General features: G+C 38.5%; 3 protein-coding genes and 1 non-coding gene across 5 annotated transcripts; 2 read left to right on the top strand and 2 right to left on the bottom strand.

Annotated features, from left to right (window-relative positions):
* Positions 1-911: 911 nt before the first annotated feature.
* Positions 912-984, bottom strand: trnav-cac (transfer RNA valine (anticodon CAC)). The gene has a single exon. It is a non-coding gene; the product is annotated as a tRNA-Val (tRNA).
* A 33,730-nt stretch (positions 985-34,714) lies between these two features.
* On the top strand, positions 34,715-40,411 carry LOC137046494 (sphingosine 1-phosphate receptor 3). Its single transcript, XM_067423746.1, has 2 exons — positions 34,715-34,908; positions 36,457-40,411. The coding sequence occupies exon 2, from the start codon at positions 36,614-36,616 to the stop codon at positions 37,637-37,639; it is 1,026 nt and encodes a 341-aa protein (XP_067279847.1). The 5' UTR covers positions 34,715-34,908; positions 36,457-36,613; the 3' UTR covers positions 37,640-40,411.
* Positions 40,412-43,138: 2,727 nt separating this feature from the next.
* shc3 (SHC (Src homology 2 domain containing) transforming protein 3) lies at positions 43,139-89,417 on the bottom strand. Of its 2 annotated transcripts, XM_067423723.1 has the most exons (13): positions 89,056-89,417; positions 86,876-88,858; positions 79,293-79,363; positions 73,522-73,585; positions 67,592-67,711; positions 67,337-67,390; positions 66,257-66,308; positions 62,017-62,146; positions 61,797-61,944; positions 60,819-60,873; positions 58,244-58,438; positions 56,670-56,980; positions 43,139-44,777 (listed from the first exon to the last, which is right to left on the bottom strand). In XM_067423723.1, exons 2-13 carry the CDS (start codon positions 87,413-87,415, stop codon positions 44,649-44,651), a joined length of 1,869 nt encoding a protein of 622 aa, XP_067279824.1. In that variant the 5' UTR covers positions 87,416-88,858; positions 89,056-89,417; the 3' UTR covers positions 43,139-44,648. The 2 variants fall into 2 exon arrangements, with proteins under 2 accessions (XP_067279824.1, XP_067279823.1); XM_067423722.1 differs by lacking the exon at positions 89,056-89,417 and having other exon boundaries at positions 86,876-88,962.
* Positions 89,418-96,691: 7,274 nt separating this feature from the next.
* On the top strand, positions 96,692-100,754 carry zgc:86839 (Cyclin-dependent kinases regulatory subunit 2-like). The gene is made up of 3 exons (XM_067423775.1): positions 96,692-96,943; positions 97,230-97,357; positions 100,447-100,754. The coding sequence occupies exons 1-3, from the start codon at positions 96,885-96,887 to the stop codon at positions 100,485-100,487; spliced, it is 228 nt and encodes a 75-aa protein (XP_067279876.1). The 5' UTR covers positions 96,692-96,884; the 3' UTR covers positions 100,488-100,754.
* The last annotated feature ends 471 nt before the right edge of the window (positions 100,755-101,225 follow it).

Raw genomic sequence — 101,225 nt, 5'->3', positions numbered from 1 at the left:
ACTGTTTAAATAATACAATTAAAAGAGAATACATTTACATTTTACATGGTATAGGCTATATCTAGCTAAAAGTGTGTTAGAAAGTTTCAATTTACATATTGATTATTTTTTGTGACTTTTGTTCAATAGAAAAATAATCTAGTATCCATCTGTTTTGTAGGCCTACACAAAGGCTACACAAAGATGTTATAGGTATATAGGCTACACAAAGATTTTTAAAAAAATGTCATTAGAAGGAAAACTAATGTTATATTTAAATTTAATTATTGTTATATATATATATATATATATATATATATATATATATATATATATATATATATATATATATATATATATATATATATATATATATATATATATATATTATAAGTAATATCATTTTTTTGTGTGTGGAAACTTTCATATTCACAAGAAGAAATGGTCAAGATCCAAGACAAACTTTATTAATTTTCTTCAGGAGACTAAGGACTATTTCACCAGTTTGGAGAACATTGTTAATAAAAAAAAGTAAGGAAGATTTGTCATATTTTTAATGAATATACAGGTTTTTCTTTATTATGAATGGGTCAATGGTTTATACAAATTGGCATGTTTTGTTTTTGTTAGTTTATTTTGTTTTGGTTTGTTTTTTGTGTATTAATATGTTTATTTCTGTATTATATAATGTATACTACCAAGTTTCTCTGACTAATAGAAATAAATTAAAAAAATAAAGTGGTTAAATTTATTTATTTTATAATATAAATTACTCGCAATTACACCTTAAACAATAATTTGAAGCCCCCTTTTTGTAAAAAATAATAATAACAAACAAATAATAATAAAACATATATTATAATACAACATAAAACACATATTAATAATAAACTAACAAGCTTAGTATATATAGGGCAGGAAAATATACCCGTTGTTTCCGCCCGGTTTCGAACCGGGGACCTTTCGCGTGTGAGGCGAACGTGATAACCACTACACTACGGAAACCTGGGTGGACAAATTGGTTCGACCATGGTGTTTTGATTTTTCGCATTTGTTATGCTATGTCTCCATCTAGTGGCTGCTGACAGCAATTCTATGACGAAGTGCAACAAAAGTCCACAAGATGTCGCTCAAAATCAACAGGGTATCCGAAACGTATCAAAAAAGGTCTTAATGTGATTGTATTACACACAAAATGTCTAAATGTGTTTTAAAGACCACATTTTTAAAGCAAAAAATTTAATGAAAAGCAGATTGTTAGATCTTGATCTATCTATATGTTGAAAGTAAAGTAAAATGTAGCACACCATCAGCTTACATCTTTTTTTACCCAGTCAGCCCTAATATAATTAGGGAGGCTATATACGTTTCTGGGGAGATGCTTTTGTCTTTGCCCATGAAACAAAGCAGTCAGCAGAGGAGAGAGCCAGCACATCTGCGTTCAGATGGAGAGTTTGGGTCTCTTGACCCCCCTAAATCAACCACATCCCTTTCATGAGCTGTTCTGGCTCCCGAATCCAGCCCTCCGCTCAGGGTGGCTCCTGCCTGGAGAACCGACCGCCTGTCTAATATACTGCAGCCGCAGCCTTTCTCCAACGCTCAGAGATGTTCTCCTCCTCTTCCTGGCTTTCTATTTTGATTCATGCATACCAGAAAAACTCAGACTGGGTTTTACCTCAGACTCTCTTGACTACTAGGCCATCTGGGACCTCGATGAGCTCCTAACAAACGTTGCATGTAAAATTGCATTGTTTGCTATTAAATTTATTAAATTTATTTATTTATTTCTGGAACCAGAATTGTATTTCAAATGCTATATTTTAAATGATTTGATTAAGCTAGTTGCCAAAGGCAGCATTTCTCATTTTCATTTTGATGGCTAAAACAACTAAAACTGAAATATACTCAAATATATTGACATATTTTTTAAAAAACAACAACAAAATTACTAAAACATCAACCAAAATTAAAGGCACAATATGTATAAATATATATATATTTTTTTAAGTAGATTAAAATATCCTCGCAAATGTTAGCGCAAGTCAACTTGTGCACCGCTGACTGCTAGTCTATAAAGTTTTAAATGTGGATATTTTTCTTACACAAACACTTCACTTCAGAAGGCATTTATTAACTCCCAGAGCTGTGTGGAGCAGTTATATGATGGATAGATGCACTTTTATGGACTTTTAATGACCCCTGCCATTATAAAGCTTTGAAGAGCCAGGACATTTTTAATATAACTCAGGTTGTGTTCGTCTGAAAGAAGAATGTCATACATCTAAGATATTTTGAGGGTGAGTAAATCATGGGCTAATTTAAATTATGGGGTGAAATATCCCTCTAATATTATTTCAGTGATGTGTATTTTAACATAAAACTAAAGTCAGCACGAAAAGGTAGTTGCGCTCGCTTTTTCGTCCCTATTATGACGTATATCCAAGTGAAATGGATTCTCAAACAAGAACAGATACCCCGCCCTCACGCCAGGCACATTAATTAAAAAAAATAATAATAATGATGTGTGGGGATGAATAATTTATAATAAACAATTTTCCATAAAAGTAGCCTAAGAATTGTCCATTTTGATTTCATGGCGACTTCTCAGTGATACTAAAGTAACACTGGTGCACACTATAGCAATATAGTGTCCATAGGGTCTGTTAAAAGCGCTATATAAATGCAGTCCATTTACCATTTAAACCCAGCCTGATCTGCCAGCGATTTGATTTCGCCCGGCAGCTCAGTCTGGAAACTTGCACTTTCATTTACTGCTTCTGTTTTCATTTTGAGGGAACCAATCACAGACTGGCTTATCCACCTGTCGTGCTATTGGGGGGGGGGGGGGGGGGGGGGGTTAATAAGATGACAGAGAGAGATGGGTTGAAGGACTATCCAAATGCGTTCGGAGTCATCTGAATAATGCTCGTTGATCACGCCTCTTGTGCAGTAGAATACACAGAGCAGACTCCCCAGACCAATGTTCAATCTTAAACTGAGCTTGGTCTGGTGATAACAGTCTTGGCCAGACAAACAGTGACGAGTATTTTAACATAAAATGAACTCTCAAAAGTAAAGCCACTGCAGTCACATTCAAAACTCAACAGTGAAACGTGTTCTAGAGTTCAGGTGAGGTTGAGTCCTCAGACCACACAGAGCGACCCGTGGAAAACTGCTCCGGTTCTCTGGCAGCTGATGGAGGCTGGAGACTCGGGACATCTGCATGACATGTTTAAAGTCTCATGTGAAGATATTTGCTGACTGAAACCCAGTCTCATAAACTCATGTGCGCAAAGGGTCCAAAGGTTCTTTTCTGGAGTGATGTCATTTAAGAGGCTTTTTTTTTGTCTTAGTGTGAAGTAGATTTAAAGGCCCACTGAAATCAAAATTGAAGTTTTTTAGCTTTTAGTTAGCCTAGAAATCTAGACGCACCCTAGCGGCAGCAAATCTAATCTGCCCGCGAGTGTCGTCTAGCAACTCTCAATACACTTCTGAGCTGTAAACGCCAAACTCTTGCCGGGCCAATCACATCGTGTATAGAGTCGGTGGGCGGGGCCATAATGACGACGGCCGAGTTGCGTTTGCGTGCTTCTAGTAAACACAGAAACTGGCGAACGGCGGTCTTTCGAATTAGCTTTGACCGCGACTCTGGAAGACTTGGAGTTAAGCTTTTCTCTGAGAAAAGGACAAAGAACGGCACTGAAGTCATTCTTAAAAAGGGAAGATGTGTTCGGAGTTTAGCCGACCGGATACGGCGAATGTTTAATCTATCAACTAGCTCTGCTTCACCTTCGTTGCTCTGGTTGGTGTAGCGCTATCCTATCGCGTGCAGAGGGAGTTTGAAAGACATCCGTTTATCCCGCAGCGCGGATCATATGCGCGAGTCAGCGCAGACAACAAACATATCGACCCATTTGAATTCTGCACAGAATGCTGCATTTCAAAGCGATATGGAGGAGATTATGATGATAAACGGTTAGAGGAAACTGGCTTAGAGGAAACTGGCTTTACCAAACAGAAAGGTCCGTTCTAGTCAAACTGTATATTAACGAAACGCTATTGGCCGTTACAAAAAGGGGAGGAGCTTCTAACAGCTGGAGCCGTTTCAGGGGAAATCACGTCAACACATTGAGTAATGCGGCGCACTCCAAAGCACTGGGCCTTTAAAAAAAATGTATACATTCAAATATACACAAATTTCAATTATAACGTTTTCAAATGTAATTTATTTCTGTGAAGCTGAATTTTCTGCATCATTACTCCAGTCTTCAGAGTCACATGATTCTTCAGAAATCATTCTGATATGAGGATTTGCTGCTTATTTCTCATTTGTGCTGCTTCAAAAGTCAAATCTTACTGACCTCAAACCTTTGATCCAAAGTTTAAGTTAACATGCAGAAAACTCACCTACATGTGAGTAGTAGGCTATTCCAAAGTGTTCTAGTTCCCACTCACAAACACCCAAACCCGCCCTCCACACTCATCTCCATTGTGTCAGTGTAACATGGGGAGACAGTGAGTGTGAGTCAAACATGCTCTCTGAAAACAGTACGCTTCTGAAACAGCAGCTACAATAGAGTTAACCAGGCGAGAGGGAACCGGAGACACACGGGTGGGTGGATGGATGGAAGAGCGGGGAAACAGACAGAAAGATGGATGGATGGATGGAAGGATGGATGGATGGATGGGCAGGTGGGCAGACAAACAGAAAGATGGATGGATGGATGGATGGATGGATGGATGGATGGATGGACGGGGAAACAGACAGAAAGATGGATGGATGGATGGATGGATGGATGGATGGAAGGATGGATGGATAAATGGGCAGGTAGGCAGACAAACAGAAAGATGGATGGATGGATGGATGGATGGATGGATGGATGGATGGATGGGGAAACAGACAAACAGAAAGATGGATGGATGGATGGATGGATGGATGGATGGATGGATGGACGGGGAAACAGACAAACAGAAAGATGGATGGATGGATGGATGGATGGATGGACGGGGAAACAGACAGAAAGATGGATGGATGGATGGATGGACGGGAAAACAGACAGAAAGATGGATGGATGGATGGATGGATGGATGGATGGATGTGTGGAGAAACAGACAGAAAGATGCATGGATGGATGGATGGATGGATGGATGGATGGATGGATGGATGGATGGATGGATGGATACATGGATGGATGGATACATGGATGGATGGATACATGGATGGACGGACAGGGAAAAAGACAGAAAGATGGATAGATGGATGGATGGCTGAACGGACGGGTGTGGAAACAGACAGAAAGATGGATTGATGGGCAGGTGGGCAGACAGACAGAAAGATGGACGGACGGACGGACGGACGGACGGACGGACGGACGGACGGACGGACGGACGGACGGACGGATAGATAGATAGATAGATAGATAGATAGATAGATAGATAGATAGATAGATAGATAGATAGATAGATAGATAGATAGATAGATAGATAGATAGATAGATAGATAGATAGATAGATAGATAGATAGATAGATAGATAGATAGATAGATAGATAGTAATTTCTGATAAATTTCATTAAGTAAATATGTTTTTTTTAAATACAATGTGTCATGAAATTAATATTACAGACATAAATAACTCTTTCTTTTTAAACAAGCATTTTTTACTTTTTGCTAACTTTTTTGTTTTTTTTGTTTTTTTTTTGGTGCTCTTTCCGGTTTTTAATTTTGTTTTATTTGTTTTATGTGTAGCACTTTGGGATTGTTTTCAACTATGAAAAGGGCTTTACAAATAAAATATATTATTATTATTATTATTATTATTATTATTATTATTATTATTATTATTATAAATTAGACAAACATATATCTTATCACTTTTAGCCGTGTTCCCTCAGACATTGTTTGGCTGTAGAGTGTCTGTGAACTACAGCGAGACTTCTGACCAATCCGTCAACTTCTCTAAATAAAAAAGATTTCCTGAGTAGGCCAACGTCGCTCGCATCCGCTGAGGAAACCGAGGAAACAATGCAGCGCTCCCTGGGCTTCGGCCCATTGTGACATCATCAGTCGGGGACTCTGTCGTCATGGGGACGACGCCTGAAGACCACCACACAGGAAATTCCCTCACAATGGCCTTTGTAATGTTATCGACTTGCTCCAAATGCACTCAGACCTTGAGTCACGAGCTGTTTTAAGTTTGATCCCGAGATTTTTTCTTTCTTTTAGGCAGGGAAGGGGTGGAAGAGAAGATCCCTGTGGGGTTAATTATTAGTTTGGATCTGTCCCGAGCCCAACCGCACATTTCCTGCTTCAACTCAGGATAGAAAATATTCAACACCCTCTATTGTTCCAGGACATAATGATAACAAATCAGCCACAAGGTCGCTTATTGAAGAACCCAGCCGCTCACACAGGAGCGTGTCGCTCAAAGATTATCAGTGTCACAGACAGTGGGAATATACAGTATGTCAATAATCACATACAAAAAAAGCCTGCCACACTACAAGCAGACATTTTTTTAAATCTATTTTGAAAAAAAATCTGCTCGTATTGTGGCACGGCCGATTTCTTCTACTCTTAAATCTAAGTTTAATTTCTAATACGATACCAAGAATGTGGGTGGAGACCCTTCAGATCCTAATTAGTCTTCCTAATATATATATATATATGTCATGGCATAACATTATGACCACTGCAGTGAATAACACTGATGATCTCTTCATCACGGCTCCTGTTAGTGGGTGGGATATATTAGGCAGCAAGTGAACATTTTGTCCTCAAAGTTGATGTGTTAGAAGCAGGAAAAATGGGCAAGCGTAAGGATTTGAGCGAGTTTGACAAGGGCCAGATTGTGATGCTAGACGACTGGGTCAGAGCATCTCCAGAACTGCAGCTCTTGTGGGCTGTTCCCGGTCTGCAGTGGTCAGTATCTATCAAAAGTGCTCCGAGGAAGGAACAGTGGAGAACCGGTCACAGGGTCATGGGCGGCCAAGGCTCATTGATGCACGTGAGGAGCGAAGGCTGGCCCGTGTGGTCCGATCAAACAGACGAGCTACTGTAGCTCAGATTGCTCCAGAAGTTAATGCTGGTTCTGATAGAAAGCTGTCAGAATACACAGAGCATCTCAGTTTGTTGAATGAGGAGCTGAATAGCTGCAGACCAGTCAGGGTGCTCATACTGACCCCTGACCCCGCCGAAAGCACCAACAGTGGCACATGAGCATCAGAACTGGACCACGGAGTAATGGAAGAAGGTGGCCTGGTCTGATGAACCATGTTTTCTTTTACGTCACGTGGATGGCTGGGTGTGTGTGCGTCTCTTACCTGGGGAACACATGGCCCCAGGATGCACTATGGGAAGAAGGCGAGCCGACAGAGGCAGTGTGATGCTTTGGGCAATGGACTGCTGGGAAACCTTGGGTCCTCCATCCATGTGGATGTTACTTTGACACGTACCACCTACGTAAGCATTGTGTCAGACCATGAACACCCTTTCATGGAAACGGTATTATCTGGTGGCTGTGGCTCTTTCAGCAGATAATGCTCCTGACACAAGCACAAATGGTTCAGGAATGGTTTGAGGATTGTTAGTTGGTGTGTCTTTTTATCTTACACCTTTAACCCTACACTGTAAAAAAAAAATCCAGTTGAAAATTTTCTAGTTACTGATCACATCTAAATTCTTCAGTTGGCCGAAATTAATTAAATTGCATCAATTCAGAGAATTTCAATTTGGCCAACTGAAAAATGTAGATGTGATCAGTCACTAGAAAATGTTCAATTGGGGACAATTTTTTGTTGTTGTTTTTTTTACAGTGTGTGATAATTCAGGTAGGGTAAGGATAGTCAAATACAGTCTAATTTATAATGTGTAAACTATAAAGTATGACAGGTTGAAGTTCGTCAAGAATGACGGAGAAGACTCCCCTGTGGTTGTTCTTTTTTGAGGCTTTTTGAAGTAAAGTCTCACGGAAGGCAATAGTAACAATAAAAACACTTATTTTATGTTTTAACAGTACGAAGAAGTAAATGTGTAGTGAATTAAGGTATTAAATATTAATATCAATATTTAGTATTGATATTAATATTAAGTTTGGGTCACACGTCACGTAAGGTGTCAAAAGATTTCTTCCTATATAACAGGGTTAACCTAACCCTAACCCTAACCTAACCCTAACCTAACCCTAACCCTAACCTAACCCTAACCTAAACTAACCCTAACCTAACCTGAACTTAACTAACCCTAACCTAAACTAACCCTAACCCTAACCTAAACAAACCCTAACCTAACCTAAACTAACCCTAACCTAAACTAACCCTAACCTAACCCTAACCTAAACTAACCCTAACCTAAACTAACCCTAACCTAAACTAACCCTAAACTAACCCTAACCCTAACCTAAACTAACCCTAACCTAAACTAACCCATACCTAAACTAACCCTAAACTAACCCTAACCTAAACTAACCCTAACCTAAACTAACCCTAACCCTAAACTAACCCTAACCTAAACTAACCCTAACCTAAACTAACCCTAACCTAAACTAAACCTTACCTAAACTAACCCTAACCCTAAACTAACCCTAACCTAAACCTACCCTAACCTAAACTAACCCTAAACTAACCCCAACCCTAACCCTAAACTAACCCTAACCTAAACTAACCCTAACCTAAACTAACCCTAACCCTAAATTAACCCTAAACTAACCCTAACCTAAACTAACCCTAAACTAACCCTAACCTAAACTAACCCTAACCCTAACCCTAACCTAAACTAACCCTAACCCTAACCTTGACAATAAATAACAATCATGAAAAATCGTTGACTGAATTAGAATGATAAATTGTAGGAAGTTTTTTAGCTGGTCTCTGGAAAGAGCTTTAGTGAAGTGATGTACATTTTACATTTTACATTTTATGCATTTGGCAGACGCTTTTATCCAAAGCGACTTACATTGCACATTTTACATTTTTGTCAGTTTTTGCTTTCCCTGGGAATTGAACCCATGACCTTGGCGTTGCTAGCGCCATGCTCTACTGTTTGAGCTACAGGAAAGCCTGATGTATTTATAAATCCCATATATAAATATAATATTTATATATATTATGTATATATATATATATATTTCTATTTATATATTTCCACTTGCTGAGCTGGGCCGGTCGCAGTGGGATAAAAAGAGTTGGATTCTGTTCCACAACCTTGATCACAAAGTACTTGTGAAAGTTGAACTCTTGAAGGACAGAGAAGCTCCTTATTCTGGAACACACAGATGAAGGAGCCTTGAAGTGAAGGTGCTAACGTCTGTGCAGATGATCCTTATCCTCTGGAGCACACAGACAGAAGGATCTTTAGGATTTGAAGTCAGTGCAAATACAGATCTCTGATGATAAGATCCGTACAGAAGATCCGGGCAATATGTTTAACAAAATCACATTCCTTAACCTGCCATTGTAGCTTAAGATTAGATGCAGCCGTCCTCTTAAGTGTTATAAAGTGCATTAATGTGGGTCTATATGTGAAAGCACTAAAGGAAGGGCACTTTTAAGGGTCAGTGTAATTGAAGATGCTGGGTGAGGTCACAGGATCTCCTCTTCCATTATATTCAGAGCCTTTTACTTCAGTCCCATTCAGACTCGGTGTCTGTTAGTCTGACGCCAGCTGTACTCATGGCCTCCACATACATGCAGAAAGACAGCTAACACACACATGATCCATGATGGGAGGCAGATGGTTTATTTATTTATGCCTCTTATATTTCTGTCAATTTAGCATATGACTCTGGTCCAGATTTATGTATGAGCTCTGTTGTCATTTATATAAATAAAAAATGTATGACCTGCGTCTGATAACCATTGTGTGTTGTTTGTTTTTAATGATGCACTCGTAGATGTGTAACAATAAATCAAAACACACCCCACTATTATGGACATCATATATTACAGTCCAAAAAAAAGTCTAGATTTGCACATAATAATGTATTTTATTGCACTACATCAGACGAAAAACAAAAATCATGTTAACTACATGTTTTAAAAACATAAAACTTTTGGCAATTTTATGTATATACGTATAAATAAATATAAATACTTTAAAATAAATAAATAAACTCTCTAGGCACTATAGCGGGAAATAAATTAAGAGAAAAAGGCCGGTCTGTCTTAACAAGAACACCACTTGAGTTACCGTCTGAGAGAGAGAGAGAGAGAGAGAGAGAGAGAGAGAGAGAGAGAGAGAGAGAGAGAGAGAGAGAGGGGGAGAGAGACAGAGAGAGAAACAGAGAGAGAGAGAGAGAGAGAGAGAGAGAGAGAGAGAGAGAGAGAGAGAGAGAGAGAGTTAAACAAGCACTTTATTACTCTATGAACCTTACATCATACTACATCACTAACCATTATTTAAAAAAAAAAGTTTAAATAATATAAAAACTTTACAAATTCACAATAAGCATATCATTTTGTACTGTACATAGTACCTCATTAAAACACCATACATCACAAAAGAAAACCACATTATTTGTAAGTCTATAATAGGCAAATTCAATTTTCAGTCTTCCCTCTACCAACCGTCTAAACATCATTTCAGGATCTATTGTAGCAAGTTGTAGGCCTTTGTTTTTTCTTGTTTTCCAAATTGCCAGTTTAGCCACTCCAATAAGATAATTAAGTAAACATATTTTCCTCCTCATTGAAAAATTGTATTTCATTCCCCCAATAAAAACTTTATCAGAAAATTCCTGATTAAATCTTATGAACAAAGTCTCAAGTAAACTAGACAGATCTCGTAATCTGCTACACCTTAAAAATAAATGTTCTAGGTCTTCCTCCAACCCACAAAATCGACATTCCCCTACTACTGCTGGGTCCAGGTGTGCCACATGTCGGTCTGTAGCTATGGCCCGTGAATAATCCTCCACTGTAGATCCCCAGTGCGCTTTTCTACAAGGGGTTTATACAGGGTCCGCTACCTGTCCCGAACCAGAAAGTCTGGTTGTAACAGCTCTGGCCATCTAGAGGCTTCAAAGAAACTCTGTGTGTGGTCTTAACTGTAGTGCAGTAGATTGCTTTCTTAGATACATCTTTTAAAAAGTCCAGCTGAGGGGTCCTGAAAGATAAAATCGAGTCTGCAACTTCACCTTACTCATCTTCATTTATTACAGGTGAAATTTTTATTTCTGGAAGAAACTGCCCAGTTCTCATGTCCTCCGTTTGTCTCATTCCTATCCAAGTTCTGCATCTGCTCGGTAGTACATCACAGATTTCATCTTTCAACTTTGAAATTCAAGAGCTCTCCTGAATTGTCTCAATGGATTTCCAACCCCTCTCATCCAGAAGATGTCCAAGTTTCTGAACACCATTCCTCAGCAATCATCTCCTCACACTTACGGAGGACAACAGTCTAGTCTGAATCATTGGGTTGAAAAACAAAGGTTCCTCTGGAGTCCACTGTCCTTGATCAGCCATGTCCCGCTCCACTCTAAAAACAGTTCTCCATGTCTGTATCATAGACTTATAAAAGGGTGGAAGCTCTGACAGGCTTACTTCCTCTAGATTCATTAAAAACAAGTGTCTATCAAAACCAAGTCCTCTGCTTCAAAAATGCACATGCAGTTTTGGCCCATACCACATCTTTGTTGTAAAGAAGTCTGCACAGCTTGTATCCTAAACGCCCGGATCCGACTCCTCACATCCACCAGGCCTTGACCGCCCTCTTGGACTGGTAAATAAAGTGCAGCTGCACGGATCCAGTGCTGTCCATTCCAGAAAAAATTAACAAATGTCCTTTGAATCATAGAGATAAGTTCCTCAGGAGGCTCCATAGTTATAGTCCTATGCCACAACATCGACGCAGCGAGATTATTGATAACCAGAGCTCTCCCCCTAGGACAATTGTGGCAATAGCCATTTCCATTCTGACAATTTAGCACGCACCTTCTCCAGCAGACCCTCCCAATTTTTCTTTTGAAACTGATCATTCCCTAAAAAAACTCCTAGTGCTTTCAAACCATCCTGTCTCCACTGCAACCCACCCGGAAGTTGAGGAAAACCCGTACCTTCCCATTTACCAATAATAAACCCTTCCCTTTTAGACCAGTTAACTCTAGCAGAAGAGGCTTTTTCATATATTTCAATAGTTTGGTTTAACCTTGTAATGTCGTCTTGTCTTTTGATAAAAACAGTTATATCATCTGCATATGCAGATAAAAAAAGTTTACAATGGTCATTTGAATTAGAAATTACAACTCCTTCAAGACTCTTCCTCAGACTGCACAACAAAGGTTCAATAACCAAACTGTATAATTGCCGGGAAAGTGGACATCCTTGTCTAATGCCTCTCGACACAGTTATTGGTTCACTTAATCCACCGCCTGCTTTGACCAGAACAGAAACATTACAATATAACAACCGGATATAGGATATATATCTGTCACCAAACCCAAAATATTTTAACACATTAAAAAGATACGCATGATCAACCCGATCAAAAGCCTTTTCTTGATCCAGAGATAGAACTTCCAGCTCAACATGATTAATATTCGTTATATCCCATAATAGCAAAAGATTATCCATTATAGATCTTTCCGGTATACAATATGTTTGATCATTGTGAACCAACAAGTCTAAACAGTGTTTAAGTCTATTTGATAAACATTTGGGAAAAAAATTGCAATCTGAACATAACAAAGATACTGGTCTCCAGTTTTTGAGGAGTCCCAAGTCCCCTTTCTTTGGAAGCAGCGATAAAACTGCTCTACGAAGACTTATGGGAAGAGTTTCATTTCTTATACTGTCCAATAACACTTCATACAATCATAAAAATCTATAGGTAGTCCAACAATTCCTGGGGAACGGCCAATATTCAACTGACGCATTGCTTCTGTAAGTTCTTTAAAAGTGATTAGATTGTCCATTGCCTTTTTCTGTTCATCCCCAAGCTGAGGTAAGTCCTTAAGCAAGTCATTAACACTTTCAGCGTCACAGCTCTCAGCACTGTATAACTGCTTATAAAAGTCTCTTGATAAATTCCTCATTTCAACTGGGTTTGAGGTTACCGACCCATCCTGATGGCGAAGGTGACACATTTGTTTTTGATTAACAGTTTTTCTTTCAAGATTAAAAAAGAAAGCACTTGGAGCATCCATATCTTTGATAGTGCAAAACCTTGCCCTTATCAATGCCCCCTTGGCCTGCTCTTGTAAAAAAGAATTCAGTTCTTGTTTTTTTCCTTTCAACACATCACAATGTACACCATTATTGTTTACAAGATTATTTTCCAGCAACTCAATATCCTTTTGTAAAGTTGTTACTGTTGTTTTGATCATATTTGATGTATTAAAAGAATAGTTCTGACAAAATAATCTTATATTCGCCTTTCCCACATCCCACCAGTGACAAAGAGTCTCAAACAAAGACTTTTTCAACTTCCAGTTACTCCAAAACACTTTAAAACTTTCACAGAAATAAACATCATGCAATAATTTAACATTTAAATGTCAATAATAATTAGATCTCAGTGTTTTCTTTACATTTAAATCCAAAGTAACATATGATGGTCTGAAAACCCATTAGGATTAATACAGGCATCCATTACTCTATTGTTCCACATTTCTTTCACATAAAACCTATCCAATATTGCACCACAAATTCTGTTGTCACACACTTTCACACACAGTTATACATGAATTTATAGTCAACACAGTTCACACAGTTTATCAACACAGTTATACATGAATGTCAATTAATAGATGTTTGGAGAACAAGAAATATCAGTGTGAAACAATATACATGGTTGAAAGAGTTCAAGAGTTCAAGTTCAAGAGTGACAAATAAAACATCTATTAATTGACATTCATGTATAACTTTTAACTTTGATTGACTATGAGGCTCTTCTCCATTTCTGTCCACAGTAAAATCTGTTGTGCAATTCCAGTCCCCACCAATTACAAGACACACACTATCATCATACTTCTGAATGCCATTTCTTAATTTCATAAAAATATCCTGGCGCTCAGGACCACTATTAGGGGCATAGACATTAACAAACACAAACATTTGTTCATCATACTCAATTTCTATTAACAATAATCTACCTTCAACAATTTGTTCTACATTTAAAATATTAACATTCATATTTGCAGAAAACAAAATGGCTACACCTGCACTATTATATGTCCCATGGCTCAAAACCAAATGTCTCATTTCAACCAGATGATCCTACAGTCAGTGTTCGTATCGCTGCCTGTCTGACAGACATTTCTGACTGGATGAAAGAGCATCATCTTAAACTCAATCTTGCAAAGACAGAATTACTTGTTTTCTCAACCAACCCAGCACTTCATCAAAATTTCTCCATTCAGCTTGGTTCATCGACCATAACTCCATCAAGGACAGCAAGAAACCTTGGAGTTGTGATTGATGACCAGTTAAAATTCACTGACCACATTACTGCAACAGCCCGGTCCTGCAGATTTGCTTTATACAACATTAGAAAGATTAGACCCTTCCTATCAGAACAGGCTGCACAACTCCTGGTTCAAGCTCTTGTTCTCTCCAGACTGGACTATTGTAATGCTCTTCTGGCTGGGCTTCCAGCATGCACTATCAAACCCTTGCAGCTGATCCAGAATGCAGCGGCGAGAGTGGTCTTTAATGAGCCGAAGAGAGCGCATGTTACGCCTCTCTTCATCAAACTGCACTGGTTGCCAATGGCTGCTCGCATCAAATTCAAGGCACTAGTTATCGCCTACAAAACAACCACTGGCTCTGCACCAATATACCTAAATTCACTTGTTCAGACTTACACACCCTCCAGAAGCTTGCGTTCTGCGAGCGAGCGGCGCCTCGTGGTTCCATCCCAAAGAGGCATGAAATCGCTCTCACGGACATTTTCCTGGACCGTTCCCACCTGGTGGAATGACCTGCCGATCTCAATTCGTGCTGCCGAGTCTGTAGCCATTCTTAAAAAACATCTTAAGACACATCTTTTCCATTTGCACTTGACCAATACAGAATAGCACTTACTGATCACCACAGCAACGACCAAAAGCGCACACTCCTGGATCATATCTACGTCTCTCATCCGGATTTGTGCCTTCAGGCGGGTATGTTACATAGTTATCATAGGTATCATAATCCGGTGTTCTGTATTTTGCGTACGTGAGTTTTTGTTGTAGATGGCTATTGCTGCGCGTTCAGCTAGAATACAAAACCAACCCATTGGGCCACTGAATCTGCATTAACGACAACAGCTGGGGCAACAGCCTTAGTCCTAATGGGTTGTTATCATAGCTATCAAAATCCAGTGTTCTGCACTTTGCGGACGTGAGTTTTTGTTGTAGATGTCTGTCTTTAAAAAAAAAAAAAAAAAAATTGTTGTGTATTGTGCTAATTAATTGAGATTTCTTACAGCTCTTACAGGTTGTTGGCCTTGTCTGTTCCGTTGCTTCTATTACTCTCCCCTTTTTTGTAAGTCGCTTTGGATAAAAGCGTCTGCTAAATGATTAAATGTAAATGTAAAACAAACTTGCCTTCCCACCACATACCCCATTCAATTTCATTATCCTTATTAGTATGCGTTTCTTGTAAAAAAGTAACATTAACCTTTTTAATTTTGAGAAATTCTGAAACCATCGCTAATTTACCCCTGTCTCTTCCCCCATTGATATTTAGAGAACCCGCCCTCAAAGCATCCATATAAGAATAGAAATATAGAGTGAGTAGGGACAGGAAAAAACAGCAAAGTGTAAAAGCCACCATGTGATGTTTAATCATCTTGATGTCTTTGAGAAACAAGTTTATCCTTTCGCAATTTTGTTATCATCTTCTTCAATCTAAATCTCTTTTTCTTATCCAGGGCCTCATAGCTGACTGTTCTTTGTAACAACACTACTGTCGCGATGAATTTCTCAACATCCGGAAAAAATTCTGACACATCAACGGTCTTACCAAATGTCGAATCTAGAAAGTAATTTATCTCTTGCAAAGTATACACATCTCCCATTAACTGTGACCTCATATCAGAAATCTCAGAAAACGTGTCATCATCTTTTAACTCTGTGTCACAACTTTCTTCACGCTTTGATGCATCATCATTAGCACTCGCCACTTCACCATATAGGCCTGTCTGGTCACTCACAACATGGTTCATTACATCATTTTCACTTAATTCTGTTCCAGCAACCATATTTTCATTTTGACAATCATCGATAACGCTTTTAGCCAGGGCTGGACTGGTAATCTGGCATACCGGGCATTTGCCTGGTGGGCCGACGCACTTTGGGGCCGGTAGTTTTTAAAACAATTTTTTTTTTTTGTACCACTGACATGCAGTGACAGCGGCCCATTGGTTTGTCTTCTGAATTGACATGCTGAAGTGAGAGAGACCTCCCTTCCATATTAGGCGCTATTTATTAGTATTTGAGCGAAAATTTGTTTTATACAATCGTATGATATGGGAACATAACAGGTTCTGTGGTGAATCAGCTGAAAACAGCCGCGAGCATGTATTCATGACGAGGTAGAGTGGAAAACAGCAATACACACAAACGCTTCACTTTAGCAAAAACCACAATTTACATTGCAGCTAACAGCAAATAAATATGGTGTTTTGGAAGAAACATTTATTAAAAATCTTGCTATACAAGGAGTGCAGAATTATTAGGCAAGTTGTATTTTTGAGGATTTATTTTATTATTGAACAACAACCATGTTCTCAATGAACGCAAAAAACTCATTAATATCAAAGCTGAATATTTTTGGAAGTTTTAGTTTTTAGTTTGAGCTATTTTAGGGGGATATCTGTGTGTGCAGGTGACTATTACTGTGCATAATTATTAGGCAACTTAACAAAAAACAAATTTATACCCATTTTAATTATTTATTTTTACCAGTGAAACCAATATAACATCTCAACATTCACAAATATACATTTCTGACATTCAAAAACCAAACAAAAACAAATCAGTGACCAATATAGCCACCTTTCTTTGCAAGGACACTCAAAAGCCTGCCATCCATGGATTCTGTCAGTGTTTTGATCTGTTCACCATCAACATTGCGTGCAGCAGCAACCACAGCCTCCCAGACACTGTTCAGAGAGGTGTACTGTTTTCCCTCCTTGTAAATCGCACATTTGATGATGGACCACAGGTTCTCAATGGGGTTCAGATCAGGTGAACAAGGAGGCCATATCATTAGATTTTCTTCTTTTATACCCTTTCTTGCCAGCCACGCTGTCGAGGACTTGGACGCGTGTGATGGAGCATTGTCCTGCATGATAATCATGTTTTTCTTGAAGGATGCAGACTTCTTCCTGTACCACTGCTTGAAGAAGGTGTCTTCCAGAAACTGGCAGTAGGACTGGGAGTTGAGCTTGACTCCATCCTCAACCCGAAAAGGCCCCACAAGCTCATCTTTGATGATACCAGCCCAAACCAGTACTCCACCTCCACCTTGCTGGCGTCTGAGTCGGACTGGAGCTCTCTGCCCTTTACCAATCCAGCCACGGGCCCATCCATCTGGCCCATCAAGACTCACTCTCATTTCATCAGTCCATAAAACCTTAGAAAAATCAGTCTTGAGATATTTCTTGGCCCGGTCTTGACGTTTCAGCTTGTGTGTCTTGTTCAGTGGTGGTCGACTTTCTGCCTTTCTTACCTTGGCCATGTCTCTGAGTATTGCACACCTTGTGCTTTTGGGCACTCCAGTGATGTTGCAGCTCTGAAATATGGCCAAACTGGTGGCAAGTGGCATCTTGGCAGCTGCACGCTTGACTTTTCTCAGTTCACGGGCAGTTATTTTGCACCTTGGTTTTTCCACACGCTTCTTGCGACCCTGTTGACTATTTTGAATGAAACGCTTGATTGTTCGATGATCACGCTTCAGAAGCTTGGCTATTTTAAGACTGCTGCATCCCTCTGCAATATATCTCACTATTTTTGACTTTTCTGAGCCTGTCAAGTGCTTCTTTTGACCCATTTTGCCAAAGGAAAGGAAGTTGCCTAATAATTATGCACACCTGATATAGGGTGTTGATGTCATTAGACCACACCCCTTCTCATTACAGAGATGCACATCACCTAATATGCTTAATTGGTAGTAGGCTTTCCAGCCTATACAGCTTGGAGTAAGACAACATGCATAACGAGGATGATGTGGTCAAAATACTCATTTGCCTAATAATTCTGCACTCCCTGTATTACTTAAATTAATATTGTAGAATATAAATCACTTTTATAGAGGCTGTTTTCGTATTTTCTACAGGTGTTTACATTTTTTTACTTACAAATATAATAGTTTATTATATGTTTTATATGGTTTTAGAGAGGAGCAATGTTTTCACAGTCTATGTTTTTTTTACCCTGTGACTACCATGATCTTACATTTCAATGAAACTGGCCTACAGTTAAACTACAGTCTATAAAACAGCTTTAAATTCTGGATCCCATGAATTAAGGACAAAGCTTTTTTCCTCTTTAAAAGTTTTATTAACTTTTTTAATAATTTAATTAAATTTAATAGCCTCATGAAAGATAGATATCAGACTTAAATGACGTGTTAACTCTTGAAAAATATGATTGTTCAACCCAAAAATGTGATCATTTACTCACCCTAATGTCATTCCAAACCTAAATGAATTTATTTCTGTGTAGCATAAAATAAAATTATTTGAGTCTGTTTTTTTGTTCATACAATATTCAAATGGTATAGCCTAACCAAAATGGCTTGGTTGCCAACATTCTTCAAAACATCTTATTTTGTGTTTCACAGAAGTCATGCAGGTTTGGAATGACACGAGAGTGAGTATATGATGACAGCATTTAAAAGAAGTAAATTTACTTTACTGCATCCTAGCTCAAAATCATCAGTGCTTTACTGCCAAGGGCATTTCTGAAGCAATATTAAGTTTATCTGCATTTGCAGCAAATTCGATAATATCTATCATTATTTGTCCTTGTCCTAGTTTTATTTATATACTCCAATTTAGGGCCCCAACCCCAGCAAAAACATTCACGGGGAACTCATGGGCCGGATGTGCTGGGTTTGCCAGAGCCGAATTTTAGCCCCAGTCCAGCCCTGCTTTCAGCCTGTTCAACAACTTGAGTGTCACGTTCCTCCACAACTGGAGGCAGCGTGTCCTCTGAGGCATTCGCCATGATGACCACAGCACTCGGCCCGGCGTTTGCCCCACTAGTGCCAGCTTTATGTGGGCATGTTAGTCTCTTATGACCAACATCCGCGCATTCAAAGCATTTCATGCTACCAGCGTTTGCATAAATCATATATGCCTTTCCCTCATACATCACTCTAAAGGACACGTCTAAATTCGGTTCATTCAAAAACATGAATACCTGTCTTCTAAAGGACATTACGTGTTTCAACACTTCATTTTTACAGCCTAGTGGAAGCGTTTTTATTGCACTAGCAAACTTTCCGTAACGTGAAAGCCCTCGCTCAATTTCATCGTTTGGAATAAATGGAGGCAGGTTTGATACCGTTACCTTAGTAGTTGAGAGAGAGAGAGAGAGAGAGAGAGAGAGAGAGAGAGAGAGAGAGAGAACACATTTGTATACGTAAGCTTCTTCTTTCAGCATCTCTCTACAAGGTCATGTCAGCTCTGACTGGCTTAGTTTGGCTCCAACTCAAGGACATGGACATTACAATTATAGTGCGTCCAGAGAGAGAGAGAGAGAGAGAGAGAGAGAGAGAGAGAGAGAGAGAGAGAGAGAGAGAGAGAGAGAGAGAGAGAGAGAGAGAGAGAGAGAGAGAGAGAGAGAGATGGGGGGGGGGGGGGGGGGGGGGTAATGCGCCCATTAACCAGAGACAACCATCTGTTATTCAGTGTTACTGTTGGATTTCAACCAGGGGCTATTCTAAATCACCACAGTCCAAATTGAAAAGGCCAAATTCTTTCTTTCTTTCATTCTTTCTTTCTTTCTTTCTTTCTTTCTTTCTTTCTTTCTTTCTTTCTTTCTTTCTTTCTTTCTTTCTTTCTTTCTTTCTTTCTTTCTTTCTTTCTTGACCACCAGACACCCGCATGCAAAAACAGGAAGTTGAGACATAAGTGCATAATCAATACGCATTTACAGGATATTAACTCATGCACATTTACCATCACTGTACACTATTACCAAACTCTCTTCAGCCAAACATGAACTAATGATGACCAACATTTCTGTGGTACTGAAGGAAATATTACAATATACGAAAGTCTCTCTGTGATCTCCCGCTGTCTTGATATGTTTCCTCCTTTCATGTCTCCTTTCGTCTGTTTTCAGTTCCAGCAGGTTAAAATGGTGCATCCGATCACTTCTGCTCAACAATACACCTGATTTAAGAATTCATGTCTGGAGCTCAAACGCTGCAAGAAACAGATGAAATAACTGATGAATTTTAGCTAAGTTCATGTTTGCATTGATGGTCTGATTTGACAGTCAAAGACCTTTGTGCTACTCAACTCAAACCACTTTTACAAGAAATAATCCAGTGTCACATTAAACTCAGACGTTCGCTAGCTGTGGTCGCCACAGGAAAACGACAGAGACCCAATTGAGAGTAAAGTGCATTATATTCCTCAGATGTTTCTTCTGACATTCTGTAAAATTACAAAACATGATTTCATTCCTTCTACTTCTAAATGTCACGTTTATTTTAATGCGTTACTAGCCGTTTCTTTGTAATTGTTTGTGTGAAAACGGTAACTCGTGTAGCAATTTTTTTTCTTTGGATGTTTGTGCCAATAATTAGGGCCAACGTTGTCAGGGTTGGGTGAAGGGAAAAGAGCGAGGACCCAATTTGCAGGAGGAATGGGCTTTATTTAATCAAATAAAACAAGTTAAACTAAAACTAACCAGAGGGGGAAAAACAAGAGTTGAAGAGCAGGGAAACATGAGGCAACGATCCAGCAAAAGATTGCAAACACAAGGAGAATAAACAGGGAGCAAACAAAAGCAGGTAACGAGGGAAGACAGGTGCGGAAAATGAACCAATGATCAGGAAACAAGGTAGGCGGGGTTAGACAATCGACATGAGAGCACATGGCACAAGAAAACACATGACAAGCCACACTGTAAAAAAAAAAAAGTCACAGCCTGAAATGTTTAAGTACAATCAACTTGGATGTTTAAGTATTTTAACTTAGATTATGTTAAACTAACTTTAAAAAATGAGTTGCATTCTGTATAACTTATAAAAAAAGTTGAACATGTCTTATTTTGAAAACACAGAAATACACGTCATAACTTATTGAATATATATATTTTTTTACAGTGCATGTGCTCACACCAAACATTACAAAAACACAAGCACATGGTCAGTGAACACAAACTCACAAGCCATGTGCTCACACAAGGCAAGACATGAACACGCAGCCAATGAAACTCATAAGTTCTCACAAAATTTAAAGATGAGAAAAAATGAGAAGAGTGCACGAGAATGAGAGAATGCTCATCCGGTGCGCTCACAACAAAAGACAAACACGGAGAATGAACCTGCAACCCGATCACACATAAATGCGTATAAATAGTATGAGTGTGCAATGTCGTGGAATGTATATGATACGCTGTTTTTCGCGTGCATATGATACACACTTTATGGCGTATATATGACATGCTCTCTTGGGTAGGTTTAGGGTAGTGGGGTGGGGGGTTCGTATGTATAATACGCCATAAAATGCGTATCATATGCATGTGAAAAACCAAATCCCGGCACAAAACTGAAACCAGACTAGACCGAAGTGGCGGGATCTGAACACAACACTCAAGGACAGAAGACACAAGACAATACACACGAGTGTCAGGGCTCTGTCACAAACACAAGAAAGAATAAACTAGTCCGAAGTGACAGAACCTCACAAACGTGAACTAGAGAAAAACATTTATTTCAGATGAGATTTCCCCCACACTTTTAATTGTTTTACTTCAATTAAACGTTAGAAATTGTGCGTTTTTTAAATGAAAGCTCAGTATGATTAAGAATGCAGATTCATTTTCGCATCCGCCTTTGCTCAAATGTACTAAAGGTGCGTGCCAATATTAGTAGAGGCGCTGTATTTATATTCAAAAGTATAATAAATTAAAGCAGCACTAGGTAACTTTTCAACCTTCATAATATATTTTTTAAGACTCTTGTGATGATAAATCGACTTACAATAGGTTGAATGACACGTCTGCCATAGCCTGATGGGGTCTGTATCGTTTTTAATCGTACTTTTAAACTTCGGTAGTAACCCGAGAACAAAAAGAACTACAAAATTCGACTGCTTTACGGCATATACGTCACTTCCACCAACACACACACTTCCTTACATTCGGACGTGCGAGCCCAACTTTGTTCGTCGGATAATATAGTCATGTCCGAAGCAGCAGAGACAAATAAGAAAGAAAAGGTTTTGTTGGAGGAAAGCAATAAGAGGAAACGAAAAAGTGATGGGATTAAAGGCAGGACGAGGATCAACATGTGACCAGCGTTTGCTCGTTGGCGTGAGCTGAAGGAGGCGTGCCCGACCGATGCTGTCCTGCTTGTTACGGTGAGCTACCACTCAAACATTGAACTGAAGTATCATAGATTCTGTAAAACGGTCACCAATAGACTACTATAATGACGCTGGCTTGTAAACGTGAGCATCGTGATTATTTGGCATTTGAAAAAAACTAAACCCATGAAATTATATTCATATGACATGCTGAAGGATATGCCACTGACTGTAACGTTACCTGGGATGAAGACATTTCACACGCGACGCCAGAAGAACTCCTCTTGCAGTTTTCAGGGGAACTGTTAGTGCTGCACCGACCCGCGGGACGCTTTTATGAAGTTATTTGGCCCGCACCGCACCACTGTATATATTTTTACAACACGCCGCGCACCCGCGACCATTAAATAGACATACGGGGTCCGCGGGTTATGAGACGACCCGCGCATCACTTGTTCAGGGTTATCAGGGTTGTTATGTCAACAAATGCACGCGCGATGGCATCCCCTGGTGTAGGATGACAGAGCTTACGACAGTAGTTGAGGACATTATTTTTTCCAAACTGTAGGGGGACCCCGAGAGCAAAAGTAGCCAAGTGATGCTTTAATAAACCTGGTATATATTAATAAAAATGCTGAAATATTTTAAATAAATAAATAAATAAATAAGTATTATGAATAAATAAATATAATTGTTTTTATAACAAACAGATTTACGCTGATTCTAAGCAATTTGAATACAAACATTATTAAAATAAAAGATGCAAACAGTCAATAATAATAAGCCACGTCGACTCTCGCTGTCTGCCAGATCAATAGCGGACGTCTATCAGACTGAGACAAAGCTTCACAATCGAATCAATTAAAAGCAGAAGCACAAACGTTTGGAAAAGCCTCAGGATCGTCCGGTCGGAGCTGATGGAATCGTCTGACTACCAAACAAACCCTCCGCCTGAAACAATCTTCAGCCAGTTGAGAGCCAGTTCCCTGATTTGTGGCAACAAAGAATGGACAAATATATAACCAGTGAATGGAAAAATGCCCTGGTGTGACATCAGAGGGGCTGAAGAACAGAGCATGCTGGGACCAACACAGAGCTGATGTGGGACAGATCCAGATCCGTTCAGTGATTGTCTGACACATGCAAATTGTGGGAGCGCAGAAATGTTATATAAGGGTTAGCATAACATTGCTTGAACTTCATTTAACAGCCCTAATCTGTCAAACCTGCCACTTTTCAGCATCCAATCAATTCCTGAGGAATAAAATCAAATCTCGCCCCACAACACATTCTCATTGAATATCACGTTTTACTCCGAAATGCCACATTACAGAAGTACAATGCATTGCGAACAAAATCGTAAAGATTTTAAGATCTGTCCCAAACTTTTACAATAAGATCCCCTCAGTTAACATTAGTTATTAATAAGTTAAAAGTAACTGTTCAATTTTGTAAAAAAAAATAAATAAATAAAAAATAATAAAAAAATAAAAATAAATAAATAAATAAATAAATAAATAAATAAATAAATAAATAAATAAACAAACAAATAAATAAATAAATAAAAAAGAGAGAGAAAGAAATTGCTGCCCTAAATTTAAGTACAATCAACTTGGTTGTGTAAGACATTTCACTTAAATGACTTGAATCTTGTATAATGCTTCAGAGGAATTTTAAATGAATATAGTTAACTAATACCGCTGTCTTTCAATAATGTGTTGTGTTAGTTGTACGTGCAGCTCATCAGATGTCTGAGACCTTAGACTAGGCGTAGGAGAGTTTTTAGTGCTGTGGTTATCATCATGACAGACTGACCTGACCACGTCTTGTGAATATAAAGTTTAAAACGCTTTAAGAGGAAAGTGATTCACCAACAAGAGTGATGTTCACCTGACAGAAATACAAGCGTAAATCTTAAATTCCCTTTCGAAAGGAAATATTTTACATATAAACTAGGAACAATTAGGAAAGGTCCACTTTATATAATGCGCAGGAAACGCGCAGCATTATATAATGTGTCGCCATAATTTCCAATGAAACAGTAAGACAGGATGGGGCATATCTAACAGCTCCTCCCCTTTTTAAAATATCCAATAGAGTTTTTTTTTTATTCCACAGCTTGGCCAGAGCTGTTGAGCTTGGTAAAGCCACAGTTTCCCCCTAATTGCTACTGTTTCTCCCCCATATCACTTAAAATACTAGCCTGACAAGCCAGCCCCACATCAAGATGTCTGGTCTGGAAACTCACCATTGACAGCTCAATCCGAGGGGCGGATAAACGGTTGTCTTTCAAACTCCCTCTGCACGCGATAGGATAGCGCTACAACCAACCAGAGCAACGAAGGAGAAGCAGAGCTTGTTGATAGATTAAACATTCACCGTATCCGGTCGGCAAAACTCCAAACACATCTTCCCTTTTTAAAGCTACACTGTGTAACTTTTTTGAATAAACTTAGTTTATTCTTAGCTAAGAACACTTAGTTCTTTCAAAAATATATGTGCTCATTAATGTATATTTACTTCTTTCAAGTAATAAAGTATTATCATAAGTTCATAATATGTCATTGAAAATACATACGGGTGAGGGGCTCGAATGCCGGTCGCCATGTTGCCCCTCCATCTTGAAAGTACATTAGCCAAAGAGGGACATACCCGTAAATTCAAGCTTCCCCTTTCGCGTTTTAACACTCGATGGCACCGTGTGGAATGTGAAGAGGGAGATTGCCATGTTAATCTTGGACTAAATCGGCCACCGTAGGAGTTAAAACGAAATCAGAATTGAGAGGAACAGAAACTAATATTCACTGGATGGTCATATACCTTTACACCGCTAGATGGGGGGAAATATCACACAGTGTAGCTTTAAGAATGACTTCAGTGCAGAGAAAAGCTTAACTCTAAGTCTTCCAGAGTCGCGGTCAAAGCTGATTCGAAAGACCCCCGTTCGCCAGTTTCTGTGTTTACTAGAAGCACGCAAACGCAACTCGGCCGTCGTCATTATGGCCCCGCCCACCGACTCTATACACGATGTGATTGGTCCGGCAAGACCATTTTGGCGTGCATATGATACACACTTTATGGCGTATATATGACATGCTCTCTTGGGTAGGTTTAGGGTAGTGGGGTGGGGGGTTCGTATGTATAATACGCCATAAAATGCGTATCATATGCATGTGAAAAACCAAATCCCGGCACAAAACTGAAACCAGACTAGACCGAAGTGGCGGGATCTGAACACAACACTCAAGGACAGAAGACACAAGACAATACACACGAGTGTCAGGGCTCTGTCACAAACACAAGAAAGAATAAACTAGTCCGAAGTGACAGAACCTCACAAACGTGAACTAGAGAAAAACATTTATTTCAGATGAGATTTCCCCCACACTTTTAATTGTTTTACTTCAATTAAACGTTAGAAATTGTGCGTTTTTTAAATGAAAGCTCAGTATGATTAAGAATGCAGATTCATTTTCGCATCCGCCTTTGCTCAAATGTACTAAAGGTGCGTGCCAATATTAGTAGAGGCGCTGTATTTATATTCAAAAGTATAATAAATTAATAAACCTGGTATATATTAATTAAAAATGCTGAAATATTTTAAATAAATAAATATTATGAATAAATAAATATAATTGTTTTTATAACAAACAGATTTACGCTGATTCTAAGCAATTTGAATACAAACATTATTAAAATAAAAGATGCAAACAGTCAATAATAATAAGCCACGTCGACTCTCGCTGTCTGCCAGATCAATAGCGGACGTCTATCAGACTGAGACAAAGCTTCACAATCGAATCAATTAAAAGCAGAAGCACAAACGTTTGGAAAAGCCTCAGGATCGTCCGTTCGGAGCTGATGGAATCGTCTGACTACCAAACAAACCCTCCGCCTGAAACAATCTTCAGCCGGCCCTGTTGAGAGCCAGTTCCCTGATTTGTGGCAACAAAGAATGGACAAATATATAACCAGTGAATGGAAAAATGCCCTGGTGTGACGTCAGAGGGTCTGAAGAACAGAGCATGCTGGGACTTTACCAACACCTCAGTAACTCATGTCAGTTTAAATAGATGTGTGTTTGGTTTGGGTAGATGCTTAGATAACTAAGTTCACAAGTTCCCCTGAACATACTTAGTTATTCAATCTTTTTATTTAGTTCAGTTTTCATTCCACGGCATTGCACACTCGTAGGCTACTATTGATACACATTTTCAAACATTTAAGATTGATATTTAATCTCAGTGTAAAGTTCAAATATAATATTATTATATAAAAAAACTGTTTTGGGGAGGTTTTTTAATAGGATTTCTTGGTTAAGAAAACCCTCAGTCAAATTTAAATGTGCTTAATTTGACGGCTGAATTAACAGCTTTAAAAAAAACAAAAACATTTTTACAGCCTGTTACAAAATTGTGGTTTTGGTCTATGCGGCTAATGTTGTCTTTTGTGAGAACTGTGAGGGAGGTGAATTTTTGTTATAACTCATTTCTTAACATTACTTATTTTCCACCATCATTTACAAATAAATTCTTTAAAAATCAGACTTTCTGGATTTGCTGGTCTCTCATAGTTGAAGTGTACCTTTGATTTTACTTACAATAGATTTAAACATTAATTATATTTTAAAGCAAAACTATTCCACTTTTTTAAAATGAATGATACTATACAAGTTTTGGCAAATGGAAATGTGAAATGAGAAATGTTGGCGTGAGTGAGAGTAAATGAAAGGTTTGACTCACTGTAATTGCTCGAGTTTCTCTCGTGAACTCATCCAAAATGGTGAGAGAAAAACTGCTGCATCAGAAAAACCAGCAAAGACATGATTTCTGCAGGATAGAAGGAAAAATAAGGCCTGTTTATACTGTGCCAAAATTTTATATATTGATTTTTTGCAGGTGTTTCACATATTTTGAATTAGGCATTGCATTATGTTAAAGGTTAAAAGAGGAAGTGAAATGCTGTTTCATGCATACTGCGCTCTTTACACTGTTAAAGACTTGGATTCCCATCCTAAACATAGACAAAGTTTCAAAAACTAATGTTGGACGTTTGATGGAGTATTTCTGTGTCAAAAATACTCCTTCCGGTTTCTCACAAGTTTCGGAGAGTTTTTTTCGAGTATGGGTCGGCTCGACGTTAATAGAGCGGAAGGTCCTTGTATGGGCCGTACGGGCTCTTCTCCCGGTAGGGTGCGCGCGCGTGACTAGAGCGAGAGAGGAAATGCACGGCCGTAAACACTCGCTCAGCTGCAGATCCAGTCGTCCGTGAACACTTCTGTCGCGCCGCGCTCCACTTTATTCCTTTGGGTGACGTCGAGCGACTTCAACGCTTCAGCACAGCATTCTGGGAAGGCAGCGCTGCATTTGACCCGATTTGAACGCAGAAATGACGGGAAGCTTCACAACATCGCTTCAGTCGCATCGCAAAGTGGATCTCCACGGTCACTGCTGTCACAGGACTTCACCAAATCATACCAACGAAGTGTGTTTTTGACGGAGCGGTCCCAGCGATAAAGGTTCGGTCCTGCTTTGGAAGCAGCCGGTGAGTAAAACTGCTTCAAATGTCTGTGCTGTGCTTATCGTCGCGTGAGTAAACATCAGTAAACGACACGATCGCGTGCTTCGTCATTCAAATGCGCTAACGGTTACTCCATTGCTGTTCTGTGTATAACGTTACACTCGTCTGACGTGCAAAACCGTTTTGCTTGCTACTGCTAAGGTTTAGTCGCACACAATAGTCCATAAACCGAATCATGTCCTCATAAACTGCGAGTAAACACACACAAATGTTGACAGGCCACTAAATACAGTAAACACCACAGAGACGGACGTCCTGCTGCTGCTGTTTCTCCTGTTCAATTTATTTCAGCCTCAGAATGATTCTGGATCATATATCTATTAGCTGAGATCGATAGCCATGGGTTTCTCCACGCTTGAGGACGTCACCGCTTTGTGCGTGCTCGTCATTCTTTAGCTCCGCCCACACGATACGCCTCCAGTTTTTTCCGGAAAGACTCGGTACAGCCCATATTTCTTTTATAAATATAATAAAACTAAAGACTTTTCGGAGATATGAAGGATGCAATACTACTCTATAGGTACTCAAGATTGACATGAGATTGACTGAAACTGTGTGTGTGTGTGTGTGTCCCTTTAAAAGTAATGCCTATAAACATAATGGCAGCACATTAACCGGTGTCTTTTCTGTTATTCCACAGATTTATTTTTCTTTCATAGTGTTGTTGAGATCTCTTCTGAAACTCTTGAGGAGAAACATCTGGAAGTAGGAGACTTCAGCAAAATTGCTTTCACAGACTTAAATCCTATTCGGACAAGATTAGTTTTTCAAAGTCAGATGGAGTAATTTTACCACAGTCCATTGGCCAAAGCATCACACTGCCTCCGCCGGCTCGCCTTCTTCCCATAGTGCATCCTGGGGCCATGTGTTCCCCAGGTGAGAGACGCACACACACCCGGCCATCCACGTGACGTAAAAGAAAACGTGATTCATCAGACCAGGCCACCTTCTTCCATTACTCCGTGGTCCAGTTCTGATGCTCACGTGCCACTGTTGGTGCTTTCGGCGGGGTCAGGGGTCAGCATGAGCACCCTTACTGGTCAGCGGCTATACAGCTCCATACGCAACAAACTGCGGTGCTCTGTGTATTCTGACACCTTTCTATCAGAACCAGCATTAACTTCTGGAGCAATCTGAGCTCCAGTAGCTCGTCTGTTTGATCGGACCACACGGGCCAGCCTTCGCTCCTCACGTGCATTAATGAGCCTTGGCCGCCCATGACCCTGTGGCCGGTTCTCCACTGTTCCTTCCTTGGAGCACTTTTGATAGATACTGACCACTGCAGACCGGGAACAGCCCACAAGAGCTGCAGATCTGGAGATGCTCTGACCCAGTCGTCTAGCATCACAATCTGGCCCTTCTCAAACTCGCTCAAATCCTTACGCTTGCCCATTTTTCCTGCTTCTAACACATCAACTCTGAGGACAAATGTTCACAGATCATCAGTGTTATTCACTGCAGTGGTCATAATGTTATGCCTGATCGAAGTATAATCTATAAAGTGTAACCTATATATAACAGTTAGGCCCGGTCAAAGGATTCATTAATAAAATTCTGTTTGGATTCTGTTGGTAAAAGGCAGCTACCTAAAGCTAAAATAAGTTTTGTTACCTTTCTGGTAAGCAGAAAACACAATTGAATGCTTTTTCAAACACCTCCGTACTTGAAAAAACGTGTAAAACTTACTTCTACATTTTACATTACATTTACATTTAATCATTTAGCAGACGCTTTTATCCAAAGCGACTTACAAAAAAGGGGAGAGCAATAGAAGCAACGAAACAAACATGGCCAACAACCTGTAAGAGCTGTAAGAAGTCTCAGTTAATTAGCACAGTACACAAGTTTTTTTTTTTTTTTTTATAGCCATCTACAATAGCCACAACAAAAACTCACGTACGCAAAATACAGAACACTGGATTTCTTCTACTTTTAAACAGGAAATGAAGGAGCTTACGTTCATATTTACAGCGGGTCTATTATTAATTACTGCTAACAACAGGAAGTCAAACACCGTGAATTATGTGATTGACACACCACGAACTTCTGCTCAGTCTATATTTAAATTCAAAGATGCACATTCTCAAGAAATGATCTGAGCTGTCCTCCACTGTATAAAAACTTACTCATTTGAGACTGGTTATTTCTAAAGTAGTCAATATCAGCTCTCGGATCAATGTCCTTTACTATAAATAGTTCAAATGATTTACATTTTGGGAAACAGTGTGACAGCATTAACACAAACCCTGAACCTCAAAAACTCCTCAAGAACATACCCAGCTCACATTATAAAAGGAAACAGCACATTTAATATAAAAATAATAATAATAATACATTTATTAAATTATTGATTAAATTCAACTATTTTAATAATTAAAATATATTGTAAAGTATGTATGCTATAATCTAGGGTGAGAATTACAGAAATGGCATTTGAATGCAAAACAAATCTCATAGTGCTAAAATAAAGTATACTCAGAAAAACAACCCAATGTTGGGTCAAATATGGACTAACCCAGAAGTTGGGTTGTTTTAACCCAGCGAGTGGGCTGTCTTAAGCAAATATTTAACCCAACCGTGGGATTAAAACAACCCAATTGCTGGGTTAGTCCATATTTGACCCAACATTGGGTTAAAACAACCCAGCATTTTTTAGAGTGTAATATTTTTTTCCATATATTTATATTTTAGTTTAATTATGCATTGCATTATGTTGTGTGTTAGAGTTAAATGACATGTCTATAAACTTAATTGATAATATCCAGGTAGAAAAATAAAAATACTAAAAATAGGGATGTGTGTGTGTGTGTGTGTGTGTGTGTGTGTGTGTGTGTGTGTGTGTGTGTGTGTGTGTGTGTGTTATACATATATGTTTAAATATGCAAAGAACATAAAATATAATTTCTAGGTTTTCTTTTTCTTTTAATTTGATCTGATACGTGATCTGGACACCTGTTTTCATGAGCTTCAGCCATTAAACATTAAATGTGAGGAAATTAGATACAATACAGAGAGTCATCTGATCCAGGATCAGTGAAAAACAAGAAGAAAAACAGGAAAGCACTTAACTTTCACTCATTCTGGAGTGTATTAAAGCTAAACCAACACTTTCAGAACAAACACACACACACACACACACACACACACACACACACACACACACACACACACACGTCAGCAGCCATCAGGCCTTCACCGCAGCACTGAACCGAACGTCTTCTTATAAAGTCAGCTCACTGTATGTTTATTGCTCTGGTCTGCTGGCTGGTCATGGCAGCTCTTTTCTGGGATGTTTCCCTCTCCACAGTTCCATTACTCACCTCTCAAATCTGCCAGCTAAGCGCAGTGAGCTCCAGTTTAAATCTGATGTGGGCCGCCAGTCTAGTTCTGTGATAAGATGGAAAATCTGGTTTTGCACTGTAGATCTTTACATATTTGTGTTTTGTTTCTCATCAGGTCTAACATACCTCAAAGCATGATGAGTCTTCAATTGCCATTTTAATTGACTTAGGTTTGGTCCTTAGATTTCATTGACTGAGTAGCGATCCAATAAGAAAAAAGCTTGTTGCTATGGCTTCTCTTGAAACTATTTTCATTGGAGGAGAAAGAAAAAAAATTCCGTGGTCAAAAAATGATTATACAGAAATAGATCAAAGTAAAAGAGCAAGAGAGTTTTTTTAATCGATTTTAATTCCTTGCAAACAATATTTCATTTTAAATTAGGGATGTGCTGGGACTATTTAACTAGTCAATTAAATTATATCACTGCTGCTAGTCGACTTGGAAATACTAGTCGTTTACAAATTTAATGTTTTTCTTATATAGATATACACACATGTCAATCAGGCATAACATTATGACTACAGGTGAAGTGAATAACACCATCACGGCTCCTGTTAGTGGGTGGGATATACAGTGCCTTGCGAAAGTATTCGCCCCCTTGAACTTTGCGACCTTTTGCCACATTTCAGGCTTCAAACATAATGATATAAAACTGTAATTTTTTGTGAAGAATCAACAACAAGTGGGACACAATCATGAAGTGGAATGAAATTTATTGGATATTTAAAACATTTTTAACAAATCAAAAACTGAAAAATTGGGCGTGCAAAATTATTCGGCCCCTTTACTTTCAGTGCAGCAAACTCTCTCCAGAAGTTCAGTGAGGATCTCTGAATGATCCAATGTTGACCTCAATGACTAATGATGATCAATAGAGTCCACCTGTGTGTAATCAAGACTCCGTATAAATGCACCTGCATTGTGATAGTCTCAGAGGTCCGTTTAAAGCGCAGAGAGCATCATGAAGAACAAGGAACAAACCAGGCAGGTCCAAGATACTGTTGTGGAGAAGTTTAAAGCCGGATTTGGATACAAAAAGATTTCCCAAGCTTTAAACATCCCAAGGAGCACTGTGCAAGCAATAATATTGAAATGGAAGGAGTATCAGACCACTGCAAATCTACCAAGGCCTGGCCGTCCCTCTAAACTTTAAGCTCATACGAGGAGAAGAAGGATCAGAGATGCAGCCAAGAGGCCCATGATCACTCTGGATGAACTGCAGAGATCTACAGCTGAGGTGGGAGACTCTGTCCAAAGGACAACAATCAGTCGTATACTGCACAAATCTGGCCTTAATGGAAGAGAGGCAAGAAGAAAAAAGTGTCGTTTAAAGTTTGCCACAAGCCACCTGGGAGACACACCAAACATGTGGAAGAAGGTGCTCTGGTCAGATGAAACAATGCAAAACGTTATGTTTGGCGTAAAAGCAGCACAGCTCATCACCCTGAACACACCATCCCCACTGTCAAACATGGTGGTGGCAGCATCATGGTTTGGGCCTGCTTTTCTTCAGCAGGGACAGGGAAGATGGTTAAAATTGATGGGAAGATGGATGGAGCCAAATACAGGACCATTCTGGAAGAAAACCTGATGGAGTCTGCAAAAGACCTGAGACTGGGACGGAGATTTGTCTTCCAACAAGACAATGATCCAAAACATAAAGCAAAATCTCAAATGGAATGGTTCAAAAATAAACATATCCAGGTGTTAGAATGGTCAAGTCAAAGTCCAGACCTGAATCCAATCGAGAGTCTGTGGAAAGAACTGAAAACTGCTGTTCACAAACGCTCTCCATCCAACCTCACTGAGCTCGAGCTCTTCTGCAACGAGGAACGGGCAAAATGTTAATTCTCTCGATGTGCAAAACTGATAGACATACCCCAAGCGACTTACAGCTGTAATCGCAGCAAAAGGTGGCGCTACAAAGTATTAACTTACGAATAATTTTGCACGCCCTATTTTTTAGTTTTTGATTTGTTAAAAAAGTTTTAAATATCCAATAAATTTCATTCCACTTCATGATTGTGTCCCACTTGTTGTTGATTCTTCACAAAAAATTACAGTTTCATATCCTTATGTTTGAAGCCTGAAATGTGGCAAAAGGTTGCAAAGTTCAAGGGGGCCGAATACTTTCGCAAGGCACTGTATTAGGCAGCAAGTGAACATTTTGTCCTCAAAGTTGATGTGTTAGAAGCAGAAAAAATGGGCAAGTGTAAGGATTTGAGCGAGTTTGACAAGGGCCAGATTGTGATGCTAGACGACTGGGTCAGAGCATCTCCAAAACTGCAGCTCTTGTGGGCTGTTCCCGGTCTGAGGTGGTCAGGATGCTCTGACCCAGTCGTCTAGCCATCACAATTTGGTCCTTGTCAAACTTGCTCGAATCCTTATGCTGACCACTGCAGATTGGGACCCCAGCAGTAAAAGTGCTCCAAGGAAGGAACAGTGGTGAACCAGCAAAAGGGTCATGGGCGGCCAATTGGCTCATTGATGCACGTGGGGAGTGAAGGCTGGCCTGTGTGGTCTGATGACTCATTGGAAAATTTAAATTTTAAACCTTTATTAAATTAGTCATTGAGCAAATGCCTATTTTAAATAAGGCCTACAAATAAGAATGAATGCATAGGCTCTCTCATCACTTTGTTATTAATTATATTAATCATGTAAATTATTCTTATTTTAATGGCTAAATTTGACAAAAACGTTGAAAAGTTGGCATCACAACATAGTTCGGTCATTTATCGTTGTCAATTATTAAATAATTAACTACATCTTACCTCACACTCTCTGACCGTTAAAATATGATAACCGTCAAATTCTAAGCCCCGCCTTCTTTTATTTGATTGGCCACCTCATCATCTTGACACTGTTCCCTTACGAAACAAAAATATATTGCAATATATTTGAAAATATCATGCAATATATTCACATATATGGTATTTAATATTTATATTGCAATATATTGAAAGCGGCAATCATTTGTATATTTTGCAATATATGGCATGAATATACAATATATTTTATAATACCATCAATATATTATTCCATATATTAAAATATATTTCAAGAAAATATATTGGTAAATGTATTTTCCTTTCGTAAGGGTTAGGTGTGTGAGGTGGTCATTTATAGTTGTTTAAGTTAAAGTTTTGAAAGAACAAGCAAATTCACCAAAAAAGTTCTTCAAAGAAATTGCTTCAGTTCTTCAGAGGAAATAGAAGAACACGTCTTGTTTCCTATTTAAAATAGTAGGCTGTATCCGAAAGGCTTTCGTCTTGTGGAGGGTGGGGAGGTGTGTCGTGAGCTGGACTGTCTGTCACACACACACACACACACACACACACCGCAGGAAAAGAGCAGCAGACAGGCGGTTATGATGATAAAGGACTTTCTTCCATTACGCGCAGTCAGTGCGCTCTGCTGCTTTACTGAGGTCTGAACTTCTGACGATTAAAGATCGTGGAAATATAGCAGCTCTTCCTTAAATAAAACAAGACACGGATGGGTCTCAGTGAAGAAACTCTGCGGTTCGTGATATCTGATGGTGAGTAGGCTAATCAAAGACGGGATCAAACTCATCTCAAACTTCTTGTCAGGTGCATTGAAAGACTTTTAGATATTCAAACTTTTTCTAATATTAGATATTAGATAAGGTTTCCATAAGATTCTATTTTTTGGGGGGAATGTATTTTGTTATGCTTTTAAAAACTGCACCCACGAGTTTAGCGCAAACGAATGGTGGAGCATAGGATATAAATTTTTGTGCATGTTATATTAGTAGCATTTTGGAAAATGTAGTTCATGATGGCTGATATGTTATGGAGCTTGAAGAACTATAGCTGGTCAGTCGCTGGCTAACCAGCCACCACAATACCTGCTGCATCAGATAAATATTTCCAAGAAGCAACTCCAATTTGAAGATGGACTTTCTATAAGGGCAGTACAAGTGCTTTATTTGAAATCTCACACGGTTCAAAAGTTTGGGTTCTGCAAGAACACATTAAACATATATTTTAAATGAATGCAGTTCTTTTGAAAATTAGATTAAAAGATTCCTGAAAGCATGCATCGCGGTTTCCACAAAAATATAAAGCAACACGTTGATAAGAAGTGGTTGATTTGAGCATATCAGAATGATTTCTGAAAGATCATGTGACTATGAAGACTGGGGTAATAATGCTGAAAATTCAGTTTTGATCACAGGAATAAATTACATTTTACAATATTTTCACATATTTCAGATTTTTCTGTATTTTTGATCAAATAAATGCCGTTTTTCAGCAGAAGAAAATTCTCTTAAAACCATTAAAAATACAGGCTCCAAACTTGAACGAGAGTAGCCTACATTCAAGTATGGCAGTGGTACATTTATATAATTATTTTACATATATACCGTACCTCTTTAGTAAGTAGTACCACCATACTTTTTTGTACAGCTATAAAGATAATTTATGCTTGATAGTCATCTTAATTCTTTATTGTCATCATGGACTTTAGGCATTAGAAACATCTCTGATATTCCTGCTGTGTTAAAGTCAGTGTGGTTTTCCTGAAACGTGAGTGAATCAAAATGAAAGATCATGAAAGGGATGCTCTTGAAAAAAATAAGAGAGATTGATTAAATGACCCAACAAGAAATAAATCACATTAAAGGGATAATTCAACCAAAAATGACAATTGTCATTAATTCCTCACTTAATGCCGTAAGACTTTTTTTTAAAACTCTTTTAGAAAACATTTTTTATTAATGAAATCAGGGAGTTTTCTGCTCCAATAACAGCTAGGCAACTGATGCTTCGAAAAGGTCATTAAGACATGAAATCAATCCAAATGTGAACTAAACCACATTTGTTTTTATTACCTTTTGATAGATGAAATGGTAGTTGTGTAGCTGTCTATGGAGGGACAGAAATCTCTCAGATTTATTTAAAAATATCTTTATTTGTGTTTCAAAGATGAACAAAATATGGGTTTATAACATGATGATGGATGAGTTATATAATTTTTTTTTTCCACTTTTGGGTGAACTAAAAATGACCGAAGTAATTTTGAGTTGAAGCTGAGTTTAAAGCACATCTGGTTGACTCCACAGGGAGATGTGTGCCACCGACATGAGTGACCGAGCGGTGACCCTGAAGAACACAGTAAACCCGCTCACCAACACCCAGCCGTGACCCGTCTTACCTGTCCGGACCGAGCACAAAGCGGCTTCATTTTCATCATCATCCCCATCTGCTGGAGGCGCTGCCATGATTAATCAACACATTTTCATGCATTACAATTACACAGGGAAACTAGACAATCGCAATGAAACCCAAGGGGCAACGACGGACCCCAAAACGGTGGCGTCTTTGGTCATTTGCAGTCTCATCATCTTGGAGAACTTAATAGTGCTGGTGGCAATTTGGAAAAACCACAAATTTCATAACCGGATGTACTTTTTTATTGCAAACCTGGCTTTATGTGACCTATTGGCCGGTGCGGTCTATATAGTAAACTTGCTGATGTCAGGAAAGCGGACGTTACACTTGTCTCCAGTCGAGTGGTTTGTTCGTGAAGGAAGTATGTTTGTAGCCCTGGGGGCTTCTATCTTCAGCCTGCTGGCCATTGCGATTGAGCGGCATCTTACTATGATAAAAATGAGGCCTTATGATGCGAACAAAAACTACCGGGTGTTTCTGCTAATAGGCACGTGTTGGCTGATCGCCGTCACGCTGGGAGCTCTGCCCATTTTGGGCTGGAACTGTCTGGAGAATCTTCCGCAGTGCTCAACCATCTTCCCTCTCTACAGCAAGAACTACGTGGCGTTCTGCATCACCATCTTCATATCTCTGCTGCTGGCCATCTCCGTCCTCTACGCCCGCATTTACATCCTCGTCAAGAGCAGCAGCCGCAAAGTCACCAAGCACAGCAACTGCGAGCGCTCCATGGCCCTCCTGCGGACCGTCAGCATCGTGGTGGGGGTCTTCATCGCCTGCTGGACGCCCATCTTCGTGCTCCTCCTCGTCGACGTGGCCTGCGAGCCGAGGAGTTGCCCGGTTCTCCTCAAAGCCGAATGGTTCATCTCCATGGCCGTCATGAACTCCGGCATGAATCCCGTCATCTACACGCTGGCCAGCAGGGAAATGCGCAGGGCGTTTTGCAAGCTTGTATGCGGCTGTTTGATGCAGGACGGCGTCGGGTGCAAGCAGAACACGGACCCTAGCAGGAGCAAATCTAGCTCGAATTGCCCACGGGCGGCTGAACAAGAAAACCCAGACGCCATCCATTCGTAGTTTTAAGGCACGTGACTGTAGCGGGGACCTGGAGGGCAAAAACTGCAGCACAGGCCTGTCAAATTTCCATGTTTTAAATATTTAATTCACAAAGATATGAGAAGTAACGTGCACTTGCGATACTTATACAGCACATGCTGCAGTATCGCTAAAAACAACAGGACATTCTAATTCAAACACGTAAGGCCAGATTTACTAAAAGGGTAAATTAGCTTGAGATAATGACCAACACAATCTGCCAAAAGCGTCTGGTTTAAAGGTGCTGTATGTACGTTTTTGACTGTACTAATAATATGCTTGCAGATATGTAGAAAACATGCTAAATTCCCCTACTTGTTTCTCAGAAAATCAAGGCTACAGCCAGTTATTCTACTTTGAAATGTGTGTTCCGGCTCAGAATGTCTGGTTTTGTTTTGGTCTGTGTGATCCCGATGTTGTCAGTTTTCCCAATAGTATTTCGCTAGCCCATGGAAGCTTGCAACTGGTTCAGAGATCGCAGATTCTACCCGACCTAAAAAAAGAAAGCACCCATCTAAAAATCTATATGAACGGGAGTATATTAAAACACGATATCAACTTATCATAATCAAAGACTTTATATATAAATGAAGACAGTGCACTCCATTACTTATGAATGGGAGAAAGTGCAACACCCAATATGGCGAAGCCCCGCCTTCTAAATGAGAAAGTCAGGAGAAACTCCTACAAATGCACATGCAATAAGATCAGCTGCAAAAATCACCCTGTCCACGGCTTTTCATCGCTCGTTTTTCACTGCATGTCTTTAGTAAATCCTGACAGTGGTTTTTACCAGCAATTAAAATAGGGTTTGTGCTGGCGCAAGCTGTGAGTAAATCTAAAATCCTAACTTGAAAAACACGTAGCGTACCAGAGACCTGCCCTCCTGCGGGACCCAGCACAACCGAGTGCGGCGCGGGACAATATTTAATAGGTGAATGCAGATGCGGGTGGCAAGATATTATTTTGTGTGGGTTGTGGGCAAATAAAATGATTTGCAGGACTCCGGCAAAGTGGTAATATCTAACAAAATAAAATAACAAAAAAACAAAACAAATAAACCTTTATTTATAATTAAATAAAATTAAAATGATTTACAGGCGCATGGTCAGAAGCTAACTCTCGCGTTCATAGGCGCGGAACAGCCAGCCTACCACACAGGGGCAAAACGTCTGCACCGCATGACTCAGGGGAATCGCTTAGTGCTACAGATATTAGTAAGTTATTAAAGAAAGGAACATGCAAAACTACTGCTCTATTTTGTTATTGAGGAATAAGGATATTGTTTTGTTGCGAAGCAAAGAAAGCAGTATTAGGCCCTAGGTTACTTTTCCTTTGACCATGAAATAAATCCAGGTTTATTATTATTATATAATTTATTAGGCTATACTATAGCCTAATTATTATAGGTATATATTTTTTATAACTTTTTTCCCCCTGTATTTCTATGTTCTAAGTTCCTTGTTCGTGTTCATCCATTTAATTAAACGCAAATAAAACAAAACATGTGTTTATTTTCCTTTTATATATATATATATAATATATTTGTCTTCGGGATTTTGTGGGCGGGAGCTGGACGAAACTTGATTGTTTGCGGGCGGGAGCGGGAGAAAATAATATAAATCCCAACAAACATCGACCCGCGCAGGTCTCTACCATAATGCACTAAGACAGTGATATTAAAAGATCAAATTCATTTATACACCTTACTGACAATGTGTAATCTGAATGTGCGAGGCTTCCGCTGTCTTTCAGTCATTTTTAGCTTCCAGCATCTTGATATTGCAAACTATTCTTTATTATCTTATTATTCAAGTTGGAATGAAACGGAAGTTTTGATATTGTCTTCCCTATTGTGATGTACTGTAAGTCCGAGAGAAACGGCTTCTCAAACAAGAACAAATGTAGGACGGGGCTTGATTGGTTGGCTGTGGTTTGCTATTGGTGGGTCTCATGTGATTGACATGAAGTCATTTTGATTAAAGATAATGAGGCACATGAATGAAAATAAAAAGGATAAATCATTTATAATAAATATTGCAATATGCATTCATGTTCTGGGTTCATCTGTTCACTAGTATGCACCATCAATAAAGTGTATACTGACTTAGGCCTTAATATCACTGTCTTAATACTTATAACAAACCTGATAAAATAACTGGCGGGCAGTGGAGGAAAGCCCTATTTTGTCCTCCAGGTGAGCATTCCTATAAGATGCGACGTCACATGAAAACGAAATACACGCGCCACACAAAAATCAACCTACCTAGTCCTAACAAAAGCTAAAGCAATCAGTGTGTTTACTAAAATACACAGTTCAGCATTAGTGCATGGTATAGAACTTTAGTATGCACTTTTTAAGTGCACTTAAAAACATTGTTGCATACTAAAGTGCACAATAAAGCATTATCACATGTTAAGTGCATATTGACCCAAAGTCGGCTAGTGGAAAGCAGTTCTAATGTACTAAGATAGTGTATAAGAACAGATCTCAACCTCATGACTCTAACCCATACAGCTCTCAGCTCATCTGTACAGACAGGACATGCACAACGTATCTGACATTATATAAACATTGACAGTATTTATATTGTGCTATGTTTAATGATCTGTATTCCCAGGTGTTGATATTGTATAATTGCATGTTTCACAGTTTAGTCTATATGACATATTGTATATAAGTTGTTGATATAACTTAATTGTAACATATCTAAAAGGACTAAAACGAACATTTGCACAATATCTGTCTGTATGGGGTAATGCTGTAAATGTATTTTAAGATTAAAAGTAATGCCTTAAACCAGTACAGCTGTTTATGGTACAACAGTTTGTGGGTGTGTGTAAGATGATAATAGTGCATTTGTGCCATCTGCTGGAAACATGCAAGCAGGACAAGCTAAACTCTAATGGGCATGAGCATTGAACAAATATATATCAATACAGCATTAGTGCATGCTAACACTCGGTTAAAAACAACCCAATTTGGGTAGTTTTCAACCCACGGGCTGGGTAAATATAGGACAGAAGTCACAGAACACATGTTGGGTTCATTTTACCCAGCAAATTGGGTTGTTTATTTAACTCAGCACTGCCGATTCATTTATAACTTGTTTTTTTTTTGTTAAAAATAGTTTTTTACTTCATACATGACTGAATATCTACGGCAAGGCTGAAACCATGTCTTAGATCAGAGCTTTTTTTTTTGCGTGGGGAGGGGGGGGGGGTATTGGTTTTATTGCTTTATTTAAAGGAAATAAAGGATTAAAGGGATTTAAGGAAATAAAGGAACATAAATAAGAATGGTAAAAGGTCCAGTTCTATTATAGTTATGAGGTAAACTATTTGCAAATAATGCACACATTCACTCTTATTTTCATCTGCCTTATTTGTACAAATGCAAAACGTTTCGTCACGTCAAATTCAGTTATGATTTACTTAAATATATGTAATATTTTCAAATCAAAACTGAAATTTCAAATGTCAAGTAGTTTGCATCACTTTGCCTATTACAACGTTTTGCTACTTGTATCCTAAGATGCACTCTTTCAATGCAAAAATTTAGATTTTTAAAAAAATATTTAACTAATATATTTTTTAAGGTAAAGGACTAATACAGCTTTCATATTTACTTTTTAAAGGTCCAGTATGTGGTATTTATGAGGATCTTCTGACAGAAATGCAATATAATATACATAACTGTTTTTAGTAAACCTTACATAATAACCCGTTGTTTTTATTACTTTAGAATGAGTCATTGCCATCTACACACACCGTGGTCATGTCTCTACAGTAGCCCTAAACGGACAAACTTCTCTAGAGAGCGCTAGCTACACTCTGCTGTCTCAGACGGAGACATTTTTGTCCTGTGTTGGCCACTGTAGCTTCTCTATGTGCTTCGAAAGGGAGGGGTGAGCGGAGGACGGTTGCAATTCACAACCTCACCTCTAGACGGTGCTATAAGTTACACACTGCATCTTTAAGTGCACTTTCAAACATTGGTGCATATTAAAGCACACAATAAAGCATCAGCACACACACACACACACACACACACACACACACACACACACACACACACATACATACACACACACACACACACACACACATTTAAATCAGCATAAACAATACCATGATTCTTCAATTACATTTACATTACATTCTAATGCAGATTGTATTTTCTTAATGCAAAACATAATTTGAAATACGATTTTGTGAGATTCACTTCAATAACTAAAGTAACCAAAGAGTACACACTGATTGTTTTATTGCCACCAATCATAAAGAATAGGAATAAGTCATACAAGCAAAGATTAGACCTGTAAACAGAGTTTGGGCTTCCATGTGTGTGATTTTGTCACCTGTGATCTTCTGAGCATCATGGGAAACGCTCACGGCTGAAAGGGAATGAGATCAGAGAGCGTAGATGACCTTTGACTTCTGCACTTTAAAGAGAAAAGCATGAGAGGACAAATAAAAGGCACGTTTTCCTTAACACAACTTGATTTGCGAATCAGTTTTGAATTTCTCTGTTATTTTTTGTGGCTGAATAACTGAGCAGTCTAGATAAGGGGGAGTTTTGCTGCAGGATTACAAAAACAGTAAAACCACCAGTGTTTATTTGGAGTCAGTTTAATATGTATAATGTAACAGAACATCTTTCCCTAACATTAGTCATTTAGATAAACATATGAACCAGACTCTGCAAAGTCCAGTGAAAATCTGCTGGGATTTGGCAGTTTAAATGGGGAAAGTTGCCACCACTGGAAAAATCCTTTAGTCGTTTCTTTTGCAGACTAGAAATCTGTGAATGCATGTTGTGTTCAGAATCACTGAAATAGTCTACAAGTTAAAGAGTTATAGTTGGTGTCATGAAGCTGAAGTAGGCTTTCTTTTCAAAACCTGGTGATTTATCATGAACTGCACTTTAGTGTTGAATAAGGCAAATTTGACTCGCAAAATAGAGGGTGATATAATATTTAACAACAAAAATAAGCACGTTAAAGTAATGGTTTTATTTTGTGCTGTAAATTTGCAGTGAAACTATGAAGTGTGAGATGCTTCTCATTTTGATATTTAAAATAATTGTAAAATAATTTAAAACTATATACGTACAGACGCATACATACCTATATATATATATATATATATATATATATATATATATATATATATATATATATATATAGAGAGAGAGAGAGAGAGAGAGAGAGAGAGAATAATTTAAAAAAATGATTAAATTAAAATGTAAATAAAAAAGTAAAATAAATACGAGATTATAATATTTTATAATATTTTAAATCTCATTTTAATATTTTAATTTTTTTTTAATTAAATGCAAATAATTAAAAAAAAATTATTGAAAAATAAATAAATTTGCGATTTTCTAATTTTAATATTTAAAAAAATAAAACAGATAAATAAATAAAAAATAAAAATAAATTATTTTCTATAATATCGTTAATCCTGTGCCTCCAAATTAATATTTCCAGAGTTTAATGTGACAAATGTCAATACATAAATATCGTGTGTTGTGTTTATGTGAGAGTGACAATATTCAAATTGATGCAAGAATGCGAACAATAACAACAATCATTTTAAAATGGCCTATTTCGAGAAAGTAAAAGATCCACAGTTGAGCATATATGAAACTGCACACAGGCCTTCGCATCATTCTAGGCAAAAACAACAACAACTATTTAATAGCAATGCATATCACAATTTAAGGGTGAATCTCATATTTGATTCTGCCAAAAATAATAATTAATATTCAGCATAAACAAATGAAGCATCATTACCATGACAATTAAGCTTCATTTCTTTGACAAAAATATAATTTTGTGTTTTTTTCTGTTGATTTTGATGTCTTGATATTTTCATGAGACGCACCCGTATGCATGGTATTAGTAGTTGTATCAAATGCAAATTGAATTTATCTGAAATGTGGATTTAAAAAAGACAAAACTAAATGCATGTAATAGATGTGAGCGTGTGGTGGTGAAATATTCCAGTTCATCCAGTAATTAAGACTGTGCAAAACCACACCAGACCGAGAAGCATTGATTGTGCTATTCACTTAGAACCGTTTAATTGAAAATAATCATCAGAAGAATAATTTGTGAAGCCCACAGTCAAACCAAAGTCATAACTGATAGAAACATCCAAGGTATAAAGTAAGCCCCGAACCGAGCGACTACACACCTCTGACACGTTTAAAGAAGGAGCTAAGCTCAATGAATACTGGGAAAGCATAAATATTTTACATTGTGAGCATACACAAATGCACCTCAACCGGGGCTCTGGATGCTACCAACAATGACCACAAGTACAATTAAGTTAAGTCATGCGAGTGCCACAGGTTTCAACGTCATACAAAAATGTAGGTACTTTAAAGCCGTGTGTGTGCGCGCGCGTGTTTTGGTCGTGGTGTGTGTACGTGCAGCATGTCGGAGTGTGGTTTCTGTTAAAGCAAACACATTCACGTCATCTTCCCTCTGAAAAGCATAATAAACAGTGATTCGATAGAAGCTACCAAATGATCTGGCACACTAGCTGCAGTAAAGGACAAACTCCTAAAATAGGTCAATAGAAACCTTTTCTCAAATATTTGTCTTCCTTCTGTCTCTTACCGACGAACATTAAAATCCGGTTGTGCTTGATAGACAAAACTAAAACTTTTTTATTCTAAAATACTTTTTCCTCTCATCCCTCTTGGAGACTTGCGTTTACAGCGGCTGTCCGAAATCCATCATCGTCTTCTTCAAAAATATAGATTCTCAACCTACGCAATAAAATAACTGTATCAGTTCTATAAATCGGGTTCGATTCCTCTTTCGCATCGTCCAAACTAAAAGCGTCCGTCGTTATCTAAAAACGCTGTCCTCCGTCGTCACGGTCAAGCAGTTTGACAGCCGCCACGTGTTCGCCGACGGAAAGTTCGTTTTCGTAAAAGAGCAGCACCGTGACCCCTCCCACGTGCTTTCGGGCGTCGTCACTGTTTTCTCTCCACCGGCTGCTTCAAACACAGTTCGCTTCCTGCCGAGACGATTGGCAGGTTGTTGTCGCGGTGATGGCCAATCAGGTGGCTTATGCTCTCGAAAATGTGATCTTTCGTCCGAACCTTGAGGAGACAAAAATTTGATTCGAAAGTTTAAGCACACATGACTGAAAGGCATGTTTAAAGATTCAAAAAGGGATGCATTTAACTGGTCATAATGTTATGAAAGAATCCTTAAAGGGATAGTTCACTTTAAAATGAAAATTCTGTCTTCCTTTACTCACCCTCAAGTTGTTTCAAACCTGTATGAATCTCTTTCTTCAGCTGAACACAAGGGAAGATATTTTGAAGGAGGTCAGTAACCAAACAGTTAACTGGAGCCATTGACTTCTTCCATAGTAGGAAAAGAAAATACTATGGAAGTCAATGGCTCCAGTTAACTGTTTGGTTACTGACATTCTTCAAAATATCTTCCCTTGTGTTCAGCTGAAGAAAGAAATTCATACAGGTTTGAACAGGGGCGTAGCCATCTTTTCAGAAGTGAGGGGGACAGAAATGTCGTAATACCATTTTTTTTTTTTTTTGGACCAATATAATTTATCGCATCTCTTGCTTTTAATTGGGCAAGATATCAAATACACTGCTGAACAATAACCACTAATTAATATCTATAATATTATTCTCCTTTTTTTGTGCCAATTTTATGATTGGTTTATATACTACAAACACTTGTGCATTAAGATTCCATAGATTTTATGCAATGTAAAAAAAATATATATATTCTGATGTAAACCATGCTGTTCTCTATGTGAAGATATAGTAAAGTGTGATTTATTCCTGTGATCAAATCTGAATTTATCATCATTACTCCAGTCTTCAGTGTCACATGATCCTTCACTAATCATTCTCAGATGATCAACAAACATTTATGATTATTATCAGTTGTGCTGCTCATGGTGCTGCTTAATTTTTGTGGAAACCATCTAAACATTTGTGGTAAAATTAAAAAAGAGAGAATTTAATACTTTTGTTGATCAGACATGCATTAAATTGATCACAAGTGATAGTTTTAATATTACAAAAGATAATAATTTATTTAATAAATGCAAATAAATACTGTCCATTGAAATTTCTATTCATTAAAGAATCCTGAAAAATAACATGTAAGCTATCATGGTTTCCACAACATTTTTAAACAGCACAACTGTTTTCAACACAGATAATAATCATACTGTTTCTTGATTATAAACTCATCATATGAGAATGATTAGTGAAGGATCATGTGACACTGAAGACTGGAGTAATGATGATAAATTCAGCTTTGATCACAGGAATAAATTACTATATTCACATAGGAAAAAGCTGTTTTAATTTGTAATAATATTTCAAAATATTACTGTTTGAACTATTTTTTATTACATAAATGCAGCCTTGGTGAGCAGAAGATACTAAACAGTAAAAGCTGCATTATTCATATGATAGGTTACTTTATTGTCAATAAATAGCCTACATTGAGATGACTTGTCTTGAACAACACACATTAAGCATATATTGTCGCAATCGTCTGATTGTCGTCGTCACGTTTCATCACTCAGTCATAACGATTGTTTTCCTTCAGCTGCAGCTCCAGCGATTACCTCTACGAATGCACTTTTGGACTTTCTGTGAGAGAGAGAGAGCGCCCTCATCACATTTAGATGCGAATAAAACGGCAGGTCATGCATAGATTATTTTTTGTCTCTGAATTTAAATCTTGATGTATTCACATTGGTTTCTATGTAAATGCATTTGACCGTGACGCCGTGACCGTGATTAGAGAAGGCTGTCTTTGTTAACTTGCCCGCCTCCGCTCAGGTTACGCGCCGGTTTGAATCCCGTTCGGAGCGGGTCGACTAAGATCGGCGAGACCTAGTAAAAGTGCGGGGGACGAAAATACATTTTATTAAAAGTGAGGGGGACACGTCCCCCGCGTCCCCCGCGTAATCTACGCCCATGCGTTTGAAACAACTTGAGGGTGAGTAAAGGATGACAGAATTATCATTTTAAAGTGAACTATTCCTTTAAAAATGTATAACAGTTTGCACAAATATATAAAGCAGCACAACTGTTTTCATATTAGAATGATTTCTGAAGGATCATGTGACTGCAGTCTTCAGTGTCACGTGATCCTTCAGAAATCATTCTAATATAAAAACGGAAAAAGTATAAATTCAGTGAAAAAAAGGTGTGTTGGATTTACATGATTTAATCATGTACATCGGTTCCACATGAATCAATTAAGTTAAACATAATTTGTTCACAACATGGAATGAGGTCATTTTTTAATTACTTATTACTTTTTAAATCCTATAACAACCTTAAGTTAAGTAATTCAAGGTTAGACATGAAACACCTCTTTTAATTAAGTCAAATGAATAATATAAAACTACATCAATTACTCTTATTAACTTACCAAAGTATTACAAATGTGAGAAGGATACATACATTTACATTTAATCATTTAGCAGACGCTTTTATCCAAAGCGACTTACAAAAAAGGGGAGAGTAATAGAAGCAACGGAACAGACAAGGCCAAAAACCTGTAAGAGCTGTAAGAAATCTCAATTAATTAGCACAATACACAACATTTTTTTTTTTTTTTTTTTTTTTAAAGACAGACATCTACAACAAAAACTCACGTCCGCAAAGTGCCGAACACTGGATTTTGATAGCTATGATAACAACCCATTAGGACTAAGGCTGTTGCCCCAGCTGTTGTCGTTAATGCAGATTCAGTGGCCCAATGGGTTGGTTTTGTATTCTAGCTAAACGCGCAGCAATAGCCATCTACAACAAAAACTCACGTACGCAATATACAGAACACCGGATTATGATAGCTATGATAACTATGTAACATACCCGCCTGAAGGCACAAATCCGGATGAGACATAAAAACATGCATTTTTAAGTTAGACTTTAAAGCAGCACTTGGTAACTTTTGCTCTCGGGGTCCCCCTACAGTTTGGAAAAAATAATGTCCTCAACTACTGTCGTAAGCTCTGTAATCCTACAACAGGGGATGCCATCGCACGGGCATTTGTTGACATGACAGCCCTGATAGCCCTGAACTAGTGATGCGCGGGTCGTCTCATAACCCGCGGACCCCGTATGTCTATTTAATGGTCGCGGGTGCGCGGCGGGTTGTAAAAATATATACAGTGGTGCGGGGCGGGGCCAAATAACTTCATTAAAGCGTCCCGCGGGTCGGTGCAGCACTAACAGTTCCCCTGAACACTGCAGGAGGAGTTCACGTGCAGGTGTTCTTCTGGCGTCGCTTGTGAAATGTCTTCATCCCAGGTACAGTCAGTGGCATATGTTTCAGCAGGTCATATGAATATAATTTCATGGGTTTTTTCTTTTTTTCAAACGCCAAATAATCACGATGCTCACGTTTACAAGCCAGCGTCATTATAGTAGTCTATTGGTTACCGTTTTACAGAATCTATATGATACTTCAGTTCAATGTTTGAGTGGTAGGTAATCACCATAACAAGCAGGACGGCATCGGTCGGGCACGCCTCCTTCAGCTCACGCCGACGAGCAAACGCTGGTCACATGTTGATCCTCGTCCTGCCTTTAATCACATCATTTTTTCGTTTCCTCTTATTGCTTTCCTCCAACAAAACCTTTTCTTTCTTATTTGTCTCTGCTGCTTCGGACATGACTATATTATCCGACGAACAAAGTTGGGCTCGCACGTCCGAATCTAAGGAAGTGTGTGTGTTGGTGGAAGTGACGTATATGCCGTAAAGCAGTCGAATTTTGTAGTTCTTTTTGTTCTCGGGTTACGACCCGAAACCCGAAGTTTAAAAGTATGATTAAAAACGATACAGACCCCATCAAGCTATGGCAGACGTGTCATTCAACCTATTGTAAGTCGATTTATCATCACAAGAGTCTTGAAAATATATTATGAAGGTTGAAAAGTTACCTAGTGCTGCTTTAAATGTTAATGTTAATTCCACTATTGTATTTTATATAATTATATTTAGCATTTAGATGAATTACATCAGAAATAACTAATTAAATGACAGAAAAAAATAAGAGTAATCCCTTACTTTACTTTTTCAAGGGAAAAGTAATTAAATGACATTAACTAATTGCTTAGTAATAGTAAATTACAAAAATCTAAGTGTATTTTATTTTTGTATATTTTTGTTGTCACTTGAGTTATTTATAAGACTGTACTAACTAGCGTTCATTCTATTAGCAAGCACATAATGAACATGCTAAGTACTAAGTGCTAATTATGAAACGCTTTTTACGCTAACGACATGAGCTGTCAGTCCACAGCCTAAGCAATCGCTCTGCTCTTCTCCACTATGGAAACTCAGTTTATTTTAAATAGTACTAATAATTCCAAAATAATTAAACACTATTTAACAACATAAAGTCTCCCCCTTTCTCATTTTGCCCAAAACACATAAAATAGCACTTAATTTCAACAATTCAAAGGACAACTCTGGCGAATTTTTAAGCTTATCTTGATCGTTATATCTTTGTGAGTACAGTCTATACACAAAAAAACGAACCGGATTGGTGCTTGCAACACGGAGTTATTACAGTTAATGCCCAGAGCCCCCCTCAGCTAAAACGGCAGCTTTGGGGGCATACACGTAACGGGTGTCTTTGTGCCTCTTGTCAGACACAAAATGCAATTAAAATGTCTGTCCAACATGAACAGGTCCCTCACACGACAACGAGATGAGTTTAGCCACTTAGCCATGGTTTAAATTCACCTGTTTTAGACGGCTAGCTGTATCTCGCGCTGAAGTCCCGTGGGAACGCAGCGGTAGCCGGAAAGTCGAGAAGAGCATCGTGTTTATGAAGAGGCTCTACTCATTGGCTCGACAGTTTTTTATTGAACGTGTCTGAGAGAAACAGTTTTCGATTCTGTCCTGCTGATCCGATGAGGACCACTGCTCGTTCAGTTACTCGCGCATGCTCAGTATCAGCGGCTCGTGAGTTCATCAGCTCTCTCAGCAAAACATGACTCAGTTCAGTGACCGGTTGGAGTTACAACATATAATTCAAGACATTAGTTTATTTATATACGGAGGGACTGTCACTCGTGTCAGAAAGTGAGTAACTAAAGTAACGTGTGCGATCAGCGCTGATTTGAGACGCGAACCGTTTAGAACGATTCAGTCCGATTTGGTGAACTGATTCGCCCGGTTCACTAAAAAGAACCGGTTCGAAAGAACGATTCGTTCGTGACCGGACATCATAGAGTGATGATCCGATCGGGCTCACGAGTGAAGAAGAAATTGTTTGTGTTTGTGCCTTTCCGAATTGTAAAAATTTGCGGCGAACACTTGACTAACTTACACAGACACAACACAGCCGGGCCGGTTGAAGAAAAATGCCATTCCGTGGTCGAAGACGGGTGCAGCCACTGTGGAGGTAATGTACACTTTATTTATCCTTCCATTTGGGCACACTCCGCTTGAGGAAAGATGTAGAGTAATTTAAAATAATCTTGCTTTACACACACATGACCCTCTTACCAACTGGACTGCCTATTTTCCGGCTACCGCTGCGTTCCCACGGGACTTTAGCGCGAGATACAGCTAGCAGTCTAAAACAGGTGAATTTAAACCATGGCTAAGTGGTTAAACTCGTCTCGTTGTCGTGTGAGGGACTTGTTCATGTTGGACAGACATTTTAATTGCATTTTGTGTCTGACAAGAGGCACAAAGACACCCGTTACGTGTATGCCCCCAAAGCTGCCGTTTTAGCTGAGGGGGCTCTGGGCATTAACTGTAATAACTCCGTGTTGCAAGCACCAATCCGGTTGTTGTTTTTTTGTATAGACTGTACTTACAAAGATATAACGATCAAGATAAACTTAAGAATTAGCCGGAGTTGTCCTTTAACTCTACTCATCATGTCCCAACTAAAGCATGCTGGGAACTACAGTTTCAGCAAAAATCCTTTCAAAGTACTTAATTGGTTCACATTCACCCCAAATAATTCAATCTAGTAGACTGCACATTTTAAAGAGTTACATTAATTGAAAGCAAAGAAATCAAGTTTAGATCAGAAACACTTTTTTTTTTTTTTTTTTTGCATAGATCTCAAATAATATGATTAAGTAAATTGGACAATATGCGTGTTTTTCAGTGTGGATTAATGATGCAGAAAATTCTGATTTAACCACAGGAATAAATTACATTTTACGATATATTCAAATTGAAAACAGCTATTTTAATTTGTAATAATATTTACAAAGTTATATATAAAATATATAAAGTTTTTGATCAAATAAACGCAGCTTTGGTGAGCAGAAGAGACCAATTCATCCTGAGGAAATATGGGATTTCTGTCATTAAAACCTGGAGTTCAAATGTTTTAGGATTTGGAAAAGTAAAGTTATGTTGCATAATGAAGATACGTTGCAGTATTTCTATGCGACTAATTAAACAGATCATCTGACTCTCATCTGACTTCTTCACTTTTCAAATGTTGTACATTCATCTTCAATGTTTGATCAAACCACAAAAGAACCCAAAATAGAAGCATTTTCTCTGCTGCTCTAGAGACGTTTGAACCCACTGTATTTGCTTTCATATGAGATTAGATATTTCTGACATCAATGCTCAGAGTAGCCTTTTAAGAAATACTATATATAACAATTTTCCAACTCATTCTCATGGATAAAATTACACTCTAGCAACATCTTTTTACAGGCTTTATGGAATTGACTAGGTGAATAGAAGAGCTGCGGTCAACCAAAGATTTTCCTAGTCTACTAGTCGTTGTTCATTTTAGCCATTAATCGAACAGTCACATGTTTATGATATTAATTGAATTACTTAAATATATACAGTCATGTAAAAATATTAGGACACCCTTTTGAATTCCATGGTTTTTTGTATCAGGACATAAAAAAATCATCTGGGCCTTGGCAGGTCTTAATTTGGAAAATAAAACCCCAGATGAACAACAACCCATGACATATCACACTGTGTCATTATTTATTCAGCCAAAATAAAGCCAAAATGGAAAAGCCATGGGTGACAAAGTTAGGACACTCTTACTGTTAACATAGGAATTACAAGAGTAAGTAACGGTCAGGCACTGCTGATCAAATGCCTTTGATTAACTGATCTCCAGCAAGTGTGATCAACCTCTACAGGGAGTGCAGAATTATTAGGCAAATGAGTATTTTGACCACATCATCCTCGTTATGCATGTTGTCTTACTCCAAGCTGTATAGGCTGGAAAGCCTACTACCAATTAAGCATATTAGGTGATGTGCATCTCTGTAATGAGAAGGGGTGTGGTCTAATGACATCAACACCCTATATCAGGTGCGCATAATTATTAGGCAACTTCCTTTCCTTTGGCAAAATGGGTCAAAAGAAGGACTTGACAGGCTCAGAAAAGTCAAAAATAGTGAGATATATTGCAGAGGGATGCAGCAGTCTTAAAATAGCCAAGCTTCTGAAGCGTGATCATCGAACAATCAAGCATTTCATTCAAAATAGTCAACAGGGTCGCAAGAAGCGTGTGGAAAAACCAAGGCGCAAAATAACTGCCCGTGAACTGAGAAAAGTCAAGTGTGCAGCTGCCAAGATGCCACTTGCCACCAGTTTGGCCATATTTCAGAGCTGCAACATCACTGGAGTGCCCAAAAGCACAAGGTGTGCAATACTCAGAGACATGGCCAAGGTAAGAAAGGCAGAAAGTCGACCACCACTGAACAAGACACACAAGCTGAAACGTCAAGAAATATCTCAAGACTGATTTTTCTAAGGTTTTATGGACTGATGAAATGAGAGTGAGTCTTGATGGGCCAGATGGATGGGCCCCTGGCTGGATTGGTAAAGGGCAGAGAGCTCCTGTCCGACTCAGACGCCAGCAAGGTGGAGGTGGAGTACTGGTTTGGGCTGGTATCATCAAAGATGAGCTTGTGGGGCCTTTTCGGGTTGAGGATGGAGTCAAGCTCAACTCCCAGTCCTACTGCCAGTTTCTGGAAGACACCTTCTTCAAGCAGTGGTACAGGAAGAAGTCTGCATCCTTCAAGAAAAACATGATTATCATGCAGGACAATGCTCCATCACACGCGTCCAAGTACTCCACAGCGTGGCTGGCAAGAAAGGGTATAAAAGAAGAAAATCTAATGTTATGGCCTCCTTGTTCACCTGATCTGAACCCCATTGAGAACCTGTGGTCCATCATCAAATGTGCGATTTACAAGGAGGGAAAACAGTACACCTCTCTGAACAGTGTCTGGGAGGCTGTGGTTGCTGCTGCACGCAATGTTGATGGTGAACAGATCAAAACACTGACAGAATCCATGGATGGCAGGCTTTTAAATGTCCTTGCAAAGAAAGGTGGCTATATTGGTCACTGATTTGTTTTTGTTTGGTTTTTGAATGTCAGAAATGTATATTTGTGAATGTTGAAATGTTATATTGGTTTCACTGGTAAAAATAAATAATTGAAATGGGTATAAATTTGTTTTTTGTTAAGTTGCCTAATAATTATGCACAGTAATAGTCACCTGCACACACAGATATCCCCCTAAAATAGCTCAAACTAAAAACTGAATAAAAATATTCAGCTTTGATATTAATGCGTTTTTTGTGTTCATTGAGAACATGGTTGTTGTTCAATAATAAAATTAATCCTCAAAAATACAACTTGCCTAATAATTCTGCACTCCCTGTATAAAAGCAGTATTTTTGGCAGTTTGCTGGTGTGGAGAGCATTCATGTGAGTTAACACAATGCCAAGAAGGAAAGACATCAGCAATGATCTTAGGGAAGCAATTGTTGCTGCCATCAATCTGCGAAGGGCAACAAGGCCATTTCCAAACCAGTTAAAGCTCATCATTCTACAGTGAGGAAGATTATTCACAAGTGGAAGACATCCAAAACAGTGGACATCCCAGCAAATTCACCCCAAGATCAGACTGTGTAATGTTTAGAAAAATTACAGACGTCCCAAGAACTACACCTCATACTCTACACGCCTCAGTTAGCATGTTAAAGTTCTGTACAATTAGAAAAAAATGGGTCAAGTATGGGATTTTTGGAAGGGTTGCCAGGAGAGAGCCTCTTCTCTATAAAAAAAACATGGCAGCCCGGCTTAGGTTTGCAAAGCTGCATCGGAACAAACCTTAAGACTTCTAGAGCAATGTCCTTTGGACAAACGAGACCAAAGTGGAGATGTTCGGACAGAATGCACAGCGCCAAGTTTGGTGAAAAGCAAAAAAGGCATGTCGGCACAAACACCTCACAAAAAGTAAGCATGCTGGTGATGATTTTGGGCTTGTTTTGTAGCCACAGGACCCGGGCACCTCAAAGCCATTGAGTCGAACATGAACTCCTCTGCATACCAATGTATCCTAGAGTCAAATGTGAGACCATCTGTCCGACAGCTAAAGCTTTGCTAAAATTGTGTCATGGAACCGGACAATGATCCAAAGATCACCAGCAAATCTAAAACAGAACGGCTGAAAAAGAAAAGAATGAAGGTGTTGCAATGGCCCAGTCGATGTCCAGACATCGTCCTGACTCAAAAGTTGTGACAAGAGCTGTGTATGAACAAAATGGCAACAAATCACAATAAACTGAAGTGGACCAAAATTCCTCCAGAATGATATGAGAGACTGATAATCCATGCAGAAAACGATTACTTTAAGTTATTTGCTGCTAAAAGTGGATCTAGAGGCGATTGAACGATAGGGTGTCCTAACTTTGTCACCCATGGTTTTTTCATCTTGACTTTATTTTTGCTAAATAAATAATATGTCATAAGTAGTTGTTTATCTGAGGTTTTATTTTCCACATTTTAAGACCTGCCAAGAATTAGAGGATTTTTTATTATGTCCTGATACAGAAAACCATGGAATTCAATATAGGGTTTGAGTTTCAGGGCTGAGAAAAAATATTATACGTAACATTGCTAGCATTATTCTACATTACAATGAAATATAAAGCCTGGCCCAAAAGTTTGCTGTTTAGATTTAAATAGACGAATGCTTTAGAGTCTATGATTGGATCATTATTACAGTGATTATGACGTTTCTAGCATGTTATATGTTTGGCAACAGTTCTTCTAAGGAGTGTGTAGCTTTTCATTTCTTAAACAGCCATGCACACATATTTCACTGTCACTTCTGGGTCTCGATCAGGCCTTGTTAGGGCTTCATTGAGGCCAATGGCCAGGTTTTTTTTTGTCCCGCCAAATTTTTTGATTGTTTGTCCAAAGCCGGCCAACTGGGGCATGAGGAGTGACCAAGAACAAAGGCTGAGTTTACCAGGAGTCAGGAGAGGATCAACAGCACTGCTCATTTCCCATGTTATTATATCAGGCTAACAGCTAACCTCAACATTTAAGACATTTTAAACAATTGTCAGCTCAAAACTCACTTCACTTTCAGACACCAGTGAGTGTCTGAAATAACTTCTGATTGCGATCCGATGGGGATTCTGATCTAGCCTGGTCTTACCAGACTCTCGTACATTTCATTTGTACATAGAGTCTGGCCACTCTCCATTTGACAAGGGTTTATTTCTGTGAAGGCGGGTACTCTGTTGAAGTTAAAAACTATTGGATCTGCCATAACCAATCGCTAACGTTTGGTCGTGGCGTATATCATGCGCCCTTCGCCCGTTTCACACAAATCTGTCAAAATAAATGACAAAAAGACACCCTTTACGTGTATGCCTCTGGGCATTAACTGTAATAACTCCGTGTTGCAAGCACCAATCCGGTTAGTTTTTTTTTCTTCTATAGACTGTACTCACAAAGATATAACGATCAAGATAAACGTAAAAATTCGCCGGAGTTGTCCTTTAAGTAAAGACCAAACCTTTGCTTCTGTCATGCTCATTTTGCGATCTAGTTACTTTTCAGCAAGCTGGTGAAATGGTGGCATTGTGTGACATCGTTCTATGGAGGTGTGGTTTAGGATAGCGCTGTGGGACTATTGGCCCGAAATTGGAAACGTAACTTGATTTTGGCCTCTGTGCTTGAGATCCGAGGCTTTTGGCCACACCCAGCATGTTGTCAGAGCTGGCTCACACTGGCCTAACCAATAGAAAAAGGGCTAAGGAATTTAAGGAATTTGAGGCCAATTCATGTGTGAAAATCATCCTTCTTGCTCCCTCCCAACCATTCTTTCACAATCTGAGCCTGATGAAACATTGTCATCCTGGAACAGGGCCATGATGTGTCTACACGGTTGTTTAAATAAAGAAAAACTACACACTCCATAAGTTAGTGTTAGAAGAACTGTTGCCGAATATATAACATGCTAGAAACATCCTAATCACTGCGATAATGAGCCTATATAGTGAAATGCATAATAAGCTAAACATCATACATTAAGCGCTGTCACAATTTAGCTTTCACACACACTTCACATGAACACTTGTATAGCACACCTAATAATAGCACACATTTATCTAGGTTAAGGTTAGAGCGAGCATGGAAAATGGCTAACGTTAGGCTTCTACTTGTATTATCATGTTTCAAATGATAAGCCATGTTTGAGGTCGATGAATGTTTGGATTTCCTGCCCGACATAATTACCACATGGATCAGCCGTGTTAAAGAGAAGGTTCACCCAAAAATGAAATTTTGATGTTTATCTGCTTACCCCCAGGGCATCCAAGACATTGCTCGTATAATGCATGTCAATGGGGTCTAATTCTAATTGGACCCCATTGACATGCATTATACGAGCAATGATTGGAGTTAAAAATCATAATTTGTGTTCTACTGAAGAAACAAACATACCAACATCTTGGTAGGCTTGCCCTAGGGGTAAGCAGATCAACATCAAATTTTCATTTTTGGGTGAATTATCCCTTTAATGATCTGTCCGTCGGACTCCATTACTTTTTTTCTGTGACCAACCGACTGATTAAAATTTTGGTCGACCAAGCCTCTTCTCATCGACTAACATTTGGTCAACTATTAGGTATCAGCTGTAGTGCAATGGCAAAGAATCACTCTCACCGTTCCCTCTGGGTCGACCAGCAGCAGGTGTTTGGCCAGGCCGTTGTGCATCCCCGTCAGCACGTACGACCCCGGGTTTGTGGCGCTCTTCCGCACCAGGAAGTCGCCATCGTGGAGCAGCAGTTTCTCAGCCTGGCGGCGGCTCATCTCTCCATGATACCACGTCTGGTCCTCCAGCTCCTCCTGAGCTCTCAGGGCGGCCGCTCGCATCAACAGAGGACTGGAGTTATCGACAGACGCCGCTTTATGTAGTTCTGAGGCTGAAGGGGGCGGAGCTGGAGATTGATTCATGATAGCATCCTCAAACGGCTCTGAGGGCATGACAACACAAAACCTGTCATCTCATGTACTGATTAGGAACTTTATCCACATACATGCAATTCACTCACAAGCTATGTCACACATTTTTGGGAATGACAACAGCATTTATAGGGGTTGACTAGTCGCTGATAACATCATTCATGAAATTAGCCAGAACCTCGAGCTGAGACTGAACGCGGGTTTTCTTGTGCACAGTTGTGGCGTATGAGACAGCGCTGTTTACAAGGTTATTACTCTCACATAACAGCTTATCTTGATTAGTTCTTTTGTCTTTGGGTCGTTATATTGCCCACAGATTTATGCTCAGATACAGATAAAGTTACAGTAAAGATCACATTTTTATGAATGCATTAGTGAGAGAGAAAGCGACTGCATGTGAATTAATTCTACCTGGAAGCGTTTCTCTCCACTAATACTGAAACTTTGGGTTTTAGTTACTAAGAAATATATGCTAGAACTTTTCAGTTTCTAAGATAAATCACAGAACAGTGGTGATTATGCATTTGTGCACTACTGAATGATTCTCTGTGTGCGTCACAATGAAGCAGTGCATCAGTTTAGAATGACGATTAACTTGCGTGTACAGTAAGTGGTTTAAAACGTGTATTGACCTGATCAATATTGAGCATCCAGATTATATAATCAAACATATCTTGAGGATAAATTCAGGAATACTTTCATTAAAGTATCTAATGAAGCCTGTTAATGTGCCAAGTCAAATGTATTTATATAGGGCTTTTCACATTGTTTCAAATCAGCTTTACAGAAAATAATGTTAATGTTAATAATATATTAATTCTAATCTGCTAAATCCGGGCTTCATTAGATACTTTAATGAAACATTTCTAACTAAAAGGTGCTTTTGTCATCTAGTTTTCCACTTTAAACAAATACAGTAAAACTGCTGACAATGATGTGACAAAATCAGAAGAAATTTAATATTCATACTCTGTGACTAGATTTATTTATAGAAAAGAGAAAAAAAAAAACAATTTTGACTGAGCTTTCAATGTTGTTACGGAAAGGGTGAAGCTGATTGGTTGGTTCTTGTCACATGACCTGTGGTGCATTTGCAGCATTCTGAAATGTTGGGGTTTTGAAGTGTGACAGGTGACAACAAATTAGGCTGCTGTCACTTTAAGACCGAATGCACGGATCTAATTAAACCGAAACAGTTTTTTGATATGAACTGCATCTTTATGGGCTGTAAAACATACACCACTGTAAAGAATGAATTCACTGTGAACTCTTACTCATGTCAAAGAGGTCCTTCCTCGGGCTGTCTTTAGCTGAACCAGTCGTGCCCGAATCAGACGCCGCCTCTGACTCTCCCTGCAGGGCGGCCAACACCTGCGTGTCAATGTGCTGTGTGTTCACGTACGTGGGGACTTCTCCTGCTTTAGGGGCTTGACCTTTGACCTCAGGGAGACTGTATATGTCACAGGACCCTAAATGAGAAGCACAGACAGAAAAACAAAAGAAGATATTTTGAAAAGTGTCAAAATTATTTTGTGTCATGGCATGAAGGCTGTTGGGTGTCTCTTTAAAGGGTTAGTTAACCCAAACATTTAAATTCTCTCATTAATTGCTCACCCTAATGTTGTTCGACACCCGTCAGACCTTCAGACTCCGATGAAGATATTTTTGTTGAAATCTGATGGCTCAAAGAGGCGTTCATTGACACCAATGCCATTTCCTCTCTCAATGACCCATAAAGGCGCTAAAGACGTCGTTACAAAGCCCATCTCACTACAGCGGCTCTACAATCATTATATGAAGCGACGAGAATAGTTTTTGTGCACAAAAAAACTAAATAACGACTCTTATAAAGAGATGGCCGATTTCAAAACAAAGCTTCGAACCGTTATGAATCAGTGAATCGATTCATGATTCGGATCGCGTGTCAAACCGCCAAACTGCTGAAATCGCGTGACATTGGCGATCCGAATCATGAATCAATGATGATTCATAACGGTTCGAAACTTTGTTTTGAAATTGGCCAATCACTATATAAGACGTTATTGTTTTTTTGCGCACAAAAAATTAGAAAAAAATTCTCGTCGCTTCATAAAATGATTGTAGAGTCACTACATGGGCTTTGTAGAGTGAGATGGGCTTTGTAACGACGTCTTTAGTGCCTTTAAGGGTCTTGAGAGAGGAAATGACATTGGTGTCAATGAAGGCCTTTCTGAGCCATCGGATTTCAACACAAATATCTTCATCTGTGTCTGAAGATGGACGGAGGTCTCATGGGTGGCGAACAACATTAGCAGGGTATATACAGCAATCCTTAAGTTAAATTTACTACTTTTTAATACCTTTTTTACTACCTTCAGAATATTTTTTAAAACCATCACGACACTGAATTGCAGGTGTTAATCAGCGACCTTTCTATTATTTACACAGATTTTGACATATATAACATACAAAAAAGAATAGATTTAGAATCGACACCAGGAGGAAATAAGGTTATAAGTTATTATTCTGATACAGTAAAATAGATCTCAACATTCACAAAGGTTGGTTAAGGAGAAGCATTACTGCATTAACATTTGATTTCAATTAATAATTGGTAAATCAGCAATTCAATTATTTAGTGTTTTTTCCCAACAACAAAACCTGAGCCAAACATTACATTTCTATAATTGTGATAAGTTGTTGAATTTAACAAAATACTAAAACCTAGTGCTGTCAATCGATTAAAAACTTTAACTAGATTAATCACACATTTATTCTGTGATTAGTCGCAATAAAAAAAGAAATGTTTTTGTACGTTTTTAATATATTTTTTAATATAATAATTTCACAGTTAATCAAAATAATATAGAAACAACACAAAGGCAGTATATTTTAAATACTTGTTTAAATGGCATCTTTTTATGAATGAAGGCCAGTATTACTGATATTAATACAGCTACTGATTTTTTTCATTTTACATTTATTATTAGGCTTCAAAAATATAACAGTTTTTAATTTAAGTAAACTTAAAACAATGCTAACATAAACCCATAATAAATACCATGTTTACTCCTGCCGTTCCTGTCTTAACAGTTAGGAAATATACAGAAATTTAATAAAGTTATCAAAGTTACATGCAGTCTCCACTGCATAAACTATAAATTAAATAGTTAATCCTTATTAAAGCTACAAAAGTTATTCAGTCAAGAGCAGCGAGTCCTTTTCTCTGTTCCCTCTGTTCTTTAACTTTACTGACAGGAAGCTTTATTGGCTGCTGTCCCTTTAAGAGCAGACAGACACGCGGATCTCACGGTTTATATACTACTGTCTATGGATCGCGCCTCATTCTCTCACAACTCTTTTTGTTCATTTTAGACTTTATATAAATCATTTAAGATTGATCTTATGAGGATAATCGTTGAAGATATGCCTTGAAGCAAGTCTAAAATAAAACGTAAGCCAGCCACTTCTGTTGAGCGCGCTCTGAGATGATGCCGAACGACCGCTGAATATGACGTCAGCATCAAACATACGTTGAGACGGAGACGAAAGATCTTTGATTATGTGCCCAGATATGCTAAAGCTCATATTTAAACGAACTAACGCGAACGCAGATAGAAATTCAGTTTAGAATAGGACACCTGATAGTCTGAAAAAATAATACCTAATTTGGAAAAAATAATACCTCTGAGACCACATTTAACACTTTTAATGGCCTTAAATTTGACAATTTTGATTTATCACTTTTTAATACTTTTTAAAACCCCGCGGACACCCTGATTAGGGTGAGCAATTAATGACAGAATTTTCATTTTTGGGTGAACTAACCCTTTAACTCTGTCTAAATGTGAAAATAACAGTGAATTGTACCTTGTTGGATGAACATGGGTCGGCCCTGGTAGTATGTCTGGTCGACTCCAGCGCCCTGTGTGGACAGCATAGGAGTCATCAACAACAATCATGAAACACCTTCTCGTCATCACTGACCTGGTGGAGTCACATTCACTGACAGACAGGAAACACTACAGGAAGTCATACACTTATGTCAACTTTTAGAAGTTGTTAAGAGATGTGAGTTTTTTAAACAATAGCTACTAATACTGTAGTGATAACTGTAACTTTGGTATTTTTCTTGTCATTTTTATTTTTACCTTGATTTTTTTTTAAATGTATTTATTATATTAATTGAATTATATATTTTGGCGTGGGACAGTTTGAATGGTTCTGCATTTTGTGTTGTTTCTTTTCATATTATAACAAAATATTAGATTTTTTTAAAAAAAATTTTTAATTGAATTATTCTATATGTTTGAGTGGGAAAGTTTCCCTTTCGATAATATAAAATGTATTTATTTATTTTTATTTAATTATGATATATATGTTGGAGTGGAAATTATAACATTATATATTTACTTGTTTAGTATTTTAATTTAATTATTATGAATTTTATAGTGGGACAGTTGGAATTATTCTGTATTTTGTGTCAGTCATTTTATTATTATTATATTTTTTTTATTTATTAAAATAGAATAAAATAAATTATAGATATAAATAATAGAATAAAATTAGGCAAACATTACCATTAACATAAGATATATTGGTTCCCTTAATTTAAAATATTCCCTTGAGTCATTTTATTGGCCTGATTTCTTTATTCTACATAAGTTAATACTGTGTTTTATGGAAACTTCATCACAGCATTATCCTTTACTCTCATTATTTACCAAAACACAAATTGCATTTACAGAAAGAACTGAGCTTAAGTGACCATTGATCACCGGTCAGGTCACTTCCTGTCAGCTGGTATAAATAGCGCATGAGTGTGGGTGGGTGATTAGTGCTGCAGACCTGGCTGCTGTCTTGCATCTGATTGGTCAGTCTTGCATCAATGAAGCCTCCTGGTGGCGGCATCTTGCCGGGAATGCTGTTGTAGTAGTGATGATCAGCGGACTCCTCCCCTTCCTCCGTCCACGGGGGATCGTCCATACTCATAACCCTAAAGAGAAGATAAATGAGCTGTAGAAGCAGCCTCCGGCTCAGAATCCTGAAGGCGTTCATGTGGACTCACTTGTCATGCATAGATGAGGGTTTGCTGGATGGACACTGCAAATAGAGCTGAAAGCGCAGGTCGAACGCCTGACCGATCGTACTGATCACATCCTGAGCCAGACCGTCGGAGCACTCCAGGATATGACATGCTAGAAAACAACACATGGTCAGGATGAATCTCACAAAAACTGTCAAGAACATGTCTGGGTCATACTTCAAATGATAAGAAAACAGACAACTAAAGGACCATTACAATTTTTTGGAGTGACTATTGTTTTACTTTAGAGTAATGCGGAAAAAAAGATTTAAAAAAAATAAAGTGATACGTTTGTACATCATGTAGCATTTGATGTTCTGCCTATATGATCATTTAAAAAATAATATTGCAGTACAAAAAAATAAAAACACTATTACAATAATAAACTTATTAATGAGTGATGTATATACATAGATATATTATAAACAATTTAAATTAATAAATGTTATGTTCTATGTTTAATGCTATGTTAAATATTTACTCAAAGTGAGATTTTTTTTAATTATTTTTTAATATTTTATTTGAAGTGAGAGATTTGTATTATTTTACAGTCCCTCCAGGATTTCACGATATTTTTTTGTGATTTTTGCGATCAATATGACTAAATTTGTGGAGGTAATTTCCAGAAATTTGCGAAATATTTTGCGTTTTTTTTTAAAATAATTAAGATACCACATTTACCATATTATGTATTACGTTAGATGCACAATAGTCATACACAACAATAGAACAAACAAAATGCACAAATCTTGTTTATTTTGGTATCTTACAAAAAAAGGCCAGTGGTGTACTATTAGCTTTAATAACATGATCGCTTTAGGGTGGGAAATATCTGGGAAAAGTAAATACAGCAATAAGCAATTGCCTTAGGCTATATAAAAAGTTCTCAAATAATTAATTACGGTAATCAAGTAAACAGTCAGTAATAAAATAAGAACTAATGAACAAATGATATGAGGACAAAGAACTACAATGATAAATAAATACAAAAATGCTTTTTTAAGTCGTTTTTTTTTAATTGTTTTAGTCAGGCTACTGTTATTTTTTTATTAATTTTTTTCAGTGGTTCTTTGACAATTTTCAATCTGGTTTCCGACCGCATCACAGCACAGAGACAGCGCTCATAAAGATTATAAATGATATTCGCTTAAACACTGATACAGGCAAAACATCAATTCTGGTTCTACTCGACCTCAGTGCTGCATTCGACACTGTTGACCACAACATACTTCTTGACAGGCTGGAAAACTGGGTTGGGCTTTCTGGGATGGTCCTCAGATGGTTCAGATCATACTTAGAAGGGAGAGGTTATTATGTGAGTATAGGTGACCATAAGTCTGAGTGGACATCCATGACATGCGGAGTCCCACAAGGGTCAATGCTTGCACCACTCCTGTTTAACCTGTATATGCTGCCACTGAGCCAAATAATGAAAAAGAACAATATTGCTTACCACAGTTATACTGACGACACCCAGCTCTACTTAGCACTGTCACCTAATGACTACAGCCCCATTGACTCCCTGAGCAAATGAAGTTAACAGCATTGATGAAGTTAACAACTGGATGTGCCAAAACTATCTTCAGTTAAACAAAGACAAAACCGAAATCACTACATTTGGAAACAAAGATGAAATTCTCAAGGTGAACGCATATCTTGAGGCTAAAGGCCTGATAACAAAAAATCAAGTCAGGAATCTTGGAGTGATTTTGGAGTCAGACCTGAGTTTCAGTAGTCATGTCAAAGCAATAACTAAATCAGCTTACTATCTGAAAAATATTTCAAGAATTAGATGCTTTGTTTCCAGGCAAGACTTAGAGAAACTCGTTCATGCTTTCATCATCAGTAGGGTGGACTATTGTAATGGCCTTCTCACCGGCCTTCCCAAAAAGACCATTAGACAGCTGCAGAACCAGAAAATATGACCATATCACACCAGTCCTCAGGTCTTTACACTGGCTTCCAGTTACATTTAGGATCGATTTTAAAGTACTATTACTTGTTTATAAATCACTCAATGACCTAGGACCTCAATACATCGCAGATATGCTGATTAAATACAAACCCAACAGATCACTCAGATCAGCAGGATCAAGTCAGTTAGAAATACCAAGAGTTCACTCAAAGCAAGGAGAGTCTGCCTTTATCTATTATGCCAGCCGCAGCTGAACCAGCTTCCTGAACAGATCAGATGTTCTCCAACAGTAGCCACATTCAAATCCAGACTCAAAACACATCTGTTCAGCTGTGCGTTTACTGAATGAGCTCTGAGCGCTGTATGTCCGACTGATTGCACCTTATCTATGCATCATTTTTTAAAATTCTTTTTATAACTGTTTTAGTTTACCTGTTCTTTTCTTTGGTTATCATTTTATTATTTTTAATTTCTTTTTACATTGCATTCTTTTTCTTATGCATTTTTTATCCCTATTTTAATTCATTTCTATGTAAAGCACTTTGAATTGCCATTGTGTATGAAATGTGCTATATAAATAAACCTGCCTTGCCTTGCCTTGCCTTGGTTGTTATTTGATAGGTAGCCTAGGTTGCTTTTTCTTTAAAGATTACTGCTTACAGTAATACACGGACCCAATAGCCTATACTGACACACTTCCCAAACCTATTCACTCAAGACACTGCCAAGATGGACATTTAGACATAATGGGTGTAGGCTATTTGATTATGATTCTTCAAGGGCATAAGCCTATATAGAACAGATCTGTATACTCGCGAGAACTGAGTATACTCTTTTTTTAGTGTTGTCGGGCATATCATACTTTTATTTGGTCATTCATCCATCTAGAGTAATCAATTCGTCCAGTCCTGGCACTTAGAAGGACTGGACAAAGAGATGAGAGAGATGAGACTGCACGAGACGGGATGGCAGGCGAGAAAGATTTACTTTCGCTTTTACAAAGACACACTGTGCAAGCACCCCAACGTCTGTAATCCTCATGAAAACAATGTATTTAAGCTTTAAATAAATTAGAGATAGTTTAGTTATATATTAATATTTTTTTGTTGTTGTTTGTTATTGAAAATACATTTTTTGTGATTATTTTGCGGTGAAATGGCAAATTATGCAGGATCGCAAAAAAATGCGAATTTTTTTGATTTTGCATTGTATTCAGCGATCGCGGAATCGCGAAACACTGGAGGGACTGATATTATTTTTAACAAAAACATTTACTCGAAGTGAGTTTTTTTAATTCTTATTTTTATTTAAAAAATATTTACTCTGCTATAGTAAATAGTAAATATTTACTATTATACTTTATTTACTCAACACATTTGCATGTTTTTACGGTTTTCTGATGTTGATTAACTGTCACATGACATGCAAGTAAACAAAATATTTCTAAGCAAGTGATTATTTTAAAATTATTTCTTTAAAAGGCTACTTTTTATGATTAAATTATTATTATTTTTTAAATAATAATTAAGCTAATAGTTAATTTAATAAATAATTAGATTAAAAAATGTGTTTAATTGTCATGAAAAGAATGTCAAAATGGAAAGCATACTTTTTTCCTTATGCAAAAAAAAGTTCTCAATTTACTCCTAATTTTAGGGTGAACCGTGACGTGAACATGTTTTTTATATAAATACATAAAACACACATGCAGGTACACACAAACAAGACACGCACGCATGCGGAAGTTTTAGGTATCAGCAGATGGCGGAATTTGATTTGCTGACTCACTCCGCTGTAAAGTGTTCATTACACGTTCTTTCCTCTGACAACATCAAAAATGCATTAGAAAGTACAGCGAGCGTTTTAAAACGTGGCCTCTGCGCTGACAGGAAGTTAAAAGATCCATGTAATGAAAAGAGAGGAAGATATAACAGCCAGAGAAATTGATTTTTTGATGCTAAATGCAGCCGTGGCAGACTGATCAATCATGCTTGTTTGTGAATGTAGCGCTACAGGGCGGCCCAGCGTGGTAAACACAATGAAATGGCCCTCAGGAGCCGTAGAGCTAAAAGTGTGGTTGACCAACAAGAGCATTGCAATTCTGCACCAACCACCGTTGTTAATGTTATGTATGCATGTCAGGTCAGACCCTGTCAAACAAACAGTTACTCTCAACATATTAAAGAATGGATTACTTGGGAGTTGTCTTCGAATGTTACATGGATGTGAGAAAGTATTTTAACATCCCAAAAATTATACACACAAATCATCAGAGCGCACAGCAAAGGCAAAAGACGGTAGTAATACCTCTCCGGTTAACAGGATCTTTCGCTACATAAGCGACGTAATCAGTCGTGTCCTGTTGACAGAAGACAGAGAGAATGATTCAGACCTAAATTGAGCTAATGCTTTTATGAGCATGTTTCTTTAAAAGTGTAATATAATGGAGAACAGGGTATTTTTTGCTCCTCTGAAATATTAGTTTTGTGTATTTGTACAACTCATCCCCTCCCCAGTCTGCACAGACTGAAACTAAACTGCAAAAATGACTCATTTGTCAATTGTCATGACTATGACATCACATCTATTAGCTCATTAACTCTTTCCCGGCCAACATTTCACGGTTTTCTGTTTTTCTCCAGAAAAGAGTAAGAGTCTCTGGATCAAAACACATGAGAAGATGCAGAAACAATTGATATCATATAAAATCATATCATTGAACTTCCCCACATTCAATTGTTGATTAAAAAAAATAATGCATGAAGCTAGAATAAAACAGAGGGTCTGTTCTTTCTTTTGATATATTGCATGTTAAGATATTCATACAACTAAATATTCTGGGGGCCATGAAACTTTTGTAAAAATGTTGCTGTAAAAATGGCTAAAAATGTAAAAAGTGCTGACGGTGGCTGGCAACTAACTAACTAACTAAAAAAAAAACACGGGCAAGTAAAATATTAACATTTGCGCTGCCCACATTTGCACATTAAAAATGGGGAAACATCTGATTAATTTACAAGTAAGAAACATAAGCACAAACATTTAGCTAATAAAACTGCACACAAAAAAATCCTTCATGAAATTGTCATGTGATTATGACATTAGAAACTATGAGCTTATTAACATATCAATATTTATTTAATATTCAGCAAATTGATCTCATAAACAACTAGTATACAGAAACCAGCCAGTCATAAGGTCATTCATGAACAGAAAGGTTGGGGGGGATAATTATTCAAAACTAACTTAAAAATAGCACAATGTCATTTTATGTGCTCCTAAACACCTTCATTATTTCCCAGAGCACTCTGAGATTTGCCATGAAGTATCGTGAGAATGAACGTCAGCTTAAGAATGAATCACTGGTGTGATGTTGTGAAGTCTTACCGGATCTCCACCAGAGGCAAAGGATATGGACTGCATGTGATGATTGGCTATTATCTGTGGAAACAGGAAGGAGCATCATTCATCTGCAATAAATCACTTCACTGAGAGAGAGAGAGAGAGAGAGAGAGAGAGAGAGAGAGAGAGAGAGAGAGAGAGAGAGAGAGAGAGAGAGAGAGAGAGAGAGAGAGAGAGAGAGAGAGAGAGAGAGAGAGAGAGAGAGAGAGAGAGAGAGACAGTAAATTTGTGTTTGTGTACCTGTTTGGAGTCCGGTGTCATCAGGTTTAAACTACTGGTGGAGATGTTGAGATTGATACTCATACCAGCGAACTGCAGGTTACTCTTGCCCAAAATACTGGAGAGAAGTTTCGAGGGAGGCTGAAAGAGAGAGTGACACATTAAGACCATCCTTCTTAATTGCTTCTTAATTTCCTAATTGCAATATGTGTTGATTGCTAATTTATTACACCATGTCTACACCAGATGCGACAAAGCAACCGATGCAAATCCATTTGATGTTTGTGTCTGAAGTACGTCAGAAATTTAATGGGGCATCAGTTTGCTGTCAGGAATTTGCCGTGTCGCTTCATGCCACGCCACATCCAGTGTAGACAGCATCACTGACTATATGGGTTCTGTTCTGTCGCGCCACATCCAGTGTAGACAGCGTCACTGACTATATGGGTACTGTATAATGGGTACTTATGATCTTATAGTCACTGATTATAATGGGTTCTGTTCTCTCACACCACATGCGTCACTGATTATAATGGGTTCTGTTCTCTCACACCACATCCAGTGTAGACAGCGTCACTGATTATAATGGGTTCTGTTCTGTCGCGCAACACATCCAGTGTAGACAGCGTCACTGACTATATGGGTTCTGTTCTGTCGCAACACATCCAGTGTAGACAGCGTCACTGATTATAATGAGTTCTGTTCTGTCGCACCACAACCAGTGTAGACAGCATCACTGACTATATGGGTACTGTATATATGGGTACTTACAATCTTATAGTCACTGATTATAATGGGTTCTGTTCTCTCACACCGCATCTAGTGTAGACAGCGTCACTGACTATATGGGTTCTGTTCTGTCGCACCACATCCAGTGTAGACAGTGTCCCTGACTATATGGGTTCTGTTCTGTCGCGCCACATCCAGTGTAGACAGTGTCACTGACTATATGGGTTCTGTTCTCTCGCACCACATCCAGTGTAGACAGCGTCACTGACTATATGGGTTCTGTTCTCTTGCACCACATCCAGTGTAGACAGCGTCACTGACTATATGGGTTCTGTTCTGTCGCGCCACATCCAGTGTAGACAGCGTCACTGATTATAATGGGCTCTGTTCTGTCACACCACATCCAGTGTAGACAGCGTCACTGACTATATGGGTTCTGTTCTCTCGCACCACATCCAGTGTAGACAGCGTCACTGATTATAATGGGTTCTGTTCTGTCGCACCACATCCAGTGTAGACAGCGTCACTGATTATAATAGGTTCTGTTCTGTCGCACCACATCCAGTGTAGACAGCGTCACTGACTATATGGGTTCTGTTCTCTCGCACCACATCCAGTGTAGACAGCGTCACTGACTATATGGGTTCTGTTCTGTCGCGCCACATCCAGTGTAGACAGCGTCACTGATTATAATGGGCTCTGTTCTGTCACACGACATCCAGTGTAGACAGCGTCACTGATTATAATGGGTTCTGTTCTGTCACACGACATCCAGTGTAGACAGCGTCACTGATTATAATGGGTTCTGTTCTGTCGCACCACCTCCAGTGTAGACAGCGTCACGGATTATAATGGGTTCTGTTCTCTCGCACCATATCCAGGGTAGACAGCATCACTGATTATTATGGGTTCAGTTCTGTCGCACCACATCCAGTGTAGACAGCGTCACTGATTATAATGGGTTCTGTTCTCTCGCACCACATCCAGTGTAGACAGCGTCACTGATTATAATGGGTTCTGTTCTGTCGCACCACATCCAGTGTAGACAGTGTCACTGATTATAATGGGTTCTGTTCTGTCGCACCACATCCAGTGTAGACAGCGTCACTGATTATAATGGGTTCTGTTCTGTCGCACCACATCCAGTGTAGACAGCGTCACTGATTATAATGGGTTCTGTTCTGTCGCACCACATCCAGTGTAGACAGCGTCACTGATTATAATGGGTTCTGTTCTGTCGCACCACATCCAGTGTAAACAGCGTCACTGATTATAATGGGTTCTGTTCTCTCGCACCACTTCCAGTGTAGACAGCGTCACTGATTATAATGGGTTCTGTTCTGTCGCATCACATCCAGTGTAGACAGCGTCACTGATTATAATGGCTTCTGTTCTGTCGCACCACATCCAGTGTAGACAGCGTCACTGATTATAATGGGTTCTGTTCTCTCGCACCACTTCCAGTGTAGACAGCGTCACTGATTATAATGGGTTCTGTTCTGTCGCATCACATCCAGTGTAGACAGTGTCACTGATTATAATGGGTTCTGTTCTGGTGCGCCACATCCAGTGTAGACAGCGTCACTGATTATTATGGGTTCTGTTCTGTCTCGCCACATCCAGTGTAGACAGCGTCACTGATTATAATAGGTTCTGTTCTGTCGCGCCACATCTAGTGTAGACAGCGTCACTGATTATAATGGGTTCTGTTCTGTCGCGCCACATCCAGTGTAGACAGCGTCACTGATTATAATGGGTTCTGTTCTGTCGCGCCACATCCAGTGTAGACAGCGTCACTGATTATAATGGGTTCTGTTCTGTCGCGCCACATCTAGTGTAAACAGCGTCACTGATTATAATGGGTTCTGTGCTGTCTCGCCACATCCAGTGTAGACAGGGTCATTGATTATAATGGGTTATGTTCTGTCGCAACACATCCAGTGTAGACAGCGTCACTGATTATAATGGGTTCTGTTCTGTCGCACCACATCCAGTGTAGACAGCGTCACTGATTATAATGGGTTCTGTTCTGTCGCACCACATCCAGTGTAGACAGCGTCACTGATTATAATGGGTTCTGTTCTGTCGCACCACATCCAGTGTAGACAGCGTCACTGATTATAATGGGTTCTGTTCTGTCGCACCACATCCAGTGTAGACAGCGTCACTGATTATAATGGGTTCTGTTCTGTCGCACCACATCCAGTGTAAACAGCGTCACTGATTATAATGGGTTCTGTTCTCTCGCACCACTTCCAGTGTAGACAGCGTCACTGATTATAATGGGTTCTGTTCTGTCGCATCACATCCAGTGTAGACAGCGTCACTGATTATAATGGGTTCTGTTCTGTCGCACCACATCCAGTGTAGACAGCGTCACTGATTATAATGGGTTCTGTTCTCTCGCACCACTTCCAGTGTAGACAGCGTCACTGATTATAATGGGTTCTGTTCTGTCGCATCACATCCAGTGTAGACAGCGTCACTGATTATAATGGGTTCTGTTCTGGTGCGCCACATCCAGTGTAGACAGCGTCACTGATTATTATGGGTTCTGTTCTGTCTCGCCACATCCAGTGTAGACAGCGTCACTGATTATAATAGGTTCTGTTCTGTCGCGCCACATCTAGTGTAGACAGCGTCACTGATTATAATGGGTTCTGTTCTGTCGCGCCACATCCAGTGTAGACAGCGTCACTGATTATAATGGGTTCTGTTCTGTCGCGCCACATCCAGTGTAGGCAGCGTCACTGATTATAATGGGTTCTGTTCTGTCACGCCACATCTAGTGTAAACAGCGTCACTGATTATAATGGGTTCTGTTCTGTCTCGCCACATCCAGTGTAGACAGGGTCATTGATTATAATGGGTTATGTTCTGTCGCAACACATCCAGTGTAGACAGCGTCACTGATTATAATGGGTTCTGTTCTGTCGCACCACATCCAGTGTAGACAGCGTCACTGATTATAATGGGTTCTGTTCTGTCGCACCACATCCAGTGTAGACAGCGTCACTGATTATAATGGGTTCTGTTCTGTCGCACCACATCCAGTGTAGACAGGGTCATTGATTATAATGGGTTATGTTCTGTCGCAACACATCCAGTGTAGACAGCGTCACTGATTATAATGGGTTCTGTTAATAGGGTTCTATAATGTTTCCATTTAAGTAAAATAATTGACAATGGGGGGTAAAACACATTATGAAATAAATGTTTATCTCTAAAATAATGGGTTTTCCTCCTCATTTTCAATTATTTTACTTTAATGAAAGGGTTAGATTTTTGTGATTTTTTAAAATAAAAGATCAAAAGGATAAACAATGCAGATTTATTTTTTAAAGCCATATTTGATCATATTTACCAGGGTTACCAACAATTTTGACCATGACTGTATATATGTTTATATATTTTTTTATATTTTAATTTTAATTATATTGATGTTTCATTTCTACTATTGTTATTTAAATTTTTTAACTAATTTATTTAGCTGCAAACACATTGCCTATTAAAATACAGTTGTCATTGAATTTCTATTCAAATCACTCCAGACTTCATCCATATTACAAAATGGAAGAAAATGAAAAAAAATAAAAATAACACATGAATTGCATCATTCTGTGTTTGTGTGCTCAACCGATCCCAATGTTGTGTCATTAAATCAGGACATACAGCACAGCACGCTTTAAAGGTTCCCTAAAATCCCCACACACACGTCTGCTAATTTGAAAGCGGACACGTCCCTTTCCACGGCTGCAGTCCTCGCAGCAAACGTGCATCACGCACACACGCGCAGCAGGAGGCAGGAGGCCTGATTACTGCTGCTCAGCACAGAATGAGTCACCGTGCTAACAGTATGCCCACACACACATACACACACATTGCAGAATGCCATTTCTCTTTCTCCAGCCTTTATTTGATCTCTAACTGTCTTTATCTCACTCCAAACCTTCTGATGCTTCTCTTTAGGACTTTTTGCTCTCTTTTTTCCTCTTGAGCTGCATCTATAACCGCCCGCTCCTGACCGCTTCGTGTTGTCATGTGCAATAATCTTCAACTCTCTATGTTTGTCTCTGCTGTTTTTTAATTAAACTCAGTGTTTGCTTTAACCTGACATGCCCTTATCATACCATCAACCATCGAACCATCAAAATATTATTTTCCATGAAAATGGACCATTTCCTAAGACAACAATGGAGATAAGTACTCATATGCAGGCTTAGACAAAATCTGAAGATTTTTCTGTGCCGATCTTTCAAAGAAAATATGCAGAATTACGTGGAATAGATTTAGAAATTGTATGAGCTGAGAGTACTGCAGATGAAAGCATCAAATTAGCAAACATATTTAATGATTGCAACACAAACCAGACCCAGACTTGTGGAGTTTCCAAGCTGGAAGTCTGACTCTTAAGAGGCTTTCTATAGAACGCAACCATGCCCACTTTTCCAGCGGAGTTGGTTCTAGAAGTATTTATTTTCCATTAATTTCTCCAATAGGGATTTTAAAAGTCTTTGTTAAAACATTAAAAGCCCTGAACTAAACCAATCAGCTACAAGGTGAATCATAACACTATAAACTTTGATTTGAAGTAAAAAAGTATTTGCAAATTGAAAAAGACAAATGTATAAAACTGTGAAATTAACGATTTTAGTGAGAAAAAGAACCACAATCCAATGAAGTTTTGCAATTAAAAAATGTTGATTTTATATATATATATATATATATATATATATATATATATATATATATATATATATATATTAAATATATATATTAAATTTAATCGCATAATAGGCATACATATATATTCAAATTTTTAAGTATTTCAAGAGCATAGGGAAAACGACTAGATTACGTCAGGTGTGGTGTTTCCTGGGACTGGGCGGGGCTAAAGAGATATTTTGGAGGGATTTGCTTGTTTTGGCTCTCTGGTGTCATGTTCTGTACAGTATCATGGGTAATGTAATTTTTCATCTCAAATTCTGTTGTTAAACATGATTAATTTAAAACTAAGCATCGATACCATCGATTAACAACCTCGTAGCTCACACTAGGGCTGTCTTCAAATGTTTATAAGTTATTGTTCAGAATCGATTTCCCAATGGAAAAAATGATAATTCACTTTTTTGACGTCTTTGAAGCTGAATGGAACACAGTTTAATAGTTCATCTTATTTAGTTATTTTCTTGAACATATTTCCACACATTCTCTCATTCTACCTTTCTCTTGCGCAGAGCTCCTTTGGCACCAGGGACGGCTTCACACACCATACTGATCGCCTCCCTGTGGAGAGAAATTACAAAAAATATAAAGACATGAGCAATTGTGAAGTACAGAGAGAGCAAACTGTAATGATGCTGTGTGAAAACAGTCAGAGTGTAGCGGCAGTCTGAAACCAAAGCAACACTGTTCATTCTGGGATAGATTTGATCCGTTTCTGTGAATCCGACCCACAGATTGTTGCATATGAATCTATCATTCAAAAGCTGACGCTCATACTAATATCTAGAGAACAGGGCTGCCGATGGTTGATATTAAATCATTTGTATTTCTGTTTTATAGTAATGGGATTGAGAATTTCAAAATTCCAGAAATGAGAATTTCAAAATGCAAGAAATATAAAAGCAGGCTAAAATATGTTTTTTGTTCTTTCTAGACATGTGTTTTTGACAGATTTTGTGAGATTCTTTTAAATGTTTTACAAAAGGCACAATAAATATTAATCATCACAAGTGTTCATTCCTCTTTGCTCTCAAATATGACATTCAAACTCCTTTGGCGTCAGGTTTTTGGACCCGTCTTTGTGTCCAGAGAGCGGTCGGGAATGGGTTGTGTGTTTGTGCGAACGCTACAGCAAAGAGAGCAGGAAGTCAGGCAGAAAAGAGGATATGACATGTCATCTCCAGCGTCTGTATGAGGATCGGCCCACACAGCCCAGCTTTCAATAAACAAGCAGCGTCCGCTGGGATCCGATCTGCTGCCTCTACACTAATGTTACGCAATGACTCATCAGCACACATGGATGGGTTACATTCACATCTCATGCGCTCATTTTAGCAACAGTAAATGAGTGTTTGGCAGCGGATGCAAATAAAGAAAAAAGCATAAAAGTGCCATAAAAGAGCTGATAACAGTCATGTAACGCCACACGGGGGCCATTAACTCTGATGTAACCATACAGCAACTAAAAAGCAGCGTACAAAAGCCATTAACTGTGATTTAGTAGCAAAACAACAGACAAACATAAATATTTATAAATACATAAACATAAGAAAATCATATAAAAGAGAAAATGCTCTCCCCGTCTTTTGTCTACATAGATATGATTTCATATGATTTATTTTCAGTTCATTTGGACCTTAAGTCCTTCGGTTGCGTGTTTAATAGTCACAAAAGAAACAAATATATAATATGAAAAATATAATGATTCACTCTTTTTTTGTCAATCTAATAAAATAAAATAAAAATAAAAGAATTTTGAAATCAAATATTTTAACAAATTGGGAAAATTACTGATCACATTTCTTTCTTTTGTGATTATTAATATTATTTGCTATTTGCATCTCTTTTTAAATCTTTTTACATCCTTTTATTTATAAAATAAATAAATTGTAAAATAAAAATATTCTAAAACATTTGGAAAATGAGTGCAGATCATTATATTTCTTATTTTGTGATTATTCATATTCATATATAGTTGCACTTTTAAAAGTCTTTTTACATCATATTTTTTTAAATAAATACATTGTAAAATAAAATATTTACAAAAATGTATAAATTAGTGCAAATAATTTTTCCCTTTTGATTATTAAAATTAATTAATAATAAATATATCTTTTCAAATCTTTTTACATAATATTATATATAAAATAAATAAATAGTCATATATTTTCCATAATGTAATGATACAAATTAAACTTTCATATATTTTAGATTCATTGCACACCAACTGAAATATTTCAGGTCTTTTATTGGTTTAATACTGATGATTTTGGCATACAGCTCATGAAAACCCAAAATTCTTGTCTCAAAAAATTAGCATATTTCATCCGGCCAATAAAAGAAAAGTGTTTTTAATACAAAAAAAAAAGTCAACCTTCAAATAATTATGTTCAGTTATGCACTCAATACTTGGTGGGGAATCCTTTTGCAGAAATGACTGCTTCAGTGCGGCGTGGCATGGAGGCTATCAGCCCAGGATGCTTCGATGGCGGCCTTAAGCTCATCTAGAGTGTTGGGTCTTGAGTCTCTCAACTTTCCCTTGCCCTTGATAAAACACAGTGGACCAACACCAGCAGCTGACATGGCACCCTAGACCATCACTGACTGTGGGTTCTTGACACTGGACTTCAGGCATTTTGGCATTTCCTTCTCCCCAGTCTTCCTCCAGACTCTGGCACCTTGATTTCCGAATGACATGCAAAATTTGAGCAACAGTCCAGTGCTGCTTCTCTGTAGCCCAGGTCAGGCGCTTCTGCCGCTGGACCTGGAGCCCATTTCCTGCACACGCCTGTGCACGGTGGCTCTGGATGTTTCTACTCCAGACTCAGTCCACTGCTTCCGCAGGTCCCCCAAGGTCTGGAATCGGTCCTTCTCCACAATCTTCCTCAGGGTCCGGTCACCTCTTCTCGTTGTGCAGCGTTTTTTGCCACACTTTTTCCTTCCCACAGACTTCCCACTGAGGTGCCTTGATACAGCACTCTGGGAACAGCCTATTCGTTCAGAAATGTCTTTCTGTGTCTTACTCTCTCGCTTGAGGGTGTCAATGATGGCCTTCTGGACAGCAGTCAGGTCGGCAGTCTTACCCATGATTGCGGTTTTGAGTAATGAACCAGGCTGGGAGTTTTTAAAAGCCTCAGGAATCTTTTGCAGGTGTTTAGAGTTAATTAGTTGATTCAGATGATTAGGTTAATAGCTCGTTTAGAGAACCTTTTCATGATATGCTAATTTTTTGAGACAGGAATTTTGGGTTTTCATGAGCTGTATGCCAAAATCATCAGTATTAAAACAATAAAAGACCTGAAATATTTCAGTTGGTGTGCAATGAATCTAAAATATATGAAAGTCTAATTTTTATCATTACATTACATAATTAACTTCATCACAATATGCTATTTTTTTAGAAGGACCTGTATATGTGTATATATATATATAAATTTCTTTTTTTTTAAGCCAATTAAATTAATGTTGTCAACTAAAATGGTTTTATATATATATATATATATATATATATATATATATATATATATATATATATATATATGATAGAAAACAACACAGTTGGCTAAATAATATAATTGGAGTGTCATACATTAAGATAAAAAGATATGGAAATTTACTGCAATATAATTATTAGGGCCGGGACTCGATTTAAAAAAAAAAAATCGAATTAATTAGAGGCTTTGTAATTAATTAATCGAAATTAATCGCATTTTAATTGCATATAAATATTTGACCTGAGAACAGTGAGAAGTAATTTTTCACATGTGTTTTTAGTATACCATTGAATAATGACTGAACACATAAGCTTAATCAACAAAATATTGTTTATTTATTTCAGTCCAGCAGACCAGTGCATGTTTGCCAGTTTAGCAAAAGCGTATTTGTGATATTTGAGGCTCGATGTGCTGCGGTGATACGCAAATTCCTTGTTGTATAGCTCACACACAACCATGCTCTTGACGACGCTTCCATCCTTTCGTTTTTTAAAACAAAATTTCCCATCCACGGGGCCACGCAAAGCGGTCTCATCAGCTTCTTCGTTCATGTTCACTGGTTTGTTGTTGTCGTGACTCGTGAGCGCTAGTTGGTGTTCCAGTATAATCGGTCCGTCGAAACTCATTCATTGAAAAACGTTAATTATATTGCAAAAAAAATTATAATTTTTTTTTGTATTAGATGGAAAGCATAATTTCGTTCACACCAAAAACAATAACAACAGGGAGTGCAGAATTATTAGGCAAGTTGTATTTTTGAGGATTCATTTTATTATTAAACAACAACCATGTTCTCAATGAACACAAAAAACGCATTAATATCAAAGCTGAATATTTTTGGAAGTTTTAGTTTTTAGTTTGAGCTATTTTAGGGGGATATCTGTGTGTGCAGGTGACTATTACTGTGCATAATTATTAAGCAACTTAACAAAAAACTAATTTATACCCATTTCAATTATTTATTTTTACCAGTGAAACCAATATAACATCTCAACATTCACAAATATACATTTCTGACATTCAAAAACCAAACAAAAACAAATCAGTGACCAATATAGCCACCTTTCTTTGCAAGGACACTCAAAAGCCTGCCATCCATGGATTCTGTCAGAGTTTTGATCTGTTCACCATCAACATTGCGTGCAGCAGCAACCACAGCCTCCCAGACACTGTTCAGAGAGGTGTACTGTTTTCCCTCCTTGTAAATCGCACATTTGATGATGGACCACAGGTTCTCAATGGGGTTCAGATCAGGTGAACAAGGAGGCCATATCATTAGATTTTCTTCTTTTATACCCTTTCTTGCCAGCCACGCTGTGGAGTACTTGGACACGTGTGATGGAGCATTGTCCTGCATGAAAATCATGTTTTTCTTGAAGGATGCAGACTTCTTCCTGTACCACTGCTTGAAGAAGGTGTCTTCCAGAAACTGGCAGTAGGACTGGGAGTTGAGCTTGACTCCATCCTCAACCCGAAAAGGCCCCACAAGCTCATCTTTGATGATACCAGCCCAAACCAGTACTCACACACGTCCAAGACGCGCTGCTGAAGTGCCGCTCAGTGACAGCAGAGGGCGCTGATGAACTGCAGAATGCAGCCATTACCCCGGAAACCCCGCAAACAAACAAAAACCGCGTTTAGTTTTTAAAACAGCCATTCGTTTTTGTAATCTCAAGGTTGTTCATCACAGCACCAAATACTTAACACTTAAAGACTTAATAGGCTATTTATTTTCAAACTTAAACATTTTTATGTTTTAATCTGGACTACAACATGCCCTAATAATTAGAACTGTTCTAATTATTTGTTATTGTTCAGTAAAACTTTGAGACATACGACTTCATTAGTTAAGATGTTAATTAATTATTACCAAACTAACAATGAAAAATACTTATAAAGAATTAATCATTCTAAGTAATGTTAATTTCTTAGTTATTGTTTAATAACATTAAAATCAAAATAACTTTTTTTAATGGACCTAAGATAAAACTAACAATGATCAGTATTTCTTAACTAACATTACCAAAAACATTATACTTTCTGTACCAAATGTAGCTATTGCTCAATCTTAGTTAATGCATAAACTAATGAGACCTTATTGTAATTTGTAAGCCTACCTGTTGTTCTTTATAGCCTAATTCTTTTGCACTTTAATCTGTTTGAAAATTGTACTTTTACAGCTCTGAAAAAAATCAAGAGACCACTTAACATTGATTTCTCAATAAGGGGTCTCTTAATTTTTTCCCCAGAGCTGTATATATTTTTGGTGCATTATTGTATTTAAACATTCAGTTAATTTTGTTCTTACAAAAATAGTTCCTAAAGCTGTTATGCTATGACAACACTTTTTTTTTGCAACTTATTTTAATATCGTGATAATATCGTATATCGTTATAAAACTTCAGCAATTAATCGCAACATGAAAATTTGATATCGGCACATGCCTAACGTTCAGTATTTAATTGTAGTGTCTGTTCTCCAACTCAGTCACAGTAATCCAGTAGCGGTGGCTTTGGGAATGGCCTCACAGGGCAGCGAAGCATTTTGGGAATTGTAGTCTTCAATCCACATGAGACAAAAATACATTTTCTGTCTTTTCTCAGTCTAGAAGGCACCAAATTCAAAAATAATTTCACATTTCTACTACATTGATGACCCAGTTTAAATACAGATTCATCTTCCCAGCGCTGAAGTACCCCTTTAAGTGCATTAAAAAATGATTATTATTATTAATATTATTATTATGTGTAGAAAGACAGAGAGAGTTGTTGTACCGTGTGATTTGTGACCGTGTGGTGAAGTCCAGGGATCTCATGGACCGGAGAACTTCAATGCAGCCCAAATACTGAAAGAGAAGGGAACAAATGAGATTAGAAGATCTGATAATCATCTTTCCTTCAAAAACGTCATATTGTTATTGCCCGTGTGTGATAAAGTACCATAGTAACATTCAACCCAACTGTAGCTATGCTTCCATCCAACGTAGGTAATTAAACTTATGTGCAAAATATCGCATAAAACCTTTGCGAATAAAGGACCATCCTAAATCATCAATACCTGGCCCAAAATATCTGTAATACAAATGGAAGTCACCACAATCTGGAAGCCACTGAGGCTCTTTTTACATACATCATAAATTACTTGAGCCTCAGAGCGGCAAATGAAACACAAACGCTGGCATGTCATCTTGTGTTCAGGGAACACAATCATATGAGGAAAGGGAATTGATGACAGACATTTTGATGTAGGCATTTCAAAATAACCAAACTAACATTTGAGATGCTGTGATGGGATTGGTCCACTGGTTAGTCCAGGTATCCAATCACATCCTCTTATGAGGCAAAGTACCCCACCCTTTCCATGTAATTAAATGGTATGTGAGCCAAACTAAAAAATCCAATTACACTTTAAATCCTTTTTTTCTTTCAAAGACACTTCTCATGTTCAAGTGTTAGTTTTTTCCTTTGGTTTTAGTTAGTTATTTGATGCTATAAAACCAGGGTGTGACGTCATGATTGACAGCTGTGCTTGCGATTGAGTCTGAGGGAGTGTAGGCGTATAGGCGGGACCTAACCCTAACCCCTAAACCAACCAATCATACAAAACTATATTTACTTGATCTATTTATAAGCTTGTTTCCTAATGGACCTCAATTTAGGTCCCTACTGTGACATGAATCCCCATGAGTCTGTGTGCATTTAGACTGAAATCCCCACTGGGATAGAAAAACATGAACACACACACACGTTCGTTTTTGTGACATGGACATTCTATAGGCGTAATGTTTTTTTTTACTGTGCAAACCGTATTTTCTATCCCCCTGCCTCTACCGTCACACACATACACACACACGTTTGTTTTTGTGAAATGTGGGGACATGCCATATTAGGCGTAATGGTTTTTATACCGTGCAAACCATATTTTCTATCCCCTTACACTGCCACTGCCCCTGCCCCTAAACATACCCATCACAACACACACACACACACACACACACACACACACACACACACACACACACACACACACACACACACACACACACACACATGTCGTGTTTTCATGTTTAATGGGGACTTTCCATAGGCGTAATGGATTTCATACTGTACAAATTGTACATCCTATCCCCCTACACTGCCCCTGCCCCTAAACCTACCCATCACACACACACACACACACACACACACACTGCCCCTAAACCTACCCATCACAGGAAACATTCTGCATTTTTACTTTCTCAAAAAAACTCCTTCTGTGTGATTTATAAGATGTTTTCCTCATGGGGACCTAAAAATGTCCCCACAAGGACAAGGATTTCGGATATTGCCATCTTTGTGGGGACATTTTGTCCCCATAACGTAGGGATTACCAGAACTCACACACACACACACACACACACACACACACACACACACACACACACACACACACACACACACACACACACACACACACTGCCCCTAAACCTACCCATCACAAACACACACACACACACACTGCCCCTAAACCTACCCATCACAAACACACACACACACACACACACACACACACACACACACACACACACACACACACACACACACACACACACACACACACACACACACACACACACACACACACTGCCCCTAAACCTACCCATCACAGGAGACAGTCTGCATTTTTACTTTCTCAAAAAAACTCCTTCTGTGTGATTTATAAGATGTTTTCCTCATGGGGACCTAAAAATGTCCCCACAAGGACAAGGATTTCGGATATTGCCATCTTTGTGGGGACATTTTGTCCCCATAACGTAGGGATTACCAGGTCACACACACACACACACACACACACACACACACACACACACACACACACACACACACACACACACACACACACACACACACACACACACACACTGCCCCTAAACCTACCCATCACAAACACACACACACACACACACACACTGCCCCTAAACCTACCCATCACAAACACACACACACACACACACACACACACACACACACACACACACACTGCCCCTAAACCTACCCATCACAAACACACACACACTGCCCCTAAACCTTCCCATCACACACACAAACACACACACACACACACACACACACACACACACACACACACACACACACACACACACACACACACACACAGCCCCTAAACCTACCCATCACAAACACACACACACACACACACTGACCCTGCACCTAAACCTACCCATCACAGGAAACATTCTGCATTTTTACTTTCTAAAAAACCTCATCCTGTATGATTTATAAGCCTTTTGAAAAACAGGGACATGGGTAATGTCCTCATATTTCACCCTCTCCTGTAATACCTGTGTCATACCCATGTCATTATACACGTGTCCTGATATTTCACAAAAACACGCACACACACGCGCGTGCACACACACACAAACACACATCACTTCTGACTAATTTTACACATCCACATACAAAAAACACATGCCAAGCTCACATACAGCAGACACATAATCAAACAACAAATTTCTCAAAATGACACTAATTTCACACAATGTCCCACATCAAGTGTGATATACACTATACCACATGTCTGGTCTGATCACATGACTTCACATAAACTCACTCGAACACATTTATTGGTAAGGACTGTTACGAGTGTATGGATATGCTGTAATTATTTAACTTTAGAATAAAATTAGTCATTTTGTCAGGCAATTTAAGCTAAAATAATATCAAAAAACTCTAATCCTGCATAAACTACTGTATATAAAAAAGTATTAAATAAAAAAAAATAAAGTGATTAACTATGAAAGCAAAAACAAAAAGGACACTGTAAAAATGACACACTTACAGTTCAAATAATTTACCTCATATTCAAGCTATAAAAATCTCAAACCCTACATGAAATACATAAGAAAGTATTCAAGAAAATAAAATGAATAAAATAAAAAAGTGATTAACTACAAAAGCAAAAAAGAAAGAAAGAAAGAAAGCTTTAAAAAAGAAAAAAAGACATCTCAAACACAAAATACATAAGAAAGTCTTAAATAACATTAATAAAAAATAAAAATAAATAAAATCCTTATATAATTATAATATAAATGTCCTTCAGCTGTGTATTTAAAGGAGTGTACCTTCCTCTCCAGTCGATGACATCATTCATAAACAGTGACATCACGCATCAACACATCTCTGCTTTTTTTAGCCTCTCACCTCAGCGATCTCTCAATGCCGTATGACTCACTCATTGAGCGTCTCACTACAACTTTCCTTGACTAAATGAATGACTCACCTGCAGTAACCCACCTGAGGACGGTCTAACCCACTGTCCGGTCTAACAGCGTCAAATTCAGTTTCTCCCAGGAACACTGGCGAGTTAAGTTTACTCGAGTGGTTTACGGAAAATTATCTCCTCGCGGCCCCCTTTTCTATTGCACGGATTAACTCACGGGTGTGCGATTCAAACGCAGAAAGGAAACGAGGCCGGAAGCGGACGATGAGTCACTGCAAAGTTTTGGCAAATAGTATTTGGCTAAATACAATGACGGAGGCTCGTTGACTGATTGCATTAGACAAAGTGGCTATTATACAGTCACATGCCACGATAATCAACTCAAATCAAATGTATTTATATAGCACTTCACACATTTCAAAGCAGCTTTATAGAAATGTTTTTATAATATCTTAATATCTTCATGCACCATAGTCATGTTTAGTAGATTAGAGCTGGCCGATAATATAGTTACATTTTGTGATAATATAAATAATCAAGCAGTTGAGATTTACATGAGTATATACTGTACGTATGAAGATCAACTCATCATTTAATAAATAATATTGTAATGAAAATGTTCATAATGTAATAATTATTTTTAAAACATAAAATCTTGAGCTCAATATAATAACTTTTTTACATTATGATAAATTATGTAAAATAGTGAATTATTGTAATACTAATGCTTAATGTTTAATAAACATAATAATTGCATTTCACAAGTAGATTAAGACTAGCTTTAGATTAAAAAATGTGCTGTAGAGGAATACTAATATTTTATGTGTTTTAAAAGCTATTGCAATAATGACACTTTGGGTTTATAATGTAATAATTTTCTCTTGAAAAGTGAAAAGATTATTACATTATGAGCACAACATTTTATTACATTTTGAGAAAATTATTAAATAACATTTTTATTATAATAATATGCAATACTTACACTATATGCAGTTTTTACATTATATCATATGTTATATAAAGACGGTTTGTAGCAACTAATACTTACATTTTGCTACAAATATACAAAATATTGCAATACATGAGTATATCATGTGTATTTGGATAAAGGTAGATTTAATATATATATCAAACTATAGCATATCAAACTTTATATAGAACCGTGCAATAATGCAGTTTACATTTTTGCAACGACATAAGCAATCAAGCAGACAAGATTTGCCATCTAGTATATATTGCTTTATGTGCTGTTTGCACACAGCAACACTAAAGACTTGAACCTGTTGTGTCACTCTGTAAAAAAACTGGTTTTGTATTTGATCTTTATAGGCTGTAAGTGTAAATGTATTTGTCAATTGTTTTGTGTTGTTATTAACTATGTATATTTGTGTCATATTTTATTGCTCTTTTAACATCTTGGCCAGGGGACTACAGATGAAAAATTGTCTCTTGGCTAATTCTGGCTTTTTTACTCATGTTTGTTTATGTGTTTTTATGAAATTGCATTTTACCTTTACAAATAAATTAATCTAATCTAATCTAAGCAAGCTCTAATACTAGTAACATCTGAATGAAAGAAGCTTTTGCATTATCTGCTAAATACCAGCTATTCACTGCTGGTTCTTAATAAATATCAACATATATATTAAAAAAATACATAGAATAACACACACATACACACACACACACACACACACACACACACACACACACACACACACACACACATACACACATACACACACACACACACACACACACACACACACACACACACACACACACACACACACACACACACACACACACACACACTAAACTGGTAAAAATGTTTTAAAAAAAAAATGCACTATATATTCACAGTACGGCATGACCCAAGTACCTTGTTGCCTTTAACAGAAATAAATTAAGCGCACAAATGTTCACTTAAACCTCAAAATCAAGCAAGAGCTGTATCTAAACTAAAGTCTGTAGTCTGTCAAAATGCTGGTAGTGTGTGTTTGAGAAGCAGCCCGTCTAGTCAATGTCAGCAGCTGTCCTTTTAGTGAAATGGAGCATGGTGTGTGTGTGTTCATGCACAGGGTCACTCAATAAGTGAACTGTAAAGAATAACACACATTCAGCCCTGCAAAGGCACGCCGGAAGGGTTTGTTATATGGAAGCTGCCAACTTTTACCAACTAAACTAGAAATAATGTCCTTTTCTTCCTGTGTCACTCTCTTCACGAGAAACGCTTAGAGAGACGTTCGTCAATTATAACAGAGCAAATAAAACACATGTAGTTCCCTTCAATTGAACATTGGTCTGCACCATCTAATTCAATCGTGTCGACAATTTGTGTTTTGCCTCGACTATTCAGAAGGGAAAATGCTAGAAGGGAATAATGTATGATTCATCCCGCACGAATCCGAGTCACCTTTAGCTCAATGAGGCAGCGATCCTATGATCGTAAACACACTAGATGATACGCTTCAAATACATGATGCTGTCAGTGCACAGTATGCACGATGGTATATAATGCAAACATGTTTAAAACGCATCAAAAAATGTCTGCAAATAACCCTAAATGGAGGCAATGATGTCTGTATTTCTAAAGTTAATGCATACAAGAAAAATGTACATGTACTATAGAAATTTCAGAGTTTGCAGGCCAGGACTGCACTATTTAAAAATATATATTTCCTGGTTGTTGACCATGGGAACCCTAGATATTTATTTTTTAAATCCCATGCAGAGAACACAAGTGCCACATGCGTGTCACACATGTGGCATATGTGCACAAATCAAAACGGTCAAAGATCAGTTATCATGTTTGTCTTTGCATATAGATGTGGACAAGAATAACAGCTCTGTCGTGCAACGCGTCATGGTCCCCGGAGACGATACAGTAACAGAACTGAAGCCGGAACAACATCCCCCTGGTCTGGTAACCGGTCGCCGTGGATACGCGATTTGCATGCACTTCCCTTTTGATGTGATAAACTTGCAGTTAATTTGAATAGATCAAATCTGTGGAGGTAAAAAAATAAGCGGTTGCACGGACAGCCGGACCACCTCCACTATATTCTCTCCTCTCACTAAGAGAAGATTAATATTACACTCTGGAACACATGCATGAAGGGCTGTGATGGCAGAAATGTGGCTACATGCTATAATTAAGCAGCTATAATCGGACAGTACTGATTTATCTTATTTACATACAACATCAACACTGCTATTGGACCAACACTAAACCAACAATGAGCTGAATGGAGATAAATAATGAGACTATTGTCTGCTGTAGAGCTGCTTTAACAGTCGTTATATCATTTATTAATTTTACAACATTAACTGTTATTTTCCTGTTTATTACTGTGAAGCTGCATTAAAACATACGTCTTGAATAAAGTCCTAAATATGACAAAAATATAATAGGGGAAAATATAGATCTTCAGAAGTTGAGGAACATCAGCATTTGCAACTGGCCATATTTGTATCGAATGATACTGAATCACATGTTTTGATAATATTAGATAATATGATAACATGATACTTTTTTGTTTTTAACTCAAGTGTTACAAAATGTCAACCATTTGTTATGCATTATCATCTTTTAATCTGAGTCCATTTAGTTCCAAATAGAACACAAATCAAATGATATTCTAAATTCTAATGATAAAGATTCTAATATTTTAAAATCACTGGATTATTTAAAGACCACATGACTAACTAATATATGTGGACAAGAACACGAGAAGTGCACAAAATCAAAGTTAAATGCACTGTCCAGAATAGTACAAGCTAGAACAGAGGGATTATTAGAAATAGTTAATAGTTAAAATATATATATATATAAAATCACTCAATATAAAGTGTCTGGGATATATATTAAAGAATAAGATGCTGTTCATACCGCCCACCTCCACATGCATGCAAGAATAATGCAACAGACAGCATGTAAACATGCATGGGCTCATATGTGGTGGAACAGTCTGTGCTTTTGTGGTCAGTTGTGAACATAACTGGCGACACTACTCCAAATCGTACACATAATCCCTCTGTACCAGCACACGGACAGGAAGATGCTGTATTCTACCTTTACACTGATGAAAAACAAGAAGGGGTATGCAGAAGAGAGAAAAGATGTGGGTCTCACCTTAACGACATACGTCACTCCAGGTCCGGAAATCTTTTCGCTGGAGTGCAGCCATCCTCGAGACGGCTTATTCACCAGCGCGCCCGTACCGCCCAGGCTCCAGCCCTCTCCGCCAGGCTGAGACTCTTCCATCCTGCCCTTCTTCCCCGAGCTCACGAAGCCGGGCTCCAGCGAGGCGTGAGACGCTGCGGCGGCCGCCGGGAGGCCAGATGAGCCTGGGCTGCCGGAGCCGCCCCCTGCCGCTCCTCCCTGGAGCTTGGACACGGCAAGGTCCTTGACGGCAGACGGCAGGCCCTTGATGCCCAACAGTCCGGAGGAGTTGGCGAATTTGAGGTTGGAGACTTTGTTGATGAGGGTGCACAAGGTTCCAGACTCTTCAGAGGGTTCAGGGTCGGCTGGCGGCGCGTACGGAGGGTCGCCCACGGGCGGCGACGGCGGGACGGCCGAGACCTTGGCGTTCATGGAGAGACCGTGCAAAAGCTCATCGACGGACGTCACTGACTCATTCCGGAATCGGTTGTATTTAGCACGGTGAAGCATTCCCCTCGGTATGCCAGCCTACACACGAACGGACACATCCAGCTCCCAGCTGACCGTCCACATCTTTTGCATGCTGGAGCCGAGAAAGCGTCCTCAAGGGTTTGAAGAAAGGGAGCGGGGTGGTCGTCAGGAAAATCCGACGCCACGCAGCAGCAGCAGCAACTCGGGGACCAAAAATAAACCACAAAACACGAAATCCATGGAGACAGAGGACGATGAGAGAAAAGCAGCACGAGGTCACTCCTCTACAGAGGGCCAGAGATGGCAGAGAGAGAGACAGATCTCTAGTGAAGAGATGTCTCTCTCTCTCCCCGCATCCTGGCAGATCCCTGAACATGCATGACTCACTCGGCGAGAGAGAGAGAGAGAGAGAGAGAGAGAGAGAGAGAGAGAGAGAGACCCTTCTCAACAAAAGACTCACTCTACACTGCAGAGCACTTTCCGTTACAAAAAAACTCCCACTTACTGCTCAGTAGAACCAATCAATTCGCAAAATTTGCCCTGTCCATAGGAACGCCTCCTGCTTTGATTCAGTCCGTGTGAAAACAGATAAACAGAATGGGAAAGATGCTATAAAGATATCACTGAAATCTGAGCTCAGTCAAAAATGATGAGAATCTTTTAAACAAACTACTCAAAATGATGCAAAAACAATCATAATTTGCTGACATAATTGAATGCAAAAATCACACTAGAGTACCGTGCATGTTGTCGGATCACATGTACGCCACATAGAATGAAACTTGAGTCGGTGTGCATGGCGAGCGCTGATTTTTCATACATAAAAATGTGGTTTTACTTGAATTCAGAAGCAAGGCGCTCTACTGAAAACAAAGCATAAAGATTGCACATAATTGTGAAATAAAAATGAATAAAAATCTAGCGAATTACCTCAGGGTTCGAAATATTTGAATGTGTTCACCTTTCGCCCATAACCGCGTTCTACCCAGCTTTTGTTAACGGCGAGTTTAAAACGTGCGCAAATTTAAATCATGAATCCAATACGGCTTTATCTCTTTGTTCGTCACATTCGTTCTTCCTTACATACTACAAAACATCAGCATAAATCCATGCACACGAGCGCTCGAATATCTCCCCCTACAGAAGGCAAAACAAGCCAAGCTTTGCTCCTGAATGAGCTTTGTTGAATAATTAAACATCCCTCTTAAATACACAATGTCGAGATTCGATCTCCCTTAAAACGCCATCCGGATTCGGCGAGGATACAACCGTAAATAGTGATGTCAGATCTCCCAGCCCCATTAAAAAGCATCCAACGGGATGAAGCCCATGACATTAAGGCAGCAAAAAAAACAAAAACCGAGTCATTCATGTAAAATGTCCAGAAGAGCTTGTGACAGAAGCAGCAGTCATTCACAAGCTTCCTGTACCGCTGCGGCTAACGCACTGCAGTCCCTCCCAGCGTCTCGCTTTCCTGCCTGCCTGCGAATTGAAAAAAAAGAAGAAAAGACTGAGAGAGAGAGAGAGAGAGAGAGAGAGAGAGAGAGAGAGAGAGAGAGAGAGAGAGAGAGAGAGAGAGAGAGAGAGAGAGAGAGAGAGAGAGAGAGAGATCTGTCTTCTCCAATGAGACAAAAGCAAACAAGCAACAACAAAAAAATTGCGTTATAAGTGCTCCTCACTCGGTGTTGTCACGGAGATGCTGAAGAGATGCTGAGGAGAGGAAGAGAGGATGCTGAGGAGCTGTGCAGGGCAAATGTTTTGGGCTAGCTGTGAATGGAAAGGCAGACGGGCATACCGACGTTTCTGTGAATGAAGTCAGGCCTCGGCAGCTTTCTGCACGGCAATCCCTCGGGATGGATCCCGACCGGCCAATCAGGAAAGAGCAGGATGACTCATTCAGGGTAGGCTGGCTGAATAGTGGGGCAAACCACTTGAAGCACAGGTGAAGGGAGAAACCATTCTCATCTCACAGCACTGCATTCTGCTCGCTGCGTCGCCTCTAAACTCCTGAATCCATGTTGTTCGCTTCTAAAATATCTCCTGACAGGATGCATAGCCTGTTTTGAAAAAGAAAAACAATGATCAATTGCACACTGCAATAAACTGGCCCCTCCTTGTGACCTGAGTGCAAACTTTGCACATTCATATGAATGAAGGGTGATCAAAGAACATAGGCTGTACTGAATCAACTGAATTACATGATGAATCCTGCCCAGCAGAGCCATTTACATGCAGTATGTTAGTCAAGACAGTTCTGGAAATTAAAAACAGGCAGAAAAAAAGTGTTAGTGATTCCTCCAGGATGATGTGAGTGGCTGCTTGGTGGTTTCTTACTGGTTGGGTTCCTCTTTCAATGCAAGTCTATGGTATTTTTTCACCCGTTCTATCATCCAGCAGGTGAAGATAGTACATCTGATCACTTACTAAAGTAACAGCACACCTGTCCTCAAAAAGACACATGGTTTAAAGCACAAATAGATAGATCAGCAAATCTATGACATTGTGTAACTTGTTGCCCATGCATGAATGCATCATTTAAGACAACATAAAATGCTGTTTGCAAACCATTTTACTTCTCATTTTGCCATAATGTGATTCATTTAAGAAAACTATAGTCAGAGAGTGCAACAATTGCTTTCCAGAAGCAAAACGCTACTCATTTTCTCCATAAGGAAATTGATTTTGAACTTATAAACCTTTTAAGACAGCCCTAATGTGAGCAACAAGGTTGTTAATCAATAATATTTGCTTCTGTTGAAGACGTCAGCCTGCATTATTACAGCTTAGATTTAAAATAATTGTGTTTAACAACAGAATTCCTGGTGAAAAACTACATTACCCATGATGCTGTAGAGAAAATGACACCAATCAGAGACAAGCAAGCTCAAAAATAGCTCTTTAGCTCCGCCCACCCCGATGAAGCATAGGGAATGGCGTAATAAAGTTTCCCTACGCTCTCAAAATACTAAAATGTTTGTATACATGCATATTTAGCAATATACCTAAAATACATTGTTTTTATACATATAATCAAAATTTTTAAATGTGCAGTTTTATATTTCTCCATCCTTTTTCAGTCGATTATGCTGTTTGCAATGCTTCATGGGATTGTAGTTCTTAACTAAAGTCATTAAAGAGTTAGTTCACCCAAAAATGAAATTGATGTTATTAATGACTCCCCCTAATGTCGTTCCACACCCGTGAGACCTCCGTTCATCTTCAGAACACATTTTAAGATATTTTATATTTAGTCCGACAGCGTATCTAAGTGTATGCACACTATACTGTCCATGTCCAGAAAGGGAATAAAAACATCATCACAGTAGTCCATATGTGACATCCGCGTTTGTTTTCAAACCTCAAATAAAGATTCAAACGGTAATGACTCAGCGGATCGATTCATGATTCGGATCACCAAACTGCCAAACTGCTGAAATCACGTGACATTGGCGATCTGAATCATGAATCAATACCCTGATTCATGATCGTTTGAAACTTTATTTGAGGTTTAGAAACCAACGCGGAAGAGAAGACAATGCTGAATAAAGTCGTAGTTTTTGTTATTTTTGGACCAAAATGTATTTTCGACGCTTCAAGAGATTCTGATTAACTAACTGATGTCACATATGGACTACTGTGATGATGTTTTTATTCCCTTTCTGGACATGGACAGTATAGTGTGCATACACTTAGATACGCTCTCGGACTAAATATAAAATATCTTAAACTGTGTTCTGAAGATAAACGGAGGTCTTACGGGTGAGGAACGACATTAGGGGGAGGAGTTAATGACATCAATTTCATTTTTGGGAGAGAACTAACCCTTTTAGTTTACAGTCTTGCACCTTTGTCTTTTTGTAGTGTTGTGATTCACCTTGTAGCTGATTGGCTTGGTTCAGAACACTTTAACAAAGACTATTTTAAAATTCCTATGTGAGAAATGAATGGAAAAAGGGGGCGGCCACCATTGCACTCTATTAAAATATAGGACAGGACTTCAATTTTAAAATAATTATCCATTATACATAGCAGAATGAAGTCACATAGAGGATTTACTGGAATAAGGTGCACTTATTAAAGAAAAATTAGACCAGGAACATGCATTGAAAAGGGTTCAATTACTTCATACTGACTTTTAATATTCAATATAAAAAGCTGGTCAATAACCTTCAATAATGAATAAGCTTCAGTGGAACACATCTATGTGGATCAGGATTTATCTATCGGCGTCACATCTATCTCTCTGAACACCACACAGGTTCTCAGGCAGTTTACTCACCGTGGAAAAGAGTTCATGGGGTTTATCTTCCTCTCATAACACACCTGAATGTCCTGAAGCATGAAAAATACAGAAAATCAATTACAATCAAATAGGAAATGGAACTGCTTCACTGTTAATGCATGTATTGCACTTTAGGCATTCTACATGTTTATATTTATACACATAGAAAGAGAAGAGATAGTGGGTGGCGGACTGCGTGTGTGTGTGTGTGATCATAGTCGTGACTGAAGTGTGTCGGGTTCACTCCTACACATGCTCATTAAAACAGCAGGAAGTATAGAAACTAGAAGAGACAGAAAGAGAGAGAGAACACAGAAGGCTTTCCTTTTCAAAGTCCAAAAATCACACCACATCACATGTCTGTTGGGACACATCAGGTACGTCACTCTTAAACAACACCGGGTTTAGTCCAGTGACTAATAGTGAGGTTTAGCGACCTAGGAGCATTTGTTTAACTAAATTGCACATTATAATACACTACGTTTGTGATCCCTGAAATTTTGAATGTGCATCATGTCTTCAATGTGTTTATGTAAAACAATGTCAATACAGAATAAGTAATATCCACACCCAACAGATTTACAGAGATTACATTTCAGTGCAACACTGCACAGCATTTAGCAGAGTAAACGCTCCGAATGCATCCAGACACATGCGGTAAGTCCATACAGAGAGAGACGCTGCTGCCTACAGGAACCTTTACTGTAACCATAGTTTCAAAGACAGCATAGCAACAGGAATGAGGTGAGGGGGCCGGCCATAATGATTGGCAGCTCACATCCGGTGGATGCCATTGGCTGCTGTGAGTGAGTGTTTTCTGGTGTAGCACTGCATATTCTGGTGTACATGCCACTACATGTGTTTGCAGGAAGATGGAATTCAGGTGTTACTAGGATACCACCACATAAGATTAACATTTGTTTTTGTGCAAACAATATATAATGGAAATACCCAAGTGTGGGTCACCATAACTGTATCATTAACATGTTTTTAAATTATGATGCATTTAGGAGTGTGGAGATGAAATGCTCATCTCAAACAGCTGCAACGGCACAAATCTAAGGGGATCAGTCGGGTTCCGGAAGCAAAAATTCATTTTCTCTCGATATAGGGAAATTGATTTTGATTGATAACTCATAAACCTTTAACGGCAGCCCTACTGTGAGCTATGAGTTTTTTTTTTTTTTTACGAGGTTTTGAAGATAGTATTTGCTTCTGTTGAAGCCGTCAGCCTGCATTATTTCAGCTTATTTTCAAAGCTACACTGTGTAACTTTTTTAGTTTATTCTTAGCTCAAAACACTTAGTTCTTTCAAAAGTATATGTGCTCATTAATGTATATTTACTTCTTTCGAGTAATAAAGTATTCTCATAAGTTTATAATATGCCATTGAAAATACATACGGGTGAGGGGTTCGAATGCCGGTCGCCATGTTGGCTCTCCATTTTGAAAGTACATTAGCCAAAGAGGGACATACCCGTAAATTCAAGCTTCGCCTTTCACGTTTTAACACTTGCTGACACTCATGGACTATGTCGAACTGGAAGCCATCTTAATCTTGGGCTAAATCGCCTTTTACTGTCTATGGTGAGGGGTTCGAATGCTGGTCGCCATGTTGCCCCTCCATCTTGAAAGTACATTAGAGGGACATACCTGTAAATTCACGTTTTCACGTTTTAACACTCGATGGCACCGTGTCAAATGTGAAGAGGGTGATTGCCATGTTAATCTTGGACTAAATCGGCCACCATAGGAGTTAAAACGAAATCAGAATTGAGAGGAACCAAGGGGGTAATCTAGCGCTCGGAAAGCGTTCCACCCCTAGGGGCTGCAATTGCTAACCAAGCCATCACCTGCTGTTAGCATCCCATTGACTCCCATTCATTTTTGAGTCACTTTGACAGTGAATAACTTTACATCTGAGGCGTTTAAAGACTCCATTTGTCCAGTGTTTATTTCTAAAGAAACACGACAATGCATAAAAGGCTCCGTTACCTTGTATCTTACACTATCGCCCCGCAGAAGCTGTTTTTGTAAAAATAGGCTAACGATTGCGTCATAACCAACGCGACTCTGTCGCACAGTTGAGAAATTACCGTATAGACCTGAGGAGACGCTCAGAAACAATCTTTAGCTGTCTATGAGACAGTCGGGGGGATGTGGAGACATAAAGTCTGATAAAGTCAAGGGGGAAGAATGGGGAGAAGCCCATAGTGAGCCAAAAGCAACGGGAGAAAATATTTAAACAACGTGATTCAGATTTCACTTTCCACAACTACTAGAAGACCTACAGCTGTCAGACAGGAGGCTCACGTCACATCTACGTCATCAAGCTCAGTCTGAGCCGGCGCAGTTCTCTCAGCCATCAGGAAGTGAGTGCCCCTAGGTTGACTTCATTATTTCGCCGTTGACGTCAATGGGATCGCTCGGTCCATTTCTTTTACTGTCTATGAGAGGAACAGAAACTAATTTTCACTGGATGGTCATATACCTTTTCACCGCTAGATGGGGGAAAATATCACACAGTGTAGCTTTAAAATAATCTTGTTTAACATTGGAATTCCCGGTTAAAAACGACATTACCCATGATGATGTAGAGAAGATTCTTAGCCTGACAAGCTTGACCCACATCAAGATGTTTGGTCTGGAAACTCACCATTGACAGCTCAATCCGAGGGGCGGATAAACGGTTGTCTTTCAAACTCCCTCTGCACGCAATTGGATAGCGCTACACCAACCAGAGCAACGTGAAGCGGAGCTCGTTGATAGATTAAACTATCGCTGTAGTCTGCAAAACTCTTCCGAACACATCTTCCCTTTTTAAGAATGACTTCAGTGCCGTTCTTTGTTCTTTTCTCAATGAAAAGCTTAACTTCAAGTCTTCCAGTTGTGGTCAAAGCCGATTCAAAAGACCGCCGTTCACCAGCTTCTTTGTTTACACGTAGAACGCAACTCTGCCGTCATTGTTAAGCCCTGCCCACCGACTCTGTACACGATGTGATTGGCCTGACCAGAGTTTGGTTTTTACAGACCAGACGTGTATTGAGAGTTGCTAGACGACACTCGCGGCAGATTTGATTTGCTGCCGCTAGGGAGCTTCTAGATTTCTAGGCTAGAACATGCTCCAAAATAGCTCTTTAGCTCCGCCCACTTCAATGAAGCACTGGCAAATGATGTATTCGAGTATGCCTACACTATTACAATACTGAAATGTTTGCATATGCATATTTTCCAATAAACTTAACAATAAATATAACATATTTTGCAATAACACTTTTAAGTACTAGTTTTATATTTCTTTATCGTTTTTAATTGATTATGCTGTTTGCAATGCTTCATGGGATTGTAGTTCTTTCTCTCACTAAAGCCGTTAACTGCACAGTATTGTACCTTGAAAACTTTTTTGCTTCAAATGAAAATGTGTATGTTGTGATTCACCTCATAAAATTTTAAAATGGGAAAAATTTCTGAAAAAATACTTCCTGAACCAACACCGCTGAAAAAGGGGGCAGCTGCCATTTAACTTTATGGACATGAAATTCTACATCAAGGATTTTGGTTCATTGTTATATACAAAGGAGAGTGTACCTTTTAGCATTAGCACGTTTTTCACCCATTTACAATCACCCATCATCTTTTTGCAGCTCATTAAAAATAGTCCTGTGCTGCAAAAGATTAATGTTTTGTTAATAAAGAATTAGACAGATTTTGCATTTGCACAAATCGATGATGTTTTATGGACGGAGCCTATCAGGTGGCAGAATCAGATCTGCAGTAACACTCAATGGAAGCTCAGTAATAAAACAATAAAAAGGTCATTTCGGGTTTATATCTTGCACAATTTTAGAAAGAAATATCACAATTGCAAGATATAGCTCGATATATATCTTGTTTATATCTTGTCTCTCCCTTTCAGAATTATCAACTTGCAACTGTAAGAAAAGAGTCAAATTTGTAAGCTAGGCCTAAACATTTTGTTTAAATGTTAAACTACATGAAACTTCATAGGTTTGAATATGTTTTTATGCTGTAACTGTAAAGCTATTATGCCCCTATGAAATGCATAAGTGAATATTGTGTAGATCTATTGTTTACATCAAATCCAAGTTTTAATAGTAGACTAATCATCGCAGGTTTCATCAGTCCAGTCTGTGGCTTGCCACCAAAAATTTCTGCTTCACAGAGCGTCTTCGACGACGTTATTCTATAAAGTATGAATTCTATTCTGGCATCCAAAGGCACAAATATACATTTGTTCTGATATTCTGTGCATTTAGCCCATTTTCCTTCACTTTTTAAAAAAAATCAGTTTTCTGCCATAATACAAGCACAACTGTAAATGGTGTAACCGTGGAGTTAAAACTGGTCTAATATATAAAACTGGTCTCCTCCAAACTGGTCTATAATATATAATATTTAATAACTGCCAACTACCTAAATGAAGTTAATTGCATATTATTAGTACTATCAAATCGATTAACATAAAGGTTTGTGTGTGCGTGCGCGTGTGCATATATATATATATATATATATATATATATATATATATATATATATATATATATATATATATATATATATATAATTTCTAAGTAGCCCAAATACGTTTTGAACCCTGTTTTTATATTTCAACATCATGTCACTCACAACCATATAAACTAATAAACTATTTTTTTTAATTAAACGGCTTTGTTTGATTAAACTAAGACCGAGAACTGGAAATGTGTGATGTACTAAAAGTGAACTGTTATGATGTAACGTTAACAGTAATATTGTTTGTTTTCGTTCGGGTGAAAAATCACTAAACTTCGAAGGTTTTAAGCTTTTAAACTCTGTTTGAGATCAAAATAGCATGATAATGCAGTAGTAACCTTGCACGCTTTACCTTAAGCGGGTTTCTGGGGCAAAAAAATGCAACATTTCTATATTTACATGCGCCTATTCTAATTCATTTTCACAAACCATCGGCACACTTCTCATCACTGATCTGTTTCCAGGACAACCGCCCGCCCTTCCATACGCCCCCGCACTTCCGACGTGCTCACGCTGTCTAAAATCACATGACCTCTCTCAGCCAATCAGAAGCGGCGGCTCCGGTTGAATCGCGGGTTCAAAACTGTTTCGGTTAAATTTGTAACAAAGTTGCGCAAGTTTGAGCGAATCCTTCTTTCACGGTTCAATAATCAGAATATTTTTCGCATATCGGTTTTCATTTATTAATCTAATATGGCTCATAAACAGATCTACTACTCGGATAAATACACAGATGATCACTATGAATACCGGTAAGGGGGTTTGAGCTGCTTCAAGGCCTCGTCGCGGCGTGTTTGTTTAAATGTCATTCATTTCACATCAGTGTTGAACTTAATCTGTATGAATTGCCTAAAAAAAATATGTAATACATTTGAGCTTGATGTTTTGTTTTAACGTGTACACAAAGCTACGGATTTGATTGTCTCTCGTGTGCGTTTAGTCTAGTGACGTCACTTCTCAAGCGTCATGTTCATATCTGTCACGGTATTTGTTATTTAAATGTTATTGAATGTTGTTCATTGTCATTTGTGATTGCAGACATGTGGTGTTACCGCGAGAACTGGCCAAACAAGTGCCCAAATCCCACCTGATGTCGGAGGATGAGTGGAGGAGGCTGGGCGTGCAGCAGTCGCTGGGATGGGTGCATTACATGATCCATGAACCAGGTCTGTACACACACACACACACACACACACACACACACACACACACACACACACACACACACATACATTCATCAGTGTTTGCTCTGAACCAGAGTTAGCTTATCTTTGACCATGTGATCTCAAGAGCCACTTATAGTTCACTCAAAAAATGAAAATCCTGTCATGAATTACTCCCTCCTCATGTTGTTCCAAACACGTAAAACTTTCATTCATCTTCAGAACACAAATGAAGATCTTTTTGATGATATCTGAGAGATTTCTGTCCCTTCAGTGACAGCTTCACAACTAACACTTTGACGCTTCAAAAAGTGCATAAAGAGAACGTTAAACTATAGGTTGTATTCATCGTCAGCTTGTTGAACTATGATGATTTTAAAGGAACTACTTGTGACAATGCTTTTGGAAACACATTGAATGATTTGTGCCGTCTGAATGGTGCATCCAAATGGACAATGCTAGTATCAAAATGATAATCCTGCCTGACAACTATTACTCAATGTTGAGATGGAAAATGTCATAAGTGGGAAAGGGGAAAAGTAAAAACAGGCAATATGAATGCGGTAAAGAATACATTTTTACAATTAATTTTTGGAAAATCCAGTTTTACTAAACTATAGTGTGGAGCTAGCCTGGATGCCAGCTGAACTTAGCCCTGCCCACAACATTTTTAGGTCAGGCGGTTCGGTCTGGACTCGATCCATAGAGGAGTAATTATCCCCGAACAGAAACTGTTCGGACCAATGAAATCATCAGGGCGGGCTTTAGACGATGACGGACAGATGATCAACAGTAACGTAATCATCACGTCATCAAAGGGGCTTGGATTATATTTGTTCAAATTCTCAACGGAGAGCTTGTTTGTATCTGCATTCACCTTCACTATTTCTCTCAGAAATGATGATCATGTTGGGTAAGTACTCTGTGTATCCTTAAATTATTGTTAGTATTTTTTTTTTTTACAACACCAGCAAAGATCCTTTATTCCAGCGTGCGTGCAGACAGGGTTGCCAAGTTTTTACAACAAAACCCGCCAACTACTACCCCTAAACAATAGCTTCTCGGGGGGTTATCCGGAAAAAAAATGGTGTTTGGGGGTCAAATGTGTGTTATTTTGGCAAGGTTGCCTGCTAAAATTCGCACTCCTGGGTCTCATGTGCAGTTGAGCTCTGTTGACATTTGACAACTAACGTAACGCGTCGCATTTGTTGGTCTAATGGCACATACTTGGTAACAAAGCTTATCTATTCTTTCCTAAAATATGGAGAGGTAAATGTTATTTGGCTTATCTATTACTGGCAATGTGAGTAGGGTCAGAGAAGAGGATTGTGTGAAACATCGTTTAATCATGAGACAAACCCAAGAATTCAATCTCTGAAACTGAAAAATGTAATGAGGAAGGATGTTTTATAAAATCTAATGACTCTTGATATGCTGTTAGCCTCCCATAGCCTCGAAATCTAGACGCACCTTAGCGGCAGCAAATATAATTTGCAGCCAGGGTCGTCTAGCAACTCTCCGTTGGCTTGCGAGCTGGAAAAACCAAACTCTGGCCAGGCCAATCACATCGTGTATAGAGTCTGTGGGCAGGGCTTAACATAATGATGGCAGAGTTGTGACGGTTCGGCGTGTTACTTGTAAACAATGAAGCTGGCAAACAGCGTGTTTTTCTAATCAGCTTTAGCCGCGACTCTGGAAGACTTGGAGTTGAGCTTTTCTTTGAGAAAAGAACAAAGAACACTGAAGTCATTCTTAAAACAGGAAGATGTGTTCGGAGGATGCCAACTTCTTCATTGCTCTGGTTGGTTGAAGCGCTTTCCAATTGCGTGCAGAGGGAGTTTGAAAGACAACCGTTTATCCCGCCCCTCGGATTGAGCTGTCAATGGTGAGTTTCCAGACCAAACATCTTGATGTGGGTCTGGCTTTTCAGGCTAAGCCTCCCAGGGAGGAACATACAAAGGGTTTGCTACTGAGTGTTCTTCATATATCCCAGACAACACTGGAAGAGCTTAAGTTCATGGTATTTTCTCCTCTGAGTGGGACACATGGTTTGGATCAATATTAGGGTGAAAGCACCTTTATTAGTTTCATTTTCAGAAGGGTTTCTCCTCTTACTCTTGTTACCATAAGAGTGTTGATTTGTTTTGTGAGACACTTGACTGCCAATCGTCCAATGTCAGATCGCTTAACTGTTGTAAAACAACAGACTGAGACACTTTTCCCTAACTGACACTGCTATGCCAGAGAAGACGTGTTCTTTTAAAGAGCTTTTCAGAGCATGCTTTGCTATCGGATATCTTTCGACAAGATCAGGCGTCCCTATTTCTGACGTGAAGATTTCATCTGATCTAACAGTTAGAACCATAGAGGTTTATTCATGAGCAGGGGGCTGTTCCATAAACCAAGAATAGAGTATAAGCCAGGCTTATTTCGGTTAGTCAGGCTTATTTTTGGTAGATTCGGTTTTTATAAATCAAACTTGAAAAAGTTCAAACTCAGCTACCCCGGCAACTTATGCTGCCAAATTAACCTGGTCCGGGGCAGGCTAACTGTCAGGCTAAGTCTGAGTTCAGGCTTAACGAGCATACCATTTATAGTATAAATGAGTTTGAACTTTTTAAAGTTTGATTTATGAAACCGAATCTACCAAAAATAAGCCTGACTAACCGAAATAAGCCTGGCTTATACTCTAATCTTGGTTTATGGAACAGCCCCCAGGTTCGATTTGAGCTTCTGTTTATATTCGCTGATCCATGTTTATGTATGAAAAGCCTAAATTCAATCTGTTCATCATATAAAGCGATTGAGTGTCTTCAGCAAATTTGCTCTAAACCGCTCGAATCTTATTGATCAGTTTTACAATCTCTTTATGAACTTTTTAAAGCATCAAAGTAGTAGTTACATAGCTGTCAATGGGACCGAAAGCTATCAGATTTCATTTGTGTTCCAAAGATATACTAAAGTCTTACTGGAACGACATAAGGGTGAGGAAGTAATGACCTGGATTTTCATTTTTGGGTGAACTATCCCTTGAGTTTAATTAAATAATTGAAAGATGCATAACATTTTGCTTTTGTATTTATCTTTTCCAGAACCTCATATTCTGCTGTTTAGGAGACCTCTACCAAAATAATGACAGTGATGAGTGTCGCCTGCTCTTCTGGAACATTCCTGTGGTTGAACGTGGTATATTCAGTGAATGCTGGAGAACTTCACCTCGTTCCTGGACTCCTGTGACCATGATTTATGTTTGGACAGAATCAAGGGATTATGGCAACTTTTCAGTGAAAATTCAAGGGCTCTTAACTAAAAAAAAAAGAAAAAAAGAAGCATGTGACCCAAGTGCCTCTCTGGGTGAAGCTAAACCTTTGTGTGTTGAATAAAAGTCTGTGATGCATCATCAGTGTTTAGAAACTTAAATCAGTGTTTTTATGGCTGAATTAATGGACAATGGTAAATATTTTGGGGGATAAAAGATGTACTCTATGCTAAAGGGAGATGATTTGTGTATCTAGGATATTATACATGTTCTTAGTTTGCATTAATTCTTCAGGGAAGGCAATGGTATACTGTAAAAATGTCTTGTGATGTATAAATGGCAATACAAAACTTAAACCGTTTGTTAGAAGAGCAACAATGACAGCGCTTCTTAAAAACAGGGTTTATATGGAGAAAAAAAAACAAGTTTACACCTTTTATCACAACATTACTTTTAAAATAAGAATAGTTATGACATTTTATTCTTGCTGCTCTTTATAATAAAATTAAAATGCCGCCTCATGCCTGTTTTTGGTGTAGTTCCTCTGTCAGCACAACTCGCCTCACGATGGCGCCAAATCGCAACTAATGCATACACTTAAATTGTTTCAAT

Source organism: Pseudorasbora parva, chromosome 18 (genome assembly GCF_024679245.1).
Source record: "Pseudorasbora parva isolate DD20220531a chromosome 18, ASM2467924v1, whole genome shotgun sequence".
NCBI lineage: Eukaryota > Metazoa > Chordata > Actinopteri > Cypriniformes > Gobionidae > Pseudorasbora > Pseudorasbora parva.
The sequence above is the reverse complement of the archived record's forward strand: the minus strand, read 5'-3'. Positions and strand labels throughout refer to the sequence as shown.

What these genes read in the sequence shown, in the direction of transcription:
- LOC137046494 (XM_067423746.1), top strand. Translation starts at nt 36,614, where the DNA reads ATGATTAATCAACACATTTTCATGCATTACAATTACACAGGGAAACTA.
- zgc:86839 (XM_067423775.1), top strand. Translation starts at nt 96,885, where the DNA reads ATGGCTCATAAACAGATCTACTACTCGGATAAATACACAGATGATCAC. An exon ending in GATGATCACTATGAATACCG is followed by an intron (nt 96,944 to 97,229) that starts GTAAGGGGGTTT and finishes TTGTGATTGCAG; the next exon opens with ACATGTGGTGTTACCGCGAG. An exon ending in TTACATGATCCATGAACCAG is followed by an intron (nt 97,358 to 100,446) that starts GTCTGTACACAC and finishes TATCTTTTCCAG; the next exon opens with AACCTCATATTCTGCTGTTT.
- shc3 (XM_067423723.1), bottom strand. Translation starts at nt 87,415, where the DNA reads ATGCTTCACCGTGCTAAATACAACCGATTCCGGAATGAGTCAGTGACG. An exon ending in GAGTGACGTATGTCGTTAAG is followed by an intron (nt 79,364 to 86,875) that starts GTGAGACCCACA and finishes CTTCTCTTTCAG; the next exon opens with TATTTGGGCTGCATTGAAGT. An exon ending in ACCCATGTTCATCCAACAAG is followed by an intron (nt 58,439 to 60,818) that starts GTACAATTCACT and finishes CTTCTCATTTAG; the next exon opens with GGTCCTGTGACATATACAGT.